This window comes from Pongo pygmaeus, chromosome 4 (assembly GCF_028885625.2).
Source record: "Pongo pygmaeus isolate AG05252 chromosome 4, NHGRI_mPonPyg2-v2.0_pri, whole genome shotgun sequence".
NCBI lineage: Eukaryota > Metazoa > Chordata > Mammalia > Primates > Hominidae > Pongo > Pongo pygmaeus.
Window position 1 is genome coordinate 185,605,091 of NC_072377.2, and position 144,179 is coordinate 185,749,269.

The window sequence follows — 144,179 nt, forward strand, 5'->3', positions numbered from 1 at the left end:
TGGACTGTTTTGTCCTTGGGGGCCAGAGCACCCTGTAGGTTCAGAAGCCTGGGTCATGACTGTTCCACTGGGCCTAGGCCTAGGCTTCGAATGGCCATGGGTGGGGCATAGCTGCCACTGGAATGGAGAGGATAGAGTGCCTTCTCGGCAGCTTCGTATAAAGGTATTTTGGTCTATATATCCTTGGTAAATCTGTATTTTTGAGACAGCGTGAGATCAACAATTTTCTATTCTACTATCTTGCTTACAACATTCAACAACTCATTTCCTTCTTTTTTATCACAGAGTAATATTCCATTGTATAGATGTACCACAGTTTGTGTATACATTCTATGTATCATCATTGAATGACATCTGGTTGCATACATTTTTGGTAATTATGAATAAAGCTGCTATAAACATTCATGTGCAATTTTTCATGTAGACTTATGTTTTCAAGTCATTTAGGTAAATAACAAGCAGTGCAGTTGCTGGATTATGTGATAAGAGTATGTTTAATTTTGCAGGAAATTGCTGAACTGTCTTCTAGAATGACCGTACCATTTTGCATTCCTGTCAGCAATCAGTGAGAATTCCTGTTGCTCCACATCCTCACCAGCATTTGGTGTTGTCAGTGTTCTAGATTTTAGACTAAATGCAGTGTTTTCATTTTGTCCTAATCTAGATGCTAACTTTTATTGTGATTTGGTCTCGTGAGTTGTTTTAAATTGTGTTATCTAAGAATTTCTTAGTGTATAGAGTTTCCTATGTTTTTGAATTACTTTTTAATTTTAATTGCATTATGATTAGAATGTGTTTATTTTGGTGGTTATCTGTGGAAATTTTCATTCTGATCTAGTTAAGTGGTGACTTTGTGAGTTTCTGTGTGCTTAAAAAGACTGCAAATCTCTCATTGTGGCTGCCCTGGAACTTAGTTTATATAATAAATAAGTTTCCTCATGCCTGAACCTGCCCAGGTACCTTTCCCAATATATCAGAGGTTTAACACTAAGGATCTGTTTTGTTCTAGAAAGTTATTTTTATCTGGCCGCATGATTACAGTCCTGGCCCTGAACTTCAGACAATGGAGGGGTAAGCAAAATGACCTCAGACTGTGCCAGGAAATGTCAAGTCACCTGCTGTAGGCTACTACTAATGGAGCATGGCCTATTTACTTGGACACCAAACTATCCAGTGCTAACATGAGGTTCTTTCAGGACTAGATCCCATGGCCATACAGCCCCGCCTGCCAGATTGGATGTGAAAAGTATTTCCGCATCTGACATTCCTGTTTCACCCACACAGGGCATCGTTTTGCCCAGGACAAAGTTCACCTCCAATCTTATCCACGCTATTTCTATCTTTGCTTTCTTGATAAGAGATAGACATTTATGTCCCGTCTATAAATGCAGTGGTTCAAAGTCTAGAGTCCCTATATTTCTGGCACATGACAGCCGTGTCTCGATGGAGTAGACTCTCAGAACAGTGCAGTTTGCCCTCTGCTCACGCAGAGCCTCTCCGTGGCTTCTGTACCTTGAGCATTAGGCCAGTTCTCCTCTTTTCTCCAATCCATCCGTCAACTCTCCTGTCATCTGTTTCCATGCTGTGAGGTCCATTCACAGAACACATCCATGGTTCTCATGCTCAGTTTGGTTCTGAGTCTCCTCAAGCTGGGATCAGGTAAGACTCATCTTTGTTTCCTCCTTACTAATAGTTTGAGTTCTTTAGCTACAATGGTTGCAGCATAATGGAATGCAGGCATCTTTGTTGTTTCCATTCCTTTGGCTTCTCCTAGCCTCAGCCTGGGGAAGGATCAAGCACTGTGGAAACAATTATAGTAGCCCCCAAATAATGGAAACATGGGTGTTGAAGAGGCACCATGATCGTAGATGGGGACACACCTAACGTGTTAAGGTGAATAAATTCAGTGTTTGTCCCAGATGGTCTGAGTGGTGTAGGCAGAGTTATTAGAGCACCAAGGTTGCTGACATGGATGTCCAGCTGGGAAGAGACACAGTTAGGATTTTTGGGGAAAAGACAATGTATCCAGCTAAAGACATGCTGAGTTAGAAATGTCTGTGGTATGAGACATGAGGGTGGAGAAAGGTGTACAGGTCTTGAGGTGAGAAATTAGCTGAAACCTGGCATATTCTGGGAAGAAATCCACTCTTCTTTCTCCTTCCAGTTACTGTTAACACAGAACCTAGTATATAGGATGTTGAGTGATTGAATACAATTCACAGAGGAAACTTGAGGTTGGAGAATGCTGGTGGCTAGATGGTCAGTACCCAGCCACAGAAGATTCGATTGACTGTGTTCACTTTCTGTCTGTGAAGGTTCATCCTGCCACCTGTCCACCTATATCTTTTTTGCTAAATGAAGCTAAGAAAACAGAAATAAGGGCAATCAAAACATAGAGCATGTTTCCTTAAAACAAAAACCCATATGTGTTACTAACAGGAGACGCTCTCATTTCAGTTTGTTTTCATTTATTTTCTGATGAGCTTCTTTGTCTCTCTTCTGTTTCCGGGTGAGGCAGCAGGACATCCTGGAAATGATCTCGGAGACAGAAACATTTTATTTTTTAAAACTCTTATTTCATTTTCTTGTGAGCTTTATTGTTCACAGCTTCCTTAGCTGTTGGTTTGCTTATGATGACATGAAGATACGATCACATTCCCGATGGGGCTGTGGTGAGGACTGCATGAGCTTGTGCATGTAGAGTGCACACAGCTGCACTGGTGCACGGCATGTTGCAGCAACAGTCTTGTTCCTTTCTTATTTTCAAGGGAAGGAAGTGGAAGGAGTGAAAGGAGATGTTATAGGCAAGAGAGATGACAGCAGCAAGGGCTGGCCGGAGAAACAGAGGTACCCTGGAAAATGTTTCCTTGCTTCGAGAGCCCCACACAGCCCTGAAGGCAGCATCCATAGCAGCCCAGCTGGCATACGCTGGGTCCCCAAACCTGACCTAAGGGCCTTCCTGCCAGTGATTGGTTGAGCAGGTGATTCTGGAAAACAAAGTGAGGGAGTGCAGAGAGTGAAGCCAGTGGGGGAAAAGCCATAGACGGTGCACTAATGAGCAGGTTGCTGCGGTGGCAACTGGGACCCAGTCCCACTGGGACCTTTGGAGGAACCTTATAGATGGTGGCTTAGAGTCATTCCAACATCTACTGTCTCCTTTCCCCACTGGGTGAGATATGCCCCCCAGGACTATTAAAATCTCAAACCTTCTGAGCTTCCTTGTGCCAGGGCTAAGTAGGTTCCAAAGGTTGCAGGAAGCCCTCAGCAGAGAGGCAGAGGCCAGGCTCCAGGGGCCGAGCTGTCAGCAGGCAGGCAAGTGCCCATCCCATTCCAGGGGGACTCAGGGTTGGGTGGTGAGGAGCAGGGCCTCAACATCTGCTACACTAGGTCAGCAGCTGATCAGACATCAGGCTGCAAAGCCACGCCTCACTTAATAATACTCTTAAAGATGCATGAGTGAAATACATTTCAGCAAGATTTATAAAATGTAATTAAACTAAAAAAAATTAGTTCTAAAATGAAAAAATATCCACTTATCTAGAAATTCACACATGTAATTCACCTTCCCTCTGATGCACATACACACACCACACACAGGTATATCCATATACCCTAAATGGATACATGTGAATGAATCAAGAGACACTGCCAATCAAAGGGAGTGGGTACTTAGAAGGTGAAGGGAGTGGGCCTCCATAGTCTGTGGTCTCTAAGAAGCAATGTAATCCTTACAGAGTAATAAGAGTGATTTACACCAGGAAAATTACTCCAATGATTGTTAAACAGATGAGCAAGTAAGAAAGGAAATGGGGCTCACCGTTCACATGAGTAACTTGTTTGTGGAGCCTGTTCTGTGTGACTGGCTCTGTGCTGATCAAGTGGGTACTATGCTGAGCAAGAAAATCAGGCCCTGTCCCCACACAGCCAAGAGCTGTGCAGGGGAGGCTCACAGAAAACATGTAATTGTCACACTTGAAGCAAGACAATGAGGAAAGTTTCAAAAGCAAGGTGAGGACATACATGTACCAAGAATTTTTTTTTTAAAAATGAAGGCAAGACATGTTGACAAAGCACTAGATGAAGCACCTTTCAGTGCTAAAATAAAGTGGAAAATACTACATAAGTGTAAAAGGTACATGCTGTGGAAAATATAGTCACACATGAATGTGCTAAAGAACAAATTTACAGAAAATAAACTGCAAAATCTTGTTTCAGTGTCATAGCATGTCTTTCAGAACTTGGCAGAACAAGTAGATTTTCAGAAAAACTAAGGAAGTACAAATAATTGTGTGCGTGGGCAGAAATGAAACATTCCTCTATAGTAGCCATAAAACATTGATATAATATTGTGCTTGAAGGAAACCTTAACGAATTGCCCCAAACTGGAGACGTTATGGCCCATACTCTTCTCTGGGTCATTAGAAAGACGTCAACTTTGGTTTTTAGCAAGGAAGATGGAAAGGGGGATGTTTGGGGTTTTTTTTTAATTGAAGCAAATGGGCAGATGGGAGAGAATGTGGCAATAGAATCTCCTGGAATCAAAGGGTCTACATTCAGAAAGAGACTTTTTCTTCTGGATAACATGGTTTTCTCATCTTGAAAATAAAAACATTAATAATACACATTTCTGCAGGTGCTCCTGAAGACCGAGTGAAGTAACTGATGTGGACTTGGTTTGTCAAACGTAAGGAGATACACAAATGCAAGTCACTGGCTTTAGAAATAGGATTGTGATGAATGTTTCTCCCTGACGCACATCTCCAGCCCAGCCCAGTGGAGCCCTGAGTAGGTCACACTCTAAAGGGTTTTGATGATTTATCTTTTGTATTTCTTCCCACAGGGCAGTGGCAGGTGTTTGGGCCAGACAAGCCTGTCCAGGCCTTGGTGGGGGAGGACGCAGCATTCTCTTGTTTCCTGTCTCCTAAGACCAATGCAGAGGCCATGGAAGTGCGGTTCTTCAGGGGCCAGTTCTCTAGCGTGGTCCACCTCTACAGGGACGGGAAGGACCAGCCATTTATGCAGATGCCACAGTATCAAGGCAGGACAAAATTGGTGAAGGATTCTATTGTGGAGGGGCGCATCTCTCTGAGGCTGGAAAACATTACTGTGTTGGATGCTGGCCTCTATGGGTGCTGGATTAGTTCCCAGTCTTACTACCAGGAGGCCATCTGGGAGCTACAGGTGTCAGGTCAGTTTCATATTTCATAACTTAGTTGTCCCAAAGAACCATCCTTGACTTTATAAGTGTTTTTTTCAATAAGGAAATTTTAAAATTTTAGGTCATTTAGTTAGAAGGCAGCATTCTATACTCTGTTCCTTCTGTCTTATGTGTATAGTTCTATGTATTTTGTCACATGTTTAAATTCATGTAACCACCATCATATCAAGGTATAGAACTACCCCATCATCACAAAGATCTCCCTCTGTCACCCCTTTATGGTCACACCCACCCCTTCTCAGCCCCTGCCTGGGGTTTTCCATCTCCCTGATGTTGTAATTTCAAGAATGTTACATACACAGCTTCACACCGCAGGTGACCTTTTGAGATTGACTTTTTAAATTCAGCATAATGCTCTTGCGATCAATCCAAATTGTTGCTTGTATCAATACTTTATTTCTTTTTTTCTCCACTGTCAAAATAGTTTTCCTTATGAAAATTTATTTTTAAATTAACAAATAAAAATTCCTGCTCACTTGTCCTACAAAGTTTTTATCTGATACAGCAGGGAGCAAACGTCAGCTCCAGGAACCTGTGACTTCCCATGACAATCAATTGCTCAATGCTCTGTGTTAACTTGACCATACTTCCATAGTCATACCCTTCACAATGAAATGTATTTGATGGGGCTGGCTGGGTGCAGTGGCTCAAGCCTGTAATCCCAACACCTTGAGAGGCTGAGACAGGAGGATTGCTTGAGTCCAGGAGCTCGAGACCAGCCTGGGCATATGGTAAGACCTCATCTCTATTAAAAAAAAAAAAAAAAAGAAGAAAGAAGGAAAAAACAGAAATTTATTGTTTACAGTTGTTGCCGTGTGCAGTCAGTGAGTTGTGAAGAATCTGTCTCCTGATTAAAAACCTAAAAAATGATGAGTTCATGTCCTTTGTAGGGACATGGATGAAATTGGAAATCATGATTCTCAGTAAACTATCACAAGGACAAAAAACCAAACACCGCATGTTCTCACTCATAGATGGGAATTGAACAATGAGAACACATGGACACAGGAAGGGGAACATCACACTCTGGGGACTGTTGTGGGGTGGGGGGAGGGGGGAGGGATAGCTTTAGGAGATATACCTAATGCTAAATGGCAAGTTAATGGGTGCAGCACACCAGCATGGCACATGTATACATATGTAACTAACCTGCACATTGTGCACATGTACCCTAAAACTTAAAGTATAATAATAATAAAAAAAAGAAAGAAAACAAAAACAAAAACAAAACCTGTGAGTGGGGCTGCTCTGACAGTAGTGGATTACCCAAACTTATTAACAGTAGTGTCACTAAAGTTGGTATACGACTCCTCACTGCTAAATTTGACTAACTTAAAATTTTTTTAAAACCACTATGAGTGATATTTCAGGCCTGATTATAGGCAATTTTCAAAAGTGTTTCCTGGAAGGCCTCCTCCTTATAGCAGACTTGGAGTACAACCAATGCTTTGCAGTCTCTGAGGAGAGTTTCAGGTGAGCCCTCAGGCCCCGCTAAGCTGTCCTGGTCTTTACATATTTGCATTGCTAGCCCAGGCATTTTAATTCTCAGGATCTCAGGCCTTGGGCAGGACTTTCAAGTGCCTTACATCAAGGAGGAGTATGTGGAGTCCTAATTAGGGAAAAGGAGTCAGGCTGGCAGGACCAGGTGAAAACAAAAAGAAAAAAAAGGAAATAAACTATAAACATGCCTTTCTTCATGTCTAGAAAATTTAAACAAGAGACAGCAGATAAGCTACAGGTCTGCCTTTCTTCGTCATCCTGGACATACAGTCCAGGATATATGGCCCAGACCATTTGGCCTTCCTGCCCAGATAACATACATAACTCACAGACTTCCTGCTTCTCATCAAACACCTCAATTTATCAAACATCCCAGCTGACAAAAGAATATAAGTTAGGCTCCCTGCTACCTTGGCGTTATCAATCAGCCCAAGTTCCATTCTATAAAATCCCCAAGCCTTTTCTTTGTTTCAGTTAGCTTCCCTCATGCTAACTTGCCTATTGCCTTCCTTGCAAAGTACTTTCCTACTTTCTCTAATAAATCTGCTTTTCTCTACCTACAACCATCTTGGTAAATTCTTTTATCCCCACACCACTGGCTGCCATTCCCCCATGACAGAAAAGGCAAACTCCAAGACACTTTTCTCTACTCTGTCTTAGTATACAGTATCTTACACTCTAATTCCTCCTCCCTACACCTCCTCCTGAGCTCAGGATTCATAAAGCTGTGAAGCCTGTTGTTCAGCACTCCATCAATAGTGAGTCAGCCCCACACATGCGATGATCCATCTGCCCCTCAACTGGAATTCCATTTCATGGGGGAGGATGAGACAGGGAGGAGTTGGCGTCTTCCTTGGTTTAGCTCTTACTTTTGTAGCAACTGATTAGAGGCTTCACTATTACTTTAATTTGGATCATCGTTCCTTTGGTCTGTTACTCCTACACCTGGTGGCTCAGCGCTGTCTCTACTTTAGCTGAGCTCCTGATAAGTTTCTCATCAGAAGCAGTTCTGTCTTACTTCATCATGATTGGTGCTTAGGAATAGCCATGCATACATAGTAATTGTTAAAAAATGGCAACGAACAAAGGCCATGGGAAGGCTTTTGCCAAAGGTCGTGGTTTTAGTGTTTGTGTGTGTAAGAGAGAGAATGTGTGGGCGGTGGACTGAATGCACCTGACTCAGAATTGCTGTGGCTTTGGGATATGATCTTTGCTTTCAACTCTTCCCTGTTTTCTCCCTAGCACTGGGCTCAGTTCCTCTCATTTCCATCATGGGATATGTTGACAGAGACATCCAGCTACTCTGTCAGTCCTCGGGCTGGTTCCCCCGGCCCACAGCGAAGTGGAAAGGTCCACAAGGACAGGATTTGTCCACCGACTCCAGGACAAACACAGACATGCATGGCCTGTTTGATGTGGAGATCTCCCTAACCGTCCAAGAGAACGCTGGGAGCATATCCTGTTTCATGCAGCATGCTCATCTGAGCCGAGAGGTGGAATCCAGGGTACAGATAGGAGGTAAGTAGGGAGGGGAGGAGAAGAGAAGGAGGGGTGGATGCTTCAGTAACTCAGAGCAAGGACAGGAGCCTCCATCTTGGCATTGTTGTTTTATCTTTCTCAGTTTTAATGATTTATTTTAAACGTTTAAAATCAATGAGATGTAAAAGTAAAGTTATAAACATTTGGTTAGGTGGAAATAGAATTGTTTACAATTCCAGGAGAGTAGAATTAAGTATTTCCGTCACCTATGACGTAACCCTGTGATGGTTAATTTTTTGTGTCCACTTGACTGGTTCATGATTTGCTCAGATTTGGTTAAGTATTATTCAGGATGCTTCTGTGAGGGTGTTTACACATAAGATTCACATTTAAATTGGTAAACTGAGTAAAGAAGATTGCCCTCCATAATGCCGGTGGGCTTATCCAATCAGTTGAAGACCTGAATAGAACAAAAGGTTGACCCTCCCCTGAGTGAGAGAATGATCTTGCATGATAGCCTTGAAACTGGGACACTGGCTCTTCCTGGCCTCAGAGCAGGCTGCTGGCCTTCAGACTCAAACTGAACCACTGGCTCTTTCTACGTCTTAAGCCTGTGGACTTTTGGACAGGAGTGACACCATTGGCTCTTCTGGTTCTCAGGTCTTCTGGTTTCAACGTAAATGAACCATTGGCTCTCCTGGGGCTCCAGATTGCTGACTCAACCATGAGTTGGGACCTAAAAGAGTCTTTATACTAAATCTCTCTGTCTCTCCTCTTCCTTTCTCTCTTTATCTCCATCTTTCTCTCTCAAATATATAGAAACAACAGGATGTATATATATATGTATGTGTGTATACATCCTAGTGGTTCTGTTACTCTGGAGAACTCTCACTAACACAGATTTGGTAAGAGTATTTCTAGAGAAAAAGAATTTTAGGGATAACTTTTCAGTCATCCCTAAAATTCTAAAATTCTCTGAGCTGGGATTACTGTGTACACCTGTAGTCCCAGCTACTCAGGAGGCTGAGGTGGGAGGATCACTTGAGCCTAGGAGTTTGAGGCGAGCCTACGCAACATAGCAACACCTCGTTTTCAAACAAACAAAACAAAAAGCACTGAAAGTTCATGTTGTGATCTAGCAATACAGATATGCAAAATTTCACCATTTGCGACCCATAATTAACCATGGGTTGACTGGTATATGATATTTTCAAACATGTTTGTCGACCTAGTGAATAAGATGAGATTGGCTGGTTGCTCCTATTCTTGCTAGAAAAAGTGAGGAAAGTGACGAAAGGAAATATGAGCAGAGGAATTTGAATTCTGAGTTTCTTGGTGTTGCATAAATAACCTGAAAGCTTCCATGAGTGCCCTGAAAGAGACCCTTATTTTCTGTAGCCACAGGGCTAAGATTGCTGAAAACCAAATTCAGAACTCATTCTGTGACTGGCTGAATGACAATGGAAATCCAAACCTGTTCCTCAGGATATCTATCAATGTGAGGGGGCACTGACTGGGAAGAAATGAGATTCAGAAAGTTGAAATAGGGATGTATGGGAAGACTGATGAAGCTGGGTACATTGAGCCTCAAATGCTGATGAGTCTTTGCCAGTGAAAGCAGTCTCAGTCTCTCTATGTCAATTAGAAATAGCCTCTCCACCTTCATCTCAGGGGATTAACCCTGCATTGCTCAAAGAAACTGTAATGGCCTCTCTCCTGAGGCAGTCGCCATGCAAGACAATGCTGATTCTACACAGGACCCACTCCTACCATCCCTCTTTGCTTCTAGATCTGTACCTAGGCACAAGTTTCAGCAGGACCCTAAAGTTGGAAACAATGCATGACTCATTAGAAAGTGTACTACACTCCAAAAGAGCTAGTTGGTTTTTCTAATCTATACAGACCAGAAATCCAGAGAATCCATGTCAAATGGTATTTAGGGTGTAAGGTTGTGGTACAAGGACATAAAGTTGGCTCAAACCACATGTAATGGCCTCACTAATCAGAGATCCTGCATTTAATGTTGCAGCTCAGAATGTTGGAAAGGCCTCTATAGTTTGGTTGGCTGAAGCATGGATTAAAATGTGGTCCACAGAGAGTAACAGATAGGTGTGCTATTAGGAGCCTTTGCCAGGCCCCTGTAAGTGAATCATGGCACTGGCCCTCAGGATTTAGAAGCAGAGCCCTGCCATTCTCTATGAATAACTACTATTCTTTTGAAAAACACATCTTGGGCTAGACCTTAGGAAAGACTGAACACTTAATCATGGGCCACCATGTTGCAATGTGACTTGAATCAGTAAGAATATAGACTATTTGAACCACAAATTAACAAACCCGGTTTAATAGATATTCTTAGAAGGCTGCACCCACAACAAAGCATTGGAAGCACACACAGACCATAAATTAACTCTCATTAGGCTCAAGCACATAAAATGGTTTACAAAAACTTTGAAGAAAATGGTATTGCAATATGGTTTTAGTGTTGTGTCTTCTCCAAAATTCATGTTGAAACGAAATCCCCAGTGCAGCACTATTAAGGGGTGGGCATTTTAGGAGGTGATTAAGTCCTGAGGACTATGCCCATATGAATGGGTTAGCGCCTTATAAAAGGGTTTAAGGGGCTGAACTTTACTCTTTCCACCCCTTCTGCCATGTGAGGACACAGCGTTCATCGCCTTCAGAGGACACAGCAACAAGGTGCCATCTTGAAACAGAGGGCAGTCCTCATCAGATGCCAAATCTATTGATACTTGACCTCAGACTTCCCAGCCTCCAGAACTATGAGAAATGCATTTCTATTGTTTATAAATGAGCCAGTCTGTAGTATTTTGTTATAGCAGCACAAATGGACAAAGACTGGTATGATTCAAACGATGATTTCTAATCACAATATAATTAAATTCAATGAGAAAAAGAAAAACAATTTAATATTCATATATGTTTGAAACTTTAAAAACATACTTCAAAAATAACTAAGTGGTCATTGAAAAAGTCATAATGATAATTAAAAGTGTCTTAAGACTGAATGATAATGAAACTATACATACAGACTGTCACACAACTATACCTTTTAAGAAGTGACATGATTAGGATGGTGAAATGGAGTTTTCAGTTCTCAAACTCCCACAGAAACACTAATTTTAACAACTACCATGAACAAAAGTATTTTTGTAGGAGTCTAGGAAGCCACTTGAGAGGTTCCAACTGGTTGGTCAGGCAAAAAAGCCAAGAACAGATGCATGGAGGTGGGTAAGAACTGTTTCCTTCCACCCGCCTCACTGCTCTTCCAAGGTAACTTGGTGCCAAGAGAGACTCCCTCAGCCCACAATTGTTGCCATGGGGAAAGTGAGAGCAAAGTGAATGTCCAGATTCCCCAGGCTTGTGGGATGCTGCCCAGGAAACCCATTTCTGTCTCACTTAATGCAGAACACTGAGGGGACCATGTGGCTGAATCATCTGGGAGCAGCTAGGGGCAGGGAAAGAGGAGGGAGCTTATGGCAGCCAGTGCATGGACCTGGACAACAAGCAGCAGAACCTACTGGCCAGCTCCTGCACTCTACTAGGGGCTCACCTCATAACCTGCTGACTATCCAACCAGCTGATATGTGCCCCCAGCCCTCCACACACCACCCCTGTGGCTAGAACCTCTTGGTCCATCACAATCGGGCACGTGCTTCCCTGCAGACAGGGTGCCTGAGCCTCAGCAGATATGCATACAAACTTTTGCAGTCAGAACACAGATAGCAATCAGCTTGACTCTGCTGGATTGAGAGAAGGTGCACAATCTTGAGTATTTTAGGGAATTGCCCTAGGGATAAATAAATGCAAGGCTCTCAGCAGCTAGCCTGCTTTGCAGGACTGAGAAAAGAAAATCCCAAGACTTCCTCTCACCAAGAAGGAACAAGAGGAGTAAAGCAGGTACATCCATAAAAAAGATCTGAGAGACTTCCAGAGTATCTAGCCAGGCTGACTGGTCAAGGTCTTTGTCTACTAAAGTCTGCCAGTACAGACTGGAGGAGGAAGAGTGACAGAGACAAAATATACTGTCAAACAGATTCACAGTACATTAAAAGATTCATTTACCATGATTAAGCATGCTTTATCCTTGGAACATAAGGATGGTTCAACATATGCAAATCAATGAATATTACACTAACAGAATGAAAGACAAAAACCATATGATCATCTCAATAGATGCAGAAAAAGCATTTGACAACATTCAACACCCCTCCATGACAAAACCAACTTTCAATAAATTAAGTATAGAAGCAATGTAGCTCAACACAATAAAGGCCATATGTAACATGCCCACACAGCATATACCCAGTGGTTGTCTTACTCCGCTTTATGCTGCTGTACCAGAATATCTGAGATTGGGTAATTGATAATGAACAGAGGTTTATTTGGCTCATGGTCCTGGAGGCTGGAAAGTCTAAGATCAAGGGGTCACATCCTGTGAGGGCCTTCTAGTTGTGTAATTCCATGGAGGAAGGTAGAAAGGCAAGAGAGTAAGAAAGAGGAAGGAAGCTGCTTCTGCAAAAATGGCATTAATCCACTCATGAGGGCAGGATCCTCATGGCCTTGTCACCTCTTAAGGGTCCCACCTGTCAACATTATGCATTGGGGATTAAGTTTTCAACACATAAACTCTGGAAATAAATTGAAACCACAGTGATGATGAAAAATTTTTAAATAATAGTGAAATCTATGGAATGTAGCAAAAGCAGTTCTAAAAGTTTGTAGCTATAAATATCTACATTAAGAAAAAAGAAAGATCTCAAATGAACAACCTAAGTTTATACCCCAAGAAATTAGAAAAAGAAAAAACTAAGCCAAAATTTAGCAGAAGGAAGGAAAAAATAATAATTAGAGCAGAAATAAATGAAATAGAAAAACAACAAAAAGATCAATAAAACTAAATGTTGTTTATTTGAAAAGATAAATAAAATTGACAAGCCTTTATCTAGATTAAACAAGAAAAAAAGAGCTGACTCAAATAAATAGAATTATAAATAAAAGATGATACATTACAACTGGTACCACAGAAATAAATATAAAATGTCATGAGACTATCGTAGTTCTCCCTTATCCACAGGGGTTACATTCCAAGATCCCCAGTGAATGCCACAAACCACGTATAGTATCAAACCCTATATATGCTATTTTTCATGTCTCAAATGGAATAGAGCAGGATGATAGAGATTTCATCATGCTACTCAGAATGGTGTGCAATTTAAAACTTACAAATTGTTTATTTACGGAATTTTTCATTCAATATTTTTGGGCCACAATTGATCATGAGTAACTGAAATCATGAAAAGTGAAACCAAAGACAAGGTTAGACTATGGCACTATGAAAAATCATAGGCCAACAAACTGGATAACCTAGCAGAAACCAAAGACAAGGTTAGACTACGGCACTATGAAAAATCATAGGCCAACAAACTGGATAACCTAGCAGAAACCAAAGACAAGGTTAGACTACGGCACTATGAAAAATCATAGGCCAACAAACTGGATAACCTAGCAGAAACCAAAGACAAGGTTAGACTACGGCACTATGAAAAATCATAGGCCAACAAACTGGATAACCTAGCAGAAACCAAAGACAAGGTTAGACTACGGCACTATGAAAAATCATAGGCCAACAAACTGGATAACCTAGCAGAAACCAAAGACAAGGTTAGACTACGGCACTATGAAAAATCATAGGCCAACAAACTGGATAACCTAGCAGAAACCAAAGACAAGTTTAGACTACGGCACTATGAAAAATTACAGGCCAACAAATTTGATAACCTAGCAGAAATGGATACATTCCTAGAAACATACAACCTATAAAAACTGAATCAGAATAATTTAAAAAAAATACCAGACCAGTAATTAGTTAGAAATACAATTGATAATCAAAATCTTCCCAACAAAGAAAATTCCATGACCAGATGGCTCTGCTGGTGAATTCTGCAAAATATTTAAAGAAAAATTAATACAAAAAATTAGCCAGGCGTGGTGGCGGATGCCTGTAATCCCAGCACTTTGGGAGGCCGAAGTGGACGGATCACGAGGTCAGGAGATCGAGACCATCCTGGCTAACACAGTGAAACCCTGTCTCTACTAAAAATACAAAAAAATTAGCCGGGCATGGTGGAGGGTGTGTGTAGTCCCAGCTACTCAGGAGGCTGAGGAAGGAGAATGGCGTGAACCCAGGAAGCGGAGCTTGCAGTGAGCTGAGATGGTGCCACTGCACTCCAGCCTGGGTGACAGAGTGAGACTCTGTCTCAAAAAAAAAAAAAAAAAAAAAGAAATAAAGAAAGAAAGAAAAATTAATGCCAATACTTTTCAAACTCTTGCAAAAAATTAAAGATGGGGAATAATTCCAAACTCATTTTATGAGGCTGAAATTACCCTGATACAAAAACCATATAAGAACACCACAAAAAAGAAGAAAATTACAAGCCAATATCCCTGATAAACATAGATGCAAACATTTCCAACAAATATTAGCCAACCAAATTCATGATAAAAAGAATAATTACAAAGTACATTAAAAGAAACATTAAACATATCCCCATGATCAAGTGGGATTTATCTTTGGGATGCAAGAATGTTTCAACACATGCAAATAAATAAATATAACATATGACATTGACAGAATGAAGAGCAAATAATGTATAATTATGTTAACAAATGCAGAGAAAGCATTTGACAATTTTCAGCATCTTTTCATAATAAAAGTCAATAGATTAGGTAACAAAAGAATGTACCTCAACATAATAAAGATCACATATGTGTTGACAAAAAGAGTCAAACTCTATAAAACATTTAAAGAGGTTTATTCTGGGCCAAATGTGAGTGACCAAAGCCCAAGGCATAGTCTCAACAGGTCCTGAGAACATGTGCCCAAGGTGGTTGAGTTACAGCTTGATTTTATGTTTTAAGGGGACAGAAATTACAGACAGACATCAGTCAATATATGTAAGGTGTACACTGGTTTGGTCTAGAAAGGCAGGACAACTTGAAGTGGGGGCTTCCAAGTAATAGGTAGATTAGAAGATTTTCTGGTTGGCAAATGGTTGTGAGTTATCTAAAAGACCTGGAATCCATAGAAAAGAGTGTCTGGATTAGGATAGGGGGTTGTGGAGACCAAGGTTCTTACATGTAGATGCAGTCTCATAGGTGGTGACCCTTAGAGGCAATAGGTGGCAAGTGTTTCATATTCAGATCTTTAAAAATTGCTAGACTCTCAGCTAATCAGTCTCTTCAGGATCAGACAAAGACCTGGAAAGGGAAATTTACATTCTGTAGAGAATTTACATTTCCCCCACCAGAGGCAGCTTTGCCAGGCTATTTCAAAATATGTCAAAGAAATATGCTTCGGGGTAAAATATTTTTAATTCTTTCAGGGCCTGCTATCTGTCATGTGATGCTATATGATAGTCCAGTTGGGATTTGGTATCTTATTGCTACAAAGAGTCTGTTTTGTCAGGCTTAAGACCTCTGTTGTAATATTAATGCTGCTCAGTTGTGCCTGAACTCCAAAGGGAAGAGGACATAATGAGGCATGTCCAACCTCACCTTCCCATCATGGCCTGGACTAGTCCTTCAGGTTTACTTGGGAATCCCCTTTCTTGAGAAGGGGGGGTCCATTCAGTTGACTGGGAAGCTTAGAATTTTATTTTTGGTTTACATATGATAAGCTCATAGCTAACATTATACTCAACAGTGAAATAGTGAAAGCTTTCCTTTAAGATTAGGAACAAGATAAAGGTGTCCACTCTTGCCACATAGTATTGGATGTTGTAGCCAGAGCAATTGGGCAAAAAAGAAAATTAATAAAAAGCAACCAAATCAAAAAGGAAGAAACACAAATGTCTCTGTTTGGAGACGACATGACATGTAGTGAACCCTAGAGAATCCGCAAAAACCTGTTAGAACTTAATAAATGAATTTAGCAAAGTTGTAGGATACAAAATCAACATATAAAATTAGTAGTGTTTCTATACAAAACAATAAATTGTCTGAAAAGAAATCAAGGAAACAACTTCATTTACAATAGCATCAAAAAATTAGAAGTAAATTTAGCCAATGAGGTCAAAGATCTGTACACTGAAAACTATAAGACACTGGTGAAAGAAATGGAATATAATACAAATAAATAGAAATCTATCATGTGTTCATAGAATTAATATTGCTTAAATGTTCATACTACCCAAATCAGCTTATAGATTTAATGCAATCACTATTAAAATTCAAAGGCATTTTTCACAGAATTAGAAAAAAATCTAAATTCACATGGAACCACAAAAGACCCTGAATAGCCAAATAACTCTTGAGCAAAAAGAACAAAGTACAAGCATCATACTATCTGATTTCAAATTACGTTATATTAGTTTGGTGCAAAAGTAATTGTGGTTTTTGCTATTGAACGTAAGAGCAAAGACTGCAAAGACTTTTGCACCAACCTAATAGTAATTAAAACCATATGGTACCGGCATAAAAACAGACATATAGATCAATGGAACAGAATTAAGAGCCAAGAAATAAACCCATGCTATATGGTCAACTAATCTTCAGTAAGATTACCAAGAATACAAAATGGATAAATGATAGTTTCTTTAATAAATGGTGTTTGGAAAACGATATTTACATGCAACAGAGTGATACTGGACTCATATTTTCCATCACACACAAAAACCAATTCAAAACGAATTAAAGGCATAAACAAAAGGCCTTAAACTATAAACTCTTAGAAGAAAGCATACAGAAAAATCTCCTTGACATTGATCTTGGCAGTGATTTTTCACCCTGACACCAAAAGCACAGGCAATGAAAGCAAAAATGAACAAGTAGGATTACATCAAACTAAAAAGCTTTTGCACAGCAAAGGAAATAATCAACAAAATAAAAAGCAACATGTGGAATGGGAGAATATTTTCAAAGTATATACCTGATAAAGAGTTAATGTCCAAAATATGTAAGACACTCATACAACTCAATAACCAAAAATACTCCAATTTTTACAATGGGCAGAGTACATGAATAAACATTTTCCCCAAAAGACATATAAATATTAATAGCCAAGAGGTTTATGAAAAGTGACTCACTATCACTAACCATCAGGGAAATTCAATGAAAAGTATAAGGAGAGATCACCTCATACTTGTTAGACTGGTTATTACTAAATTAAGAAATATTACCGGTGTTGCTACACTGTTGCTGGGAATATAAATTGATATAGCCACTATGGAAAACAGTATGCAGATTCCTTAAAAAAATACAAATAGAACTATACTACATGGTCTTATATGTACATAAATCCTAAAGATTCCACAAAAAAACTGTTAGAGCTAATACATTTAGTAAAGTTGCAGTGTACAAAATTATATAAAATAAGTAACCTCATTGATAATTTATAATCCAGCAATCCTACTTCTGTGCATTTATCCCAAAGAATTGAAGTCAGGATTTCAAAAAGATACTTGCACTTCCATGTTTATTGTGGCATAGTTCACAGTAGCCAAGATATGAAAACAATCTATTTGCTGACAGATGAATGGATTTAAAAAGTGACATATATAATGAAATATTATTCAACAATAAAAAAGAGGTAATCCCGACACATGGATGAACATGGAGGACATTATGTTAAGTAAAATAAGCCAGACATAAAAATGATCTCACTTATATGTGTAATCTGAAATCAACAGTCGTAGAAGCATAGAGCATAACTGTGATTGCCAGGGAATGAGGGAAGGGAAAAATGGGAAGGTGATATTCAAAAGGTATAAAAAAGTTTCATTTGTGCAAGATGAAGAAGTTCTGGAGATCTACTATACAGCACAGTGCCTGTAGCTAACAATAAACTATTGTATTCTTAAATTCTGTGAAGAGGGTAGATCTTATATTCTGTTCATACTACACACACACACACACACAATAATTGTAATAATTATAATAAAAGGGGTAGGAGGAAACTATGGGAGATGATGGATATGTCTATAGTCTTGATGGTGGTGATGATTTGAATGGGTATATACTTATCACCAAACTCTTTGAGTTGTATAAATTAAATATGTACAGCTTTTTACATGTGAATCATACCTATCATACTTGATAAAGGGTTTTATGAAACAAAAAACAAAACAAAAATAAATTAACACCTTTAAATAAATGTATCCATTTCTTCTAGAATTTCTAGTTTGTGTGTATAGAGGTGTTCATAATAGCCTCTGATAGTTATTTGTATTTTTTTGGCTCAGTGTAATATCCCCTTTGTCATTTCTGATTGTGTTTATTTGGATTTTTTTCTCTTTTCTTCTTTATTAGCCTAGCTAGTGGTCTATATATTTTATTAATTTTTTTCTAAATCCAACTCTGGATTCATTGATCTTTTGAATGGTATTTCATATCTCAATCTCCTTCAGTTCAGCTCTGATTTTGTTATGTCTTATCTTCTGCTAACTTTGGGATTGATTTTCTCTTGGTTCTCTAGTTCTTTTAGTTGTGATAATAGGTTCTTAAATTGAGAGCTTTCTAACTTTTTGATGTGGTTGTTTAGTGCTATAAAGTTCCCTCTTAACACTGCCTTGGTTGTGTCCCAGAGATGCTGGTATGTTGTGTCTTGTTTCTCATTAGTTTCAAAGAAATTCTTGATTTCTGCCTCAATTTCATTATTTACCCAAAAGTCATTCAGGAGTAGGTTATTCAATTTCCATGTAATTGTATTGTTTTGAGTGATTTTGTTAGCTTGATCTGTAATCATATTGAGCTGTGGTCTGAGAGAGCGGTTGTTATGATTTCAGTTCTTTTGCATTTGCTAAGAAGTGTTTTGTGTCTGATTATGTGGTCAGTTTTAAAGTATGTGCTATGTAGTGATAAGAAGAAGGTATCTTCTGTTATTTTTGGGTGGAGAATTATGTAGATGTCTATCAGATCCATTTGATCCAGTGTGAGTTCAGGTCCTGAATATCTTGTTAATTTTCTGCCTCAATAATCTATCTAATACAGTCAGTGGGGTGTTGAAGTCTCCCACTATTATTGTGTGGAAGTCTAAATCTCTTTGAAGGTCTCCAAGAACTTGCTTTATGAATCTGGGTGCTTTTGTGTTGGGTGCATATATATTCAGGATAGTTATGTTTGTTGAACTGAACCCTTTACCACCATATATTGCCTTTCTTTCTCTTTTTTGATTATTGTTGGTTTAAAGTCTGTTTTGTCTCAAATTATAATTGCAACTCCTGCTTTTTCCTGCTTTCCATTTGCTTAGTAGATTTTCCTACATCCCTTTATTTTGAGCCTATGGATGTTGTTGCGTGTGAGATGAGTCTCTTGAAGACAGCATACACTTTGGTCTTGTTTCTTCATCCAGCTTGCCACTCTGTGCCTTTTAATTGGGGGATTTAGCCAATAAGGCAGTTTAAAAAATATTAATAAGAAATTTTCAGAAACATAAATGTAAAATTCCAACTAGAAATTTTATAAACTCCAATCAAATGTTCTTTAAAAAACCTAATACATTATGACTGAATTGAGCTCACCCAGGAATAAAAGGTTATGTCAACATTGTGATATGTATATTTATGTAAGTATTACCTTAATAAGTTAAAGGAGAAAATCTATAAGATTCTCTATAGATGTTAATAAAACATATATAAGTTTCAACATCTAATTATGATTTAAAACACTTGTGAATCCAGAAATAAAAGAAAACCTTTTATGAATTAGCAACAGAAGAGCACTTCTTTCATCTGATAGAAAGCTATTTAAAAATACCCATAGCTAACATGATACATCATGGTAGGAGGTTTAAATTCAGGAACTTAATGAAGATAACTGCATTAAACATTGCTGTTCAACAATATGCTGGAATACTAATCATTGCAAAAAAGGAAAGAAAGTGAAAAAAGAATTATAATTTCCAGGAAGGAAAAAATAGAATGCCTATTTCCAACAGGTTATATGATAATACACATTGGAAATCTGGATTAATCTACAGACAAATTCTTTCAATTTATACTTCATTATGTTCGTAAAAATAAGATCAATAAACAAAATACATTGCATTTTATACACCAGCAAAGACAGAAAAACAAACAAATATGCCATGTATAATAACACAAAATGTTACATAGAAATATATTTAATAAAATATTTTTATGCTTTATTAAGGATTAGATAAGTTTACTAAAATAACTAAAATAAGAGGAGAGACACATCTGGCCCTACTGAGCCCCACTGGTCAAGTGGCAACACAATTCCTGATGCTGTCTTTAAGCCCTACTCAGCTTGGGAGGCAAGTGCACACTGACAGTTGCCCATTCAGGGAGCATCTGGCCCTGGCCAACCTCAGCAGCCGAGCAGCAACTCAGCCAGCCTTGGGTTCTCTTTGCATATTCCCTAGATGGGAAGACAATAGCAGCTCTGTGATTATCCACAGAGAGCATCTGATCTTGTCCAGCCCCAGTAGCTATGCAGCAACTCAACCCACCATTGGTGTTCTGCTTATGGCTACTCTAGACTAGGAGGCAAGCCCAAGTCCACACACATCTGTGGAGCATAGCCTCTGGCCCTGCCCACCCTGAGTGATCAAGCAGCAACCCCAGAAATCTCACCCAGCCTCAGAGCTCAGCACATGTCCCTGACCAACTACAGATTCCAAACAACAGTACCATCTAGCAAGAAAGGCAACCTCTAACCCTGGACAATCAGAGGCAATTGCAGAGCCCAATCAGCAGTACCACCTGTCACAGGAGCACAGCCAGCAGTTCCATTTAATGTCAGAGCACAGGTAGTGGCCCAGCCCAACTAGAGAACCCAACACCCACATCTGCCTGTCTGAGGTTGCTACCAGTTGGCCTATTCAGAATCCCGGGCTATATTAAACAGTGAAGGCCTCTTACTGAGAAAGAACACTTGCAAAGGCCAGAAAAGGTGGCCATTTCTTCAAATGTGCAGGCACCAACACAAAGACACAAGGATTATTTTAAAAATCAAGAAAATATGACACCAAAAGAAACTAATAATGCTCTGGTAATAGACCCTGAAATATGCAAGTCTATGAGACCACTAAGAATTTAAGATAATCCCCTTAAAGAAGCTCAGGAAACAATAAGAAAATGCAGATAGAAAACAAATAACATCTGAAAAATGGTTAATGAACAAAAAGAAAAGCTTGACAAAGGAATAAAATCAATAAAATAGTTAAAATCCTAGAAATGATTAATACAATAACAACCAAAATATTAACTAGAAAGCATCAACAGCAGACTTGATCAAGGCAAAGAATCACTGGGCTTGAAGACTGGATATTTTAAATTATCCAGTCAGAGAATAAAAAAGAAAAAAGAATAAAAAATGAAAAAGACCTATAGGAATTATTGGACACCATTAAGTGTACTGACTTTTGCATAATAGGAGTTTCAGAAGGAGATGAGAGAGAACAAGATCCAGAAAGCATATTTAAGAAAATAATGGCTGAAAATTTCCCAAATGTGGTGAAACACAAAAATATCCAGGTTCAGGAAGCTTGGATGTCATCAATCAAATTCAACCCAAAGAGGATTTTACCAAGATATATCATATTCCAATTATCAAAGAAAGAATACTGAAAGCAGCAAGAGAATGAACCATATCACATTCAAGAGAGCCCCAATATGGTTTTCAGCCTTTCTCTTAGCAGCAATCCTGCATGCCAGGAAAGAATGGCATTATGTATTCAAAGCGTTGAAGGAAAAGATTGCCAATCAAGATTACATTACTAGCAAATCTGTCCTTCAGAAATGAGGGAGAAATAAAATCTTTCCCAGACAAACAAAAGCTATGGTAATTAATCATTATTAGATTTATTTTATAAATATTACTAAAGGGAGCCCTTTAACTAAAACAAAAGGATAATAATAACAAAAACGTATAGAAGTAAAAAACTTACTGGTAAAAATAATATATAGTCATATTCAGAATTCTCTAATACAGTAAGGGTGGTATTTAAAGCTAATTTATCCCTACTGTCACAGTTAAAAGACAAAATTATTAAAAGCAACTATAGCTAAAATAAATTGTAAAGAAATACAAATTACAAAACATGTAAATTGTGACATCAAAATCATAAAAAGTGGAAAGGAGTGAAAGTGTAGAGTTTTTGTATGTAATTAAAGTTATCAGAATAAAATAGCCTATTAAAAGGATAAGATATTTTGTGTATGCCTCATGGTAACTACAACACAAAAAAACCACAGCAGGCGGTGGCTGGCAAGATGGCCAAATAGGAACAGCTGCAGTCTGCAGCCCCCAGCAAGATCAATGCAGAAGGTGGGTGATTTCTGCATTTCCAACTGAGGTACCTGGCTCATCTCATTGGGACTGGTTAGACAGTGGGTGCAGTGCACAGAAAGCGAGCTGAAGTAGGGTGGGGCATCACCTCACCTGGGAAGTGCAAGGGGTTGGGGAACTCCCTCTCATAGCCAAGGGAAGCTGTGAGGGACTGTGCCATGAGGAGCGGTGCACTCCAACCCAAATATTATGCTTTTTCCATGGTCTTTGCAACTCATAGACCAGAAGATTCCCTTGGGTGCCTACACCACCCGGGCCCTGGGTTTTAAGCACAAAACTGGGTGGCCGTTTGGGCAGACACCAAGCTAGCTGCAGGAGATTCTCATACCCCGCTGGCACCTGGAATGGCAGCAAGACAGAACCATTCACTCCCCTGGAAAGGGGGCTGAAGCCAGAAAGCCAAGTGGTCTAGCTCAGTGGATCCCACCCCCACGGAGCCCAGCAAGCTAAGATCCAAGGGCCTGAAATTCTCACTGGCAGCAGAGCAGTCTGGCGTCGACCCAAGACACTCGAGCTTGGTGGGCAGAGGGACATCACCATTACTGAGGCTTGAGTAGGCGGTTTTTCCCTCACAGTGTAAACAAAGCCACCAGGAAGTTCAAACTCTATGTAGCCTACTGCAGCTTGGCAAAGCCTCTATAGCCAGACTGCCTCTCTAGATTCCTCCTCTCTGGGCGGGGCATCTCTGAAAGAAAGGCAGCAGCCCCAGTCAGCGGCTTAGAGATAAAACTCCCATCTCCCTGGGACAGGGCACCTGGGGGAAGGAGAAGCTGTAGGCACAACTTCAGCAGACTTAAATGTTTCTGCCTGCCTGCCCTGAAGAGAACAGCAGATCTCCCAGCACAGTGCCTGAGCTCCGCTAAGGGACAGACTGCCTCTTCAAGTGGGTCCCTGACCCCTGTGCCTCTTGACTGAAAGACACCTCCCAGTAGGGGTCGACAGACACCTCATACAGGAGAGCTCCGGCTGGCATACGGCAGATGCCCCCCTGGGACGAACCTTACAGAGGAAGGAGCAGGCAGCAAACTCTGCTGTTCTGCACCCTCCGCTGATGATACCCAAGCAAACAGGGCCTGGAGTGGACCTCCAGTAAATTCCAGCAGACCTGCAGCAGAGGGTCCTGACTGGTAGAAGGCAAACTAACAAACAGAAAGGAATAGCATCAACATCAACAAAAAGGATGTCCACACAGAAACCCCATTCCAAGGTCACCAACATCAAAAACCAAAGGTAGATAAATCCATGAAGATGAGGAAAAACCAGGGCAAAAAGGCTGAAAATTCCTAAAACCAGAATGCCTCTTCTGCTCCAAAGGATTACAACTCCTCACCAGCAAGGGAACAAAACCGGATGGAGAATGAGTTTGATGAATTGACAGAAGTAGGCTTCAGAAGGTGGGTAATAACAAACTCCTTTGAGCTAAAGGAGCACGTTCTAACCCAATGCAAGGAAGCTAAGAACCTTGAAAAAAGGTTAGAGGAATTGCTAACTAGAATAACCCGTTTAGAGAAGAAGAGAAATGACCCGATGGAGCTGAAAAACACAGCATGAGAACTTCGTGAAGCATACACAAGTATCAACAGCCAAATCAATCAAGTGGAAGAAAAGGATATCAGAGACTGAAGATCAACTTAATGAAATTAAACATGAAGACAAGATTAGAGAAAAAAAGAATGAAAAGGAACAAACAATGACTCCAAGAAATATAGGACTATGTGAAAAGACCAAACCTACGTTTGATTGCTGTACCTGAAAGTGACAGGGAGAATGGAACCAAGTTGGAAAACACTCTCCAGGATACTATCCAGGAGAACTTCCCCAACCTAGTAAGACAGGCCAACATTCAAATTCAGGAAATACAGAGAACACCACAAAGATACTCCTTGAGAAGAGCAACCCCAAGACACATAATCGTCAGATTCACCAAGGTTGAAATGAAAGAAAAAATGTTAAGGGCAGCCAGAGAGAAAGGTTGGGTTACCCACAAAGGGAAGCTCATCAGACTAACAGTGGATCTCTCTGCTGAAACCCTACAAGCCAGAAGAGAGCGAGGGCTAATAGTCAACATCCTTAAAGAAATGGATTTTCAACCCAGAATTTCATATCCAGCCAAACTAAGCTTCATAAGTGAAGGAGAAATAAAATCCTTTACAGAAAAGCAAATGCTGAGAGATTTTGTCACCACCAGCCCTGCCTTACAAGAGCTCCTGGAGAAAGCACTAAATATGGAAAGGAAAAACCAGTACCAGCCATTGCAAAAACACACCAAGTTGTAGAAACTGCATCAACTAATGGGCAAAATAACCAGCTAGCACAATAATGACAGGATCGAATTCACACATAACAATATTAACCTTAAATGTAAATAGGCTAAATGCCCCAGTTAAAAGACACAGACTGGCAAATTTGATAACGGGTCATGACCCATCAATGTGCTATATTCGGGAGACCCATCTCACGTGCAAAGACACGCATAGGCTCAAAATAAAGAGATGGAGGAAATTTACCAACCAAATGGAAAGCAGAAAAAAGCAGGGGTTGCAATTCCAGTCTTTGATAAAACAGACTTTAAACAAACAAAGATCAAAAGAGACAAAGAAGGGTATTACATAATGACAAAGTGATCAATGCAACAAGAAGAGCTAACTATCCTAAACATATGTGCACCCAATATAGGAGCACCCAGATTCGTAAAGCAAGTTCTTAGAGACCTACAAAGAGACTTAGACTCCCACACAATAATAGTGGAAGATTTTAACACCCAACTGTCTGTATTAGACAGATCAACGAGACAGAAAATTAACAAGGATATTCAGGACTTGAACTCAGCTCTGGAACAAGTGGACCCAATAGGCAGCTACAGAACTCTTCACCCCAAATCAACATAATATATATTCTTCTCAGGACCACATCGCACTTATTCTACAGTTGATCACAATTTGAAACAGAACACTCCTCAGCAAATGCAGAGGAATGTAAATCATAACAAACAGCCTCTCAGACCACAGTGCAATCAAATTAGAACTCAGGATTAAAAAACTCACTCAAACCACAAAACTACATGGAAACTGAACAACCTATTCCTGAATGACTACTGGGTAAACAATGAAATTAAAGTAGAAATAAATAAGTTATTTTAAACCAATGAGAACAAAGACACAACGTACCAGAACCTCTGGGACACAGTTAAAGCAGTGTTTAGAGAGAAATTTATAGCACTAAATGCCCACAGGAGAAAGCAGGAAAGATCTGAAATCGACACCCTAACATCACGAAAAGAACTACAGAAGCAAGAGCAAACACATTCAAAAACTATCAGAAGACAAGAAATAACTAAGATAAGAGCAGAACTGAAGGAAATAGAGACACAAAAAAGCCTTCAAAACATCAATGAATCCAGGAGGTGATTTTTTGAAAAGATTAACAAAATAGATAGACCATTAGTGAGACTAATAAAGAAGAAAAGAGAGAGGAATCAAATAGACACAATAAAAAATGATAAAGGGGATATCACCACTGATCCCACAGAAATACAAAGTACAATCAGAGAATACTATAAATGCCTCTACACAAATAAACTAGAAAATCTAGAAGAAATGGATAAATTCCTGGACACATACACCCTCCCAACACTAAACCAGGAAGAAGTCAAATCCCTGAACAGACCAATAACAAGTTCTGAAATTCAGGCAGTAACTAATAGCCTACCAATCAAAAAAGGCCCAGGACAAGATGGATTCACAACCGAATTCTACCAGAGATACAAAGAGGAGCTGGTACTATTCCTTCAGAAACTATTGCAAACAATAGAAAAAGAGAAACTCCTCCCTAACTCATTTTATGAGGACAGCATCATCCTGATACCAAAATCTGGCAGAGACACAATAAAAAAGGAAAATTTCAGGCCAATATTCCTGATAAACATCAATGTGAAAATCCTCAATAAAATACTGGCAAAACAAATCCAGCAGCACATCAAAAACCGTATCCACCACGATCAAGTTGGCTTCATCCTTGGGATGCAAGGCTGGTTCAACATACACAAATTAATAAGTGTAATCCATCACATAAACAGAACCAATGACAAAAACATTATCTCAATAGATGTAGAAAAGGCCTTCGATAAAATTAAACACCCCTTCATGCTAAAAACTCTGAATAAATTAGATGTCAATGGAATGTATCTCAAAATAATAAGAGCTACTTACAACAAACCCACAGCCAATATCATACTGAATGGGCAAAAACTGGAAGCATTCTCTTTGAAAACCGGCACAAGACAAGGATGTCCTCTTTCACCACTCCTATTCAACATAGTATTGGAAGTTCTGGGCTGGGCAATCAGGCAAGAGAAAGAAATAAAGGGTATTCAAATAGGAAGAGAGGAAGTCAAATTTTCTCTATTTGCAGATGATAGGATTGCCTATTTAGAAAACCCCAGCATCTCAGCCCCAAATCTCCTTAAGCTGATAAGCAACTTCAGCAAAGTCTCGGGATACAAAATCAATGTGCAAAAATCACAAGCATTTCTATGCACTAATAATAGACAAACAGAGAGCCAAATCATGAATGGACTCCCATTCACAATTGCTACAAAGAGAATAAAATACCTAGGAATCTAACTTACAAAGGAAGTGAAGGACTTCTTCAAGGAGAACTACAAACCACTGCTCAAGGAAATAAGAGAGGACACAAACAAATGGAAGAATATTCCATGCTCATCGATAGGAAGAATCAATATCATGAAAATGGCCATACTGCCCAAGGTAATTTATAGATTCAATGCTATCCCCATCAAGCTACCACTGACTTTCTTCACAGAATTAGAAAAAACTACTTTAAAGTTCATATGGAACTAAAAAAGAGCCCGTATAGCCAAGACAATCCTAAGCAAAAAGAACAAAGCTGGAGGCATCATGCTACCTGACTTCAAACTATACTAGAAGGCTACAGTAACCAAAACAGCGTGGTACTAGTACAAAAACAGATATATAGACCAATGGAACAGAACAGAGGCCTTAAATAATGCCACACATCTACAACCATCTGATCTTTGACAAACTTGACAAAAATAAGCAATGGGGGAAGGATTGCCTATTTAATAAATGGTGTTGGGAAAACTGGCTAGCCATATGCAGAAAACTGAAACTGGACTCCTTCCTTACACCTTATACAAAAATTAACTCAAGATGGATTATAGACTTAAACATAAAACCTAAAACTGTAAAAACCCTAGAAGAAAACCTAGGGAATAACATTCAGGATATAGGCATGGGAAAAGACTTCATGACTAAAACACTAAAAGCAATGGCAACAAAAGCCAAAATTGACAAGTGGGATCTAATTAAACTAAAGAGCTTCTGCACAGCAAAAGAAACTATCATCAGAGTGAACAGGCAACCTAGAGAATGGGAGAAAATTTTTGCAATCTATCCATCTGACAAAGGGCTAATATCCAGAATCTACAAGAACTTAAACAAATTTCCAAGAAAAAAAAACAAACAATGCCATCGAAAAGTGGGGGAAGGATATGAACAGACACTTCTCAAATGAAGACATTTATGCGGCCAACAAACATGAAAAAAAGCTGATCATCACTGGTCATTAGAGAAATGCAAATCAAAAGCACAGTGAGATACCATCTTGCGCCAGTTAGAATGGTGATCATTAAAAAGTCAGGGAAACAACCCATGCTGGAGAGAATGTGGAGAAATAGGAATGCTTTTACACTGTTGGTGGGAGTGTAAATTAGTTCAACCATTGTGGAAGACAGTGTGGCGATTCCTCAAGGATCTAGAACCAGAAATACCATTTGACCCAGCAATCCCATTACTAAGTATATACTCAAAGGATTATAAATCATTCTACTATAAAGACACATGCACACGTATGTTTATTGCAGCACTGTTCACAATAGCAAAGACTTGGAACCAACCCAAATGCCCATCAATGATAGGCTGGATAAATAAAATGTGACACATATACACCATTGAATACTATGCAGTCATAAACAAGCATAAGTGGAAGTTGAACAATGAAAACACATGGACACAGGGACGGGAATGTCACACACTGGGGCATGTCAGGGTGTGGGGGGCTAAGGAGGGATAGCATTAGGAGAAATACGTAATGTAGATGATGAGTTGATGGGTGCGGCAAATCAGCATGGCACATGTATACCTATGTAACAAACCTGCACATTCTGCAAATGTATCCCATAACTTTAAGTATAATTTTTTTTTCAGATGGAGTCTTGCTCTGTCGCCCAGGCTGGAGTGCAGTGGCACAATCTTGGCTCACTGCAAACTCCCCCTCCCGGGTTGATGCCATTCTCCTGCCTCAGTCTCCCAAGTAGCTGGGACTACAGGTGCCCGCCACCATGCCTGGCTAATTTTTTTTTGTATTTTTAGTAGAGACGGGGTTTCACCATGTTAGCTAGGATGGTCTCGATCTCCTGACCTCGTGATCCGCCTGCCTCGGCCTCCCAAAGTGCTGGGATTACAGGCGTAAGCCACTGCACCTGGCCAATTTTAAGTATAATTTTTAAAAAGCCACAGAAATTGCACAAACAATAAAAAACAAAGGATTCAAAGCATACAACTGTGAGAAATCATCAAACTTCAAAGGAAGACAGCCAGAGAAGAATTAAAAATAAAAGATCTATAAAACAAACATAAAACGAATTACAAAATGGAAGTCTGTACCTATAAATAACCTTGAATGTAAATGGGTTAAATTCTCCAATTAAAATACATAGACTGGCTGAATGTATTTTTAATATCAACCATATACTACTGTCTATAAGCGACTCACATTACTAGTAAAGACACACAAAGTCTGAAAGTGAGGGGATGAAAAAGGATATTTCATGCAAATAAAAACCAAAAAAAAAAGCAGTGGTAGCTATACTTACATGAGACAAAATAGACTTTAAGTATATAACTATAAAAAGAGAAAAAGGTCACTATGTAATAATAAAGGGATCAATTTACCAAGAACATATAACAATGTAAATATATATGCACAAAACATCAAAGCAGTTAGTAAATATTTTAAGGAGAGATAAACTGCAACACAATAGAAGTAGGGAACCTCAAATCCCACTTTCAGCAATGAACAGATAATCTAGACACAGAATCAATAAGAAAACTTTGGACTTAAACTACATGTTAGAGCAAATGGACTTAATAGCCATATACAGAATATTCCATCCAACACCAGTAGAGCACACATTCTTCTCAAGTGCACATTCTCCAGAATAAATCATATCTTAGGCCACATAAAAAGTTTTAAATTTAAAAGGATTAAAATCATAATAAGTATCTTTTCAGACCACAATGGTACAAACTAGAAATCAATAGAAATCTTGGAAAATAGGCAAATATGTGGAAATTAAACAACATACTTTCAAACAACCAATGGGACACAGAAAAAAACAAGAATGAAATAAAAAATATTTTGAGACAAGCAAGAATGGAAACACAACACACAAAACTTATGGGGTGCATTAAAGGCAGAAATGAGAGGGAAATTTATAGCAATAGACATCTGTATCAAAGAAGAAGGATCTCTAATAAACAGCTTAATGTTACACATCAAGGAACTAGAAAAAGAAAAAAGAATTACGTCTAAAGAACAGATCAATAATAAGTAAGGAGACTGAATTAGTAATAAAAATTCTCCCATCAAAGAAAAGCCCAGGACCCAGTGGCATCACTGATGAATTCTACCAAACATTTAAAGAAAAACTGCCAACATTTCTCAAACTCTTCCAAAAAATGACAGAGAACATACTTCCAAACTTATTTTACAAGGTCAACATTACCCTGATACCAATATCAGACAAGGACACTGAAAAAAAAAAGAAAACTACAGGCCAATATTCCTGATGAAAATAGATGCAAAAATTCCACCCCCCACCAAATACTAGTAAACCAAATAAAATAGCACATTAAAAGAATTGCCCACTGTGACCAAGTATGATTTAACCCTAGGATGCAAGGATGGTTCAATATATACAAATATAAATGTCATATAACATATAAGCAAAGTGAAGGATAAAATCATATGATAATCTCAATTGATACAGAGAAAATATTTGACAAATTCAGCACCCTCTTTCATGATTAAAAACTCTGAACATATTAGGTATACAGGGAATGTACTTCAATACAATAAAAGCCATATATGACAACCCATAGCTAACATTGCCATGGCATCCTTTGGGTGTTGCTTTTCCTCTGGAAACCTTTGCCCAAGTTTTTCTCAGGCCCATTGGGCTTGTTCTGCCCCCTTAGACCTGCAGGCTGTGCTTGGCTTGTGATACCAGTCCAGATCCCACACCTGCCAAGGGCAAGCCAGGCAGAGCAGTGAGGAGTGCATGAGTGAGCGAGCACAAAATCTGGCCACTGTGCACAGCCAGGCATGCTGGCTGCTGTGGTGGAGCAGGCAACTCTAGGCACCAGCACAGGTGCCAGCTCCATGTAAACCTCTGTGTGGCTAGATCAGATGCACTGCAAGTGGCTTCCACTGTAGGCACCTGCGTCTGGACGAGGGGAATGTGGTGGTGCCTGGAAGCTTGGAAATGCCAGAAACCATACAGGCCCAAAGAGGGTGTCACAGTCCTGGCTTGGGAAGCCCCTAGGTCTGAGCTCCTGGAAGGGCTGCAGCTCTTCTCTACTTCTCATTGTCTGCAACATTGCAAACAGGGCGGTGTGTATCAGCCCTGTTTGTGTTACAGCTTTTTCAGTCCCACCTTTCAGTGGTTCCCAAGTTCTTGTCCCATATCCAGGAAGAATGAGGTACACAGACAACTGGAGGGTGAGTAAGGCAGTGAGGAGCTTCATTGAGCAACAGAACAATTCTCAGGAGACATGAAGTGGGTAGCTCCTTTCTGCAGTCAGGTCATCCCAACAAGTGGGTAGCTCCTTCCTGCTTCTCACTTCATAGTCCTAATGTCTGTCTGAGTCCAGGGGTTTTTATGGGCCCAGAAGGAAGGGAGCACATGCTGATTGGTTCATGGATGGCCATGGGTGGCTGGGAAAAAGCACCATAAATTCTGACTCCAGGCAGTGGACTCCAGCCAGAACTGGCAGCCCAGCCCCCAGGCTTCAGGTCATCCCTGGCTTGAAGGTAGTCAGGGACTGCCCCTTTCCACCCAGGAACCTGTTTCCCTTCCACCATCAACATGCCATCTATGACGCCTGGGCTGTTCATGCTGAGTTGCACCTGCAGACCTGTGCAGAGCAGACCTCAGCCATCGTCCTCCCTCCTGTGCTCACTGGTGCTCAAAGTCCAGAAGGAGCTGAGGAGGCAGAAGCTGGGATGTCAGCACTGCCTCCAGCACATGCATACCTGGCTGGGCACAACAGTGCCTGGACTCGGCTACAACTTTGCTTTGCACTGGAGTGGACACCAGAAGCAGGGAGAGGGTAGGAAGCAGGAGCAGGCACTTCTGAGCCTGCAGGGGCAGAGAGGGCTTCCAGGGCCCCGAGAGCACAGTGATGCCTGGGTCTGGAGCTGCGGCCGGGTGACTGCAGTTGTGCCCCAGAGCACAGGACTCCTGCCCCGTGGACTCGGTAGAGAGTGGGGTTCCCTCCATTCCCAGCCCCCTCCCAGCCCCACCTGGCTCCATGGAGCACATGGCCCCAGCCACACCTCCCCTGTGCAGCCAGCATCTTCACAGCGACTGCTCCAGACAGGCTGCCACTGTTATCAACATCACACTTAAACATGAAACGTGGAACACTTTTCCTGCTAGATCAGGGACAATACAAGAATGCCCATTCTTACAACTTCTTCTTCTTTTTTTTTTTTTTTGGTGTCTTGCTCTGTCACCAGGCTGGAGTGCAGTGGCATGATCTCAGCTCACTGCAACCTCCGTCTTCTAGGTTCAAGTGATTCTCCTGCCTCAGCCTCCCGAGTAGCTGGGACTACAGGCACGTGCCACCACACCCAGCTAATTTTGTTGTATTTTTAGTAGATACAGGGTTTCACCATGTTGGCCAGGATGGTCTCGATCTCTTGACCTGGGTGGTCCGCTTGCCTCGTCCTCCCAAAGTGCTGGGATTACAGGCGTGAGCCACCGCCCCGGCACTTCTTTCTAACACAGTACTGGATGTCCTAACCAGCACAATTAGGCAAAAGAAAGAAAGAAAATGTATCCACATTGGAAAGAAAAAAGTAAAATTGTCTCTATTTAGTAATAACATGATCTTACATATAGAAAATCCTAAAGACTTAGCCAAAAAAGTATTGGAACAGGTAAACAAGTCTAGTAATGTTGAAGGATACAAAATCAACAAAGATCAGTTTCATTTCTATACACTAATGAAAAACTATCTGAAAAAGATTAAGAAAACAATTCCAACAGCAACAAAAAAGTACTTAGATATAAATTTAACCAGAGATGAAAGACCTGGTTAAAATTATGGAAAATTATAAAACACTGATTAAAGAAATTGAAGAAAACACAAGCAAATGGAAAACTGTCCTGTGTTCATAATTAGAAGAATTAATATTGTTTTGATGTCCTTGACCAGCAGAGCTGCCACTTGCCATAGTGTGCTCTGCAGGAATTGTGGATGAACACAGTTGAAGTTTGCCACTGGCCACTCCATCCCATCAACCAGTGACCCTGACCACTTGATTGGTGGAGCTGCTGCCTGCCACATGTGACTCCAGTAATCTAAGGACTTGTGGAGTCACATGTGACCAGACCACCAGTGAGCCGAAACTTTCAACTGTCAGAGGTGCTGTACACCACACATGTTCCCCAGGAATTGGGAATTAGCCTGCCCAGCATCTGCTCCCACCAGAAATACCACCCCCTGGAACAGTGGAGGCACCACACACTGCCTGCATCCCCCAGGGTTCCAAGGACTGGCTCACTCAGCACCTGCTGCCATGACTTCATATCCTTGATTGGCAGAGTGACTACATGCTGCATGCAGCCCCCCAGGAGTCTCAGGAACAGCACATTTGGTGTCCACCACTGATAGTGGCCATATCTCATTTACTTGCAGAGCTGCTGCATGCTATGTGCATCGTCTAGGACTCCAGGTACTGGCCCACTCAGCACCTGGCACCTCTAGTAACCTTGCCTCCTCGACTGGTACACCCCTGGGACCAAGTGACCAGTGGAGCTGTCATGTTTGGTGTGCACCGCCCTTGCCTAAAAACCAGCCTACCTGGTGGCCCCAGCCCCCCGCAAAGCTGTGCCATTGCCTCCAAAACTACACACAGCCTACAATATTGGCACACTTGAAGGTACTTCCAATGTTGATTACAGCTGAAGCAGTTACATGGAAATTATTAATATAATACAGTACCCACGTATCCAACCAACACCATAGGACTCATCTACAGGAAAACATCTTTGCCTATAAAAGTTTCCACCTCAGGGAACTAGAAAAATAAAAAAATGAAGCCCCAAATTGAAAATGTTTGAAATAACAAAAATTAGAGCAGAAATAGAGAGTAGAAAAACAAAAGAAAACGTCAACAAAACTAACAGGTGGTTTATATATAATGTTATTCCATAAAATTGGAAGAGGTTATTGTTCCACCAAATTTGCAGATATCAATGTAGGAACCCAAGAAACATGAAAATCCAAGGAAATATGACACCTCCAAAGGAACACAATAATTCTTCAGCAACAGACTCCAGGGAAAATAAAATCTATGAATGCCTGAAAAGGAGTTCAAAATAATGATCTTAAGAACACTTAGTGAGATACAAGAGACTAGAAATGGAGAATTTAACAAAATCAGGAAAACAATTTTTGATCTAAATGAAATACTTTTTAAAAGCCCCTTTCCCCATTTTAAAAAAAAAAGACATATTCAACAGAGAGACAGATACTACAAAACAGAGCTAAACAGGAATCTTGGAGCTAAGGAATTCAATGAATGAAATAAAAACATTGCCATTTGATGGATTACTATAGTGATAAAATTTGATTCCTTTCAAATTTATACAGGAGATGAATCAGAAGAAAGAATTTCTGAACTTGAAGACAGGTATTTTGAAATAACCCAGTCAGATGAAAAAAAGAAAGAGAAAAAAGAATGAAGAAAATATACAGGACTTATGAAATACCATTAAGTGAAAAAATTTTCACATTATGTGAGTTTCAGAAGAAGAGATGAGAGATGGTGTAAATAACCTATTTAATAAAATAATAGCTGAAAACTTCGCAAGTCCTGGAAGAGATGTGGATATCCAGTTCCAGGAAGCTTAAAAGTTTCCAAATCTATTCAACACAAAAAGGTCCTCTACATGGCACATTTTAGTCAAATTGTCAAAAGGACAAACAGAGAATTCTAAAATGAGCAAGATAAAAGTGTCATGCTATGTACAAGAGAATTCCCATCAGACTAACAGCAGATTTCTTTCTTTCTTTCTTTCTTTTTTTGATGGAGTCTCGCTCTGTTGCCAGGCTGGAATGCACTGGCACGATTTCGGCTCACTGCAGCCTCTGACTCTCTAGTTTAAGTGATTATCTTGCCTTCGCCTCTCGAGTAGCTGGGATTACAGGCACGCACCACCACACCCAGCTAATTTTTGTATTTTTAGTAGAGACAGGGTTTTGCCATGTTGGTCAGGATGGTAACAGCAGATTTCTTAACAGAAATCTTACAGGCCAAGAGAGAAAGGGATACTGTGTTCAAAGTGCTGGAAGGAAAAAAAAGCCAACTAAGATATGATGTCCAGCAAAGCTATTCTTCAGAAATAAAGAAGAAAAAGATATTTTTTAGATAAGCAAAACTGAGGGAATTTATCACCACTAGATCAGTCTTACAAGACATGCTCAAGGGATACATCTGGAAGGGAAAGGATGATAACTACCATATGAAAACACCTGAAAGTAGAAAACTCACTGGAAGAATAGTTATGAAAATGAGAAAGAGAAAGGAATCAAATTTTATCACTATAGTAATCCATCAAATGGCAAAGGGAAATGATAAGAGAGGAAGAATCAACCTGGGATATACAAAATAAGGAACAAAAAGTTAACAAAATGACAGGAGTAAGTCCTCACTCGTCAACAACACCCTTGAATGTAAATAGTTTAAATTCCCTAATTAAAATATACAGATTGGCTGAATGAATGAATGAATGAAAAAAGATCCCATTATATGCCGCCCAGAAGAAACTCACTTCACTTGTAAAGACACACATAGACTGAAATTGAGGGATGATGAATGGTATTCCACACAAAAGGAAAAAAAAAACAAGCAAGAATAGCTATACTTACATTAGATAAAATAGATTTTAAGTCAAAAACTGTAAAAAGAGACAAAGAAGATTATTATTTAATGATAAAAGGGTCAATTCAACAAGAGGATATAGCAATTGTAAATATATATGAACCCAATACAAGAGCACCAAAATTCATAAAGCAAATATTACTAGATCTAAAGGGAAAGGTAGATCCCAATACATTAATTAATGTAATGTCTAGCTGAACTGTCTAGCTGTTGAAGCTGGGGACTTCAACACCCCACACTCACCATTGGATAGATCATCCAGACAGAAAATCAACAAAGTAACATTGGATTTATTGTACACTATACACCAAATGAACCTAGCAGATATTTACATAACATTTTATCCACAAGCTGCAGAATACACATTCTTCTCATCAGCACATGGAACATTCTCCAGGATACATTTTATGTTAGGCCACAAAACAACCTCAACAATTTTTTAAAAAATAAAAACTATATCAAATACATTTTTGGGCACAATAGAATAAAACAAGAAATCAATAACAAGAACACTGGAAATTGTACAAATACATGGAAATTAAACAACATTCTTCTGAACAACCATTGGCTCAATGCAGACATTAAAAACAAAGTTAAAGAACTCCTTAAAACAAATGAAAATATAAATACAACATACCAGCTGGGCACAGTGGCTCATGCCTATAATCCCAGCACTTTGAGAGGCTGAGGTGGGCAGATCATGAGGTCAAGGCGTCAAGACCAGCCTGGCCAACATGGTGAAGAACCGTCTCTTCTAAAAACACAAAAAATTAGCTGGGCATGGTGGTGCTAATCCCAGCTACTCAGGAAACTGAGGCAGGAGAATCTCTTGAACCAGGGAGGCAGAGGTTGCAGTGAGCTGAGATCATGCTGCTGCACTTCAGCCTGGGTGACAGAGCAAGGCTTCATCTCAGAGAAAAAAAAAAAAAAAGAAACACAACATACCAAAACATATGGGATATAGTAAAAGCAGTACTAGGAGGTAAGTTTATAGCAATAAATGCCTACATCATAAAAAGTATAAATATTTCAAGTAAAAAAACTCCAAACAATTAGCCTCAAGAAACTAGAAGGGCAAGAAGAAACAAAGCCCAAATTTTGTAGAAGGAAATAAATAATAAATATCAGAGGAGAAATAAATGAAATAAAGGCCAAAATTATAATACAAAAGACCTAGAAAATAAGAGTTTGTGTTTTGAAAAGATAAAATTGACAAACCCTTATCTAGACTAACTATGAAAAAAAGAGAGAAGACCCAAATAAAGAAAATCAGAAACCAAAAGGAGGCATTAAAACTGATACTAGAGAAATACAAAGGATCACTGGAGACTATTAAGAACTATATGTCACGGGGCACAGTGGCTCATGCCTGTAATCCCAGCACTTTGGGAGGCCAAGGCAGGCAAATCACTTGAGGTCAGGAGTTCGAGACCAGCCTGGCCAACGTGGTGGTAAAACCCTGTCTCTGCTAAAAAAACAACAACAAAAAAACCCCCACAAAAATTAGCCAGGCTTGGTGGCATGCACCTGTAGCCCCAACTACTCGGGAGGCTGAGGCTGAGAATCATTGAACCTGGGAGGCAGAGGCTGCAGTGAGCTGAGATTCAGATGCAGCCTGGGAGACACAGCAAGAAGAAAGAGATGGAAGGGAGGGAGGGAGGGAGGGAGGGAGGGACGAAGGAAGGAAGGAAGGAAGGAGAGAAAGAAAGAGAGAACTAGTATATGCCAACAAATTGGAAAATGTAAAAGAAGTAGATAAACTCATAAACACATGGAACACACCAAAATAGAGTCAGGAAAAACTAGAAAACCTAATCAGACTAATAATGAGTAACAAGAGTGAATCAGCAGTAGGAAGTATCCCAACAAACAAAAGCCCAAAACAAGATGACTTCACTGCTGGATTCTATTAAACTTTTAAAGAACTAACACCTTCTCTTCTTAAAGTATTACAAAAAGTTGAAGGGGTGGGAATTCTTCCAAACTCATTCCATGAGGACAGTATTACCCTGATGCCAAAATCAGAAAAGAATACAACAAAAAGGAGAATGCTACAGGCCAATATTCGTTATGAACATAGATGCAAAAATTCTCAACAAAATACTAGCAATCCAAATCCAATAGCACGTCAAAAAGAATATACACCATGATTAAGTGGGATTGATTCCAGGGATGCAAGGAAGGTTCAACATATGGAAATCAATAAATGTGATATATCACATCAACAGAATGAAGACCAAAAAGCATATAATCATCTCAATAGACATCAAAAATATTTGATGAAATTCAACATCCTGCGTGATATAAACTCTCAACAGGTTAGATGTAGAAGAAATGTACCCCAACACAATCAAGGTCACATATGACAAACTCACAGCTAACATCATACAGAATGGGGAAAAGTTGAAAGCTTTTCAATAAGAACTGGAACAAGACAAGGATGCCCACTTTTACCACTCTTATTCAACAAAGTACTGGAAGTCCTAGCCAGAGAAATTAGGCAAGATAAAAAAAGTGGGGGCATCTAAATTGGAAAGGAGAAAGTCTAATTGTCCCTGTTTGCAGACAACATTATCTTTATATAAAAAAAACTAAAGATTCCACAAAAATACCTCTTAGAACTGATAAACAAATTCAGTAATGTTGCAGGATACAAAATCAACATATAAATTCAGTAGTGTTTCTACACACCAATAACAAACTAGTTGAAAAAGAATCAAGAAAGCAGTATCATTTACAATAGCTACAACAAAATAAAATACCAAGGAATAAGTTTAACCAAGGAAGTGAAGATCTATACAATAAAAACTACGAAACATTGATGAAAGGAACTGAAGGGAGCACAAACAAATGAAAAGATACCCCATGTTCCTGATCTAAAAGAATTAAGATTGGTAAAATTACCATACTACCCAAAGTGATCTACAGAGTCAATGCAATCCTTATCAAAATACCAATGACATTCTTTAAAGAAATAAAAACCAAAATCCTAAAATTCATATGGAGCCACAGAAGACTCCAAACAGCCAAAACATTACTGAATAAAAGAACAAAGCTGGAGGTATCACACTATGGAGCTTCAAAATACACTACAAAAGCATGGTAGCCAAGACAGCGTGGTACTAGCATAAAAGCAGACACACAGAAGAATGAGACAGAATACAAAACCCAGATATAAATCCACATATTTATAGTCAGCTCACTTTTGAGAAAGGTGCCAAGAATATATATTAGAGAAAAGACAGTCTCTTCAAAAATTAGTGCTGCATTTGCCAGTATCCATATGCAGAAGAATGAACTAACCCCTATCTCTCACCATATATAAAAATAAACTCTTGATGAATTAAAGGCTAAAATGTAAAACCTGAAACTATAAAGCTACTAGAAGAAAACATAGGAAAAATGCTTCAGGACATTGGACTGGGCAATAATTTTTTTTATATATATGATTTCAAAACCATGGACAACAAAAGCCGAAACAGACAAGTGTGATTATATCAAACTGAAAAGCTTTTGCACAGCAAAGGAAATAATTAAGAGTGAAGAGGTAACTTACAGAATGGGAGAAAATATTTGCAAACTATACACCTGACTAGCTATTCATATCCAGGATATAAGGAACTCAAACAATTCAAGAGTGAAAAAACCCAAATAATCCAATCACAAAAGGGAATATAGACTTTTTTTTTTTTTTGAGACAGAGTCTCGCTCTGTCACCCAGGCTGGAGTGCAATGGTGCAATCTTGGCTCACTGCAACCTCGGCCTCCTGGGTTCAAGTGATTCTCCTGCCTCAGCCTCCCAAGTAGCTGGGATTACAAGGCACCCTCCACCATGCCCAGCTAATTTTTATATTTTTAGTAGAGACGGGGTTTCACCAGGTTGGCCAGGCTGGTCTCTAACTCCTGACCTCAGGTGATCCATCCAGCCTCCCAAAGTGCTGGGATTACAGGCGTGAACCACCGTGCCTGGCCAGGATGATAGACCTTATACACATTTCTTAAAAGAAAACATACAAATGAACAACAGATATATAAAAAATTGTTCAATATCACTAGTCATCAGGGAAATGCAAATCAAAACTACAATGAGATAAAACATTACTCAAGTTAAAATTGCTATTATCAAAAAGATGAAAGATAACAATTGTTGATGTGGAGAAAATGAACACTTACACACTATTGGTGGGATTTTAAATTAGTATGTTCATTATGGAAAACAGTATGGAGATTTCTCAAAAAATTAAGAACAAAACTACCATAGATCCAGCAATCAAAGTACTGAGTATATCCAAAAGAAAGAAAATCAACATATTGAAGAAATCTGCACTCCTATGTTTATTTTACCACTATTCATAATAGCTAAGATATGGCATCAACCTGTTTATTAACAAATTAATGAAAAGCAAATATGATGTAAATACAAAATAGAATATTATTCAGTAATAAAAAGAGTGAAATCCTATTATTTGCAACAACATGGATGAACTTAGAAGACACTATGTTAAGTACATTAAACCATACATGATCTCACCTGTAAGTGGAATCCAATAAATGTATCTCATAGAGGTAGAGAATCTAGAAGACATTAAGTAAATTAAGCAGACACAGAAATACAAATACCATATGATCTCACCCATATATGGAATCCAAAAAGTTTATCTCATAGAAGTAGAGAAGTAGGGGTTACCAGAGACTGCTGGAGCTGGGGATAGGGTAGAGGGAGGAATGGAGAAAGATTGGCCAATGCATAGAAAGTTACGATTAGATAGGAAGAAAATGTTCTGGTGTCCTGTAGCATAGCAGAGTGACTACGGTTAACAAGAATGTACAGTATATTTCAGAATAGCTAGAAGAGAGGATTTTGAATGTTCTCACCACAAAGACATGACAAGTGTTTGAGGTGATGGAAATGATCATTACACAATGTATACATGTATCACATCACATTGTACCACACAAATATGTACAGTTACTATGAGGCAATTAAAATTCTTTTAAAAAGCTGATCTCATAGAAGTAGAAAGTGGAATAGTGGTTACTAGAGGCTGGTAAGGGTAGAGGGATTGCAGGGGATGAGGAGAGGTTGATCAGGTACAAAATTACATTTAAATAGCAGCAATAAGTTCCAGTCTTCTATTGCACAGTAGGGTAACTATAATTACCAATAACATATTACATATCTCAAAATAGCTAGAAAAGAGGATTTTGAATGTTCTCACCTTAAAGAAATGATTAATGTTTTAGGTGATACCTTAATTTGATCATTACATATTGTACACATATATCAAAACACCATTTTGTATCCTGTAAATATGAACAATTATTACATCAGTACAAAGTAAAATAAAACTTAAAAATTGAACACAAATAAAGGAAATATATTCCATGTTCAGAGACTGGAAGAATTAGCATTGTGAAAATGTTCATACTACCCAAAGCTATCTACAGATTCAATACAATCTGTCTCAAGATTCTAATGTCACTTTTCACAGATAAAGAAAAAAGCAATCCTTAAATTCATATGGAACCACAAAAGATCTCAAATAGCCAAAGCAATCTTGAGCAAAAATAACAAAGTTAGAGTCACTATACTCTGATTTCAAAATATAAAGTGATTATAATTAAAATGTCCTGGGGCTGGCACAAAAGCAGACACATCACTCAATGGAACAGGATGGAAAGTTTAGAAATACACCCACGTGTTCATGAACAATTGATTTTTGAAAAAGGTGCGAAGAACACAGGATGAAGAAAGGACAGTCTCTTCAATAAACGATATTGAAACAAGTGGATATCCACATACACATGTGTGAAATTGAACCCTTATCTCACACCATGTACAAAAACAAACCCAAATTAGATTAAAAAGTTAAATGTAAGACCTGCAACTATAAAACTGCTAGAAGAAAATATATGGGCGAGGGGAGGAGCCAAGATGGCCGAATAGGAACAGCTCCGGTCTACAGCTCCCAGCGCGAGCGACGCAGAAGACGGGTGATTTCTGCATTTCCATCTGAGGTACCGTGTTCATCTCACTAGGGAGTGCCAGACAGTGGGCGCAGGTCAGTGGGTGAGCGCACCGTGCGCCAGCCGAAGCAGGGGCGAGGCATTGCCTCACTCGGGAAGCGCAAGGGGTCAGGGAGTTCCCCTTCCAGAGGTGACAGACGGCACCTGGAAAATCAGGCCACTCCCACCCGAATACTGTGCTTTTCCGACGGGCTTAGGAAACGGTGCCCCAGGAGAGTATAGCCCGCACCTGGCTCAGAGGGTCCTACGCCCACGGAGTCTCGCTGATTGCTAGCACAGCAGTCTGAGATCAAACAGCAAGTCGGCAGCCAGGCTGGGGGAGGGGCGCCCGCCATTGCCCAGGCTCGCTTAGGTAAACAAAGCAGCCTGGAAGCTTGAACTGGGTGGAGCCCACCACAGCTCAAGGAGGCCTGCCTGCCTCTGTAGGCTCCACCTCTGGGGGCAGGGCACAGACAAACAAAAAGACAGCAGTAACCTCTGCAGACTTAAATGTCCCTGTCTGACAGCTTTGAGGAGAGCAGTGGTTCTCCCAGCACGCAGCTGGAGATCTGAGAACGGGCTGACTGCCTCCTCAAGTGGGTCCCTGACCCCTGACCCCCGATCAGCCTAACTGGGAGGCACCCCCCAGCAGGGGCAGACTGACACCTCACACGGCCGGCCAGGTACTCCAACAGACCTGCAGCTGAGGGTTCTGTCTGTTAGAAGGAAAACTAACAGAAAGGACATCCACACCAAAAACCCATCTGTACATCACCATCATCAAAGACCAAAAGTAGATAAAACCACAAAGATGGGGAAAAAACAGAGCAGAAAAACTGGAAACTCTAAAAACCAGAGTACCTCTCCTCCTCCAAAGGAACGCAGTTCCTCACCAGCAACGGAACAAAGCTGGACGGAGAATGACTTTGACGAGCTGAGAGAAGAAGAAGGCTTCAGACGATCAAATTACTCCGAGCTACGGGAGGATATTCAATCCAAAGGCAAAGAAGTTGAAAACTTTGAAAAAAATTTAGAAGAATGTATAACTAGAATAACCAATACAGAGAAGTGCTTAAAGGAGCTGATGGAGCTGAAAACCAAGGCTTGAGAACTACGTGAAGAATGCAGAAGCCTCAGGAGCCGATGCGATCAAATGGAAGAAAGGGTATCAGCCCTGGAAGATGAAATGAATGAAATGAAGCGAGAGGGGAAGTTTAGAGAAAAAAGAATAAAAAGAAATGAGCAAAGCCTCCAAGAAATGTGGGACTATGTGAAAAGACCAAATCTACGTCTGATTGGTGTACCTGAAAGTGATGGGGAGAATGGAAACAAGTTGGAAAACACTCTGCAGGATATTATCCAGGAGAACTTCCCCAATCTAGCAAGGCAGGCCAACATTCAGATTCAGGAAATACAGAGAACGCCACAAAGATACTCTTCGAGAAGAGCAACTCCAAGACACATAATTGTCAGATTCACCAAAGTTGAAATGAAGGAAAAAATGTTAAGGGCAGCCAGAGAGAAAGGACGGGTTACCATCAAAGGGAAGCCCATCAGACTAACAGCGGATCTCTCGGCAGAAACCCTACAAGCCAGAAGAGAGTGGGGGCCAATATTCAACATTCTTAAAGAAAAGAATTTTCAACCCAGAATTTCATATCCTGCCAAACTAAGCTTCATAAGTGAAGGAGAAATAAAATACTTTACAGACAAGCAAATGCTGAGAGATTTTGTCACCACCAGGCCTGCCCTAAAAGAGCTCTTGAAGGAAGCGCTAAACATGGAAAGGCACAACCGGTACCAGCCACTGCAAAATCATACCGAAATGTAAAGACCATTGAGACTAGGAAGAGACTGCATCAACTAACGAGCAAAACATCGAGCTAACATCATAATGACAGGATCAAATTCACACATAACAATATTAACTTTAAATGTAAATGGACTAAATGGTCCAATTAAAAGACACAGACTGGCAAATTGGATAAAGACTCAAGACCCATCAGTGTGCTGTATTCAGGAAACCCATCTCACGTGCAGAGACACACATAGGCTCAAAATAAAAGGATGGAGGAAGATCTACCAAGCAAATGGAAAACAAAAAAAGGCAGGGGTTGCAATCCTAGTCTCTGATAAAACAGACTTTAAACCAACAAAGATCAAAAGAGACAAAGAAGGCCATTACATAATGGTAAAGGGATTAATTCAACAAGAAGAGCTAACTATCCTAAATATATATGCACCCAATACAGGAGCACCCAGATTCATAAAGCAAGTCCTGAGTGACCTACAAAGAGACTTAGACTCCCACACATTAATAATGGGAGACTTTAACACCCCACTGTCAACATTAGACAGATCAACGAGACAGAAAGTCAACAAGGATACCCAGGAATTGAACTCAGCTCTGCACCAAGCAGACCTAATAGACATCTACAGAACTCTCCACCCCAAATCAACAGAATATACATTTTTTTCAGCACCACACCAGACCTATTCCAAAATTGACCATATCCTTGGAAGTAAAGCTCTCCTCAATAAATGTAAAAGAACAGAAATTGTAACAAACTGTCTCTCAGATCACAGTGCAATCAAGCTAGAACTCAGGATTAAGAATCTCACTCAAAACCGCTCAACTACATGGAAACTGAACAACCTGCTCCTGAATGACTACTGGGTACATAACGAAATGAAGGCAGAAATAAAGATGTTCTTTGAAACCAACGAGAACCAAGACACAACATACCAGAATCTCTGGGATGCATTCAAAGCAGTGTGTAGAGGGAAATTTATAGCACTAAATGCCCACAAGAGAAAGCAGGAAAGATCCAAAATTGACACCCTAACATCACAATTAAAAGAACTAGAAAAGCAAGAGCAAACACATTCAAAAGCTAGCAGAAGGCAAGAAATAACTAAAATCAGAGCAGAACTGAAGGAAATAGAGACACAAAAAACCCTTCAAAAAATAAATGAATCCAGGAGCTGGTTTTTTGAAAGGATCAACAAAATTGATAGACCGCTAGCAAGATTAATAAAGAAAAAAAGAGAGAAGAATCAAATAGATGCAATAAAAAATGATAAAGGGGATATCACCACCGATCCCACAGAAATACAAACTACCATCAGAGAATATTACAAACACCTCTATGCAAATAAACTAGAAAATCTAGAAGAAATGGATAAATTCCTCAACACATACACCCTCCCAAGACTAAACCAAGAAGAAGTTCAATCTCTGAATAGACCAATAACAGGAGCTGAAATTATGGCAATAATCAATAGCTTACCAACCAAAAAAAGTCCAGGACCAGATGGGTTCACAGCCGAATTCTACCAGAGGTACAAGGAGGAGCTGGTACCATTCCTTCTGAAACTATTCCAATCAATAGAAAAAGAGGGAATCCTCCCTAACTCATTTTATGAGGCCAGCATCATCCTGATACCAAAGCCTGGCAGAGACACAACAAAAAAAGAGAATTTTAGACCAATATCCTTGATGAACATTGATGCAAAAATCCTCAATAAAATACTGGGAAACAGAATCCAGCAGCACATCAAAAAGCTTATCCACCATGATCAAGTGGGCTTCATCCCTGGGATGCAAGGCTGGTTCAATATACGCAAATCAATAAATGTAATCCAGCATATAAACAGAACCAAAGACAAAAACCACATGATTATCTCAATAGATGCAGAAAAGGCCTTTGACAAAATTCAACAACCCTTCATGCTAAAAACTCTCAATAAATTAGGAATTGATGGGACGTATCTCAAAATAATAAGAGCTATTTATGACAAACCCACAGCCAATATCATACTGAATGGGCAAAAACTGAAAGCATTCCCTTTGAAAACTGGCACAAGACAGGGATGCCTTCTCTCGCCACTTCTATTCAACATAGTGTTGGAAGTTCTGGCCAGGGCAATTAGGCAGGAGAAGGAAATCAAGGGTATTCAATTAGGAAAAGAGGAAGTCAAATTGTCCCTGTTTGCAGATGACATGATAGTATATCTAGAAAACCCCATTGTCTCAGCCCAAAATCTCCTTAAGCTGATAAGCAACTTCAGCAAAGTCTCAGGATACAAAATCAATGTGCAAAAATCACAAGCATTCTTATACATCAATAACAGACAAACAGAGAGCCAAATCATGAGTGAACTCCCATTCACAATTGCTTCAAAGAGAATAAAATACCTAGGAATCCAACTTACAAGGGATGTGAAAGACCTCTTCAAGGAGAACTACAAACCACTGCTCAAGGAAATAAAAGAGGATACAAACAAATGGAAGAACATTCCATGCTCATGGGTAGGAAGAATCAATATCATGAAAATGGCCATCCTTCCCAAGGTAATTTACAGATTCAATGCCATCCCCATCAAGCTACCAATGACTTTCTTCACAGAATTGGAAAAAACTACTTTAAAGTTCATATGGAACCAAAAAAGAGCCCGCATCGCCAAGTCAATCCTAAGCCAAAAGAACAAAGCTGGAGGCATCACGCTACCTGACTTCAAACTATACTACAAGGCTACAGTAACCAAAACAGCATGGTACTGGTACCAAAACAGAGATATAGATCAATGGAACAGAACAGAGCCGTCAGAAATAATGCCACATATCTACAACCATCTGATCTTTGACAAACCTGAGAAAAACAAGCAATGGGGAAAGGATTCCCTATTTAATAAATGGTGCTGGGAAAACTGGCTAGCCATATGTACAAAGCTGAAACTGGATCCCTTCCTTACACCTTATACAAAAATCAATTCAAGATGGATTAAAGACTTAAATGTTAGACCTAAAACCATAAAAACCCTAGAAGAAAACCTAGGCAATACCATTCAGGACATAGGCATGGGCAAGGACTTCATGTCTAAAACACCAAAAGCAATGGCAACAAAAGCCAAAATTGACAAATGGGATCTAATTAAACTAAAGAGCTTCTGCACAGCAAAGGAAACTACCATCAGAGTGAACAGGCAACCTACAAAATGGGAGAAAATTTTCGCAACCTACTCATCTGACAAAGGGCTAATATCCAGAATCTACAATGAACTCCAACAAATTTACAAGAAAAAAACAAACAACCCCATCAAAAAGTGGGCGAAGGACATGAACAGACACTTCTCAAAAGAAGACATTTATGCAGCCAAAAGACACATGAAAAAATGCTCACCATCACTGGCCATCAGAGAAATGCAAATCAAAACCACAATGAGATACCATCTCACACCAGTTAGAATGGCAATCATTAAAAAGTCAGGAAACAACAGGTGCTGGAGAGGATGTGGAGAAATAGGAACACTTTTACACTGTTGGTGGGACTGTAAACTAGTTCAACCCTTGTGGAAGTCAGTGTGGCGATTCCTCAGGGATCTAGAACTAGAAATTCCATTCGACCCAGCCATCCCATTACTGGGTATATACCCAAAGGACTATAAATCATGCTGCTATAAAGACACATGCACACGTATGTTTATTGCCGCATTATTCACAATAGCAAAGACTTGGAACCAACCCAAATGTCCAACAATGATAGACTGGATTAAGAAAATGTGGCACATCTACACCATGGAATACTATGCAGCCATAAGAAATGATGAGTTCATGTCCTTTGTAGGGACATGGATGAAATTGGAAATCATCATTCTCAGTAAACTATCGCAAGAACAAAAAACCAAACACCGCATATTCTCACTCACAGGTGGGAATTGAACAATGAGAACACATGGACACAGGAAGGGGAACATCACACTTCAGGGACTGTTGTGGGTTGGGGGGAGGGGGGAGGGATAACATTGGGAGATATACCTAATGCTAGATGACGAGTTGGTGGGTGCAGTGCACCAGCATGGCACATGTCTACATATGTAACTTACTGCACACTGGGCACATGTACCATAAAACCTAAAGTATAATAATAATAATAATAATAATAATTACAATAAAAGAAAAAAAAAATTAAAAAAAAAAAAAAAAAAAAAAAAAAAAAAAAGAAAATATATGGGCAAAGCTCCATGACATTGATCTTGGCAATAATTTTTTTGAATATGACATAAAAAGCATAGACAACAGAAGCAAAAATAGACAAATGGGATTACATCAAACTAAAAAGCTTCTGTACAGCAAAGAAAACAGTTAACAAGGTGAAGGACAACCCACAGAGTGAGAGAAAATATTTGCAAACCAAACAGCTGATAGGGGGTTAATATCCAAAATGTATAAGAAATTCAGACAGCTCAATAGCAAGAAAACAAATAACCTGATCTTAAAAAAGGACCTGAACAAACATTTCTCAAAATTACATTTAAGTGGACAACAGGGAGAGTGTAGGCTTGTGCTAACTCTCTTCTTTCACCTAGTTGCACTCCTGAGAGCAAGATGGGTCACCAGCAGCTGTACTGGAGCTACTCATGAAAATTTGGTCAGGGTTCTTGCTCTTGTCGAGTCTGCTCAAACCGGCACGGTCTGATCCGGAAATACGGCCTCAATATGTGCCGGCAGTGTTTCCATCAGTACACAAAGGATATAGGTTTCATTAAGTTGAACTAAGTAATCTTCCTTGAATGGATTATCCAAGGCATCTACGCAATGAAAAACCATGATAGCTCTTTGTACATAAAATAAACATTAATAAATAAATAAATAAATGGACAACAGGTACATGAAGAAATGCTCAGCATCTCTAATCATTGTGGGAACGCAAATTAAACCACAATGAGATATCACCTTACACCTCTTTGAATGGCTATTATCAAAAAGATTAAAGATAAGTGTTGGCAAGGATGCTGAGAAAAGGAACTCTTATACATTATTGGTGGGAATGTAAATTAGTATGGCCATTATGGAAAACAGTATGGAGTTTTCTCAAAAAACTAAAAATAGAACTACTCTGTGATTCAGCAGTCCTACTTGTGGGACTATATGAAAATGGATTGTAATCAATATGTTGATGGAATAGCTGTATTACTCACAATTGCTAAATTCAGTCTAAGTGTCCATCATCAGATGAATGGATAAAGAAAACGTGATCTATAAATACAATGGAATACAATATTTCGCCTTTAAAAAAGGATGGACATTTTGTCGTTTGCAACTCCGAGGATAAACCTGAAGGACATTATGCTAAGTGAAGTAAGCCAAGCACAGAAAGATGAATCTCTCGTGATCTGATATATGTCAAAGCTAAAAAAGTTGAACTCATAACAATAGAGAGTAGAATGTTACCAGAGGCTGGGGCAGAGGGCGAGAGAGGATGGGGAGTTGTTGGTCAAAGGGTGCAAAGATTGAGATAGACAAGAGGAATATGTTTTGAAGTCTACTGAAGAACAGGGTGACTGTAGTCAATAATAATATATTGTATATTTCAGAATAACAGAAAGAATAAAATTTAAATGTCTCACCATAAAAACGATAAGTGAGGGAGATGATGGATGTCTTAATTAGCTTGATTTAATCATTCCACATTGTAGGCATGTATCAAAGAGTCACACCGTACCCATTAATATGTATGTGATTTGTCAATTTAAATAATAGTAATAAAAGGAGGGAAGAGATAGTTTTTCAGACAAGATGCAAATATTTTAAGACATCAGTTCTCTCTGAACTGATCTATAGATTCAATACAATTCCATTCAAAATCTCAGCAGAATTTTCTTAGAACTTGACAAGTCAATACAAAAATTTATGTCACAGAGCAAATGGCCATGATTGCCAAGGCACAACTGAGTAAGAAGTGAGGAAACTTAGTCTAGTTTATACCAAGACATATCCCGGAACTGTGGTGATTAAGCCACTCAAAATTATTGGCACAAAAGTGGACAAGTAGACAAACAGCACAGAGCAGAGAGCCCAGAAACAAATCCAAACCTAAACAGACAGCTTATTGAGTCAGAGGTGATGCTGCGTGTATCAGTGTGTAAAGGAAGGTCCATTCAATAAATGTTGGCACAGTCGTTATCTGTTGAGAAGAAAATTAAATAGAACCACTACCTCATTTTATAACAAAAGTACAATCAAAGTTAAGCCTATAGGAGAATTTATAGAAACCTATTTCTTCCATTGTGGGGAACAAAGTGAGTCCTTAAAGAAGAATTGAATTGTGTCCTTTGTTCACCAATAACTAAAATGTCTGTGGGATTGTTTTGCAGATACCTTTTTCGAGCCTATATCATGGCACCTGGCTACCAAAGTACTGGGAATACTCTGCTGTGGCCTATTTTTTGGCATTGTTGGACTGAAGATTTTCTTCTCCAAATTCCAGGGTAAGTGAGAGAGAGAAGCATGGGCCGGTGCCTTATTCATGGTTCCAGCAGGGACAGGATCAGAGATGCTCCCACATCCCAGCTGCTTCTCTTCCTTTAGTCCTAGCCTCCAGGGGCCCAGGCCCAAAAAAGTAAACATCCTTCTTTAGGGTATTCTAACATCTCTTCCTCTGGAAATATCAACTATGACAGGCCCTTGCTACTTCATTTAGGTCAAATAATAAGGGGATGAGTGATTTTCAGTACCTATAGAGAGAGCTTGGATAATTTTCCATGCACACCACCAAGACTCCTATTAAAAAGTTTTAATGTGGTGAACAAATTCATAAAGGAGGAAGCAAAAGTGACTGACAATAAGATAAAATTATATTCAGTCTCAATAAGACTTTTCACCCCCAAAACCAATTTCCTCCTCCTTGGGAGTGACACTTCCCATTGAGGATGAGGCCACCCCCACCTCCCCTCCCAGCCGCCTTCTCCCATCTCCATCCCCACCTCCACAGCATCCCAGCTATTGTCCCTCTCCTTAGCATGCACCTTCCTCCTGATCTCTTGCTCCACCCCAGAGAGCTACACTCTGTGCAGGGGCTGGGGAGCACATATAAGTGTCCTAGGAGAGGCCCTGCCCTTCACACCTGCAGCTCGTCCCACCTGTGCAAGGAGCCAGCGTCATGTTTGTACCTTGCACACTCCTGTGTCCACCACTGAATATACTGTTTCTGTTTCAGGGAAAATCCAGGCGGAATTGGGTAAGTGTGTGTCATGTCCTGAGCCTCCCACACATGGTTCTCCCGAGTCCCTCCCTGATCCACAGTTTGAGCCTCTGGACGACCCTGGCTCCAGGCTGGACAGGAAGCACCGGCAGGTGGAGGAGAGCAGCTGCCTGGCTCTCTCCATCCACTGCTCACGAGTTGCCCCTCGGATATCTGGAGGGCTTAGGATAGGCCCCAGGGCCTGGAAGTCCCCACAAATTGTCTGTGCCTGTTGCCCGTTGGTTTGCTCTGTGTGTGGTGGGGGGAGGTGTTGATCATGAGCTCTGAGGGTGCGTGGGCCACAGTGAGAAACCTGAGAAAAATTTGTGGGTGATCCTCGACCTCCCCTGGCCTGATGCTTTGAGACTTTATCCAGTTCTGTATCAACCACTAAATAGTCTGCTTTTTGTTGCATGGAAACTCCAGGATAAACTGGGTGAGAGTGTTATCACTCGCAGGGATTCCCTCCCACACCCTCCCTGGGCCCCCGCTCTGTGATGTCAGCCTCTTATGTGTTTTTTGTTTTTGTTTTTGTTTTTCAGCCTGGAGAAGAAAGCACGGCCAGGCAGGTAAAAGAAAATATTCCTCTTCACACATTTATGACTCCTTTCCAAGTCTCTCGTTTATGGATTTTTATATCCTGAGGCCCATGGGTCCCTGCAGAGCCAAGCTTGTGATGGGAACTCTGAAACTGCAGATTCTGGGGGAGGTGCATTTTGTAGAGAAGCCCCATAGCCTTCTTCAGATCTCTGGAGAGCCCACAACACTCAAAAAGTGTCCTAATCCTTGGTTTCTCCCTTCTCCCTGCGCCTTGTTTCCTACGCGAGCACTGAACTGCCTGCTCTTTCTGCTTGCTTTCAGAATTGAGAGACGCCCGGAAACACGCAGGTACCAACACCTGAGCAGGTGACGGTGGGACAGAATCTCAGGTGGACATGAGAGGGGGAACTGAACAGGGACAGATACGGGAACACAGAGTGATGCTGAGACCCATCCTGCCTGCAGATGGAGAAACTGGATGCTTGATCGCCCCCAAGGGTGCAGTGCCCCCAGACACACTTCTTCCCCTTGGTCTAGAAGGGGAGAAGACAGGGGTTGGGTAAACGGGAGACAGGGGGGGTCTTTGGCACAGTTTCAGGGAATTGAGGGCACTAGTGACTGGTCAGGGGTCTGAGCTGAGGGGAAGGAAGTAAAGTCAGGCAGAAAATTCTGAGTGGGAGGAAGTTAGATAGTGGGGTCCCTCCAGCTCTTATGAATCAAATAGTTTCATGTATGAAGGGACAGTGGCAGGGTTGGGTGATATGCCGAGATTGGGACGTCATATTGAGACATATCTAGACATTGATGAGTCCTCCAGGCTGCACTGGTGATGAGAGGACCTGAAAGGCAGTGTCTGAGGGAGGCTCAGTTCTGGGGCCTCACCTACGCCACCCAGAGCCAGTCTGCAGTGGGAGGGTTGACCTCTTGTTCCAGCCCAGATTTCCTCTTCAGTAACTCATGCTTCCTCTCTCCCCCACCACACCCCAGTGGAGGTGACTCTGGATCCAGAGACGGCTCACCCGCAGCTCTGCGTTTCTAATCTGAAAACTGTAACCCATAGAAAAGCTCCCCAGGATGTGCCTCAATCTGAGAAGAGATTTACAAGGAAGAGTGTGGTGGCTTCTCAGAGTTTCCAAGCAGGGAAACATTACTGGGAGGTGGACGGGGGACACAATAAAAGGTGGCGCGTGGGAGTGTGCCGGGATGATGTGGACAGGAGGAAGAAGTACGTGACTTTGTCTCCCGATCATGGGTACTGGGTCCTCAGACTGAATGAAGAACATTTGTATTTCACATTAAATCCCCGTTTTATCAGCCTCTTCCCCAGGACCCCACCTACACAAATAGGGGTCTTCCTGGACTATGAGTGTGGGACCATCTCCTTCTTCAACATAAATGACCAGTCCCTTATTTATACCCTGACATGTCGGTTTGAAGGCTTATTGAGGCCCTACATTGAGTATCCGGCCCATAATGAGCAAAATGGAACTCCCATAGTCATCTGCCCAGTCACGCAGGAATCAGAGAGAGAGGCCTCTTGGCAAAGGGCCTCTACAATCCCAGAGACAAGCAACAGTGAGTCCTCCTCACAGGCAACCACACCCTTCCTCCCCAGGGGTGATGTGTAGGATGAATCACACCCCACATTCTTCTTTAGGGATACTAAGATTTCTCTCCCAGATCCAAAGTCCCGCAGCGGCCGGCCAAGGTGGCTTCCAGATGAAGGGGGATTGGCCTGTCCACATGGGAGTCAGGGGTCATGGCTGCCCTGAGTTGGGAGGGAAGAAGGCTGACATTACATTTAATTTGCTCTCACTCCATCTGGCTAAGTGATCTTGAAATACTCACCACCTCTCAGGTGAGTAACCGTCAGGAATTCCCATCTCACAGGCTGTGGTGTAGATTAAGTAGACAAGGAATGTGAATAATGCTTAGATCTTATTGATGACAGAGTGTATCCTAATGGTTTGTTCATTATATTACACTTTCAATAAGGTCTTTGCTTGTTTATTTCACATGAATTTATTGTTCCCTACTTCAGATCACCCACGAAACAGGCATCTGCTCTGTGCCAGAGCCAAGAAATCACAGGGAAGGCGGCATTTCCATTGCATTCTATAGAGCCCGCATTACTTTCATACCAAAACCAGACAAGGACATTACAAGAAAAGAAAGGAAAACTACACGTCCATATCCCCCATGAACTTAGACACAAATATTCTAATTAAAATTTTAGCAAACTGAATCCAGCAATACACTCAAAGAATAATACATCACTACTAAATGTGGTTTTTCTCGTATGTGGCTTAATATTCAAATATCAACCAGTTTAATCAACCACATTAACAAACTGAAAAAGAAAACTATACAATCATTTCAATAGATGCAGGAAAAAATTACACCTGTGAGCTTTTTTGCTCATGACAAGCACATGAAAAGATACTCAACATCATAGTAATTGAGAAAATTCAAATTAAAACAATGAGATACCATTCCTACCTACTGGAGTGGTAATAAAATTACACAGAATGATCATACCCAGTGTTGGCCAGAATGTGCAGAAACTGAAACTCACACCTTGCTGATAGGAATGTAAAAGAGCGTAAAAATGTAAAAACTATTTTGGAAAACTGTTTGGCAGTTTCTTTAAAAGTAAACAGTCACCTAATGTATGGTCCAACCATCCCACTCTTAAGAATTCACCAAGAGAAAAGGAACTGCATGTCTTGACAAAGCCTTGTACCTCAATATTCATAGAAGCCTCATTCAGAATAGTTGAAAGGTGGAGACAGCCCAGATACTCACAACAGATGAGCAGATAAACAAACCGTGGTGCATCCACGCATCAGGCGCTCCGTGACAGTCAAAAATCAACTCTTTGGGCAGGCAGTGAAGGGTTGTCACACAGCAGCTGTGGGTGCAGGAGGTGGTGGACTCCTTGGTGAAGAGTCTGGACAGAGAGAATATCCAGAAGATCCAGGTGAGCAGCCTAAGGCTCAGCCAAGGTGTGGCCAAGGTGAAAGACCAGAAAGGCGAAGGCTCCCGGCCTCCCAGGTGGCCTCATGTTCCGGTGCAGTGCCAGCTGTTGTGAGGACAGCCAGGCATCCACGCAGCAGGTGCAGCAGTGCACTGAGCACTGCCATGTGCTTCTGGCTCAAGCCTAGGCCTTGGTGACCAGCGAGCTGGAGAAGTTCCATGACCGCCTGGCCTGGTGCATCATGCATTGCTACGACAAAGCTGAAGATTCAAGCAGGGAGTAAGGAGCTTCAGGTGAAGCAACCACTGGATGGCTGAGTGACCAAGGGTGTGGATGACCACTTACACCTCATCCCGACTATGAACAAGGAGATGAAGGAGTCTCTCTTATCCTCTGGGAAATAAAAGTCTTTGCTGGTGGCCATCAGAGCTGAGGGCAAGAATATATAAATTTTTTAAAGGAATGGGAATTTTAGTCTTTTAAGCAAAGTTTATGAAGGAAGAAATTAAGAATGGCAACAAGTGAAAGGCATATGTCACTTGCCTCTGCACACCGGGTCTTTTATGTTTCTGTCCTAAAAAGTGAAATGAAAAAAACTAGTGCTAAATGGGGTCAGGGATATTCCAGGAGAGGGTTTTAGACCTCATGTTTCATGTGGCAGCAGGGATCTCTCTTGTAACAAGCCAGAGCCCTCCACGGTACCAAATTCTTCTTGCTCCACAGGGACCACCAGGCTGGCAGGTTAGATCTGATGGCGTTTGTGGAGAGGTGTTTCTGTTTGTTGCCACATCCTGTTTCCCAAAGAGTCACCACACCATTTCCCATAAGCTGTCAAACAAAATCCATGAGGTCACTAACTTGAGAAAAAAAGTTTTCTGGGTCTTTGTTTTCTTGATTTTGTGTAATGTATACATGGAATAAAAGTTGATTTTAAGATGTGGAATTGGGAGGGAGAGTAGTTGGGATAAGAACTTTGAAAGTTTCCTTGTGGATACCCTTTCTGCCCATCAAGATGTGGATGTGCAGTTCTTCTGCAAATTATGACACACTGCAAATTATTACACACTGCATCTTTCAGCCTGGAGACCATGCAAAAAACACAAAAGGCAACACAAGAGGCAAACACAAGAGGTTACACTAATTGTGGGAAGCAGAGCTTCCCTCTTACTGGCTAGTAGGCCTTGAGGCTGCCTGGAGCAAAATGACAAGACAATCTTACAGCAGCACTTTCCCCCTCAAAAAGAAGGGGGTTTTGACTGTGATATATATTGGTATCCTGGAATGAATAGTAAAAGAGTAGCTGTTGGCTACTTGCTTATAAGAGAGTTATGATGCACTGAAGTTGGAAAAACCTGGTTCTCATAGAACAGAATACAATGAAAGCCTAAACCCAGCGTTTCTTACTTAGCCCCCTGAATTAACAATTGAGACAAACCCATGGAAACAGGAAGAAAGGGAGGGAGAAAAATAAGCAACTTGGGCTGGGATGAGCTGTGACTCCTTTAGAGCAAACTAGGGCAGCCTCCTATTACCAAATACTGTATTCGCCTGGGGCCTTTGCAGCATGCAGTTTTCCTGCCCCAGCATGGCATCTTACTGTTTTAATAGCAAACTCATTGTATTTTCACCAACTTATTACTTGAAATGATAATATATCCTGTCCATTTGCTGTTTTCAGGCTGTGATATATTTCAGGCTGTGATATATTTAAAACCAAAACCTAGTGGTTTGGTTTTAAAACTAAATGAAGTTTAATTTCCTTCACCCCCCAAAAATGAACTATTCATGCACACAACATTGATGGAGCTCAAAAATAATTACTCCCAGTGAAACAAGGTAGACAAAAAAAGAATACAGTCTATGTGATTCCATGTATATGAAACTCTAGAGAATGCAAACTAATCTACAGTGAGAAAGCACATCAGTGGTTGCTTGGAGGGGAGGGAGGGGTGGAAGGAAGGCACGAGGATGCTTTTGGAAGTGAAAGTATATTCACTATCTCGATTGTCACTTTGGTGGTGATGGATTATGGACATATTAATAAATCAAATATAATCAAATTAAACACTTTAAATGTGTACAGTTTATTTTATGTCAACTATCCCTTAATACAGCTGCTTTAAAAATATTAAACACCACCACCACCAATAGCCAACAGCTATTGGGTCAGAGATATTGCAGGAGAGTGTTTTAGACCTTATGTTTCATGTGGCCAGTGCTTGTCCTGGCAGCAGGGATCTGCCTTGTAACAAACCAGAGCCCTCCACGGTACCAAATTCTTCTTACTACACAGGGACCACCAGGCTGGACAGAGAGAACATCCAGAAGATCCAGGTGAGCAGCCCGAGGCCCAGCCAAGGTGTGGCCAAGGTGAAAGACCAGAAAGGCAAAGCCTCCTGGCCTTCGAACCTCATCCTTTGAGTGCTATGCCCACATTTAAATATACATGCTTTATTTTAAAGAGCAGTTCTAGGTTCATAGAAAAGTCACATGGAAAGTACAAAGAGTTCCCATATACCCTCTGCCCACACCGGTGCATAGCTCTCCCTACTGTCCACATCCCACCAAGACGGAACATTGTAACTATCAGTAAACCTATGTTAACACCTCATTATCACCCAAAGTCTGCAGCTGACATTTGTGTTCACTCTTGGTGTCGTACATTCCATGGGTTTTGGCAAATGGATAACGACATGGATCTATCATCACTGCATCACATAGATGCTTTCTTTGCCCTAAAAATCCTCTGTGCTCTGCTATTATTCATGCTTCCCTCACCACTAACCTCTGGCAACCACTTGTCTTTTTACTGTTTCCAGAGTTTTGCCTTTTCTGGAATGTCATATAGTTGGAATCATACAATACGTGGTCTTTTTAGATTGTTTTCTTTCACTTTATAATATAAACACTCACATTTTTAAAATCACAGTGATATGCCTGATACACTACTATTGGTTTATTGATTTTATGTAATGTCCAAGTCTGTAGGTACTCAGGTACCTGAGTATAGACAGTGTCAAGAGGAGGAGAGGGATGTGCTTCTTAATGCAGCATTTGCTGAGTGAGAAGAGGTGACCACTCCAGGAGCTGCCAATGTTCAATCCCTTCTGGCCTTAGCCCAGGGAGCTTGAGGGTGATTGAAGTGGAAATCCACAGGGTCTTCCACAGTCCCTTCTCCCCAGAGCTGGTAGAGTGTGTCTTAAAGCAGCTGTAGATGGAATACTACTTGGTTAAAAAGAAGGAACAAACTATTGATACATGCAACATTTTGGATGTATCTTGAAGGCAGTATATTCAGTGAAAAAAGTCCATCTCACCAAGTTACATAGTATATGACTCCATTTATATAACATTCTCAAAAATCACAAAATTATAGAGAGGAAGAAAAATAAGTGGTTTCCAGGAATTAGGAAAGGGGGAAAGGGTGTGTGTTTTAGTCTGTTTTCACACTGCTATAAAGAACTACCTGAGACTGGGTAACTTATAAAGAAAAGAGGTTTAATTGACTCAGTTCTGCATGGCTGGGGAAGCCCAGGAAACTTACAATCATGGCAAAAGGCAAAAGGGAAGCAAAGCACGTCCTACATGGTGGCAGGAAAGAAAGAGAACAACGCGGGACCTGCCGCATGCTTTTAAACCATCAGATGTTGTGGAACTCACTCACTATCATGAGAACAGCATGGCGGAACTACACCCATGACCCAATCACCTTACACCAGGTCCCTCTTTTAACACATGGGGATTATAATTTGACATGAGATTTGGGTGGGGACACAGAGCCACACCATATCAGAGTGATTTATAGATGCACATTGAGGGAGGTCTTCAATAGTGATGGAATAGTATGTTTTTTCCTTGAGACAGAGTCTCACTTTATCTCCCAGGCTGGAGTGCAGTGGTTTAAGCATAGCTCACTGCAGCCTCGAATTCCCAAGCTTGAATGATCTTCTCACCTCATCCTCCTGAGTAGCTGGGACCACAGGCATGTGCCACCATGCCCTGCTACTTTTTTGACTTTTATTTTTAGTAGAGATGAGGTTTCCCTGTGTTGCCCAGGCTGGTCTCAAACTCTTGGGCTCAAGGGATCCTCCTGCCTCAGCCTCCCAAAGTGCTGGGATTACAGGTTTGAGCCACTGTGCTTGTTCTGGAACAGTATCTTCTTTATGATGGTGGTTACTTGAATTTATATATCTAATAAAATTGCACAGAACTACATGAATGTGTGTACACACACACACACACACAAATGAATGCATGTAAAAACTGGTAACATGTGAATTAGGCCTGGAGTCTAGTTAACATATTTATATCAATATCAATCTCCTGGTTTTGATATTGTGCCATAGCAAAGCTACATAAGATGTTGCCATTGCCTTAATTTTAAAAAATTGTTACCACTGGAGAAAGCTTGGTGAAGGGTACTCAAGACTCAACAATTTTTGCAATTTCCTGGAAGTTTATATGACTGTTTCAAAATAAAACAAAAATTTGTAAAGCAGCTTTAAAAAAACAACATTTATTTCAAAATGAAGTTGGGTTGTCGAAATAAATAAATGTGTGTGAAACAGAGTTTCAGAGATTCAACTGGTATCAGCCCACATCAAATGACAATGAAACAGAAGACTTAAAAAAATTTTTGTAGCTTCGAGTATCAGAACAACTATCTTTAACAAATCAAAATTGAATGATGCCATTAGCTGTGCCATCCAAAGTAAATAAGGACTAAAATCATGAATAAGAAAACCTGGAATAATAGGTGATAAAGCTAACATTAATGTAACATGGTAGTCAGACTAGAAACAATAAGTGCCAATATAACGAATTCCCCTGCAAAACATCCCCACCACCAAGTTAGTTTTCATTATAAAGATGATTAAAACAAACTAAAGCAGCCACGGACAGGAACACCAGGCCCAGTGGCTGCTGCTCAGGCTCAGGCCCAAGCTGATGTGTCAGAGGTCAAATCTTTGCAACATGGGCTTTTAGAAGCTCTGGAGAGCCTGCCTCCTGGTGCAGCCGTCTGAGCTTCCCACCTTAGGACAGCAGTGGGAAGCAGGATGGTGGGGCCCAAATCAGGAGCTAAGTCTCCCTACTGTGCCTGGGGAAGGATGCAAGGCTCCTGAGGCACCTCAGGGAGAGGAAGCAGAGTGGGTTGTAGTCGATGAGCTGAGTCTGGGGGCCAGAGGGACAGAGGGAGCTGAGGGTCTAGGAGCACGTCGTGAGTGGCAGAGATGCTGGCAGGTTCCCTGTGTGTTTTTCAGGGAGTAATAAATACAAGCCCAGAAACTACCAGAAGACAGGCATTAGAGATATGAGGATGGACTGCTGTGAACTGTCTAGGAACAAAATAGCTGAGAGGGCACTGTGAAAGGAGGTGTCAGAAAATTAACTTCTGAAAGGAAAGGAGAGAGGGCTAGGAAGGCCTTGGGCAGCCAAGTTCACACAGAGACTTGCGTGTGTGTGTGTGTGTGTGTGTGTGTGTGTGTGTGATGTAAGGAGAAAGGAGGAAAGAAGTGGGGGTAAAAGTAAAATTTTCTGAGCTATTCTGCGGTCTTTTTCTCTTACATGACCAAAATAGGAAGAAAAAGAAAATAAAATGAAAGAAAAAACAAAAAAAAATCACACACAAATAAGGAGCAGCAATGTCACTCCCACGTGAAACCTGACTTCACATCCCAGATCTGCTTGGGATGTAGAAGTCCATTTGACTGTTAAAAATGTATTTTTATCAAAGTGATGCAAACTAATATTTAAAGGAGTTTTTAGGTCCGGTGCGGTGGCTCACGTCTATAATCCTAGAACTTTGGGAGGCCAGGTGGGTGGACGGCTTGAGCCCAGGGGTTCAAGACCAGCCTGGGCAACATGGCAAAACCCTGTCTCTACAAAAAATACAAAAGATTAGCCAGGTGGGTGGTGCATGCCTGTGCACCCAGCTACTCGTGAGGCTGACCAGGAGGATTGTTTGAGCCTGGGAGGTTGAGGCTGCAGTGAGCTGAGATCACACCACTGCACTCCAGCCTGGGTGACAAAGAGAGACCCTGTCTCAAAACAAACAAACAAACAAACAGAATCCGCCCCCCGCCACAAAAAACCAAAACCATGATTTTTAAAAGGCATTGTAATAAAAAGCAATAGTACCCCAATGCCCTACTACTGTGTCCCTTTCCAACCCACCCCAGTGTTGTCCCCACAGGGAAAACTTTATGGCTTCTCTTTTTGGTTGTTTTTCCTTATGGCTAAGTTACTTGTTTCTTCTTCTGGCATTTTATTTAATTTATTTATTTATATATTTAATTTTTTTTTTTTTCAGACAGAGTCTCGCTCTGTCCCGCAAGCTGGAGTGCAGTGGTGCAATCTCGACTCACTGCAACCTCCACCTCCCGGGTTCAAGTTATTCTCCTGTCTCAGCCTCCTGAGGAGCTGGGACTGCAGGCACCGCCACCACACCCAGCTAGGCTAATTTTTGTATTTTTAGTAGAGACAGATTTTCACCATGTTGGCCAGGCTGGTCTCAAACTCCTGACCTCAGGTGATCTACCCGCCTCAGCCTCCCCAAAAGTGCTGGGATTACAGGCACAAGCCACTGCACTCAGCTATTTTGTTTTATTTTTAATTGACAAAAATTGTATATATCTGTTGTGTATAAGATGTTGTATTGAAATATGTATGCAGTGTGGAATGGCTATAAACAGCTAATCAACATATGCATTACATCACATACTTATCTTTTTTTGTGATGAGAACACATGAAATCTATTGTTTCAGTAATTTTCAAGAATACAATACATTGTTATTAACTATAGTCACCAGGTTGTACAATAGATCTCTTAAACGAATTCCTCCTAACTCAAACTTTTTACCTTTTGACCAACATTTCCCCAAACTTCCCACATACTCAGCCCCTGGTGACCACCATGCTATTTTTTACTTCTGTTAGTTCAACTTGTCTAGACTCTACATATACATAAGTCATGCAGTATTTCTTTTTCTGGGCCTGGCTTATTTATCTTAATATAATGTCCTCCAGGTTTATCTATGTTGTCACAAATAACAGGATTTTCTTCTTTTTTAAAGGTTCATACTACTTCATTGTGTATCTATATATATACATAGTGTCTACCCACACATACATACACAAACACAATGTTGAATATTTTCTTTAGAGAAATGTTTATGTATATATACAATATTTTCTTTTTCTTTCCTTTTTTTTTTTTTGAGACAGACTTTCACTCTTGTTGGCCAGGCTGGAGTACAATGGCGCAATCTCGGCTCACCGCAACCTCCGCCTCCTGGGTTCAAGCGATTCTCCTGCCTCAGCCTCCCAAGTAGCTGGGATAACAGGCATGGGCCACCACGCCCGGCTAACGCCTGTAATCCCAGCACTTTTGGAGGCTGAGGCAGGTAGATCATCTGAGGTCAGGAGTTCGAGACCAGCCTGGCCAACATGGTGAAACCCCATCTCTACTAAAAATACAACATTTTCTTTATCCCTTTATCTGTTTACGGACGCCTGGGTTGATTCCATTTCTTGGCTGTTGTGGATAATGCTGCAATGTACATGGCAGTGCAGATATCTCCTCAGTGTACCAATTTAAATTCCTTTGCATATACACCCAGGAGTAGGATTACTGAATCATAAGGTGGTCATATTTTTAATTTTGGGGAGAATCTCCGTGCTGTTTTCGATAATGACTGTACTAATTTACATTCCCACCAACAGGGTCCAAGAACTCTCTTTCTTCACATCCTTCACACCTATCTTTCATCATTTTGATAATCGCTATTCAAACAGGTGTGAGTTGACATCCACTGTGATTTTAGTTTGCATTTCTCCCGTGACTGGTGATGCTGAGCATTTTTTCATATATGTTTCAAACATTTAAATGTTTTCTTTAGAGAAATGTCTATTCCAGTTCTTTGCCCATTTTTTAATCAAGTTGTTTTTTTTTTTGCTGTTTAGTCGAATTCTTATATATTCTGGTTAGAAATTCCCTATTGGATGTCTAGTTTGTGAATATTTTCTCCCATTGTGTGGGCTGTCTCTTCACTCTGTTGTTTCCTTTGTTATGCAGAAACTTTTCGAATTGATATAATCTCATTTATCTATTTTTGCTTTTGTTGCCTGTGCTTTTGAGGTTTTACACAAACAAACCATTGCCCAGATCAATGTCCTGAAGCATTTCCCCAGTGTTTTCTTCTAGTAATTTTATAGTTCCAGGTCTTATATTTAAGTTTTTGATCCATTTTAATTTGATTTTTTTTTAGATAGATAGATACTTATGGGTATTTATTGGCCAGTTTCCCTAATAAATGACAGGGGATTTATTAAGGGAATTAGCTCATGTGATCATGGCATAGGCTGTCTGCAAACTGGAGAACGAAGGAAGCTGGTAGAGTGGCTCAGTCTAAATCTGAAAGCCGGAGAATCTGAGACTGTTGGTGCAGGTCCTGGGGCCTGAGAACCTGGAGCTCTGACATCCAAGGACAGAAGCCGGGTGTCCTGACTCCAGAGAGAAAGCCTTTCTATCTAGGCTGGCAGCCCCGGGGGATGGTGCCCCCCACAATGGGTGAGGGCAGATTTTCCTCACTCAGTTTACTGATTCAAATGCTAATCTCTTCTGGAAAAACCTTCTCAGACCTACTCAGAAGTAATGCTTTACAGCTGTCCAGGCATCTCTTGATCTCATCAAATTGAACCTAAAATTAACCAGCACAAGATTTGCCAGAACTATGGAACATATGTATCAGATCATTTAAAAACTATACAAATGATAAGGTTGATACAGAAAAATTAGAAAATACAGAAAATCAAAAAGAATATGCCATACCACCCTGAATGTGCCCGATCTTGTCTGATCATAATTTGATTTTTTATATGGTGAGAGATGGGGCATCCAGTTCATTCTTCTGCATATGGATATCTATTTTTCCCAGCACTATTTATTGAAGAGACTGTCCTTTCCCCAATGTGTGTTCTTGCTGCCTTTGTTGAAAGTGAGTTGACTGTAAATGTATGGATTTGTTTTGGGATTCTCTATTTTGTTCTGTTGGCCTATATGCCTGTTTTTATGTCACTACCACACTGTTTGGTTACCAAAGCTTTGCAGTAAATTTGGAAGTCAGGTAGTGTGATATCTCCAGCTTTGTTCTTTTTGCTTAGGATTGCTTTGGCTATGTGAGGTCTTTTGTAGTTCCATACAAATTTTAGGACTCTTTTTCTATTTCTGTGAAGAATGTCACCGGCATTTTGATATGGATTATATTGAGTCTATAGATTATTTTTGGTAGTATGAATATTTTAACAATAATAATTCTTCCAATCCATAAACATTAGAAATCTTTCCATTTGTTTGTGTCCTCAAACTTCTTTTATCAGTTTTTTATAGTTTTCATTTTAGAACTTCTTCACTTCTTTGGCTAAATTTATTCCTTGCTATTTAAATTTTTGGTAGCTATTGCAAATGAGATTGCTTTCTTGATTTCTCTTCCAGATTGTTCACTATTGGCATCTATAAATGCTACTGATGTTTGTACGTTGATTTTGTATCTTAAAACTTTACTCAATTCATTTATCAGTGCCAAGAGTTTTTTTGCTGGAGTGTTTCAGTTTTTCTAATTATAAGATTATGTTATTTGCAAACAAGAATGATTTAACTTCTTCCTTTCCAATTTGAATGAACTTTATTTCTTTCCCTTGCCTAATTGCTCTTGCTAGGGCTTCCAGTTCTATGCTGAATAAACATATTGAAAGTGGACACCTCTGTCTTCTTCCAGATCTTAGAAGAAAGGCTTTCAGGTTTTTCTCCTAATAAGTATGATGTTAGCTGTGGATTTGTCATACATGGTCTTTATTGTGTTGAGGTATTTTCTTTGTATATCCAGTTTCATCATGAAGGCATGTTGAATTACATAAAATGCTACTTCTGAGTCTACTGAGATGATCATATGGTTTTTGTCCTTCATTCTGTTCATGTGGTGTATCCCATTTATTGATTTGTGTGTATTAATCCATCCTTATATCCCTGGGATAAATTCCACTTGATCATGGTGTGTTACCTTTTTGATGTGTTGTTGGAGTTGGTTTGCTAGTATTTTTGCATCTGTGTTCATTCAAGATATTGGCTTGTAGTTTTCTTTTTTTGTTGTGTCTTTGTCTAGCTTTGGTATGAGGGCAATGCTGGCCACATAGAATGACTTAGGGAGAGATCCTGCCTCTACAACTTTTGCAAATAGTTTGAGTAGAAATGGTATTAATTCTTCTTTTAAAGTTTGGTAGAATTTGTCAGTAAAGCCATCAGTGATGTAACCTGTCCCCAAGTCTCCCAGCAATGGGTACCAGCACCAGCTCTGATGAGGGTGGCAGGGGAATAACGTAGACTCTGAGATTCCTTTGTTATAAATAGGCTTAGTATATTGGCTTTCTCAAATGATGGTTACAGTAGTAATAAACTGGTCACCTGGACAGACTAGGACCCACTGGTCAGTCAGGACACTGCGGGAAATGGTGATAGCTGAGGTCACACACAAGTTTTCTTCCTGGGTGCTCTGTTACTCTACCTGGAGCTGCTGTAATGGACTGACTGTGTCAGTTGGCCTCTAGCTTGGAGGTGTTGCTTGGAAAAGAGCACCAGCTGCGGTAGTAGCAGTGGGATTTATACTTGCCTTATGTTACCCAGGCGTGTACTGTGGTGTCTCAGGCAATGGGAGGGGCCATAAAATTCCCAAAAGTTTCCATCCTTTGTGTTAAGCTACCAGGGTAGGTGGAGGGGCAAAACCAGGTGGAGGCTGGGTCACACGGGTCCATGTGCTGGCTCTCCACATGCAAGGCAAACAGTGGCTCTTGTGGGGGTTGAGGGTGGTTCTCTTGCCACCAGGGCAATGCTCCAGGGAGGGGTGCAGCTGCCTGTATTGCACAGAAGAGTTTACACAGGGAGTGGGAAGTAGCAGGTGGCAGTAAGCCCCACACAGTCCCATGTACTTGGCAAGGGAGACCTCACGCCCACAGTGTTCCACTAGCAGCGGCTAGCTAAGTTCCAGGCAGTTTGCGCTCAGAACTCAAAACTGCTCCAGGCCATAAGCCTTTCTGGCAGAGACAGCAACTGTGGCACTTAGGCCATGCCCTTCCCAGTCTGCCAGCAAAGCCAGGGTGCCCAGATTCTGCACTCATGGATGCAGCACGCTTTTCACTCACCTCCCACTTCTGGCAAAGAAAGTTCATCCCCACTCGAGAGAATATCATGAATTTTAGTTAGAAGCTTTTCTTAACCTGTGACTGCTGCCTGAGTAAGCTGGCCGACTTCTGTGAGGTCCCCTGGGAGGTAGGATCAGGAATGGCTTCCTTGGTCCACACTGGAGGCTGGGAATGCATGCAAGGCTCTTGTGCTGGTGCTCCTAATTTTTTGTTCCCCACTACTCCCTAAACCAGTTTCAGGGCTGGATAGAATTAAGGCCTTCCCCCATGGCCTGTATTGTCAGGTTCCCCAGTAGTAGTGTATATCTTGGGGGCAGTTTATCCCCCCTCACACTTTGAGGACTTACAGTTTTCTGCCTGACTCATTGTGTAGGCTGCAGCCTGCCACTTCTTTCAAAGAGTTTGCGGTTTCTTTCAGTTTTCCTGTGAAGTTCTTGCCTGCTTATTAGAAAAAAATTCACATTGTGTATGTCTAGACACTATCTTGTCTTTCCAAGTAGGAGAGGCATGCTAACAATGCCTCTAATCCACCATCTTGGAAAAAAAACTTTTAATTTTAATTGTGGGATTTAATATGTTTATTTTAAAGGCTGTTATTGATAACTACTTCTTATTATTTTGTTAACTGCCTTTTAATTGTTTTGTATATCCTTGTTCTTTTCTTATTTTCTTATTACTTATCTTTGCAATTTGATGGCTTTCTATAGTGATGACATTTGGTTCCTTTCTTTTTCTCATTTGTGTATCTGCTTCTTCCAGTGAGTTTCATACTTTTGTGTGTTTTCATGACGGGAGATATCATCCTTTCACTTCTAGATGCAGGAAGTGCATTTAAGCATTTCTCAAAGGCCGGTCTAGTGATAATGAATTCGCTCAGATTTTGTTTTTCTGGGAAAGACTTTATTCCTCTTTCATTTCTGAAGGATAACTTTGCTAGATATCGTATTCTTGCCTGACAATTTTTTCTTTTTCTTTCAGGGCTTTGAATATATTATCCCATTCTGTCTTGGCCTAGAGGTTTTTGCTGAGAAATATGCTGTTAATCTGATGGAGATTCATGTGACTTGATGCTTTCCTCTTGATATTTTTACAATTCTTTGTTTGTCTTTGACTTTTGACAATTTGAGTATAATGTGCCTCAGAGAAGACATTTTGGGTGGGGTCTATTTGGGATTCTTTGATCTTCCCGCATATAAATGTCTTCATCTCTTCGAAGACATGAGAACTTTTCAGCTATTATCTTTAAATCGGTTTTCTATGCCTTTTGCCATGTTTGTACCTTCTGGAACTCCCAACATTTGAGTTTTTGTTCACTTGATTGTGTCCCATATGTCATATAGGATTTCTTCACTCTTTGATTTTTTTCTGAGTTATTTCATTTTTTTCTTGAAAGATTAACTGTTTAACTATAAAGAAATAACTAAAAATTAAAAATAGCTTATAAACTTTATTTATATAATTACTGAAGGGAACAGAGTAACTGTTTGTGGTGGTGGACCCAGGAAGGCAGCCTCAAGTTCTGGGAAGTGCGTATTTCCATTCTCTATGTTCTCAGCACAGACTCTCTGATGTGCAGGAATGCCTGCTTCCAGGTTTAGAGTGCTCCATGGGCTCAGATTTACTGCACAACTCGGTCCAGCTAATGCTCTGATGCTACAGACTTCTGGATGGATATGAGAGGATGCTAGTGGGACCCCAGGGATGTGGAGATGCAGGGGCTATTAAGCCATAGTGCAAAATGTTGTCTTGTATTGGGTCTGTTCTCAAAATGATGTCATGCTGCAGTTGATTGGGTCCTGGGGATGTAATATTGCATGAACTCCTTCCGTGGAACAGTGCAGTCACATGGACCCCAGGCAAATCCCTATACTACTCAGGGCCTTTGAGGGCTGAGGGGCTTTCCTGTAGCATGTACTACAGGACTCTGGCATGTGGACTGCTGAGGATCTCTTACTTGCCTTTTCCTCTGATGGGAGTCCCTCCTGGCTCTGAGCTAATCTGACTGGATGCCTCACTTCCCTCTCTGTGCTGCCACCTCAAGCTTTCATGCCTCAGAGTGTTTCAGTTGCTTCCCTTCTGGATTCCAGCATTTTTTCTCTACATACTATATTCAATGTGTGATTACCTACTTGCTGTTTTGGTTCTTCCTTGTGGAGGAGGTGAGTGCTGGGTGCCTGTAGTCAGCCATTTTGGTCTTCTTCAGCTTTTACTTGTTTCAATTTCTCCTTCATTTCCAAAAGACAATTTTCCTTGTACATTATTCTTGATAGGTAGTTTTTGTTGTTGTTTGCTTGCTTCAGCGCTTTGACTGTATCATCCCACATTCTCTGTTGAGAAATCTGCTAATGGATCCAAGCCTCATTCAAACTACCATATATGTTATTTAGTTATTTTATCTTAGTTTCAGGATTCTCTCTTTGTTCTTCACTTATTACAGTTGGGTTATAATAAGTCTTGCTATATTTCTGGTCTGGATTGAAACTTATTGAAGACCTTTGATATTCTTGTATCTATAGCTTTTATCACATTTGGAAAGTTTTCTGCTGTTATTTCTTTACTCCTTCTATCCGTTTATCTTTCTCTGCTCCTCACAAACTCCTATAATTCAAACATTTGCTCTTTTGATACCATTCCATAGGTCTTATAAACTTTCTCCATTCCTTTTGTACTATTTTCCTCCTTTGATTGTATATTTTCAAATAACCTGTCTTAGAGTTCACATATTCTTTCTTCTGTTTGATCAATTCTGCTATTGATACTCTTTAAATTTCATTAATTGTATTTTTCAACTCCAGAATATCTGTTTTTTAAAATAATTTAAATATCTGTTAAATTTCTTATTTTGGTCATTTATTATTTTTATGATTTCATTGAATTGTTTCTACTTTCTTGAAGTTCACTGAGCTTCCTTAAAACGATTACTTTAAATATTTTGTCAGGCAGTTTGTATATCCTCATTTTTTTGGAATTTGGCACTGGGAGTTTATTGTGTTCCTTTAGTGGTATTATATCTCTTTAGTTTTCCCTGTTTCTTTTAGCTTTATGTTGATGTCTGCACATTTGACAAAGTAAAGATTATTCCAGTCTTTGCAGACTGGATTTGTCTGGGAAACATTTTCACCAGTCATCTCATCTAGAGATTTTAGCAAGGCTCTCCGTGATGGTCTGAGGTCAGCGTTGCTGCAAGAGTCCTTTGGCAGGCCAGCCTGGTGCCTGAGTCAGCAGGTGGGAAGAACTGATTCTAGGTCTGTGGGTTTGGCCTGAAGCCTGGATCCCCTTAGGTAGACCTATTGATTGAGTCTGTGGGGATGGTCCTAGAGGCTGTGTCTATGAGGGTGAGCCTGTATCTGCCGGGGCTGCCTAAAGTCTAGATCCACAGGGATGACCTGGTGCTGGTGTGGGCCTTGAGCCTGAGTCTGCAGGGGCTGGATAGGCACAAGGATGGCTCTGGCACCTGGATCCACTGGAATGGGCCTGGAACCTGAGCCCAAAAGGACTGGCCTTGTTCTGAGGCTGACCTGGCAACAGAGACCAGTAAAATGTCCTTGGAGTTGGAATCCATGGTGGCTGGCCCAAAGCCTTTGTCTTCAGGAGTGGACTTAGAACTTCAATTCATAGAATCCTTCCTGGCACTGGAGTCTAATGTCCCTGCACCTTGAGTCTGCTGGAGCAGACTCTGGGTCATGGAGCAGCTGAGACTGGTCTAGAGCCTGAGAACATCCTAGTACTGAGGATGGCATGGAGCCTGAATCTGCAGGAACTGGCCTGGGGCCTAGGATTGTCAGTGCTGGCCTTGTCACTGAAGCCACAGTAGCTGTCCTGGAGCCTGTGTCCACTGGTGTTGGTCTTCAGGCTAAATGTATCCGTGCTAAGCTAGTGGCTAGGTTTGAGATGGCTGGCTTGGGTCCTGGGGCTTCAGGGGCTAACCTGGGACTGGATACACAGGGTCAGGCCACTATTCCTGAAGAACAAGTATGCAAAACTCCTCAACAAAATATTATCAACCTGAATTTAACAAAACTAAAAAGATCGTTCACTATAATCAAGTGAGATTTATCCTAGGCATGCAAGAATGGTTCAACATATGTAAATCAATAAATGTGACACATCACATTAACAAAACAAAGGACAAACACCATACAATCATCTCAATGGATGCAGGAAATGCACTTTACAAAATTCAACACTTTTTTCCACCATAAAAACTTTCAACAAATTAGGTATGGAAGAAACGTACCTCAACACAATAAAGGCCGTATATAACAAGCCCACATCTAACAACATACACAATGGTGAAAAGTTGAAAGCTTTTCCTCAATAATCAAGGACAAGACAAGAATACCCACTCTTTCTAATTTTTTTCGACATAGTACTAGATGTTCTAGCCAGAGGAATTAGGCAAGAATAAGAAATAAAGGGCATCTTAATTGGAAAGGAAGGAATGCAATTATCTGTTTGCTAACAACATGATATTGTATACAGAAATACCTAAACACTCCACCAAAACCTGTTATAACTGATTAACTAATTCAGCAAAGTTGTAGGAAAAAAATCACATTGTAAAAATCAGTAGCGTTCCTGTACACTAACAAACTATCCAAAAATGAAATTAATAAATAATCCCATTTACAATAGCTACAAAAAATAATACTTAGGAGTGAATTTATTTAAGAAGATGAAAGATCTATATGCAGAAAACTACAAAACATTGATAAAGAAATTGGTAAAAACACAAACAGAAAGTTATTCCATGTTCATGAATCAGATGATGTAATATTAAAATGTCCATACTATCCTTAAACAATCTACAGATTCAATAGAATCCCTGTCAAAATTTTAATAATACTTTTCACATAATTAGAAAAAAATCTTAAAATTTACATGGAACCACAAGACACCCCAAATAGCCAAAGCAATCTTGACCAAAACCAACAAAGCTAGAGACATCACATTACCTGACTTAAATATACACTACAAAGCTATAGTAATCAAAACATCATGTTTCTGGCATACAAACAGACATGTCAACCAAAGAAGCAGGATATAGAGTCCAGTGAACATCCATGAATTTATAAACAATTGATGATTAATCAAGATGTATAGAACACACAATGGGGAAAGAACAGTCTCCTCAATGAATGGTCTTGGAAAACCTGGATACCCACATGCAGAAGAAAGAATTTAAAAACTTACCTCACACCATGTATAAAAATAAACTCAAAATAGACTAAAGACTTAAATATAAGACCTGAAACTGTAAAAGTACTAGAAAAAAAGAAGGTAAAAGCTCCGCGACATAGACCTGAGTAATTATTTTTTGAGTATCACCCCCAAGGCACAGGCAATGAAAGCAAAAATACAGATGGAATAGCATTAAACTAAAATGCTTCTCACAGTGAAGTAAACAGTTAACAAAGTGAAGAGACAACCTGTAGAGTAAGAGTAATATTTGCAAAGCATATATCTGATGAGGATAATATCCAAAATTTATAAGGAAGTTAAAAACTCAATAGTTAGAAAAATAACACAGTTGTAAAATTGGCAAAGAACCTGAGGAGACATTTCTCAAAAAACATATAAATGACCAATAGATTCATTTAAAAATATTCAACATCACTAATCATCAGGGAAGCAAAAATTAAAACCACAAGAAGATATTACCTCATAGCTAATAGAATGGCTATCATCAAAAAGACAAAAACTAACAAGTGCTGACAAAACTATGAATCCTGTACACTAATGGTGGGAATGTAAATTAGTATAGCCATTATCTAAACCCATAAGGAAGTTCCTCAAAGACTAAAAATAGAAATACCGTATTATCTAGCAATCTCCCTATTGGGTAAATATCAAAAGATTGAAATCAATGTGCTAAAGAGGTATGTGCTGTCCCATGTTCACTGCAGAATTATTAACAAGAACTAAGATATGGAGTCAACCTATGCATCCATCAGTGGATGAATGAAGGAAGAAAATGTGGTATATATACACAATGGAATACTGTTCAATTTTTTTCAAATACAAAGTTATATTCATTTTCAGTAAATAGCAAAACAAAGTAGAGTCAGGCTGGGCATGGTGGCTCACGCCTGTAATCCCAGCACTTTGGGAGGCCGAGGGGGGTGGATTACCTGAGGTCAGGAGGTCAAGACCAGCCTGGCCAACACAGTGAAACCCTGTCTGTACTAAAAAGACAAAAATTACCTGGGCATGGTGGTGTGCACCTGTAATCCCAGGTACTTGGGAAGCTGAAGCAAGAGGATCACTTGAAACTGGGAGGTGGAGGTTGCAGTGAGCCGAGATCGTGTCACTGCACTCCAGCCTGGGCGACAAGAGCAAAACTCCGTCTCAAAACCAAAAAAAAAAAAAAAAAAAACCAAAAACCAAAAAAACGAAGTGGAGTCAATGCACTAATTTTTAAATCTAACACAATGCTTAGAACAAACTATGCTCAATAAATAAAAACATTATTATTAATGGAGTAAGATTATTCTTGAGATTCTCTAGGGTTGTGTGTGTGTTTTAAACAAAACTGAGTCATAGGTAAAGAAAGACATCCTACAGACATGACTGAGAAGGGCTCAAAGAAAAGAACAGCCAAGGAGGAGTGTCCCCAAATACTAAGCAAAATGAATATGGGATTTTTCAAAGCAGTCTAGAAATCAGAGCTCACTGGGTTTGGAGATAATCCATGCTCAAGGCCTCATAATGAAATCTTCCCATATTTCCAGATTCTTGATATGGAATCTGTCACAATTTTAAGGAGCTTCTGCCAAAGGAAAGGAGATCACTTATGATGCCTGAAATGGCCTATGCCTCCTAAATTTCCGTTGACTCTGTCACTAATATAGCAAGGGTTCATTCCAGCAAAGGATTACTACTGAGGACCACCTCCTCTCTGGTTTAGATTTTCCTTTCATAAACACATTGACTCTTGCCAAGGAGAGCTCCAAGTATATCCAGTTTCTTTTCTTTTCATCCCTGCTATACAACTCGCTTGGCTACAAAATCTAGGACTCTCACAGCAATGGCAGCATTGGTCAGAGGGTAAGTGCCAGTTCTAACGCAAGAACTCTCTAATGTTCAATGGTCACAATTTTTTTTTAACCACTTCATCTGCCACGACTTTTTTTCTCTTTATTTTGCCAATTATTTCTTTTAAAACTCAATCCTCCAAGCTACATTCTGAGCACTAAGTTTTTTGACCAATGCATCTCTGGTATCCTCATCATCTTTTTGCAGATCTATGTCATCTTGTTGGGACCAAATGGGGTATCTATCAGCTCTCTGACCAGATGCTAAGAAGGAGGAAGTAGCCTCCAACTCACTATTGTTTTTTAAGAAGGCCTGCGTAACTGTTGGTAGATCCAAGTTAAATTTTTCCATTAACTGCCGAATGATCTTAATGGCAAGCTCCCACCTCTGCTGGAGAAAGTCCCCCTCCTCCTCTGTCTCTCCCCGTCCTCCTCTGTCTCTCCCCCATTCTCACCCTCCTGCTCCTGCTGTGCTTCTGTCTTCCTCAGGCATGGGCGGATAATCATCACACATTATTATATGTATTTCAAAATCAGGGCTCTTGATCCACTTGTAGGAAGTGCCTTTCCAGGAGTCCTGGACGGTTCTTGCAGCTCAGTTTTCCATCTCTCTGCGAGATGCTAACAAAACCATGCCTCTGACTCAATGCCTCCATTTAGCTGTAACAATACATTAATCAGAACTGCCTGCCATCCTCCTGAACAAGACTTTCAATAGGGCCCAGTATGTTTCACTTCATCCCGAACTTTTCTCAAGCATCTTCTAAGATGCTTAAGTACTCTTTCTCAGTGGGACTAGGAGCCAGCAAAGGAACAGATATACGTTCTCTCAAGATGTCTCTCCAGCAGAACTTTTCCCCTTTGTTTCCAAGGCCTTGGCTTTTCTCATCATTTCCAGTGTATATGAGCAAGACACAATGCTATCGTACATCCTCCTGCAGCTTTAAAAAGAAGCAGGAGTAAGCAGTACTTCCAGCCAGGCCAAGAAGCACCATCATGTACCTGCCTGACAGCCCAAAGCCAGCATTATAGGTAACTCTGGCAGGACTAATCCCCTTCATTGCTCCACCACTGGTCCTGCTAATGACAACGACTTATATTCCCATATTAGCTTTTACTCAGATGGAGCCAGTTTCCTATCCTTGTGGTCAGATGGGGTTTTGCTGTATCAGAAGGCAGTCCAGCCGAACCCGACTTCCTTAATTTAGCTAATAGTGCGGTTCCTGTTGTGTTTTCACGGTTTGCCTTATTTCTGAAAGACTCAGCGAAGCCATAGCCACAGTAATAATAGGTAATGGGGATAGCATTACACATTGAAGTTTTTCTCTTGCCACCTTATCCCAACTGGTTCAAAGCCCTGAGGAGAGTAGTCACTTTATTGGCCACTTTTTCATTTATAATCGCTTTAGTGTTAAAAATACTTACCCAGAGAAAGGACCTAAGAGACCTGGTCAAGTAGAAAAGGTATAAAACTACACTGTAGCTAACACTGGTATGCTGGCTACACTTTTTTCTACTTCTCCTGTTTGGCTCTCCCCTCCCCCATACCAATGGTAATTTATTCTTCACACACTATTCCTCATTTCCAGAAGTTGTTATTTCATAGTAATTACTTAAGCAGGAGCTCGAAAATCCCTGACAAGACATTTTCATTTTGTGTCCAGAATTGGTGGGTTCTTGGTCTCACTGACTTCAAGAATGAAGCCACACACCCTTGCAGTGAGTGTTACAGTTCTTAAAGATGGTCTGTCTGGAGTTTGTTCCTTCTGATGTTCACACGTGTTTGGAGTTTCTTCCTTCTGGTGGGTTCATGGTCTCTCTGGCTTCATGAGTGAAGCTGCAGACCTTAGAGGTGAGTGTTACAGCTCACAAAAGCAGTGTGGACCCTAAGAGTGCACAGCAGCATAATTTATTGCAAAGAGTGAAAGAACAAGGCTTCCACAGCCTGGAAAGTGACCAGAACTGGTTGCGGCTGCTGGCTCTGGCAGCCTGCTTTTATTCCCTTATCTGACCCCACCCACATCCTGCTGATTGGTCCATTTTACAGAGAGCTGACTGGTCCATTTTGACAGGGTGCTGACTGGTGCATTTACAATCCCTGAGCTAGACACAGAGTGCTGATTGGTGCATTTACAATCCTCCAGCTAGACATAAAAGTTCTCCAAGTCTCCACCAGATTAGCTAGATAGAATGCTGATTGGTGCATCCACAAAACCACAGCTAGACAGAGAGTGCTGACTGGTGCATATACACTCCTCCCTCTAGACATAAAAGTTCTCCAAGTCCCCACCTGACTCAGGAGCCCAGCTGGCTTGCCCAGTGGATCCCCTGCTGGGGCCACAGGTGGAGCTGCCCGCCAGTTCTGCGCAGCACGCCTGCACTCCTCAGCCCTTGGGCAGTTGATGGGACCCGGCGCCACGGTAGGGGAGGGTCAGGCCCACGGGAGCTCACCGTGCAGGTGGAGGGGGCAGGACTCGGGCATGGCAGGCTGCAGGTCCCCAGCCCTGCCCCGCCAGAGGTGGCTGAGGCTTGGCAAGAATTCAAGCATGGCACGGGTGGGCTGGCAGTGCTGGGGGACCCCATGCACCCTCCACAGCTGCTGGCCCGAGTCCCACGAGCGCCACCACAGCCCCGGTTCCCGCCGGCGCTTCTCCCTCCCCACCTCCCTGCAAGCAGAGCCATCCGGCTCCAGCCTCGGCCAGCCCAGACAGGGGCTCCCACAGTGCGGCCGCAGGCTGAAGGGCTCCTCAAGGTGGCCAGAATGGAAGCCGAGGAGGCGCTGAGAGCGAGCAAGGGTCGCCAGCACGTTGCCACCTCTCAGTCTCATACTACATTTGTTTTCACTGAGTCATGTTATGAATTATATAGTCACCCGCTTAAACATTTCAATGCTTTAACTGTCTTGAAAAATATAAAATAAAAAAAGATTAAAAAAAAAATCAGGGCTCTCATCTACCTCAGCCGCCTCAAACTCCCTGGTGGCTTCCGCAGGCATGTTTTTGACGGCTGCTTCATGCTCCTGGGTTTCCTCCTTCACGTGTTCTTCAGGCAAAGCTGGAATTCTCTTATTCCGTGGTTCCCGGCAATCCTCAGGCTCCGGGTCCTGCTCCGCCTTCTGCTTGAGCGTCTGGGGGCGCAGTGGGGGCTCCTGGGGTGTCCCCTGCTCCTGGCCCCATAGGTTCTGAGGAGCCTTTCTTCCACGAGCCGGCTTTCCTCCATCACTTCCCACAGGCTTTGCCTGCGACCGAAGGGGGCGAGCGGGCATTTTCCTTCACGTAGGCCCGAAAAGCCACGTCACCCGCATCCCTGAAGGCGGCCCCACCAGCGGCTACGGCTTGGGCTCCTTGGCGCGCTCTGCCAGGGCCGCCCCCACGCCCTGCCTGAGTGGACCGCGTAGGCGGGGCCCAGCCCATAGGCCGCCAGCTCCAGCCGCTGCAGCGTTCCACGTGGTCCAGGATGCACTGCGCAGACAACAAAGCCGCCAGAGGCATCCCCGGGCTGGGTCAGCGGTGTGGTCTGGGCTCCCGCACCCGGGGGTGCAGCAGCTGCTTGGCTGGGCTGGGCAGCACGTATAAGGACTTAGAGTTGCCTTCTCCCTCGCAAACAGAGTCCAGGAATGGTTGGGCCTGTTGGAGTCTTTGCCCAGATCCATCGCCTCCACCATGTCTGACGCTGGGTACCAGAGAAGCCGCCCCCTTCCGAGCACCTGGCACGCAGAGAGCGACTGACTGAGCCACTACTAATTTTTAAAAAGAAAATATTCCTTTTATTTGTGACAACATGGATGAATCTGGAGAACATCATGCTAAAAGAGTAAGCCAGGCACAGAAAGACAAATACTGCATGCTCTTAATTATATGTGGAATGCAAAAAAGCTTAACTGAGAAGCAGAGTAGAATGGTGATTACCAGAGGCTGGGGGCAGGGGAGGCAATAGGGAGATGTTTGCCAAGGAGTACAAAACTTTTGTTAGATAAGAGAGATATGTTACCGTGCAAACGGTAATCAAAAGAAAATAGGAGTGGCTACACATATATCAGACAAAGTAAACTTTAAATCAAAAGTTGTCCCTAGAGACGAAGAAGGTTATTACATAATGATAAAAGGGGGAATTAAACAGGAAGATAGAATAATTGTAAACGTATATGCATCCAACTTTTCAGCACCTAAAGTTAATATTGAGAGAGAAGAAAGGAGAAATTGACAGCAGTAGAACAATAATAGGAAACTTTAACACTCCACTTTCAATATTAAATTGAATATCCAGGCAGAAAATCAAGAAATAGCAAACTTGAACAACACCGTTAGCCAAATGGACTTAACAGACATGTACAGAACTTTTCACCCAACAGCAGAAGAATACACATTCTTTTTAAGCTTACAAGGAACATTCTCCAAAATACATCACATGTTAAGCCACAAAACAAGTTTTAACAAATTTAAGGAGATCAAAATTATATGAAGTATCTTTTCTGACCACAATGAAGTGGAACTCGAAATCAACAACAACAAGAAAGGGGGACAATTCACAAATACAAGGAAACTAACATAATCTTAAAAACTACTGGATCAAAAAGAGAATTTTAAATACATCTTGAACTGAATAAAACTGAAAAAACACACTAAAAGTTATGGGATGCAATAAAAGCAGTAATACGAAGAAAGTTTGTAGTGATAAATGCCTAAATTTAAGAAGTGGAAAGATATCAAATAAACAACCTAACTGTACACATCAAGGAACTAGAAAAAGAAGCAGCTAAGCCAAAGCTGGCAAAAGGAAGAAAATAATAGGGATTAGAATAGAAACAAGTCAAACAGAAAGTAGAAAAACTATAGAAAAATACTAAAAATAAAAATTGTCTTTTAGAAAAGAATAAAATTGGCAAACTCTTAGCTATACTAAGAAAAAAAGTAAAGAAACAAAAGCAGAATTAAAGAGGAGACATTACAACAGATCCCTCAGAAATAAAAAGAATCATAAGAGACTATTATGAACAATTATATGCCAACAAATTGGATAACATAGAGGAAAAGGGTAAATTCCTAGAAACATACAACCTACTAAGGCTGAACCAAGAAGAAATGGAAAGCTGGAACATACCAATTACAAAGAGATTAAAGTAGTAATAAAATGCCTCCCAGCAAAGAAAAATCCAGGACCAATTGGCTTCACAACTGAATTCTACCAAACATTCAAAGTAGAAATAACACCAATCCTTCTTAAACTTTTCCAAAAAATAAAAATAGAGGAAACACTTCTAACCTCTTTAGGAGTCCAGCAGCACTCTAATACAAAACCAAAGACACCACAAATAAAGAAAACTACAGACCAATATCTCTCATTAACATACATGTAAAACATCTTTGATAAATTGCTAGCAAACCAAATTCAACAACACATCAAAAAGTTTATACACCATGACCAAGTGAGATTTATCATTGGGATACAGGGTTGGTTTAATACATGCAAAACAATCAATATGATAAACCACATTAAGAGAATGAAAGATTAAAACCACATAATCATCTCTATAGATGCAATAAGCATATTTGATGAAGTTTAATATCCTTTCATGGTTAAAAAAATCCAAGGAAAATAGATATAGAAGATGCTGTGGTAAGAATGTTTGTGTCTCTAAAGTTTATATGTTGAAACCTAAACCCCAAAGCAATAGTATTAAGAGGTGTGGGCTTTAGGAGATGATTAAGTCAGGAGGGTTTCTCCCTCAAAAATGGGATTAGTGCCTTTATAAAAGAGACCTAAAAGAGTTGTTCATCCTTCTACCATGTAAAAATAAGAAGATGCCATCTTGAAACAGAGAACAAGCTCTCACCAGACACTGAATCAGCTAGTGCCTTGATCTTGGACTTGTCACCCTCCAGAACTGTGAGCACTAAATTTTTCATGATTATAATTTCTTATTTTAAGAGATTTTGCTATTGCAGCCCAAACAAAGATGGCAGGAAATTTCCTCAACATAATAAAGGCCATTTATGACAAGTCCACAATGAATATCATTATCAATGAGGGAAACTGAAGCTTCTGCTAAGGTCTGGTAAAAGAAAGGATGTTCCCTCTTGCCACTTCTATTTAACACAGTACTGAAAGTACTAGCAAGAGTAATCAGACAAGAAAAAGAAAGAAAAGCCATACAAATCAGAAAGGAAGAAGTAAAAGTGTCTCTGTTTGCATATAATATGATCCTTTACTTAGAAAACTGTAAATATTCCACCAAAAAAAACTTATTAGCAATAATAAATAAATTCAGTAAAGTTACAAGACATGAAATCAACATAAAAATCAGCTGGTTCTATACACTAACAAAGAAATATCTAAAAAGGAAGTCAAGAAAACAATACCATTTACAAAAGCTACAAAACAGAACATACTTAGGAATAAATCTAACAAGGGAAACAAAAGATCTGTGCCACTTTTTCAAAGAAAATTTTTTTTTTTTAGAGATGGGGTCTTGCTATGTTGCCCAGACTGGTCTCAAACTCCTGGCCTCTAGTGGCCTCCCAAATTGTTGGGATTACAGGTGTGAATCACCATGCCTGGTTCAGGTAAAAGATCTGTATACTGAAAACTATAAAATATTGATGAAAGAAATTAAAGAGAACATTAATAAACAGAAAGAAGACCCCATCTCTACAAAAACAAAAAAAATCCTAAAATATTAGTCAGGCATTGTGGCACATGCCTATAGTTGCAGCTACTGGGGAGGCTGAGGAGGTAGGATCACTTGAGCCCAGGAATTTGAGGGTTCTGTGAGCTATGATCACACCACTGCACTCCAGCATGGATGACAGAGTGAGACCTTCTCTCAATAAATAAGTAAATAAATAAATAGAAAGATATCCTGTGTTTTGGTTTGGAAGAATTAATACTGTTAAAATTTCTATATAACCTAAATGATCGATAGATTTAACACTATATAGAAATTTTAATGGCATTTTCCACAGAAACAAAAAATACTAAAATTTGTATAAACCCACAAAATTTTTAAATATCAAAATAATATTGAGACAGAAAAATAAGGTTGGAGCATCATACTTCCTGACTTCAAAATTTATTGCAAGCTATAGAAATCAAACAGAGTGCTCCTGGCATAAAAGCCAACACATAGACCAATGGAAAAAAATAAGGAACTCATAAATAAACCCAAGCACATATGGCCAATTAATTGTCAACAAGTTCACCAGGAAGACAAATTGGGAAACTGATAGTCTCTTCAATAACTGATGTGGGTAAAACTGGATATCCACCCATAAAAGAAATTTGACCCCTATCTCACACCATACACAAAAATAAACTCAAAATGGACTAAAAGCTTAAAAAATAATACCTCAAAACATTTAAATTCTAAAAAAAAACAGGAAAACTTCTTGACATTAGTCTGAAAAGGATTTTTTAAAAAATAATTCACCAAAAGCACAAGCAATAAAAGCCAAAATAAATAAGAGGCATTATATCAAACTAAAAAACTTCTGCATGCCAAAGGAAACAATCAACAAAATGAATAGGCAGCCAATCAATTGGGAGAAAATATTTGCAAGCCATATATCTTATAAGACTTTAGTATTCAAGATACAGAAGGAACTAACACTCAACTCAATAGCAATGAAACAAATAATCCAGTTTTTAAAATGGGCAAAGATCCTGAATAGACACATCTAAAAAGAAGACATACAAATGGCCAACAGGAATATAAAAATGTCCAACATCATTAATCATCAGGGAAATGACAATTGAAACCACTAGATACCATCTCACAGCTGTTAGGGTAGCCATTATCAAAGAGACAAGATATAACAGGTGTTGGTGAGGGTGTATAGTAAAGAAAACCCATTGACACTGTTGGAAATGTAGATTAGTGCAGTCATATTGGAAAACAGTGTGGAGTTTCCTCTAGAAATTTTAAAAAATAGAACTAATTATGACCCAGCAATCCCTCTTCTGGGTATATACTCAAAGGAAGTGAAATCACCACCTTGTAAACATATATGTGTTTCTATGTTCATTGAAGCCTGGTTTACAATAGCCAAGATATGGAAACAAACAAATTGTGATGGGGAGTGTCATCAAGATGGCAAAACTGGAGATACTAGCCTTTATCCCCCCCAAAGAAAATAAATGGCCATCCACAAATGAAAATATCTCTAAGAGGGCTCAAAGGCACATTAAAGAATGTGAGGCAACACAGTGGAGCAAAAACAATAACAACAACAAAACACAATAAAAAAGGGGACTACCCACAGAAAGGAACACTGGTGAGACTGGCATATCTGAGACTCCGGGAGATGGCTAGGGTGAAAGAAGAAAGGTGAAAGCTATTGATATCAGCCACATGGCAGGAACCACCATGGTCCCAAGGGGCCTTCTTCAAACGAGACACTGGCATGTTTTGTCACTGAGTTAAGAAACAGACATTTCTGTTGGGGAAACCCCATAGAGGAAGGCACAGCTTCACAACCCTCCCTCACCCAAGAAGCAGCTGCTGTTGAGCCACTTTGGGAAATCACCTGCCTCCTCTCTCAACCTCATGCATGCCATAACCCCCAAGCCTCAGCTGCTCCATGGATGCCCACCCTTCAGAGACTGGAGCTATCACCATACCAAGCTGGTGTACACTGCAGGCCCTGGATCCAAGGTCTCTCTGTGTTCCCTGAATCCAGGCACAAGCTGAGTCATCATAGAAAGGCAGGCACTGACCTGATTCTGAAACACTGTAACTCTGAACACACCTGTGGCAGGAATTGGGGGATGTATATTAAAGGATACGAAGTCTCAGTGATACAGATGCATACATCCAGAGATCTGAAGTACAACATGAGGGCTATAGTCAATGATATTGTAGTGTATACTGCAAATTTTCTAAGAGGATAGATTTTAGGGGCTCTTAACCACATGCACACAAAATGATAGATGTTAATTTGCTTGACTGTAGTAATCATTTCTCTATGAACATGTATCAAAACATTGTCTTGTGCACCTTAAATACACATAATAAAAAAGATAAGGCTGAATGTGAAAACTCAGCAGAGACCTTCTATGAGTGCCCCTCCACCTTCCTTGTGTTTCCTCCTGACTCTCTTGCATGGAACTTCTATTGTATGCTGAGAATTCATTTTGCTGTTTTCAAATATATGCTATTGCTCTATTCTTTAAGACTACTACCCATAATAACACTGAGCTTTAAAAATCATTCCCTACTTATAGCTTTTTAGCCTATAAGCTCAGCTTACTAGTGTAAGAAAGAAAGAGAAACACCAAAAGCTGCTTAACAATTAAAGACAGGTTTATTTTGGAGAATAAACTTGAGAGGGGCTTCTGGCCAAGTTAGGTTAGAGGCATTTTTTCTTACAGACTGAGTTTTTAAGGGTTTGATGTGGGATAGCTTATTATAGGCTTGGAATGTTTCTTGTGTTTCTTTGTCTCACTTATCTGGGAGGGAGAGTTTGTGTGCATTTCCATCCATTTTCCTGAAGCTGCAGGTATACCCCAAGTCTACTTTTAGCTTCCCTATCTTAGTGCATGTAAAGGGAAAGGAATGTGCTTACTAGGGCCCACTGTTTCACTGGGGCCCATTGTATGAGGGTGAAGTTTGGCTGTTACCCAAGAGACTTTCCCCCCTCCCTGTGTGCCCGAGGTATCTTATCTGTGTTTTACTGTCTGCTCCTTCCAGCTGCTTATAGTTAGAAGAGAAGTGATTTCCTTGAAATGCAGGAGGCTAGAAAAGGGGCTGGAACTTAAAGTGGTGATGTTTGACTGAGATGACAGTGCTCCTGCTCTGTCATTCCAGACCCTATAGTTATAAAAGGATGAGGGGCAATGTGGTTTTTTTTGTTTGTTTGTTTTGCTACTTCCTGTTGGGGGGTGGCAGACAGATTTCTGGTTTTGGATTGGCTGAAGGAGCAATGCCATTTGTAGATGTTTTGGGTAGTTGTTTGTGAAATAGCCATGATTCTATTGGTTAAGAATTTTTGAAAAAGCTGAATTAGGAAGGGTAAAAACATTAGTCCTGGGCTTTTTAGCAGCATTTTTTATTAGGCCCGATTGGTTGAGATAGAAGCAACTTTTTTTTTTTTTTCCAATGAGAGGCAGAGGCACATGTTTGGAAAGGCCTATGTGTTACTTTTTGTTAGTAACTGTTATTCCTACTATGAGGATAATAATTAAGCAAAATGCTACAGTAATTGAGATTCTCTGTCTGATATTTTACCCTGAGGGTGCTACCGTATATAGTTTTACTGCAAATAGTAAAGTGAGTAAAGCAATTCCTGCAAGGGTGGCATAGTAAATAATTTCCATTAAAAACGTTTTAATATTTGGCTTAAAACGAGAAGTAGAAATGACAAAAAGTATTTGGTGAGATAGAGGTGAGACTGAGTAAGATGAGTAATTTTTACTTAGCAACTTATTTTTTGTGCTTTTAGCTTAAGATTATTTATGTTTTGTACATTGATATTTGGGACATTTATCTGGGCTGTTAGGAGTTGCTTCCTCAGATTTTTAAGCTTTGACTTGAGTGTGATGTATTTAGGAGTTGATTTCTGTAATGGATATGAGTTAAACTGTAGCAAATAGTAAAAACTGAAAAATATTAGGCAAGACTAGAATTTAACAACAGGTGTGCTATAGTTTTTCAAACATAATTTTCTCTGTTCCGTTTTCCATGTTTATTAAAAGACAAGTCATGGTAGGACTGGTTTGCTTTATTATACTTGGCTTAATTATTTGCATACAATTCAGCAAGAATAATTATTTGCTACATAGGCCTTTTAAATTGGCTTTGATGGAACTTTGTTTCATAGAAGGAATTTGAGATAAGACTTTTTGAAGCCAAGCCCAGCCATGGATTTGTACTATTAAACACCTATGAGTTGGCAGAATTCCTTTCCTCTTCAGGTTTTAAGATAACTTGGGGTTCCTGGCCTGTGAGAAACTGACATTCTTTACTTACCACAGGTCAGAAACCCTGTACAGGGGCTGTGTACACAGAATATGAGGCCAGTGTCCAAGGGCTATATTGGCTCCATAAGTCAAGTTTGATTCCTTAAAGGAGAGCACACCATTCCAGTCAAAGCCTTGGCAAAATAACCAGTTCCTCCAATTGTGTTCTGTTACAAAAGAAAACAGGTTCCTTTTTTTGAGACAGAGTTTTGCTCTTGTTGCCCAGGCTGGAGTACAATGGTGCAATCTTGGCCCAGCGCAACTTCCACCTCCCAGGTTCAAGCGATTCTCCTGCCTCAGCCTCTCCAGTAGCTGGAATTACAGGCATGTGCCACCACGCCTGGCAAATTTTGTATTTTATATTTTTACTAGAGACAGGGTTTCTCCATGTTGGTCAGGCTGGTCTCAAACTCCCGACCTCAGGTGATCCACCTGCCTCAGCCTCCCAAAGTGAACTCGCCCAGCCAGAAAACAGATTTTTTTTTTTTTTCAGATGGAGTCTTGCTCTGCCACCCAGGCTGGAGTGCAGTGTTGCGATCTCAGCTCACTGCAAGCTTTGCCTACCGGGATTCACGCCATTCTCCTGCCTCAGCCTCCCAAGTAGCTGGGACTACAGGCGCCCAACACCATGCCCGGCTAATTTTTTGTATTTTTCGTAGAGACGGGGTTTCACCGTGTTAGCCAGGATGGTCTCGATCTCCTGATTTCGTGATCCGCCCACCTTGGCCTCCCAAAGTGCTGGGATTAGAGGCGTGAGCCACCACGACCGGCCCAGAAAACAGTTTCTTATTGCACTTATGCAAACAACTATATTGTTGTAATTTAAGAATACTTATAACTAGTTTTTAAATTCTAGAGGACCTAGGCAGAGAGAAACATGCTTTAAATCCTATTTACAGGAATATACTTTACTTAGCTGTGAAAGTCTGTAGCTAGCTTAAGACAAGTTTTCTTGACTCTAAAAAAATAAAATAAGGATTAGCAGTGTTTTAAGCAAAAGGTAAAAACTTGATTTGGTTTTCTATTAATTTAGTCCATTTTATTAAATTTTGCTTGATATTTATAAACATTTTAGCTTTCCATGAATTTTGTACATCTGTTGTTGTTGTTATGAGAAACTCACATTTGAGAGCACTTGTTAAAGTCCTGCAGCTTGATTATAAACCATCTTTTGAAAAGAATTAAAATGAAACAACAATTGTCTGTAAATGACAAAATGTCTAGTTTGGATACAGTTAGTAACACAATTAACAAAGAAATTTAGTCATTTTTGTGGTTTACAATAACCCAACATAACAACCTTAATTGCGATTAGTAGCACATATTCAGACACTAACGTTAGACATTTCATACAGTTTTGGAACATATGTTAATATTATTCCCTAAAATATAACTTATTAGGCAGTGTTTTGGCAATTTTATGTACCTAAACATGTTAAATAATCCTGTTTACCTTTGTTCCAGATGCTTTAGGGGCCCTTTGCAGGACCCAAAAGTTAGGGGTTAGGAAAGACAATTTTGAGACTAAAGTTTGGTTTTGGAAGCCTGTTAAATATGTTTAAAATTTAAACCATTTGATATTATGAAATGGAATTTTAGATTATTATTTTTGTTCATTTGTTTGTTTTGTTTCATTTTGCCAAAATGATGAGTTAAAAATTTGGAAAAGCAAATTTATTAGCCTTTTTTATTACAACCATTTATTAACCTTTTTTATTACAAGAAAATTCTGTTTAAGAGAGAAAGTTAAATTTTACCCTTGCATTAGTTTGCTATTAATGTTAACCCTAATTTTAATGAAACCTTATAGACAATTCTATTTAATCTTAACCAGTTTGACTATGAAGTGAGATTTTCACATACCTGTTATAACCCTTGACAAATTTTGCTAAAGAGTAGATTAGCATTTTAAGAAAACCTTGTGGTGCTTTTTAGTGTTTAATTTACAGAAAAAAAGTTATACCTTTTGAGTTTAGTTAATATATTTACACAGAGTTTTCTTTGCAGAATTAATTTTTACAATGTTTTTACAATTTGCTTAAACCATTTATTTTATTTAATTTTAAGATAACTTTTTATTTTTAAGCAAAATGTACATTTTTGTACCTTCTTATAATTTTTAACTAGAAACACTTTTTACTGTTTTTATGCACCTTGCATGTAAATTCATGTTTAGTAGTTTTAATTACATGTCATAATGGTAACTTTTGGCAACTTTTAACTTTAATGTAAAACCTGTTAAGTTTTTAAAATTATGTGCTAGATGCAGATGAAGTTTGACTTTTTCCAGCATAGTTAGGGGCATGGTTACTTTGACATGTTTCTGGCCTTACCAATTGTGAAGCAGGTAAGTTGACAGTTTTTAAAGGATAAAGAAGCAGTTTACAACCTTAAAAGAGCAAACCTAGCATCTGACCTGCCTAACATACACCTTGAAGACATTGGTATTTTCCCAATAATTCCTAAGTGTCAGGCCTGAGCCCAAGCCAAGCCATCGCATCCCCTGTGACTTGCACATATACGCCCAGATGGCCTGAAGTAACTGAAGAATCACAAAAGAAGTGAATATGCCCTGCCCCACCTTAACTGATGAATTCCACCACAAAGGAAATGTAAATGGCTGGTCCTTGCCTTAACTGATGACATTACCTTGTGAAAGTCCTTTTCCTGGCTCATCCTGGCTTAAAAAGCTCCCCCACTGAGCCCCTTGCGACCCCCACTCCTGCCCGCCAGAGAACAAACCCCCTTTGACTGTAATTTTCCTTTATCTACCCAAATCCTATAAAACGGCCCCACCCTTATCTCCCTTCCCTGACTCTCTTTTTGGACTCAGCCCCCCTGCCCCCAGGGGAAATAAACAGCCATGTTGCTCACACAAAGCCGGTTTGGTGGTCTCTTCACATGGACGTGCATGAAATTTGGTGCCGTGACTCGGATCGGGGGACCTCCCTGGGGAGATCAATCCCCTGTCCTCCTGCTCTTTGCTCCATGAGAAAGATCCACCTACGACCTCAGGTCCTCAGACCGACCAGCCCTAGAAACATCTCACCAATTTCAAATCCGGTAAGCGGCCTCTTTTTACTCTCTTCTCCAGCTTCCCTCACTATCCCTCAACCTCTTTCTCCTTTCAGTCTTGGTGCCACACTTCAATCTCTCCCTTCTCTTAATTTCAATTCCTTTCATTTTCTGGTAGAGACAAAGGAGACACATTTTATCCGTGGACCCAAAACTCCGGTGCTGGTCATGGACTGGGAAGGCAGCCTTCCCTTGGTGTTTAATCATTGCAGGGATGCCTCTCTGATTATTCACCCATGTTTCAAGGGTGTCAGACCACGCAGGGACGCTTGCCTTGGTCCTTCACCCTTAGCGGCAAGTCCTGCTTTTCTGGGGAAAGGGCAAGTACCCCAACCCCTTCTCTCCTTGTCTCTACCCCTTCTCTGCTTTTCTGGGAGAGGGGCAAGTACCCCTCAACCCCTTCTCCTTCACGATTAGTGGCAAGTCCCACTTTTCTAGGAGGCAAGAACCCCCAATCCCTTATTTCCACACCCCAACCTCTTATCTCTGCACCCCAATCCCTTATTTCCGTGCCCCAACCTCTTATCTCTGTGTCCCAATCCCTTATTTCTGCACCCCAACCTTTTATCTCTGTGCCCCAATCCCTTATTTCCACACCCCAACCCTTTCTCTGCTTTTCTGGATGGCAAGAAACCCCCACCTCTTCTCCGTGTCTCTACTCTTTTCTCTGGGCTTGCCTCCTTCACTATGGGCAAGCTTCCACCTTCCATTCCTCCTTCTTCTCCCTTAGCCTGTGTTCTTAAGAACTTAAAACCTCTTCAACTCTCACCTGACCTAAAATCTAAGCGTCTTTTTTCTTCTGCAATGCCACTTGACCCCAATACAAACTCGACAGTAGTTCCAAATAGCTGGAAAATGGCACTTTCAATTTTTCCATCCTACAAGATCTAAATAATTCTTGTCGTAAAATAGGCAAATGGTCTGAGGTGCCTGACATCCAGGCATTCTTTTACACATCAGTCCCTTCCTAGCCTCAGTGCCCAGTGCAACTCATCCCAGATCTTCCTTCTTTCCCTCCTGCCTGTCCCCTCAGTCCCAACCCCAAGTGTTGCTGAGTCTTTCTAATATTCCTTTTCTACAGACCCATCTGACCTCTCCCCTCCTCACCAGGCCGAGCTAGGTCCCAATTCTTCCTCAGCCTTCACACCTCCACCCTATAATCTTTGTATCGCTTCCCCTCCTCACACCTGCTCTGGCTTACAGTTTCATTCCATGACTAGCCCTTCCCCATCTGCCCAGCAATTTATTTTTAAAAAGGTGGCTGGAGCTAAAGGCATAGTCAAGGTTAATGCTCCTTTTTCTTTATCCCAAATCAGAAGCGTTTAGCCTCTTTTTCATCAAATATAAAAACCCAGCCCAGTTCATGGCTCATATGGCAGCAACCCTGAGATGCTTTACAGCCCTGGATCCTAAAAGGTCAAAAGGCCGTCTTATTCTCAATATACATTTTATTACCCAATATGCTCCTGACATTAAATAAAACTCCAAAAATTAGAATCTGGCCCTCAAACCCCACAACAGGACTTAATTAACCTCACCTTCAAGGTGTACAATAATAGAAAAAAGTTGCAATTCCTTGCCTCCACTGTGAGACAAACCCCAGCCACATCTCTAGCACACAAGAACTTCCAAATGCCTGAATTGCAGCGGCCAGGCATTCCTCCAGAACTTCCTCCCCCAGGAGCTTGCTACAAGTGCCAGAAATCTGACCACCAGGCCAAGGAATGCCTGCAGCCCAGGATTCCTCCTAAGCCATGTCCCATCTGTGTGGGACCCCACTGGAAATCGGACTGTTCAACTCACCTGGCACCCACTCCCAGAGCCCCTGGAACTCTGGCCCAAGGCTCTCTGACTGACTCCTTGGCTTAGCGGCTAAAGACTGATGCTGCCTGATCGCCTCAGAAGTCCCAAAACCATCACGGATGCTGAGCTTCGGATAACTCTCACAGTGGAAGGTAAGTCCGTCCCCTTCTTAATCAATATGGAGGCTACCCACTCTACATTACCTTCTTTTCAAGGGCCTGTTTCCCTTGCCTCCATAACTGTTATGGGTATTGACAGCCAGGCTTCTAAACCTCTTAAAACTCCCCAACTCTGGTGCCAACTTGGACAACACTCTTTTATGCACTCTTTTTTAGTTATCCCCACTTGCCCAGTTCCCTTATTAGGCCGATATATTTTAACCAAATTATCTGCTTCCCTGACTATTCCTGGACTACAGCCACATCTCACTGCTGCCCTTCTCCCCAACCCAAAGCCTCCTTCACGTCTTCCTCTCATATCCCCCCACCTTAACCCACAGTATGGGACATCTCTACTCCTTCCCTGGAAACCAATCACATGCCCATTACCATCCCATTAAAACCTAATCACCCTTACCCCACTCAACGACAATATCCCATCCCACAGCACGCTTTAAAAGGATTAAAGCATGTTGTCACTCACCTGCTACAGCATGGGCTTCTAAAACCTATAAACTCTCCTTATCATTCCCCCATTTTATGTGTCCTAAAACCAGACAAGGCTTACAAGTTAGTTCAGAATCTGCACCTTATCAACCAAATTGTTTTGCCTACCCACCCTGTGGTGCCAAACCCATATACTCTCCTATCCTCAATACCTCTCCCTACAACCCATTATTCTGTTCTGGATCTCAAACATGCTTTCTTTACTACTCCTTTGCACCCTTCATCCCAGCCTCTCTTTGCCTTCACTTAGACTGACCCTGACACCCATTAGGCTCAGCAAATTACCTGGGCTGTACTGCCACAAGGCTTCATAGACAGCCCCATTACTTCAGTCAAGCCCAAATTTCATCCTCATCTGTTACCTATCTCGGCATAATTCTCATAAAAACACACGTGCTCTCCCTTGTGATCGTGTCTGATTAATCTCCCAAACCTCAATCCCTTACAAAAGATCAACTCCTTTCCTTCCTAGGCATGGTTAGTGCAGTCAGAATTCTTACACAAGAGCCAGGACCACACCGTGTAGCCTTTCTGTCCAAACAACTTGACCTTACTGTTTTAGCCTAGCCCTCATGTCTGCGTGCAGTGGCTGCTGCTGCTTTAATACTGTTAGAGGCCCTAAAAATCACAAACTATGCTCAACTCACTCTCTACATTTCTCATAACTTCCAAAATCTATTTTCTTCCTCATACCTGACACATATACTTTCTGCTCCCCAGCTCCTTCAGCTGTACACACTGTTTGTTAAGTCCCACAATTACCATTGTTCCTGGCCTGGACTTCAATCTGGCCTCCCACATTATTCCTGATACCACACCTGACCCCCATGACTGTATCTCTCTGATCCACCTGATATTCACCCCATTTCCCCATATTTCCTTTCCTGTTCCTCACCCTGATCACGCTTGATTTATTGATGGCAGTTCCACCAGGCCTAATCGCCACACACCAGGAAAGGCAGGCTATGCTATAGTACAAGCCACTAGCCTGCCTCTCAGAACCTCTCATTTCCTTTCCATCGTGGAAATCTATCCTCAAGGAAATAACTTCTCAGTGTTCCATCTGCTATTCTACTACTCCTCAGGGATTATTCAGGCCCCCTCCCTTCCCTACACATCAAGCTCGAGGATTTGCCCCCACCCAGGACTGGCAAATTAGCTTTACTCAACATGTCCCGAGTCAGGAAACTAAAATACCTCTTAGTCTAAATAGACACTTTCACTGAATAAGTAAAGGCCTTTCCTACAGGGTCTGAGAAGGCCACCGCAGTCATTTCTTCCCTTCTGTCAGACATAATTCCTCAGTTTAGCCTTCCCACCTCTATACAGTCTGATAACAGACCAGCCTTTATTAGTCAAATCAGCCAAGCAGTTTTTCAGGCTCTTAGTATTCAGTGAACCTTTATATCCCTTACGGTCCTCCATCTTCAAGAAAAGTAGAATGGACTAAAGGTCTCTTAAAAACACCTCACCGAGCTCAGCCACCAACTTCAAAAGAACTGGACAATACTTTTACCACTTTTGCTTCTCAGAATTCAGACCTGTCCTCAGAATGCTACAAGGTACAGCCCATTTAAGCTTCTGTATAGACGCTCCTTTTTATTAGGCCCCAGTCTTATTCGACACCAGACCAACTTAGACTATGCCCCCCAAAAAACTTGTCATTCCTACTATCTTTTGTCTAGTCATACTCCTATTCACCATTCTCAACTACTCATACATGCCCTGCTCTTGTTTACACTGCCAGTTTACACTGTTTCTCCAAGCCATCACAGCTGATATCTCCTGGTGCTATCCCCAAACTGCCACTCTAAACTCTTGAAGTAAATAAATAATCTTTGCTGGCAGGACTATGCTGAATCTACTTAGGCACTCTCTAATCAGATGTCCTAGGTCCTCCCAATTCTTAGACCTTTTATACCTGTTTTTCTCCTTCTCTTATTCCATTTAGTTTCTCAATTCATCCAAAACCGTACCCAGGCCATCATCAACCATTCTATATGACAAATGTTTCTTCTTACATCCCCACAATATCACCCCTTACCACAAGACCTCCCTTCAGCTTAATCTCTCCCACTCTAGGTTCCCACGCCGCTCCTAATCCTGCTTGAAGCAGTCCTGAGAAACATTGCCCATTCTCTCTCCATACCACTCCCCAAAAATTTTTGCCGCCCCAACACTTCAACACTATTTTGTTTTATTTTTCTTATTAATATAAGAAGGCAGGAATGTCAGGCCTCTGAGCCCAAGCCAAGCCATTGCATCCCCTGTGACTTGCACCTATACGCCCAGATGGCCTGAAGTAACTGAAGAATCACAAAAGAAGTGAATACACCCTGCCCCACCTTAACTGATGACATTCCACCACAAAAGAAGTGTAAATGGCCGGTCCTTGCCTTAACTGATGACATTCCACCACAAAAGAAGTGTAAATGGCTGGTCCTTGCCTTAACTGATGACATTACCTTGTGAAAGTCCTTTTCCTGGCTCATCCTGGCTCAAAATCTCCCCCACTGAGCCCCTTACAACCCCCGCTCCTGCCCGCCAGAGACAAACTCCTTTTGACTGTAATTTTCCTTTACCTACCCAAATCCTATAAAACGGCCCCACCCTTATCTCCCTTCCCTGACTCTTTTCGGACTCAGTCCACCTGCACCCAGGTGATTAAAAGCTTTATTGCTCACACAAAGCCTGTTTGGTGGTCTCTTCACATGGACGCACATGAAACTAAGACTGTTTTTATTTTTAAATATTAAAGTTACGTGAACTGAAAGGTATCACAACTTTTACTTTTCCCTTAAAAATATTTGATTTAAGCACTTATTTTTCTTAGGCAATTAATTAGAGCTCTTTTTAATAGACATGACACACATAACACATGTATAGCCACACAGACAACCAGAAGAAGAACCAGTACTGGTAAGATTTTTCATTTTTTGCTAATTTCCCTATTGGATTATTGGCCTTCAGGTGAGGCCCTTTAAGAACAGTGCTAGGAATACCGTTTCCAGGGCCTAATAAACAAGCATAGCCGGAAGACAAAGACAGACTTTGAGAGGTACTTATTCACCTCTACTTCCAGGGGTTCCATGAGGAAAACTGAGATTTTTCCCAAAATGGGATTTGTGAGGCCTTTTCTGTTTTCCCAAGGAGTTCCCAGGTCACCAGAAGTTATTTTAGGGTCTTTTATATATGCACCAAGAGTGGTAAGACAGAGTGGAGAAAAGTAATTTAGTTGACCGAGAAAAAACCTTTTCTAGGAAAACAAGATTTATGAAGAGAAAAACATAAAGGCCTTTTGAGTATTCTTATAGCTTGGATATTTAATTTTAAGCTGAGCGTTCTTTCTACTAGGGGTGAGGGTGGAGGTTAGAATTATATAAATGTTATGCCAATTTAAATTAAAGGATTGGGTTATGTGCAGGAATTCCCTGTGATAATGAGAGGGATTTTTTGGGAAACATCCCAGACACTGTTTGATTTGCAACAAATCCGACCCGGAGAAGGGGACGTGAAACGTGAGCGATTCCTTCAAGCCCAGCCACTTCTGGGAGAGGGAGAATGGCAGAGGAGGTTTCACTGGTTGGAGTAGTTTTTGAACCGGTGGAGAAGGAGGAGGGGCGGGGCTTAAGGTAGAAGAAAGCCTGAATATAGGGAACCTTTTGCCAGTTGCCATTTCTGGTGATAAAGTCGTCAAGGTTCCTGAGAACTTGAAAGTTAAAGGTGCTGTTTTGGGCCACTGGCTGTCACTATCTAGTTTGTATTGGGGCCAGGACGTTTTGCAATATAAAATTAAATGCTTTGGCTTTAGACTCCCCACTAAGCCAAGTTTGACGAGGTTGTGAAGACAACAGTTCAGTGGGGAGGACGTAGGAATGTGGGGTTGCTGGGCACCCATGCGGACTGGTAAGAGGAAGCCAGGGGTGTCTGTTTGGTTCTAGGCCTTCCCAGACAAAAGACAGAGACCCGGAGTCCTCTTTCTGAGAAGCAACTGGGCGTCCCCAAGATTTCCTCTAGCTGAGTCCCATGGGTCCCCCGAGGACCGGGACAGCAGGCTGGACTTTCTCTGGTACCAGGAGAAAGCCAGAAGGCAGATTTTACACCTCAGCTGAATTAGTGTCCGACATTGGATGTTCCAGCTGGAATCAGCAAAGGGCCTCTCAGACTGGAGCTGCAGGAGGAAGAGAGAGAGACAGAGAGAGAGAGGAGAAGGGAAGAGAGAGCAATGGTTAGAGAGCAAAATACCAGTTGTGAGCGGTTGGAGGTGGATTCCAAGACCTGAGGGTTTTGAGAGCCCACAGGGGAGGAGCCCCGGCCAGAGTCTCACAGCTCCCTTCAGGTTAGGTTTCCTCCTCATGCAAATTGCTTGAAAAGTGAAGGGAGAGGCTGGGAGAGCTGGGCCTGGCAGCGGGCAGGCCTAAGGCGGCGCGGCGGCGGCAGCGGCCGGGTGGCCTGGGACACCCACTAATCTCATGTTTTCCCGGCGTCTCACCTCTGCAGAGGGAGCACTATGTCTGCAGAAGTCCTGGAGGCAGCCTCTGCGGAGGAGCAGAAGGAAAAGGAAGATAAAGTGACTAGTCCAGATAAAGCTGAAGAAGCAAAATTAAAAGCAAGATATCCTCATCTGGGACAAAAGCCTGGAGGTTCAGATTTCTTAAGGAAGCGATTGCAGAAAGGGCAAAAATATTTTGATTCTGGGGATTACAACATGGCTAAAGTAAAAATGAAGAGCAAGCAACTTCCTACTGCAGCTCCGGATAAGACAGAGGTCACGGGTGACCACATTCCTACTCCACAGGACCTTCCTCAACGGAAACCATCCCTTGTTGCTAGCAAGCTGGCTGGCTGATTAAAAGAGCTGAACTGCATGAATCTGCTAATTCCCATTATTTCTCTTTAATATGTTACTTACCTACTTTTTATTTCCTTTCATTCACGAAGTCATTTGAGACTGACAGCTTTGCAGGTATCAGTAATGTGTGCTGCTATTGTGGAATATACATATGTAGAGTTTTTGATTAGTTTAACAGTGCACTGGTGAAGAGTACATGTCAGAGCAACACAAGTAAACTACTTGAAAATAATTGTATTACCTAACTCCTAGTGTAGTACTGGTTCTAACAAGTAACAAGCAAGTTTTAAAATTTTAATGTTTTGATTTTCATTACTTCATCTTAATTATAGCTTTGTATGTTACTCTTTTTAATATACTCTCTATTGTATTGATTTCTTCTGTATTTACCTTTGGATTTTGTAAAACAGAAGTTTAAGACCACAAGTTAGAAGAAAGGTCACCTATTTCAAACACAACTAGATGGGGCTCCGCAAGATTTGTATCTCTGTGCTTGAACTTGAATGGCCTTGAACCTGTTTCAGCTTTAACAGTAGAATTTTACTTGGGCAATATTTGTCCATTCTGGTGTAACTTATGTGACCCTAGTGCTTTAACAGCTGCCGTTGAAGCTAATATTCTTATTCATTTCTGTAGAGTTAGAATACCTTTTGTTGTTGAAGATGTGCATTGATTGTTGAATTCACTTTTGTGCCATTTTTATAAATACAATAGTTTTGCACAACCTCTCACAAATGTCTATATTTATTTCACATACTTAAAAAGTAGATAATGTGCCAAACAGAAGCACAAGAGTTCCTACATAAAACTCTAAGTCATTATAGCTTTTGTATAATAAAGTAGTTTACAATCTCAGGCTTATAGAATACCAAACTGAAATCTTAGTTCAATCTGTCATAGACTTAAGCTTTTCATTTATTACTAATATCCATGGCATTCAGTGGCCTTGTGCAAATACGATATGTTGCTTAGGAATATCTTTTGTCCAATGCAGAACCTTTCATTTTGATTTTTATGAAAGTTGCAATTCATATAATTTATATAAACTTTTTAAATGTAGAAACTTTTTACTTCCACACTCAACTTTGGAGACACTAGAGTAAAAGGCTTCAATACTCTGTATTCCATGCCACCTGCCACCTGCTTTTTTTTCCACTTGGTTCTTCGATTCAAATGGTATTGGGTTGTTTGTTCTATACGGAAGCATAGGTGTCTATATCCTTACTCTTTTAAATAACACAATAATGATGTTTTCCTTCTAATTTCTCAGTTGTTAACCTCTCTCTCTCTCTCTCTTTTTTCTTGAGATAGGGTCTTGCTCTGTCACCTGAGCTCTAGTGCAATAGTGCAATCATAGCTCACTGCAACCTTACTCCTAGGCTCAAGTTAACTATTCTTAATCCTTTATTATTACTAATATTCTACAACTGTTTAAATAAAAGGAACTTTATAATGAAACAGTACAGAATAGTGGCTCAAGAACCTATGTCAAGATGAGCTGAATTTTGGTAAATTATTTTAGGAATTATGACAAGCTAACAGAATTGGGCTTGTGACAATGAAAGTAATTTACATGACAGGTAAAATTTACTCATACTAAAAATGTTTAGATATTTGCTTCTATAGATGTCACTTTAATAAAATAACAATTTAGTTTTACTTGTGGCTTATCTAGTTAGTAAGAACTTTAACAGACTTTATTGGGACAAGCTTTCTGCTCCTGTAGGAGCTCCTCTCACAAGTAGTTGTAATGCTGTACCATGATACTCAGGATCAGTAACTTGAGATGTTACTATCTTTCTCTTCATCTTCGACTTGCAGAGAGCCTCCTCTTTTTGGATCCAGGCATCTTTTCTGAATCCTGGTTCCATTAGTATGCCTGTTGTCCTCTGATCCCAAATCATAGTCAATGGTGCCTTGAACATAGCACCTTCAGTTAAAGGCTGCCTAGTGCTCTGAGGAAAGCTAGCTGATTATCTTCCTGCTCTACCCACCCTAAAAGGCAGAAAAGCAACATAGTCACTCCTGTGCTCATTTGTAATTATAAAGATCAGATAAATACATATATACATACATATATTTGTAATGAGAGCAAGTATATACTCATTATAAGATCAATTTAAAAAGTTTAAAATATCCCGAAGTAGAATTTCTACATCTAGTCTTCTGGGTTTTTTTTCATGAATATTTGCAAGTGATTACCCTTAACTTCACACATGAAAGATTAATATGAAAGATCAGAGAGACCATGTTATTCTTGACCATGATAGACTTGCTCCTGTGGTTTGGGACAAGTAACAAAACAACTGCTTGAGTTTTGTTTGTAAAATACACTATTAATATTTGACCTACCTCAAAATGTATTGAGGATCTGTGAAATGCTAAGTGCCCAAAATAAAATATTGCTGATTGTCTTTTTATTAAAAGTAAATTTCCTCATTAAGCCAACTGGCCTTCTGTAAGTCACAGTGCTTAAATCTCAGGATTTGTCATTAGGAGAGATCTGTCATTAAGGATTTGTAGGTATAATTGCTTAGCCTCCATTATTGGTGATTGGGATAGAGAGGTTTTAGATTTTTCTGTTTTTCATCCTGCCCCAAAGTTCAGTTTATTGAAGACATTTGTAAGCTATTGGATGATCACTTGAATCAAGATTTTGACTAGTGAGCTCAATTGTCCATTTCTTATTATTTCAAAGCTATAGTCTGAGAAATGGCTAATTTTAATAACTGTCCTGTCATAAATTAATGTTGGAATAAACTGAAGTTGGAGATAAATACTTCATGAAAATGAACTAAAGTCTGAAATAAATTACCTGTTTTATGTCCAATAGCTACTACCTTTGATAGAACAGTTTTGAGGAACATTTCATTCTTGAAGGCAACATCTGACTTGGTTCTCAGCAAGTTGGAATAGTAAGGATTGTTGGGTTGTTTTGATGAGTGGAAGCAGCATCACTCATCAAACAAAATAACTTGTATGTTTGTAGCATACAAGTTATTTAATAATCTTGTGCTGTTGACCTAAAAATGTGTCTTAACCATTCATCAAGGCAAGCCTGGTGAAGCCTTTACTTGTTACTACTTCAACAGTTGGAATTAGTTGCTCTTTTTATTTGATGAAGCAAAACTATACCTAAGAATATTTATGGACACTTTTTACAAAATCAGGCTTGTGTTCTTAATCCAAATTAGTAAAGTTTTATGGAAGCTGAAATGTAATGCAGTAGTCTCCCCTTATCTGCAAGAGATACAGTCCAAGACCCCTAGTGGATGCCTGAAACCTCAGATAGTACTAAACCCTTTTAGACTATGTTTTTTCAATCTGACAACCAAGGCGGCTACTAAGCAACTAATGGGCAGGTTGTATACAACCTGTGTGGATAAGCAGGGCAAAGGGATGATTCACATCCCAGGCAGGACAGAGCAGGAGGATCATGAGATTTCATCACTCCATGGCTTGTGATTTATTTTATTATTTTTTGAGATGGAGTCTCGTTCTATCACCCAGGCTGGAGTACAGTGGTGCGACCTTGGCTCACTGCAGCCTCCACCTCTGCCTCCTGGATTCAAACAATTCTCCTGCCTTGGCCTCCCAGGTAGCTGGGAATGCAGGCGCCTGCCACCATGCCCAGCTAATTTTTGTATTTTTAGTAGAGACAGGGTCTCACCATGTTGGCCAGGCTGCTCTCGAGCTCATGACCTCAGGTGATCTGCCCTCCTCGGCCTCCCAAGGTGCTGAGATTACAGGAATGAGCCACCATGCCCAGCCAGCTTGTGATTTAAAACATGAATTGTTTATTTCTGGAATTTTCCACCCACATAATATGTTTGGACCAAGGTTGCCTCGGGTAACAAACTATGGAAAGTGAAATTACAGACAAAGGGGGTTACTGCTCCTGTGCTCTAAAATTGGTGTTTGGGTGATCAGGAGCAGGTAGCCAATGGGAAGAGCACTTCTGAGTGATAACCAAAGCAGTTTCTTTGGTGGCCTTTTCACATTCTCCAATGTTCAAGCATATTTTCCACTTTCCATTTTCTATTTCACCTCATTTTGCCTCATCATCCGCCATCCCTGCTTATTTCTTAAGCCCATTGATGGCACTCATTAAATTGTGTTTAAGGCTAATGAATCATTGTCCCTTAATATCCTTTTCAATATGCCACAATTTAGAACACATTTAAAATTTTCTAAAACAATATCCTAATCTGAATATTAACTAATTTGAGCCGCATTCCCAACTCTAACTCAGCACAAAGTGCCAGTCTTCCCCAATATCTCCTCTCAATTCCCCACCGCACCTTATAAAAATTGGAATCAGAAATCTCACTCTGTCATTGTTCATCTAAGAATAAAAACACTGATTTTAATACTGTTTTACTAGTTTCAGCCTTCTAAGTACGTAGGCCTCTAGGTATTCTGCAGATCACCAGTGGTCTTGATAGCCATTCATATATGTTCGTATTATGTTATTTTTCAACTAAATCGCAACTGGAAAAAAACATCTTTAATATTATGGCCTTGGATCTGTTACTTCATCACTAATACTTGTGGTGCAATAGGACACTTCACCTGTACTAAAAGGGCCAAGAGTAAATGTCTTGTTTTGTTGTTGTTGTTGATAAACACGTCTATAGAGTTGGCAGTTAATGCTGAATTTGTCAAATAGCCCTTCCAAAATTATACTTGTATTTAAAAAATAAATGGATCTACCTAATTTCTATTCATTTAATTTGCAGTTTTGTCTTATTAAAGTGGTATGTTTTTCAGCGTATTTTTTTCTGAAGTTGATCTCTTTACATTTCAGCTATTACTGTATGCAGAAAGAAATTGACTTGTAATCTTTGATTTTTTTGCATTTGTAAAGGCTTTGTACTTAAGGTAGGATTACATGTTTACAGACTGTGGGGGGGAAAAAAAAGAAAAGTGAAGGGAGAGAAAAGATGGGGCGAGTGGCCAGAGACCCTCAGGATCCAAGAGTTAACTCGGATTAACTCAGATGCTCTGTTCAGCCAATTTTCAGACTACTTTTTTCTTAATATAAGCACTTAAGGATAAGCCTTTCTGTAAGAACTGCCTTACATGCATCATAGTGTTTTAAATGTAGTGTTTTCATTCTTCTTCTAGTCTAATTACCTTCAACTTCTATTATTAGTTGTCTTAGACCCATTAGTTATTTAAAATTGTGTTATTAACAATTTCTAAGTTCATGGGGTTTCCTCTTTTTAAATTGCTCTTTACCTTCATTGTCCTTCGTGGTGCTCTCCGTGGAAACCTGCTTTCTGATCTAGTAAGTGCTTATTCTTTGTGCATGTCCCCAGACTTGAAATCACTGCATAATCCCTAACTGTGTGTGTCCTGGCTTAGTACATCCAATGAATGACTGAATGAATGCATCTTTGCCTTACCCCCAGGCCTGAAGCATCGTCTTGGTCCGCTTCTCAATACCTTGGATCCTTGGAGATCAAGGTCCTGGTTGTTCTGGCAAGTTCAACATAATCTGGCCTCATGATCAGAGTCCTGTCCCTGAACTCAAGACAAGGGAGGGATGGGCAGAATTACCTCATGCTGTGCCAGGAAATATGAGTCTCATGGAGCATTGCCTGTGTGCCTGGGCAAATTCACTGCCTCACTGCCCTGTGCTGAGATGATCTTTTTTTTTTTTTTTTTTTCTGAGATAGAGCCTCACTCTGTCACCAGACTGGAGTGTAGTGGTGCAATCTGGGCTCACTGCAACCTCCCCCTTCCCGGTTCAAGCAATTCTCCTGCCTCAGCCGCCCAAGTAGGTGGGACTACAGGTGTGCACTACCACGCCTGGCTAATTTTTGTATTTTTAGTAGAGACAGGGTTTCATCATGTTGGCCAGGATGATCTCGATCTCTTGACCTTGTGATTCACCTGCCTTGGCTTCCCAAAGTGCTGGGATTACAGGCATGAGCCACTGCGCCTGTCCAATCTCTCTTTCAGGGATAGATGCTCACTCTCTCTTGCAGCTCTGCCTGCCAGACTAAGCCTGAAAATATCTCTGCATCTGGCATTCCTTTACCACCTATGTGGGACACAACCCAGAACAAAGTTCCTCCAAGTGTACCCTACTCTGTTTCCATTATCATTTCTCTGGTCTGAGACAGATGTTTATGACCTGCCAATAAATGCAATGATTCAAAGTCCAGTGCCCATACTCCTCATTCATACAGCCATGTTTAGGGAGGCTCTAGGGAGAAACGCACAGTTTGACATCAGTTCATGAAAAGCCTCTCCATGGCTCCTGCATCTAAGACAGCTGGCCTGACCTTCAAATCATCCATCCACCCCTGCTGTCATCTGTTTTCATAGTGTGAGATCAACCCACAGGAATATCCATGGCTTTCGTGCTCATTTTGGTTCTCAGTTTCTACAAGCTGGCGTCAGGTAAGTCTTTCAGTTTGGACTGTTGTTTTTCTCCTTGTTGAATAATATTTTGAGTTCATTCATGACAATGATCTCAGTACAGTGAGACACAGGAATCTGTGGTGCTTGCATTCTCCACCTTCTCCTGGCCTCAGGCTGGCAACTACCAATGCCAGGAGCTGTGGGAAGCACAGGGCAGCAGGAATTCAGGAACAGACTCCTTGAGCTGTTTCTCAAGGACTTGGGCACTATCACAGTAGCCCAGAATAATGGGAGCAGGCCCTGGGAGCGGGGAGGGAACACATCGAGAACGCCAAGGTAAACACATTGTTCTCCCCAGGTGGGCTGTGGGGCTTGGGCAGGGGAAGTCTCTAATAAAATCCCCAGGTTTTTGACTTGGGTGCCTGGGTGGAAGGTGGCACTGTTTAGGATGTTTGGAGAAAAAGACAATGTATCCAGCTATGCACATGCTGAGTTAGAAACACCTATAGTTATGGAGTAGAGCACCAGACCTTTAAGTGAGGAATAAGTTGGAACCTGGCATAGTCTAGGCAGAAATCCACTCTTCTTTCTCCTTCTAGTAACCATCAAGACAAAGCCTGGTGTACAGGATATTGAGTAATCAAATAAATTTTGCAGGGAGAGATAGGGGCTGGAGTAGAACACTGGATTCTGGGTGGTCAGTGTTAAGCCACAAAAAGTTCATTTGACTGTGTTCACTTTCTGTCTGGAACAGTTCCATAATGCTATTTGTCTACCTATGACTGTTTTGCTAAACAAAGCCAAGAAAACAGAAATAAGAGGATCAAAATCCATGTGTGTTCACAGGGCGTGGTGGCTCACACCTGTAATCCCAGCACTTTGGGAGGCTGAGGCAGGTGGATCACCTGAGGTCAGGAGTTTGAGACTAGCCTGGCCAACATGGTGAAACCCCATCTCTACTAAAAATACAAAAATTAGCCAGGCATGGTGGTGAGCGCCTGTAGTCCCAGCTACTCAGGAGGCTGAGGCACGAGAATCGCTTAAACCCAGGTGGCGGAGGTTGCAGTGTGCCAAGATCGCGCCACTGCACTCCAACCTGGGTGACAGACTGAGACTTTGTCTCAAAAAAACAAAAACAAAAAACCACAATCCATGTGTGTTACTCACAAGACAGCCTCCATTTAAGTACACTCTCACCCATTTTCTGACAAGCTTTTCTGTCTGCTTTCTGTTTCTGCATGAGGCAGCAGGGCATGCTGGAAATGACCTTAGAGGAAGTAACACTATTTTTAAAACTTTCCTTTTCTCTATGAGCTTGTGGCTAATAACTTCTATTAGCATCAGTTTTTGCTTATGATGACATAGAGATAATAATATCACATCTGTGACATTCCTGTGGCTGAAGGGCTACTGTGTGGATTGTGTGAACTTGTGCATGTAGAGCATGCAGCACAGAGCTCCACTGGTGCACAGCATGTTGCAACAACAGACAGTGTTATTCCTTGCTTCTCCCCAGGGGAAGGAGTAAAGGGAGACGCTGTCAGCAAGACAAATGACAGCAGCAAGGCTGGCCGGAGAAACAGACATATATTAAAAACTGTTTGCCTGGCTTGACAGTCTCACACAGCCTTGAAGGCAGCACTCACAGCAGCCCAGCTGACAGGCTGGGTCCCAAAAACTGATCTAGAGCAAGAGCCTTTCTGCAGGTGCTTTGTTTAGCAGATTATTCTCAGAAACAAAAGTGACAGGGTGCAGAGAGTGAAGCCAGTGGGAGGAAAGCCATAGAGGGTGCGCTAATGAGCAGGTTGCTGTGGTGGCAACTGGGACCCAGTCCCACTGGGTCCTTTGGAGGAACTGTATAGATGATGGCTCAGGATCTTCCCAACATCCACTGCTTCCTGTTCCCCACTGGGTGAGATGTGCCCCCCTGGGACTATTAAAATCGCAAACCTTCTTGGCCGCCCTGCGCCTGGGCTGAGTAGGTTCCAAAGGTTGCAAGAAGCCATCAGCAGAGAGGCAGAGGCCAGGCTCCAGGGGCGGAGCTGTCAGCAGGCAGGGAAATGCCCACCCCACTGCAGGGGGACTGAGGGTTGGGTGGTGAGGAGCAGGGCCTCAACATCTGCTACACCAGGTCAGCAGCTGGTCAGACACCAGGCTGCAAAGTCATGCCTCATTTAATAATACTCTTAAAGATGCATGAGTGAAATACATTTCAGCAAGATTTATAAAATGTACTTAAACTTAGAAATAATTAGTGCGAAAATTTAAAATATCCACTTATCTGGAAATTCACACATGGGATCCACTTTGCCTCTGATGCACATGCAGACACCACACACAGGTATATCCATATACCATAAATGGATACATGTGAATGAATCAAGAGACACAGCCAATCAAAGGGGGTGGGTACTTAGAAGGTGAAGGGAGTGGGCCTCCATCGTTTGTGGTCTCTCTAAGAAGAACTCTAATCATACAGAGTTGTAAGTGTGATTTACATCAGAAAAATTACTTAGTTGACCACAAAACCAAGAAGCAAATGCAAAAAGAAAGTAGCGCTCACCATTCATAGGCATAATCCCTGTCTATGGAGCCCATTCTCCATGCTGGGCATGGGAAATCCTGTGCTGAGGAAAACACACACACTCTGTCCTCATGAAGCTGAGAGTCATGCAGGGAAGGCTCGCAGAAAACAAACAATTATGTCACTTGCTGCAAGATGAAGACAGTTTCAAGTGAAGATCAAGACAAAGCTGTACCAAGAAAATACAAACAAAACAAAACAGGTAAGCCATGTTGATAAAGCACTAGAGTGGGGGTGTCCAATCTTTTGCCTTCCCTGGGCCATATTGAAAGAAGAACTAACACTAACGATAACTAATGAATGAAAAAATATCACAAAAAATCTTATAATGTTTTAAGAAAGTTTATGAATTTGTGTTGGACCATATTCAAAGCCGTCCTGAGTCTCATGCAGCCCACAGGCTGTGGCTTGGACAAACTTTTGCTAGATGAAGTACTATTCAAGTACGAAATAATAAAGTGGAAAAACATAAAATTATTACCTGGAGTAAAAGGTAGGTGTCATGGAAAAGATATGTCACAACATCAGTGCACTAAAGAGCAAATCTCTGAAATAAAAACTACAAAGTCTCCTCACTGTGTCATACCATGTCCTTCAGAATATGGCAGAAGTCTACTTAAAAAAAGAAGCACAAATAAATGTGCTTCAGTGCAGAATATATATTCCTTTCTTGTATCCATAAAACATTTACAAGATGTAATCATCTATTTGAAGGAAATAAGTTTCCCCAAATTCGATATTTTATGGCCACTTACTCCCCTCCTGGGTCATTAAAAAAGGTTTTAGCATAGAAGATGCAAAGGGGTGCTGTGAGTGTTCATTAAGCAGATGGGCAGAGAGCAGAGCATGTGGAGATAGATTCTCCTCCAGTCAGGGAGTCTGCATTTGGAAGGTGCCTCTCAGCCCCAGAGACAGGGTTTCTTCATGTTGAATGTGGGAATATTGATAGCACATACCTCACCTCATCTCACATGAGATATGTGTGAGAACCGAGTGAAGTAACTGACATGGAAGCATTCTCGCAAGTGTAAGATGTGCAAATGCAAGTCATCAGGTTTAGAAAGAAGACTGATGGATCCCCCACCCCATACCCCACACATCTCCACCCACCAGAGTCCTGAGAAGGACTCAAGTGGATTTTGCTTAGTTATCTGTTATGTTTCCTCCTATAGGACAGTGGCAAGTGACTGGACCGGGCAAGTTTGTCCAGGCCTCGGTGGGGGAGGACGCAGTGTTCTCCTGCTCCCTCTTTCCTGAGACCAGTGCAGAGGCCATGGAAGTGCGGTTCTTCAGGAATCAGCTCCATGCTGTGGTCCACCTCTACAGAGATGGGGAAGACTGGGAATCTAAGCAGATGCCACAGTATCGAGGGAGAACTGAGCTTGTGAAGGACTCCATTGCAGGGGGGCATGTCTCTCTAAGGCTAAAAAACATCACTCCGTCGGACATTGGCCTGTATGGGTGCTGGTTCAGTTCCCAGATTTACGACGAGGAGGCCACCTGGGAGCTGCGGGTGGCAGGTCAGTTGTTTATTTATGACTGAGTTGTCTTGTAAAGTCATGCTACCATTATCAGCTCTTAAAAGTATTTCAGATAATGAAATAAAACAGACTTTACAGATTCTGACATGATGCAAAAAGGCTTCGGTGGGGATCGCTGACCTGAGGTTTCTGGAGATGAGCCTGGCCCTGCCATCACACAGGTGGGATCATGATGCAGAAGACAGCCACTGGCACCTGCCACCACCTGACAGGATACAGACGAAAGCCACTCCCACCCTGTTGGTGAAACAAGAGTGATGATGCCTGTCATATTTCATTTTCTTCTTCTTTTTTCTGGACTTCTTGTGTGTTACTAAACTTTTTTTAGGATTCCATCACAACTTATTGTTAGTCTTTTTTTAGTATAACATTTTGTAGTGTTTTCTTAGGTGCTGCTCTAGGTGTTATGATATTCATATATAATTTATCACAATCTACTGTATCAACATTTTACCACTTTGAAGTGTGGAAACTTCATTTTCATTTAGATCCCTTCAATCTCCACAATTTAAAAATAACATTGCCTTGAGTATTTCTTCTATATACATAAGCACTATATCAGATAGTGACTTAATTTCTGTTTAAACCATCATATACAATTTTTATTTTTAGTTTTTAGTTTTCTTTGACACAGTCTTGCCCCGTCACCCAGGCTGGAGTGCAGTGGTGTGATCTCAGCTCACTGCAACCTCCACCTCCTGGGTTCAAGTGATTCTTGTACCTCAGCCTCCTGAGTAGCTCAGATTACAGGCATGCGCCACCACACCAGCTAATTTTTTTTTGTATTTTTAGTAGAGATGGGGTTCTGCCATGTTGGCCGACTGGTCTCAAACTCCTGGCATCAAATGATCCCCTGCCTTGGCCTCCCAAAGTGCTGGGATTACAGGTGTGAGCCACCACACCCAGCACGTATGTGATTGTTAAACACTAATAAAATGGAAAATCTATTGTAATTTTCCTTATTCTTCTTTTTCTATTGCTTTTTTTCTTTTCTAATATTCCGAGATTCTTTCTTTTATCATTTCCTTTCTGTTTGAAGAATTTCCTCCAGCCATCCTTTTAGGATAGGTCTGTTAGTGACAAATTCTCTTAGTTTTCGTTTATCTGAGAATAAATATGCAAATGATTTCCTCTTTATTTGTGAATAATGGTTTTGCCAGATATAGAATTTGTGAGTTTCTTGATGGTTATTTTCTTTCAGCAGTTGAAAAATGTGCTACTTCTTTCTGGCCTTGAAGATTTCTCATGAAAAATCTGCTGTCATTGGTGTTTTCTTTATTTTCAGAAATTTAATTATGATCTATCAAGGCATGAGTTTCTTTACATTTCTCCTATTTGGTGTGCTCTCAGCTTCTTGAATCTGTAGTTTCATGACTTTCACATTTGACTAGATCAGCCATCATTTCTTTAAATACTCTTTCAGCTCTCTCTTTCTCCTCTCCTTCTGGGACTATGATGATACAAATGTTGACATTTTGTTATTGTCTCATAGGTCCTTGAGGATCTGTTTTTCCTCTTTAAAAAAAATATTTTCTTCTCTTTTCATGCTGGTTAAGTTTCACTGTTGTATCCTGGAGTTCAATAATTTTTTTTTTTTTTTGAGATGGAGTCTCGCTCTGTCGTCCAGGCTGGATAGAGCACAGTGGTGCGATCTCGGCTCACTGCAAGCTCTGCCTCCCGGGTTCACGCCATTCTCCTGCCTCAGCCTCCAGAGTAGCTGAGACTACAGGTGCCCGCCACCATGCCCAGCTAATTTTTTTTGTATTTTTAGTAGAGACGGGCTTTCACCGTGTTAACCAGGATGGTCTTGATCTCCTGATCTCGTGATCTGCCTGCCTCGGCTTCCCAAAGTGCTGGGATTACAGGCTTGAGCCACCACGCCAGGCCAATAATTTTATTTTCTGTCATCTCCACTCTAGTATTGAAGCTACCCAGTTAGTTATTGTTTTTGCATTTTTTTCTGTTATATTACTTCTGATTTGTTTTTTATAACATCTATGTTTTTTGTTTTTTAAATTTTTTTGAGAGAATTCATAATTGCTTTTTGAAACATTTTAATAATAGCTATTCATGTTGGTCTCGGCAATCACATGATTGTCTATATTCATTCAAGTTGATATTTAATTGGTTCTTGGTATGATGGGTAATTTTTAGTTGAAATCTAAATGGTTTAACCATTGTAAGATACTCTAGACCCTATGTAAACTTCTGTTTTGCAGGCAGTCACCATGTTTAGATTTATGACTCAGGTCCTAGTCTATTTTTGGTGGTTGTGGCTCCAAATACAATTTAATTTTCAGAGACTTTACTGTGTTATTTTGGTCTACTTTGCTTAACTGATGTCACTGGAGATTCTGCTCATCCTTTCTAGTACTAACTGTGGCAGTAAAAGGTGTTTTCCCATGTTGCTCCTCAGTGTTTCTTGTGAGAGAGGTGATCATCTGGCATAGTGGGACAAAGTATTCTTTTGCCAGCACCACTTTGCATATCATGTATTTTCAGCCATTTAGGGTGGAAAGATTCCCGCTGGGCCACCTACTTCTGCTGGAGGTGGGAGTTGGGGAGTGGTCATAGGATGCTCAGCTGCTGTGTTTTTTCTCTACTCCTGGGGTCCCTAGTCAGTCCTCCTTAGTCTTTCCACTTCTCAAAATGCACCTATGCTTGCCTCATTTCTAGGGTTTATGATTTTACTTAGAGAAAGGAGCAAGGAAGGGAAGTCTACATCACCTTACTTGAGCCCCCTTCCTTGGGGCTTACACCACCATCATTCTTTCATTAATTTATTGACTAACAAACATTTATTAGGCTGCATGCACTGATCCAGACCCTGGGGAATGGCAGAGAACAACACTCAGAGAGGAATTTCTGTTTGGAGTGGTTAAAAGGCAATATTAAATCATCAAATTGAAGTCAACCACATAAGGGGTACTTTTCCATATTCCCGAAGTCACAAATCTGGATGTCACTTGATGTTCAGTCCTATTGATTCAACCTCTCAAATAGATTCTGCATCTGCCGTTCCCCCTCTCAGAGCCTTCCTCCTCCCCAGCCCTTCCTTTCTCTCACTGGAGTCACTTCAATAGTTGCATGGTGGGTCACTCTCCTCCGGAGTGTTCTCTGTGGTCCCTCCTCCATGCTGCTGCATGGAGACCTAAGATACAGGCCTTGCCATAACTCCCACCTGCTGGAAGCTGGTAAGAGCCCTACTGGTCTACAGTTCTTAAAGTGGCTGTGGGCAAGTCCACATTGCTCAGGTCAGTGAATTTATGACCTCCATGGGTTGACTTGCGCCTTTTTCAGATCTTGTCTTACACCCCTACTCTCTTATACGTCATCATCTGGAATATAAATATTCATGAGTCCTTGAAATCACTGTGGCACGTTAACTTTTCACATTGTGGTTTGTACTTGTCTCTTTTTGTCTAAAATGCTTCCCCTCTCCCCCACCTGACAACAAAACTCCTATTTTCTGACACAGAAGGATGCAAATGTCATCTCCAGGAAGCTGTGCCTTTCCCTGAAAGTTAAGCACTCTTCTCCGTGCTAACCCGACCATGCTTTCATAGTTGCCATTTCACTGTGAAATGTATTTTATACAGTTTCCTCACTATTTGATCAATGAGTTTCTCATTAGAAGGGGCTGTGTCTTATTCACTGCATCCTATTTCATACTTAGGAATATCCAGGCATATATAGTGGCTGCTAAATAAATGTTGAATGAACATAGACCATGGAAGGGCTTGCAGTAGTAGTATGAGTGGATGTGTGTGTAAGAGAGACAGAGAAAAGGATGTGTGTGTTGTTATGGGTACAGGCTTGATGAACCAGACTCAAAATAGCTGTAAGCTTGAAATTTGGTCTTTGCTTTCATCTTTCCCTGTTTTCTTCCCAGCACTGGGCTCACTTCCTCTCATTTCCATCGTGGGATATGTTGACGGAGGTATCCAGTTACTCTGCCTGTCCTCAGGCTGGTTCCCCCAGCCCACAGCCAAGTGGAAAGGTCCACAAGGACAGGATTTGTCTTCAGACTCCAGAGCAAATGCAGATGGGCACAGCCTGTATGATGTGGAGATCTCCACTATAGTCCAGGAAAATGCTGGGAGCATATTGTGTTCCATCCACCTTGCTGAGCAGAGTCGTGAGGTGGAATCCAAGGTATTGATAGGAGGTGAGTGGGGAGAAGGAAGGGCAAGGAAGGGGTGTGTGCATACGTAACCCAGGGTAGAGCAGCAGCTTGTGTCTGGGATTGTTGTGTAGTACCTCCCAGCTTCAATGATTTGTTTTGAGAGTCAAAGATTGATGAGGTATAAAAAACAAAACCAAACATTTGATAAAGCAGAAGTAGAATAGTTTAGAATTTCAAGGCAGTAGAATTAAGTATTTCCTTCACCACACAATACCCCAATGGTGCAACACTCACAACTCAACACATAACAAAACTTAAGGAAATTAACTCTAGGACTAAGAAAATAATTGTTTCTTCATTTTTAGAAAACATCGTTGCTCCTTCATGAAGCAGAATAAAAATGTAGAAAATTTCAGAAAGGATTTACAAATAGTAGGAAAATTTACATAAACTAAAATGTTTCCAGAATCACACTCAATGTAAAAGGATTTAATTTGCCAGTTAAAAGACAAAGAATCTCAGACTGGATTTAAAAATCTCATCGCTTGAACCCGGGAGGGAGAGGTTGCAGTGAGCCGAGATGGCACCACTGTGCTCCAGCCTGGGTGGCAGAGCAAGACTCCATCTCAAAAACATAAAAATAAAAATAAAAATAGATAAGTAATAAAAATCTCAATTGCAATTCATAAGAGGAAAAATGTAGCACATATGAGCTATTCATCGAAAATAAAAAATACTAGAGAAATAGTAATCAAGAAGAATTGAACAGATATATTAGTGTCAAGAAAAGGAAGACAAAGTTTTAAGAAAAAGGGCATTAGGGATAGAGTTATTTCAAAAACATAAGTTCACTCAGTATAAGAATATGAAAATTTTAAATATATATGTACCTTATACATGTAAAACATAAAAAGAAAATATCAACAGAAATAAGAAAAAAGGTCATACTTCGAGTTCTAAAATTGATTAAATAAGTAGACAAAATAAGTAAGAATATATAATATTTGAACTAAAAATTAATGTCTGAAATAACATATTTTTGGAGATGGCACTCCAGGTTTGTAGAATATACAGTAATTTTTACCACACTTGGAACTTTTATAAAATTTTACCAGATATAAACACATACAATGGTTTTAAGAAAATTTTCAAACATTGATATCATGCACACAAAATTCTCTAATCATAACGTAATAAACTCAAATGACCACAGCAAAAGATAGTTTAAATTTTTATGTGTTTGAAAAATTTTTAAACATTAAAATAACTGAGAAATTGAAGAAAGCATACTGATAGGTAGAAAATTCTTAAAACTGAATGATAATAAAATTACAATCTATCATAATGTGTAAAATAGAACTAATATAGTTTTCTGAGTCAAAATTTTATCTGGCCAGGTGCAGTGGCTCACGCCTGTAATCCCAGCACTTTGGGAGGCCAAGTCAGGTGGATCACCTGAGGTCAGGAGTTCAAGACCAGCCTGGCCATAATGGTGAAACCCCGTCTCTACTAAAAATACAAAAATTAGCCGGGCGTGGTGGTGGGTGCCTGTAATCCCAGCTACCTGGGAAGCTGAGGCAGGAGAATCGCTTGAACTCGGGAGGCGGAGGTTGCGGTGAGCCGAGATCGCGCCACTGCACTCCAGCCTGGGCGAGAGAGCAAGACTCCATCTCAAAATAAAAAAAATATATCCTTTAATGCTTAAGTGTTCTTATTAGCATGAAATAGCTGAATATTGATATTAGGCATCAATATATATTTCAGAAAACAGCAAAAGAAAGTGGAAGAAATCCTAAAGATATAGAAATATGGAAATATAAAGACCAATAACGCAGATTAATACAAATAAAGTTAGACGGTTTGAAGTGTTATTAAAATAGATAAACTGGCAACATCAGTTAAGAATAAAAGAGAAACAGCACAATTAAACAAGGCAGGAAATAACAAGAAGGCACAACTAAAGATTTAGTAGACATTTGTAAGATAAACTGCTTTGAATAACTTTTTCCTTTTCTATTGAATATGATGAAGTGAAAGTTTTCATAGAAAAATGTAAAATACAGGCCAGGCGCAGTGGCTCATGCCTGTAGTCCCAGCAGTTTGGAAGGCTGAGGCGGGCAGATCACTTGAGGTCAGGAGTTTGAGACCAGCCTGCCCAGCATGGCAAACCCCATCTCTACCAAAAATACTAAAATTAGCTGGGCATGGTGGTGTGTGTCTGTCATCCCAGCTACTCGGGAGGCTGAGGCATGAGAATCACTTAAATTCAGGAGGTGGAGATTGCAGTGAGCTGAGATCACCCCACTGTACTCCAGCCTGGGGGACAGAGTGAGACTTTGTCTCAAAAATTTTTAAAAAAGAAGAAAAATGTAAAATACAAAATCCGAAGGAAAGAGACTACCTGACTAATTTGTAACCATGAAAGAGGTGGAGTCAGCATTTAAAAGTCTTCCCAGAAGGAAGACACAAGGGCCACATTGTTTTATATACAAAGTCTACCAAATATTCAAGAAAAGACAAAATGTATCTTTCAGAAAGTTGGCCAGAGAGCAGAAAAATAGGAAATATTAAACTCATTTTATTGAGTCAACATAATTTTGGTATCATAAGAGAAATGGGCAATTCAAAAAAGGAAAAATTTTTACCAACTTTACTCATAATTGAAAATGTAAAAATCTTACCAAAAATTTTGCAAGTAGAAAAGTCCACAAAAACATATATCGTGACCAAACTTATCCTGGAAAAAAATGTTAGGTCAACGTGGGAACATATATTAATGTAATTATAACATAATTAGTTAAAAGAGATAAACTATAATTTTCTTAGTAGATGTAAATAAAACAGATAACTTTCAACATCTGTTCATCATGATTTCAACACTTGCAAATCTAGAAACAGAAGAAAATTTTTTTATCAATCTAGAAATAGGACTCTGCTTAATCTGATAAAAAGATATCTAAAGATACTTGCGGTTAGTGAGTGTAGTTTTAAAATGCTCCAAGAAACAGCTCCCAGTGTGAGCAACGCAGAAGATGGGTGATTTCGGCATTTCCATCTCAGCTTTGAAGAGAGCAGTGGTTCTCCCAGCACGCAGCTGGAGATCTGAGAACGGGCAGACTGCCTCCTCAAGTGGGTCCCTGACCCTTGACCCCCGAGCAGCCTAACTGGGAGGCACCTCCCAGCAGGGGCAGACTGACACCTCACACGGCTGGGTACTCCAACAGATCTGAAGCTGAGGGTCCTGTCTGTTAGAAGGAAAACTAACAAACACAAAGGACATCCACACTAAAAACCCATCTGTACATCACCATCATCAAAGACCAAAAGTAGATAAAACCACAAAGATGGGGAAAAAACAGAGCAGAAAAACTGGAAACTCTAAAAAGCAGAGTGCCTCTCCTCCTCCAAAGGAAAGCAGTTCCTCACCAGCAACAGAACAAAGCTGGACGGAGAATGACTTTGACAAGCTGAGAGAAGAAGGCTTCAGACGATCAAATTACTCCGAGCTACGGGAGGATATTCAAATCAAAGGCAAAGAAGTTGAAAACTTTGAAAAAAATTTAGAAGAATGTATAACTAGAATAACCAATACAGAGAAGTGCTTAAAGGAGCTGATGGAGCTGAAAACCAAGGCTCGAGAACGACGTGAAGAATGCAGAAGCCCCAGGAGCCGATGCGATCAAATGGAAGAAAGGGTATCAGCGATGGAAGATGAAATGAATGAAATGAAGCGAGAAGGGAAGTTTAGAGAAAAAAGAATAAAAAGAAACAAACAAAGCCTCCAAGAAATATGGGACTATGTGAAAAGACCAAATCTACGTCTGATTGGTGTACCTGAAAGTGACGGGGGGAATGGAACCAAGTTGGAAAACACTCTGCAGGATAACATCCAGGAGAACTTCCCCAATCTAGCAAGGCAGGCCAACATTCAGATTCAGGAAATACAGAGAATGCCACAAAGATATTCCTCGAGAAGAGCAACTCCAAGACACATAATTGTCAGATTCACCAAAGTTGAAATGAAGGAAAAAATGTTAAGGGCAGCCAGAGAGAAAGGTCGGGTTATCCACAAAGGGAAGCCCATCAGACTAACAGCGGATCTCTCAGCAGAAACTCTACAAGCCAGAAGACAGTGGGGGTCAATATTCAACATTCTGAAAGAAAAGAATTTTCAACCCAGAATTTCATATCCAGCCAAACTAAGCTTCATAAGTGAAGGAGAAATAAAATCCTTTACAGACAAGCAAATGCTGAGAGATTTTGTCACCACCAGGCCTGCCCTAAAAGAGCTCCTAAAGGAAGTGCTAAACATGGAAAGAACAACCGGTACCAGCCACTGCAAAATCATGCCAAATTGTAAAGACCATCGAGACTAGGAAGAGACTGCATCAACTAAGGAGCAAAATAACCAGCTAACATCATAATGACAGGATCAAATTCACACATAACAATATTAACTTTAAATGTAAATGGACTAAATGCTCCAATTAAAAGACACAGACTGGCAAATTGGATAAAGACTCAAGACCCATCAGTGTGCTGTATTCAGGAAACCCATCTCACGTGCAGAGACACACATAGGCTCAAAATAAAAGGAGGTAGGAAGATCTACCAAGCAAATGGAAAGCAAAAAAACGCAGGGGTTGCAATCCTAGTCTCTGATAAAACAGACTTTAAACCAACAAAGATCAAAAGAGACAAAGAAGGCCATTACATAATGGTAAAGGGATCAATTCAACAAGAAGAGCTAACTATCCTAAATATATATGCACCCAATACAGGAGCACCCAGATTCATAAAACAAGTCCTGAGTGACCTACAAAGAGACTTAGACTCCCACACATTAATAATGGGAGACTTTAACACCCCACTGTCAACATTAGACAGATCCACGAGACAGAAAGTCAACAAGGACACACAGGAATTGAACTCAGCTCTGCACCAAGTGGACCTAATAGACATCTACAGAACTCTCCACCACAAATCAACAGAATATACATTTTTTTCAGCACCACACCACACCTATTCCAAAATTGACCACATACTTGGAAGTAAAGCTCTCCTTAGCAAATGAAAAGAACAGAAATTGTAACAAACTATCTCTCAGATCACAGTGCAATCAAGCTAGAACTCAGGATTAAGAATCTCACTCAAAACCGCTCAACTACATGGAAACTGAACAACCTGCTCCTGAATGACTACTGGGTACATAAGGAAATGAAGGCAGAAATAAAGATGTTCTTTGAAACCAACGAGAACCAAGACACAACATACCAGAATCTCCGGGATGCATTCAAAGCAGTGTGTAGAGGGAAATTTATAGAATTAAATGCCCACAAGAGAAAGCAGGAAAGATCCAAAATTGACACCCTAACATCACCATTAAAAGAACTAGAAAAGCAAGAGCAAACACATTCAAAAGCTAGCAGAAGGCAAGAAATAACTAAAATCAGAGCAGAACTGAAGGAAATAGAGACACAAAAAAACGCTTCAAAAAATTAATGAATCCAGGAGCTGGTTTTTTGAAAGGATCAAGAAAATTGATAGACTGCTAGCAAGACTAATAAAGAAAAAAAGAGAGAAGAATCAAATAGATGCAATAAAAAATGATAAAGGGGATATCACCACCGATCCTACAGAAATACAAACGACCATCAGAGAATACCACAAATACCTCTACGCAAATAAACTAGAAAATCTAGAAGAATGGATAAATTTCTCGACACATACACTCTCCCAAGACTAAACCAGGAAGAAGTTTAATCTCTGAATAGACCAATAACAGGAGCTGAAATTGTGGCAATAATCAATAGCTTACCAAACAAAAAAAGTCCAGGACCAGATGGATTCACAGCCGAATTCTACCAGAGGTACAAGAAGGAGCTGGTACCATTCCTTCTGAAACTAGTCCAATCAATAGAAAAAGAGGGAATCCTCCCTAACTCATTTTATGAGGCCAGCATCATCCTGATACCAAAGCCGGGCAGAGACACAACCAAAAAAGGGAATTTTAGACCAATATCCTTGATGAACAATGATGCAAAAATCCTCAATAAAATACTGGCAAACCGAATCCAGCAGCACATCAAAAAGCTTATCCACCATGATCAAGTGGGCTTCATCCCTGGGATGCAAGGCTGGTTCAACATACACAAATCAATAAATGTAATCCAGCATATAAACAGAACCAAAGACAAAAACCACATGATTATCTCAATAGATGCAGAAAAGGCCTTTGACAAAATTCAACAACGCTTCATGCTAAAAACTCTCAATAAATTAGGTATTGATGGGACGTATCTCAAAATAATAAGAGCTGTCTATGACAAACCCACAGCCAATATCATACTGAATGGGCAAAAACTGGAAGCATTCCCTTTAAAAACTGGCACAAGACAGGGATGCCCTCTCTCACCACTCCTATTCAACATAGTGTTGGAAGTTCTGGCCAGGGCAATTAGGCAGGAGAAGGAAATAAAGGGTATTCAATTAGGAAAAGAGGAAGTCAAATTGTCCCTGTTTGCAGACGACATGATTGTATATCTAGAAAACCCCATTGTCTCAGCCCAAAATCTCCTTAAGCTGATAAGCAACTTCAGCAAAGTCTCAGGATACAAAATCAATGTACAAAAATCACAAGCATTCTTATACACCAACAACAGACAAACAGAGAGCCAAATCATGAGTGAACTCCCATTCACAATTGCTTCAAAGAGAATAAAATACCTAGGAATCCAACTTAAAAGGGATGTGAAGGACCTCTTCAAGGAGAACTACAAACCACTGCTCAAGGAAATAAAAGAGGATACAAACAAATGGAAGAACATTCCATGCTCATGGGTAGGAAGAATCAATATCGTGAAAATGGCCATACTGCCCAAGGTAATTTACAGATTCAATGCCATCCCCATCAAGCTACCAATGACTTTCTTCACAGAATTGGAAAAAACTACTTTAAAGATCATATGGAACCAAAAAAAGAGCCCGCATTGCCAAGTCAATCCTAAGCAAAAAGAACAAAGCTGGAGGCATCTCGCTACCTGATTTCAAACTATACTACAAGGCTACAGTAACCAAAACAGCATGGTACTGGTACCAAAACAGAGATATAGATCAATGGAACAGAACAGAGCCCTCAGAAATAACACTGCATATCTACAACTATCTGATCTTTGACAAACCTGAGAAAAACAAGCAATGGGGAAAGAATTCCCTGTTTAATAAATGGTGCTGGGAAAACTGGATAGCCATATGTAGAAAGCTGAAACTGGATCCCTTCCTTACACCTTGTACAAAAATCAATTCAAGATGGATTAAAGACTTAAATGTTTGACCTAAAACCATAAAAACCCTAGAAGAAAACCTAGGCATTACCATTCAGGACATAGGCATGAGCAAGGACTTCATGTCTAAAACACCAAAAGCAATGGCAACAAAAGCCAAAATTGACAAATGGGATCTAGTTAAACTAAAGAGCTTCTGCACAGCAAAAGAAACTACCATCAGAGTGAACAGGCAACCTACAAAATGGGAGAAAATTTTCACAACCTACTCATCTGACAAAGGGCTAATATCCAGAATCTACAATGAACTCCAACAGATTTACAAGAAAAAAACAAACAACCCCATCAAAAAGTGGGCAAAGGACATGAACAGACACTTCTCAAAAGAAGACATTTATGCAGCCAAAAGACATGAAAAAATGCTCACCATCACTGGCCATCAGAGAAATGCAAATAAAACCACAACGAGACACCATCTCACACCACTTAGAATGGCAATCATTAAAAAGTCAGGAAACAACAGGTGCTGGAGAGAATGTGGAGAAATAGGAACACTTTTACACTGTTGGTGGGACTGTAAACTAGTTCGACCATTGTGGAAGTCAGTGTGGCGAGCCCTCAGGGATCTAGAACTAGAAATACCATTTGACCCAGCCATCCCATTACTGGGTATATACCCAACGGACTATAAATCATGCTGCTATAAAGACATATGCACACGTATGTTTATTGCAGCATTATTCACAATAGCAAAGACTTGGAACCAACCCAAATGTCCAACAATGATAGACTGGATTAAGAAAATGTGGCACATATACACCATGGAATACTATGCAGCCATAAAAAAGGATGAGTTCATGTCCTTTGTAGGGACATGGATGAAACTGGAAATCATCATTCTCAGTAAACTATCACAAGAACAAAAAACCAAACACCACATATTCTCACTCATAGGTGGGAATTGAACAATGAGAACACATGGACACAGGAAGGGGAACATCACACTCTGGGGACTGTTGTGGGGTGGGGGGAGGGGGGAGGGATAGCATTGGGAGATATACCTAATGCTAGATGACGAATTAGTGGGTGCAGTGCACCAGCATGGCACATGTATACATATGTAACTAACCTGCACATTGCGCACATGTACCCTAAAACCTAAAGTATAATAATAATAAATAAATAAAAAAGATACTTGCAGCAAACATCATACAAAATAATAAGCCACCTAATTTTTTAAATACATACAGAAAACATTATACATAATGTGTCATTTAAAATCATAACATAAGGAGATTGCATTAAACACTTCTGTTCCACATTATATTAGAGTACTGTTACTATTAGCAGCCACTTCAATAAGGGAAGAAAATGTAAAATGTATTTTTTCTTTTAGAAAGAAAAAAATAAAATGGCCATTGTTCACAGTTTATATGATGATATAAACGGAAAATTTAGAAAAAATTACAGACAAATTCTTTCAACTCATAAAAGAACCCATCGTGTTCATGAAAAATGAGAGGAATAAACAAAATCAATTGCATTAGTAAACACCAGCAAAGGAAGAAAAACACAGGCCATGTACAATAACAATAAAAAATATGTTAACCAGGAATAAGTCTAATAAAACATTTACAAAATCTTATTGAAGGGTATTATAAAACTGTATTAAAATACACTAATGAAAACTAAAATAAGAGAACAAACATAACACCTTTCAGATAAGAAGATGCATGTTTTTAAAGATATCAGTTCTCCTAGAATTGCTGTATAGATTCAATTCAATTCCATAGAAAAAGCTCAGCACATTTTTTTGTTTGTTTGTTTTTTGAGATGAGCTGTCACTCTGTCACCCATGCTGCAGTAGAGTGGTGCAATTATGGCTCACTGCAACCTCAATTTCCCATGCTCAAGCAATCCTCCCACCTCAGCCTCCCAAGTAGCTGGGACCACAGGTGTGCACCACCATGCCTGGCTAATTTTCTTTAATTTTAAATATTTTTAGAGATGGAGGTCTCACTTTGTTGCCTAGACTGGTCTCGAACTGTCCTTAAGAAATCCTCCTGGCCAGGCGCGGTGGCGGATGCCTGTAATCCCAGCACTTTGGGAGGCCGAGATGGGAGGATCACAAGGTTAGGAGATCGAGACCATGCTGGCTAACATGCTGAAACCCCATCTCTACTAAAAATACAAAAAATTAGCCAGGTGTGGTGGCGGGCACCTGTAGTCCCAGCCACTCAGGGGGCTGAGAAAGGAGAATGGCATGAACCCGGGAGGCAGAGGTTGCAGTGAGCCGAGATCACGCCACTGCACTCCTGTCTGGGCAACAGAGCGAGAGTCTGTCTCAACAAAACAAAACAAAACAAAACAAAGAAATCTAAAGGAGAAAAGAATAAACATTATCTTAAAAAAAAAAAGAAATCCTCCCACTTTGGCCTCCATAACTGCTAGGATTACAGGCATGAGCCACTGCACTTGGCCCAGAGTTTTCTTAAAGCCTAACAAGTCAATTCCAAAGTTTATGTGGCAAAACAAATAGCCAAGAATTGCTAAGATACAGTGGAATAAGAGCAAGCTAAGAAGTTTAGTCTTATCTCAGAGACATATCCCAAAGCTTTGAAGATTAAGCCAATTAAAATTATTGGCACAGAGATAACCCTATGGATCAATGGGAGAGAACAAAGAGCCCAGAAACAAATCCAAGCTTGAACATGAGGTACACAGAGGTGACCTTGCATGTGTGGCAGTGTGTAAAGCAAGGTCCACTCAATAAACATTGCCAGCACAGTCAACACCTGCTTAGAAGATGACATTGAACTTCTGCCTCATTATACACAGACACACACACACACGTGTGTGTGTGTGTGTATATATATATATATGTGAAATCCAGATGGATCAAGACTTATAAAGAAATGCAGAGCTTTAACGCACACACACACACACACACACACACACACACACACGTGAATACATATATATATATATGAAATCCAGATGGATCAAGACTTATAAAGAAATGCAAAGCTTTAACGCACACACACACACACACACGTGAATACATATATATATATATGAAATCCAGATGGATCAAGACTTATAAAGAAATGCAAAGCTTTAACACACACACACACACACATACATACGTGAATATATATATATATATATGAAATCCAGATGGATCAAGACTTATACAGACATGCAAAGCTTTAAATCTGTGGAAGAAATTAGAGAAAAATGTTTTCATCTTGGGGTACTGGGGGATTCCTTAAATGGGTGTAAAATTGCCTTACCTGCTTAGCAATCACTAAGGGGTCTGTGGGACTGTTTTTCAGAGACGTTTTTCCAGCCCTCACCTTGGCGCCTGGCTTCTATTTTACTCGGGTTACTCTGTGGTGCCCTATGTGTTGTTGTCATGGGGATGACAATTGTTTTCTTCAAATCCAAAGGTAAGTGAGAGAGAGAAGCATGGGCCCATGCTTTCTTCATGGTTCCAGCGGAGCTGATATCAGGCTGCCCTCACACACCTCTGGGCTCTGTTCTTCCAGCCCTAGGCCCACGGGGTCCACCACCTGAGGCACAGGGAACCCAGTCTTCAGCCTCCTCTGTGCTGACCTGAAATGGCTCCTTCAGAAAATGCCAGCCTCTGCCAATCCCTTTCTACTTTACGTGGAGCACAGGATAAGCAGATAATTGATTTTCAGCACATAAAGAGTTCACATAAATTTCTACAAACAGGCTGAGTGCGGTGGCTCATGTCTGTAATCCCAGCATTTTGGGAGGCCAATGTGGGAGGATCACTTGAGCCCAGGAGTGTAAGACCATCCTGGGCAACATGGCGAGAACTCCTCTCTACAAAAAATTTTTAAAACATAAAATAAAATAATTAGCTGGGTGTGGTGGTGCGTGACTGTGGTCCCAGCTACTCAGGAGGTTGAGATGGGAGGATGGCTTGAGCACAGGAGGTGAAGGCTTTAGTGAGCCATGTTCGCACCACTGCACGTCAGCCTGGGCAACAGAGTGAGACCCTGACTCAAAAAATAAATATATAAAAATAAATAAATTTCTACTAACGACAAGAGTCTTATAAGAAAATTTCAGGGTAGTTGCAAAGACTTCATAAAAGAGGAAATAAAACTGACTGACTGAGATAAAATGATAATCTCAATAAGAGTCTTCACCCTAGAACAAATTTCACCCTCCTTGGGAGCGACACTTCCCATTGAGGATGAGGCCACCCCCACCTCCCCTCCCAGCCACCTTCTCCCATCTCCATCCCCACCTCCATAGCACCCCAGCTATTGTCCCTCTCCTTAGCATGCACCTTCCCCCTGATCTCTTGCTCCACCCCAGAGAGCTACAGTCCGTGCAGGGGCTGGGGAGCACATATAAGTGTCCTAGGAGAGGCCCTGCCCTTCACACCTGCAGCTCACCCCACCTGTGCAAGGAGCCAGCGTCATGTTTGTACCTTGCACACTCCTGTGTCCACCACTGAATATACTGTTTCTGTTCCAGGGAAAATCCAGGCGGAATTGGGTAAGTGTGTGTCATGTCCTGAGCCTCCCACACATGGTTCTCCCGAGTCCCTCCCTGATCCACAGTTTGAGCCTCTGGACCACCCTGGCTCCAGGCTGGACAGGAAGCACCGGCAGGTGGAGGAGAGCAGCTGCCTGGCTCTCTCCATCCACTGCTCACGAGTTGCCCCTCGGATATCTGGAGGGCTTAGGATAGGCCCCAGGGCCTGGAAGTCCCCACAAATTGTCTGTGCCTGTTGCCCGTTGGTTTGCTCTGTGTGTGGTGGGGGGAGGTGTTGATCATGAGCTCTGAGGGTGCGTGGGCCACAGTGAGGAACCTGAGAAAAATTTGTGGGTGATCCTCGACCTCCCCTGGCCTGATGCTTTGAGACTTTATCCAGTCCTGTATCAACCACTAAATAGTCTGCTTTTTGTTGCATGGAAACTCCAGGATAAACTGGGTGAGAGTGTTATCACTCGCAGGGATTCCCTCCCACACCCTCCCTGGGCCCCCGCTCTGTGATGTCAGCCTCTTACGTGTTTTTTGTTTTTTTGTTTTTCAGCCTGGAGAAGAAAGCACGGACAGGCAGGTAAAAGAAAATATTCCTCTTCACACATTTATGACTCCTTTCCAAGTCTCTCGTTTATGGATTTTTATATCCTGAGGCCCATGGGTCCCTGCAGAGCCAAGCTTGTGATGGGAACTCTGAAACTGCAGATTCTGGGGGAGGTGCATTTTGTAGAGAAGCCCCATAGCCTTCTTCAGATCTCTTGAAAGGGTCCATGACACTCAAAAAGTGTCCTAATCCTTGGTCTCTCCCTTCTCCCTGTGTCCTGTTCCCCATGGGAGCACTGAACTGCCTGCTCTGTCTGCTTGCTTTCAGAATTGAGAGACGCCCGGAAACATGCAGGTACCAACGTCTGAGAGGGTGACAGTGGGCATGGACTAGTGACAGATATGGAGCCCACCCAGCTTGTAGACAGCAAATCTGTGATGCCCCAATCCACCCCAGGGTGCAGCTGCCTCTAAATACACTTCTTGGCCCAGGACTTGGAGGGAAAAGCGTAGGGACTGGGTCAGCGAGGAGGGGTCACAGGCAAGACACCAGGGAACTGAGGGCACTAGTAGCTGGCTTCTAGGGGTCTGTGCAAAGGGGAAAGAAGTGAAGTTAGCAGGAACTGGGGGGTGGAAGGAAGCTGAATCCTGGAGTCACTCAGATCCTACCCGGAGCCAGTCTGCAGTGGGATGGTCGACCTCTTGTTCCAGCCCAGATTTCCTCTTCAGTAACTCATGCTTCCTCTCTCCCCCACCGCACCCCAGTGGAGGTGACTCTGGATCCAGAGACAGCTCACCCGCAGCTCTGTGTTTCTGATCTGAAAACTGTAACCCAAAGAAAAGCTCCCCAGGATGTGCCTTACTCTGAGAAGAGATTTACAAGGAAGAGTGTGGTGGCTTCTCAGGGTTTCCAAGCAGGGAAACATTACTGGGAGGTGGACGTGGGACAAAATGTAGGGTGGTATGTGGGAGTGTGCCGGGATGACGTAGACAGGAGGAAGAACAATGTGACTTTGTCTTCCCACAATGGGTATTGGGTCCTCAGACTGAATGAAGAACATTCGTATTTCATATTACATCCACGTGTTATCAACCTCCCCACCAGCACCCCTCCTACACGAGTAGGGATCTTCCTGGACTATGAGGGTGGGACCATCTCCTTCTTCAATACAAATGACCAGTCCCTTATTCATACCCTGACATGTCAGTTTGAAGGCTTGCTGAGACCCTATATCCAGCATGTGATCTATGACGAGAAAAATGGGACTCCCATATTCATATGTCCAGTGTCCTGGGGATCAGAGAGAGAAGACCCTGCTTAAGGGGCCCCCACACCACAGACCCAGACGCAGCCAAGGGAGAGTGCTCCCGACAGGTGGCCCCAGCTTCCTCTCCGGAGCCTGCGCACAGAGAGTCAGGCCCCCCACTCTCCTTTAGGGAGCTGAGGTTCTTCTGTCCTGAGCCCTGCAGCAGCACAGCTTCCAGATGAGGGGGGATTGGCCTGTCCCTGTGGGAGTCAGAAGCCATGGCTGCCCTGAAGTGGGGATGGAATAGACTCACATAAGATTTACTTTGTGAAAACTCCATCCAGCTAAGTGATCCTGAACAAGTCACAACCTCTCAGGCTCCTCAGTTGTTAGTCAGGGATAGTGATTCCCATCTCACAGGTGAAGATTAAAGAGACAATGAATGTGAATCATGCTTGCAGGTTTGATGGCACAGTGTTTGCTAATGATGTGTTTTTATATTATGCATTTTCCCACTATAAACTCTGTTTGCTTATTCCACATTAATTTACTTTTCTCTATACCAAATCACCCATGGAATAGTTATTGAACACCTGCTATGTGAGGCTCAAAGGATAAAGAGGAGGGAGTATTTTTAATTGATTCTATAAGCCCAGTATTACCTGATACCAAAACCAGGCAAAGAAAACAGAAGAAGAGGAAGGAAAACTACAGGTCCATATCCCTCATTAACATAGACACAAAAATTCTAAATAAAATTTTAGCAAATTAAACTAAACAATATATTTAAAGATGATACATAACTACTCAGTGTGGTTTGTCCCACAAATGCAGAGTTGGTTTAATATTTAAATATCAACCAGTGTAATTCAGCACATTAATAAATTAAAAAAGAAAACCATATGATCATTTCAATGATGCAGAAAAAAAGTTTCATAAAGCCACCATCATTACTGATAAAACCTGTCAACAAAGAAGATATACAGATGAAAAATAAGCACATGAAGAGATACTCAATGTCATTAAACATTAAGAAAGTGCAAACTAAAACCACAACAAGATACCATTACCATCTATTAAAGTGGCTAAAATTACAAAGACTGACAGTAACAAGTGTTGGTGAGGATGTGGAGGGAAGGAACTCTCATACACTGCTCATGGGACTGTCAAATAATATAGTCACTTTGGAAAACAGTTCAGTAGTTCCTTTAAAAGTTCAACAGTCACTAACCATATGATCCAGCATGGCCTTCTAATTATTTTTCCAAGAGAAAAGGAAATATGTGAATGTTCATAGAAGCTTTATTTGTAATAGCCAAAATTTGAAAACAACACAAAGCTCACCAATTGATAACAAATTATGATATATCCATACAAATAAAGTGCTACTCAGAAATAAAAAGAATAAACTATTGTTATATGCACAAAATCATTAAATCTCACAGAAATTATTACAAGTAGTGCTGGCTTCAGCAGCACGTTTAGTAAAATTGGAATGATACAGAGATTAGCGTGGCCCCTGAACAAGGTGGACATGCAAATTCATGAAGTGTTCCATATTTTAAATTTAATTTTATGATAAAGAAAAACAGTGGAGGGCCGGGTGCAGTGGCTCACGCCTGTAATCCCAGCACTTTGGGAGGCCGAGATGGGCGGATCATGAGGTCAGGAGATCGAGACCATCCTGGCTAACACAGTGAAACCCCATCTCTACTAAAAATACAAAAAATTAGCCAGGCATGGTGGCCGACGCCTGTAGTCCCAGCTACTCGGGAGGCTGAAGCAGGAGAATGGCGTGAACTAAGGGGGCGGAGCTTGCAGTGAGCCAAGATGGCGCCATTGCACCCCAGCCCGGGCAACACAGCGAGACTCTGTCTCAAAAAAAAGAAAAAGGAAAAGAAAATCATCGGAAGGATCTGGCAAGATGTCTGAATAGGAATGCTCTGGCCTGCCAGCGAGACCAATGCAGAAGGCAGGTGATTTCTGCATTTCCAACTGAGGTACCCCGTTCATCTCACTAGGTCTGGTTAGGCAGGGGGTGCAGCCCATGGAAGGCAAGCAGAAGCAGGGTGGGGTGCTGCCTCACCCAGGAAGTGCAAGGAGTGGAGGCCTCCCTCCACCAGCCAAGGGAAGCTGTGAGGGACTGCACTATCTGGCCCAGACACTATGCGTTTACTGGGTGGCTGTTTGGGCAGACACTGAGCTAGCTGCAGGAGTTTTTTTTTCATACCCTAGTGGTGCCTGGAACCACAGCAAGACAGAACTGTTCACCCCCTGGAAAGGGGGCTGAAGCTAGGGAGCCAAGTGGGCTCACTCAGCAGGTCCCACTCCCACGGAGCCCAGCAAGCTAAGAGCCACTGGCTTGAAATTCCTGCTGCCAGCACAGCAGTCTGGAGCTGACCTGGAGCTTGGTTGAGGGAGGGGCATCTGTCATTACTGAGGTTTGAATAGGTGGTTTTCCCCTGACAGTGCTAAGGAGGCCTGGAAGTTCGGACTGGGCAGAACTCAACACAGCACGGCAAAGAGGCTGTGGTCAGACTGCCTCTCTAGATTCCTCCTCACTGGGCAGGGCATCTCTGAAAGAAAGGCAGCAGCCCCAGTCAGGGGCTTATAGATAAAACTCCCAACTCCCTTGGACAGAGCACATGGGGGAAGGGGTGGCTGTGGGTGCAGTTTCAGTGGACTTAAATGTTCCTGCCTGCTGGCTCTGGAGAGAGCAGCAGATGCTGACAAGGAAGGTTCTCCCAGCACAGCACTCGAGCTCTGCTAAGTGACAGACTGCCTCCTCAAGTGGGTCCCTGACCCCTGTGCCACCTGATGGGGAGAGACCTCCCAACAGGGGTTGACAGACGCCTCATACAGGAGAGCTCTGGTTGGCATCAGGCCGGTGCCCCTCTAAGATGAAGCTTCCAGAGGAAGGAGCAGGCAGCAATCTTTGCTGTTCTGCAGCCTCCACTGGTGATACCCAGGCAAATAGGGTCTGGAGTGGACCTCCAGAAAACTGCAGCAGACCTGCAGAAAAGGGGTCTGACTGTTAGAAGAAAAACTAACAAACAGAAAGCAGTAACATCAACATCAACAAAAGGATCCCCACACAAAAACCCCAACCAAAGGTCATCAGACTCAAAGATCAAAGGTAGATAAATCCACAAAGATGAGGAAAAACCAGCTTAAAAATGCTGGAAATTTCAAAAATCGGAATGCCTCTTCCCCAAATGATCATAACTCCTCTCTAGTAAGGGCACAAAACTGGAAGAAAATGAGTTTGAAAGAATTGACAAATTGACAGAAGTAGACTTCAGAATATGGGTAATAACAAACCCCTCTGAGGTAAAGGAGCATGTTCTAACCAAATGCAATGAAGCTAAGAACGTTGACAAAAGGTTATAGGAATGGCTAACTAGGATAACCAGTTTAGAGAAGAACATAAATGACCTAATGGAGCTGAAAAAGACAGCACGAGAACTTCGTGAAGCATACACAAGTATCAATAGCCAAATCAATCAAGAGGAAGAAAGGATATGAGAGACTGAAGAACAACTTACTGAAATAGGGCATGAAGACAAGATTAGAGAAAAAGAATGAAAAGGAACAAATAAAGCCTCCAAGAAATATGGGAGTATGTGAAAAGACCAAACCTATGATTGATCAGGATCCCTGAAAGTGATGGGGAGAATGGAACCAAGTTGGAAAACACACTTCAGAATATTACCCAGGAGAACTTCCCCAACCTAGCAAGACAGGCCAACACTCAAATTCAGGAAATACAGAGAACATCACTAAGATACTCCTAGAGAAGAGCAACCCCAAGACACATAATCGTCAGATTCACCAAGGTTGAAATGAAGGAAAAAATGTTAAGGTCAGCCAGAGAGAAGGGTCAGGTTACCTACAAAGGGAAGCCCATCAGATGAACAGTGGATCTCTCTGCAGAAACCCTACAAGCCAGAAGAGAGTGAGGGCCAATATTCAACATTCTTAAAAAAATTTTCAACCCAGAATTCCATATCCAGCCAAACTAAGCTTCATAAATGAGGGAGAAATATAGTCCTTTACAGACAAGCAAATGCTGAGGGATTTTGTCACCACCAATCCTGCCCTACAAGAGCTCCTGAAGGAAGCACTAAATATGGAAAGGAACAACTGGTACCAGCCACTGCAAAAACACACCAGAATATAAAGACCAACAACACTATGAAGAAACTGCATCAAGGAATGTGCAAAATAACCAGCAAGCTTCATGATGACAGGATCAAATTTACACATAACAATATTAACCTTAAATGTAAATGGGCTAACTGCCCCAATTAAAAGACACAGACTGGCAAATTGGATAAAGAGTCAAGACCCATTGGTGTGCTGTATTCAGGAGACCCATCTCACATGCAAAGACACACATCAGCTCAAAATAAAGGGATGGAGGAATATTTACCAAGCAAATGGAAAGCAAAAAGAGCAGGGGTTGCAATCCTAGTCTCTGATAAAACAGACTTTAAAGCAACAAAGACAAAGGAGGGCATTAAATAATGGTAAAGGGATCAATGCAATAAGAAGAGCTAACTATCCTAAATATATATGCACCTAACACAGGAGCACTCAGATTCATAAAAGAAGTTCTTAGAGACATACAAAGTGACTTAGGCTCCCACACAATAACAGTGGGAGACTTTAACATCCCACTGTCAATATTAGATCAATGAGACAGAAAATTAACAAGGATATTCAGGACTTGAACTCAGCTCTGGACCAAACAGACCTAATAGACATCTACCGAACTCTCCACCCCAAATCAGCAGAATATACATTCTTCTCAGTACCACATAGCACTTATTCTAAAATCGGCCACATAATTGGAAGTAAAACACTCCTCCGCAAATGCAAAATAACAGAAATCATAACAGTCTCTCAGACCACAGTGCAGTCAAATTAGAACTCAGGATTAAGAAACTCATTCAAAACCACACAATTACATGGAAACTGAACAAGCTGCTCCTGAATGACTACTGGATAAATAACAAAATTAAGGCAGAAATAAAAAAGTTATTTGAAACCAATGAGAACAGAGATGCAACATACCAGAATCTCTGGGACACAGCTAAAGCAGTGTTAAGTGAAAAATTTATAGCACTAAATGCCCACAGCAGAAAGTGGAAAAGATGTAAAGTTGACACCCTAACATCACAATTAAAAGAACTAGAGAAGCAAGAGCAAACAAATTTAAAAGCTAGCACAAGACAAGAAATAATTAATATCAGAGCAGAACTGAAGGAGATAGAGACACAAAAAACCCTTCAAAACATCAATGAATCCAGGAGTTGGTTTTGTGAAAAGATTAATAGACCACTAGCTAGACTAATATAGAAGAAAAGAGAGAAGAATCAAATAGACACAATAAAAAATGACAAAGGGGATATCACCACTGATCCCACAGAAATACAAACTACCATCCGAGAATACTATAAACACCTCTATGCAAATAAACTAGAAAATCTAGAAGAAATGGATAAATTTCTGGACACATACACCCTCCCAACACTAAACCAGGAAGAAATCGAATCCCTCAATAGACCAATAACAAATTCTGAAATTGAGGCAGTAATTAATAGCCTACTAACAACAACAAAAAGCCCAGGACCAGACAGATTCACAGACGAATTCTACCAGAGATACAAAGAGGAGCTGGTACCATTCCTTCTGAAACTATTCCAAACAATAGAAAAAGAGGGAATCCTCCCTAACTCATTTTATGAGGCCAGCATCATCCTGATTCCAAAACCTGGCAAACACACAATAAAAAAGGAAAATTTCAGGTCAATACGCCTGATGAACATCTATGCGAAAATCCTCACAAAAATGGGCAAACAGAATCCAGCAGCACATCAAAAAGCTTATCCACCATGATCAGGTGGGCTTCATCTCTGGAATGCAAGCCTGGTTCAACATATGCAAATCAATAAACATAATTAATACATAAAGAGAACAAATGACAAAAACTACATGATTAGCTCAATAGATGCAGAAAAGGCCTTCAATAAAATTCAATGCCCCTTCATGCTAAAAACTCTCAATAAATTAGGTATTGATGGAAAGTATCTCAAAATAATAACATCTATTTATGACAAACCTACAGCCAGAATCATACTGAATGGGCAAAAACTGGAAGCATTCCCTTTGAAAACTGGCACAAGACAAGGATGCCCTCTCTCACCACTCCTATTCAACACAGTAATGGAAGTTCTGGCCAGGGCAATCAGGCAAGAGAAAGAAATAAAGGGTATTCAGATAGGAAGACAGGAAATCAAATTGTCTCTGTTTGCAGATGACATTATTGTATATTTAGAAAACCCCATCGTCTCAGCCCAAAATCTCCTTAAGCTAATAGGCAACTTCAGCGAAGTCTCAGGATACAAAATCAGTATGCAAAAACCACCAGCATTCCAAATCAATAAATGTAATCCATCACATAAACAGAATCAATAACAAATCCACATGATTATCTCAACAGATGCAGAAAAGGCCTTTGACAAAATTCAACACCCTTCATGCTAAAAACTCTCAATAAACTTGGTATCAATGGCACGTATCTCAAAACAATAACAGCTATTTATGAAAAACCCACAGCCAATATCATATTGAATGGGCAAAAACTGAAAGCATTCCCTTTGAAAACCAGCACAAGACAAGGATGCCCTCTCTCACCACTCCTATTCAACACAGTATTGGAAGTTCTGGCCAGGGCAATCAGGCAAGAGCAAGAAATAAAAGGTATTCAAATAGGAAAAGAGGAAGTCAAATAGTCTCTATTTGCAGATGACATGACTTTATATTTAGAAAACCCCATTGTCTCAGCCCCAAATTTCCTTAAGCTGATAAGCAAGTTCAGCAAAGTTTCAGGGTACAGAATCAATGTGCAAAAATCACAAGCATTCCTATACACCAATAACAGACAAACGGAGAGCCAAATTATGAGTGAACTCCCATTCACAATTGCTACAAAGAGAATAAAATACCTAGGAATCCAACTTACAAGGGATGTGAAGGACCTCTTCAAGGACAACTACAAACCATTGCTCAAGGAAATGAGAGGACACAAACAAATGGAAAAACAATCCATGCTCATGGATAGGAAGAATCAATATTGTGAAAATGGCCATACCATTCAAAGTAATTTATAGATTCAATGCTATCCCCATCAAGCTACCACTGACTTTCTTTACAGAATTGGAAAGAACTACTTTAACTCCATATGGAACCAAAAAAGAGCCCACATAGCCAAGACAATCCTGGGCAAGAAGAACAAAGCTGGAGGTATCATGCTACCTGACTTCAAACAATACTACAAGGCTAGCTACAGTAACAAAAACAGCATGGTACTGGTACCAAAACAGATACTTAGGCCAATGGAACAGAACAGAGAGGCCTCAGAAATAACACCACACATCTACAACCAACTGATCTTTGACAAACCTGACACAAACAAGCAATGGGGAAAATATTCTCTGTTTAATAAATGATGGGAAAACTGGCTAGCCATATGCAGAAGGCTGAAACTGGACCCCTTCCTCACAACTTATACAAAAATTAACTCAAGGTGGATCAAAGACTTAAACGTAAGACCTAGGTCCATAAAAATCCTAGAAGAAAACCTGGGCAATACCATTCAGGATGTAGGCATGGGCAAAGACTTTATCTCTAAAGCACCAAAAGCAATGGCAACAAAAACCGAAATTAGAATTTCTCTGATGACCAGTGATGATGAGCATTTGTTCATGTGTCCGTTGGCTGCATAAATGTCTTCTTTTGAGAAGTGTCTGTTCATATCCTTTGCCCACTTTTTGATGGGGTTGTTTGTTTTCTTCTTGTAAATTTATTTAAGTTCTTTGTAGATTCTGGATATTAGCCCTTTGTCAGATGGATAGATTGCAAAATTTTTCTCCCATTCTGTAGGTTGCCTGATCACTCTGATGGTAATTTCTTTTGCTGTGCAGAAACTCTTTAGTTTAATTAGATCCCATATGTCAATTTTGGCTTTTGCTGCCCTTGCTTTTGGTGTTTTAGTCATCAAGTCTTTGCCCATGCCTATGTCCTGAATGATATTGCTTAGGTTTTCTTCTAGGGTTTTTACGGTTTTAGGTCTAAAATTTAAGTCTTTAATCCATCATGAACTAATTTTTGTATAAGGTGTAAGGCAGGGATCCAGGTTCAGCTTTCTACATATGGCTATCCAGTTTTCCCAACACCATTTATTAAATAGGGAATCCTTTCCCCATTGCTTGTTTGTGTCAGGTCTGTCAAAGATCAGATGGCTGTAGATGTGAGGTGTTATTTCTGAGGTCTCTGTTCTGTTCCATTGGTCTATATATCTGTTTTGGTACCAGTACCATGCTGTTTTTGTTACTGTAGCCTTGCAGTACAGTTTGAAGTCAGGTAGCGTGATGCCTCCAGCTTTGTTCATTTTGCTTAGGATTGTCTTGGCTATGCAGGCTCTTTCTTTGGTTCCATATGAACTTTAAAGTAGCTGTTTCCAATTCTGTGAAGAAAGTCACTGGATACCATCTCAGGCTGATTAGAATGGTGATCATTAAAAGTCAGGAAACAACAGATGCTAAAGAGGATGTGGAGAAATAGGAATGCTTTTACACTGTTGGTGGGAGTGTAAATTTGTTCAACCATTGTGGAAGACAGTGTGGTGATTCCTCAAGGATCTAGAACTAGAAATACCATTTGACTCAGTGATCCCATTACTGGGCATATACCCAAAGAATTATAAATCATGCTAGTATAAAGACACATGCACATGTATGTTTATTGTGGCACTATTCACAATAGCAAAGACTTGGAACCCACCCAAATGTCCATCAATGATAGGCTGGATTAAGAAAATGTGCCACATATACACCATGGAATACTATGCAGCCATAAAAAAGGATGAGTTCATGTCCTTTGCAGGGACATGGATGAAGCTGGAAACCACCATTCTCAGCAAACTATCACAAGGACGGAAAATCAAACACCACATATTCTCACTCATAGGTGGGAATTGAACAATGATAACACCTGGACACAGGGTGGGGAACATCACACACTGGGGCCTGTCAGGGGGTAGGGAGCTGGGGGAGGGATGGCATTAGGAGAAATACCTAATGTAAATGATGAGTTGTTGGGTGCAGCAAACCACCATGGCACATGTATACCTATGTAACAAACCTGCACATTGTGCACATGTACTGTAGAACTTAAAATACAATTAAAAAAACAAAAAAACAAAATTGACAAATGGGATCTAATTAAACTAAAGAGCTTCTGCACAGCAAAAGAAACTATCATCAGAGTTACCTACAGAATGGGAGAAAAATTTTGCAATCCATCCATCTGACAAAGGGCTAATACCCAGAATCTACAAAGAACTTAAACAAATTTACAAGAAAAAACAAACAACCCCATCAAAAAGTGGGCAAAGTATATGAACAGACACTTCTGAAAAGAAGACTTTAATGCAGCCAACAGACATATGAAAAAATGCTCATCATCGCTGGTCATTAGAGAAATGCATATCAAAAACAACAATGAGATACTATCTCAGGCCAGTTAGAATGGCGATCATTAAAAAGTCAGGAAAAACAGACGCTGGATAGGATGTGGAGAAATAGAAATGTTTTTACATTGTTGGTGGGAGTATAAATTAGTTCAACCATTGTGGAAGACAGTGTGGTGATTCCTCAAGGATCTAGAACCAGAAATACCATTTGACTCAGCAATCCCATTACTGGGTATACACCCAAATAATTATAAATCATTCTACTATAAAGACACATGCACACGTATGTTTATTGCGGCACAATTCACAATAGCAAAGACATGGAACCAACCCAAATATCCATCAATAATAGACTGGATAAAGAAAATGTGCCACATATACACCATGGAATACTATGCAGCCATAAAAAAGGATGAGTTCATGTTCTTTGCAGGGAATGGATGAAGCTGGAAACCATCATTCTCAGCACACCGTCAGAAGAACAGAAAACCAAACACTGCATTTTCTCACTCATAAGTGGGAGTTGAACAATGAGAACACAAGGACATAGGGAGGGGAGCATCACACACCAGGGCCTGTCAGGAGGTGGGGGGCTAGGGGAGGGGAGGGATGACATTAGGATTAATACTTAATGAAGGTGACGGGTTGATGGGTGCAGCAAACCACCATGGCATGTGTATACCTATGTAACAAAACTGCACATTCTGCCCATGTAGCCCAGAACTTAAAGTATAATAAAAAAAAAATCACCAGCATTCCTATACACAAAAAATAAACAAGCAGAGAACCAAATCATGAGTGAACTCTCATTCACAATTGCTACAAAGAAAATAAAATACCTAGGAATACAACTTACAAGGGACATGAAGGAACTCTTCAGGGAGAACTACAAACCACTGCTCAAGGAAATACGAGAGGACAAAAACAAATGGAAAAAACATTCCATGCTCATGGATAGGAAGAATCAATATCATGAAACGGCCATACTGCCCAAAGTAATTTATAGATTCAATGCTACTCCCATCAAGCTACCATTAACTTTCCTCATAGAACTAGAAAAAACTACTTTAAATTTCGTATGGAACCTAAAAAGAGCCTGTATGGCCAAGGCAATCCTAAGCAAAAAGAACAAAGTTGGCAGCATCATGCTACTTGACTACAAGGCTACAGTAACAAAAACAGCATGGTACTGGTACCAAAACAGATACATAGACCAATGGAACAGAACAGATGCCCCAGAAAAAACACCACACATCTACAACCATCTGATCTTTGACGACGCTGAGAAAAACAAGCAAGAGGGAAAGGATTCCCTATTTAATAAATGGTTCTGGGAAAACTGGCTAGCCATATGCAGAAAACAAAAACTGGACCCCTTGCTTACATCTTATACAAAAATTAACTCAAGATGGATTAAAGACTTAAACGTAAAACCTAAAACCTTAAAAACCCTAGAAGAAAACCTAGGCAATATCATTCAGGACAGAGGCCTGGGCAAAGACTTTATGACTAAAACACCAAAAGCAATTACAACAAAAGCCAGAATTGACAAATGAGATCTAATAAAACTAAAGAACTTCTGCACAGCAAAAGAAACTATCATCAGAGTGAACAGGCAACTTACAGAATGGGAGAGAATTTTTGCAATCTATCCATCTGACAAAGAGCTAATATGCAGAATCTACAAGGAACTTAAACAAATTTGCAAGAAAAAAACAAACAACCCCATCAAAAAGTGGGCAAAAAGAAGACATTTATGCAGCCAACACACATATGAAAAAAAGCTCATCATCACTGGTCATTAGAGAAATGCAAATCAACACCACAATGCGATACCATCTCATGCCAGTTAGAATGGTGATCATTAAAAAGTCAGGAAACAACAGATTCTAAAGAGGATGTGGAGAAATAGGAATGCTTTTACACTGTTGGTGGGAGTGTAAATTAATTCAACCATTGTGGAAGACAGTGTGGTGATTCCTCAAGGATCTAGAACCAGAAATATCATTTGACCCAGCAATCCCATTACTGGGTATATACCCAAAGGATTATAAATCATTCTACTATAAAGACACATGCATATATATGTTTACTGCAGCACTATTTACAATAACAAAGACTTGGAACCAACCCAAATGCCCATGAATGATAGACTGAATAAAGAAAATGTGGCACATATACACCATGGAATACTATGCAGCCATAAAAAGGAATGAATTCATGTCCTTTGCAGGGACATGGATGAAGCTGGAAACCATCATCCTCAGCAAACTAACACAGGAACCAAACACTGTATGTTCTCACTCATAAGTGGGAGTTGAACAATGAGAACACATGGACAGAGGGAGGGGAACATCACACACCAGGGCCTTTCAGGGGGTGGAGGGGGAAAGGGGAGGGAGAGCATTAGGGCAAATATCTAATGCATGCGGGGCTTAAAACCTAGATGATGGGTTGACAGGTGCAGCAAACCACCATGGCACATGTATACTTATGTAACAAACCTGCATGTTCAACACATGTATCCCAGAACTTAAAGTAAAATTGTTTTTAAAAAAGTTTTTAAAAATTATTCCAAGTAAAAAGAGACAGACTCCCTCCCAAGATATTGTCTGACTCAATTTACGTTAAAACTCTAGAAAATACAAACTAGTTTATAGTGACACAGAGCAAATCAGTAGTTGCTTGAAGGGGAGATTAGTGTAGGAGGGATTACAAACAGGCAAAAGGATGATGTGGGGCATGATGGATATGTTTACTATTTTGTTAGTGGATGGTTCATGGACATCAGTTAAATACTTTATATGTATGCAGCTTATTTTATCTCAGTTATTCTCCTGTTTTAAAAATAAATTATTAAACACGAACAACAACTGAAGGGAGATCTGGTTGATCATTGTGATTGGTATTAGCTAAACACTGTCCTTTCAGTGCTACGATTATATCTTTGTTTTAATAGACTTCATTTTTTAGAGTAGTTTAAGATTCACAGAAAAACTGAGCAGAAAGTACAGAGTTCTCATATACTCCTTGCCCCCACATGTATACCTCCCTCACCATCAACATCCTGTACCACAATGTAACAAATGTAACATTTGTCACAATCAGCGAGCCTATATGTACACATTACTATCACTCAAAGTCCACTGTTTGCATTACACTCTTGGTGCTGTACATTGTATGGATTTCGACAAATGCATAATGACGTGTATCTGCCATTATCGTATTATATAGAGTACTTTCATTGCCCTAAAAATCTTCTGTGCTCTGCCTATTCATCTGTCCATCACCATGAATCTCTGGCAACCTCTGATCTTTCTACTGTCACCAAAGTTTTGCTTTTTCCAGAATATCACAGTGTTGGAATCATAGAATATGTAGCCTTTTCAGATTGGCTTCTTTCACTTGGTAATATGAACATTCACTTTTTAACCATAGTACTGTATCTGATATACAGCTGTATATGTATTTATTTTATTTCGAGTCCATGTTTGTGAGCCCCTGATTAGCTGAGTGTAGACATTCTCAAGAGGGGGAAAGGGATGTGGACTTTTGTGTAGCATCTCAGGAAGACACTAGGTGGGAAGAGGTGATCAACCCATCAGTCCTCAGCCCCAGGGAGTGATGTAGTGAAAATTCACAGGGTTTTACAAGAAGAAAACCCTGTGAATGGTTTTCCTGTTATTGGACAATGGGGAGATCTCCCCATAACTGCAAGAAAATGTCTAATTGCAGCTATAGATAGAATACTACTCAGTAATAAAAAGGAGCAAACTCTCCATACATACGACAGTCTGGATGAATTTTACGGACATTTTATTGAGTGAAAAAAGTCAGTCTCAAAAGGTTACATAATGTGTGATTCCAAAATGATAAAACTACCGAGATGGAGGAAACATAAGTGATTGCCAGGGATTAGTGAAGCGGATGGAGGGTTTGACCATAATGGTACAGCATGACGGAGTTCTTACATGGTGATGGAGCAGCATCTTGATTATGATGGTGGTTTTATGAATCTATACATGTAATAAAATTGTGAAAAACTACAGACATACATATATTATAATGAGCACATACATGAACTAGTAAAATATGAATTAGGCCTGTAATCCAGTTAATTGTACCAATGTCAATTTCCCAGTTTTGGTCTTGTTCCATAGCTATGTCTGATATTACCATTGGAGAAAGCTTACTTGGAGGTACTCAAGACTCTGTATTATTTTTGCAACTTCCAGTGAGTCTAAAATTGTTTTAAAATAAAAACTATCATTTAAAAAGCAGCTTTAAGTGTACAATTATCTCAAAATGAAAAGTTTAATGAAAAACTTGATTCATCAGTGTCTCAGTTCATTATAATGGCAGTGGAAATCAGGAAATGTGAAACAGTTTCAGAGATTCAACTAGTGTTAGCACACGTCAAATAGTAATGAAACAAGGCTTTTAAAAAATCCCTAACTTCCAATATCAGAGCAATTATCTTTAATCATAACTGAAGGATGTCATTCACTGTGCCACCCAAAGTAAACAAGGACGAAAATTATGAATAAGAAACAGTAAGTGAAAAAGTTAATATTACATAACATGGTAGTCAAAATAGAACCAATGAGTGCCAATATAATGAACCTCTCCCCTCAAAAATCCCCAACCTCCATGTTGCTTTTCATAACAAAAGTGAATAAAACAAATCAAAGCAGCTATATACAGGAACACAGGTCCTGGTGGCTGTTACTGAGACCCAGGATTGTGTCAGAGTCAAATCTCTGTAGAAATTAGCTATTGGAGGCTCTAAGGACCCTGCCTCCTGGGGTCTTCCTCTGAGTTTTCCCCTTAGGGTAGTGGGTAGGGAGCTGTGTTGTAGGTCCCAAATCAGGAGTTAGGCCCAAGAGCGATATCAGCAAGATGGCAGAATAGGAAGTCCCATGCTTCACTTCTCCCCCAACATAAAGTTCAACTAGAAACCATCCACAGACAAGAACACCTCTGTGAAAACTCCAAAACTTGGGAATGAGCTTGAGACAACTATGTGGACCATAGAGCCAAATAAAAACCACATTAGACGGGTAAGAGATATGGTCTCGCTTTGACCACTTTGCTCCTTCCCCTCCCCCAACTCCACACAGTACCACACAGAGAAGATTCACTTTGATGCGTAATTTCTACAGTGAGAAGAGGGCCAGAGGTGTACATCCAGCTTCCCTAGCATTCTAAAATGCTTCCCAGGAGGCCTACCACCCTGGCCCTTTCTCATGGGGAACACCGAAAGTATGGGCAAGACTAGACTGTCATGGGCCAGATGGAAACAAAGAAGTGAAGCAGAGGTCACAGAGGACACAGTGGTGTCCAGTCAGAAGTGCCAGCCAATGGCAGAGTCTACCCACAAACCTCAGCTAGTTTCTCCCAGAAATTGTTCAAACTGGCTTGAGTACCTAGAGGACCAGCCTCACAGCCCATGCCAAGGCCTTACTCGGCCATGAAAATTTCCACCACAGTGCGTTTAGGCAAAGCACAAGGGCCACATGTACTTGATATGAGTGGCCAAACAGACACTTGACCCAGCTACAAAGCCCACCCAAGGCTCTGCCCAAGCAGGGAGATACCTGCCACCACACATTTTTACAGAGCACAGGGGCTGGACCTTCCCAACACAGGAGACCACACAGCAGTTTGAACCAACCCCAGAGCTCACCCCAAACCTGGAGAGCAAAGCCCATATCATGCATGTTTACAGAGCACAGCCTCTAGTCTAGTTCATCCTGAGCAGCATTCTGCCTTGCCTTTGGGGAGCAAGCCCATATCATGCGTATTTACTGAGCACAGCCTCTAGTCTAGTTCATCCTGAGCAGCATTCTGCCTTGCCTTTGGGGAGCAAGCCCATATCATGCATATTTACTGAGCACAGCCTCTAGTCTAGTTCATCCTGAGCAACATTCTGCCTTGCCTTTGGGTCCATCCTGCAGTCCTGTCCAACTGCAGAACTCAAATAGCAAAACTGCTTGGCCAGGGAATATACGCTGTGACCTGGCCTAATTAGTGGTAACTGCAGTGCCCAGTCAGCAGTTCCACGTGATTGCAGAGCCCAGCCAGTGGTCTCGCTGGACAGTAGAGCCCAGCCAGCTGCCCCACTTGACCTCAGATAAAAGGCATCAGCCCACCCAACTAGAGAACTCAACAGCAAGCTCTACCTGCCTGTGGTCACTACCAGCTGGCCCATCCAGAATCACAGGCTAAACTAAACAGTGAATGTTAATTCCTGTGAATGAATACCTGTAAAGGCTGGAAGAGGTGGCAGTCTCCTCAAATGTACAGATGCCAACACGGGGACATAAGGATTAGAAACAGGGAAGCATGAACTATAAAGGAATGTAGATTTATGTAATGACTAGCAAAAAAAAAATCAGGATAATTCTCTTAAAGAATTTCAATGAACTATAAGAATATACAGATAAAAAAATTAAATGAAATTGGGAAAAAAATAGATCAATAAACCAAGAAGTATGACCAAGAAAGAGAAATAATTTTTTAGAAACCAAATATAAATCCTAGAGATCAAGAATACAATGATTAAACCAAAAAAAGTCAACAGAAAACTTCAACAGCAGACTCAATCAGGGCAAATAAAGAACTGATAAGCTCAAAGACAGAAATTTTAAAAATTATCCAGTCAGAAGAGCAAAAAGAAAAAGAATAAAAATGAAGAAAGACTACAAGAGTTATGGAATACCATCAAGAGAACTAATTTTTGCATAATAGGAGTTGCAGAAGAAAAGAAATAAAAAAGATGAGAAAAAATGTTACGAGAAATAATGGCTAAAAATGTCCCAAATCTGGGAAGAGATACCAACATTCAGGTACAGGAAGCTCAGAGGTCCCCAATCAAATTTAAACTGAAGAAGAGTTCACCAAGACACATAATAGTCAAACTACCAAAAAGCAAAGGAAAAACTGAAAGCAAAGAGATTAGAAACATACCACATACAAGGAAATATCAATACAGCCATCAGCAGATCTCTCAGCAGAAACACTGCTAAGGAGAGAGTGGGATGATACATTCAAAATGAAGAAAAAATAACCAAGAATACTTTACCCAGCAAAGTTGTCCTTTAGAAATAAGGGAGTGGCCTTTCGTTTCAGTGTAAAGCACTCTCTTTCCTGTAAATCAGGCATAGTAGTGATAAATTCTCTTAGCTTTTGTTTGTCTGGGAAATATTTTATTTCTCCCTCATTTCTAAAGGACAACTTTGCTGGGTAAAGTAGTCTTGGTTATTTTTCTTCACTTTGAATGTATCATCACACTCTCTCCTAAGGCATAGTAGTGATGAATTCTCTTAGCTTTTGTTTGTCTGGGAAAGATTTTATTTCTCTCTCATTTCTAAAGGACAACTTTTCTGGGTAAAGTATTCTTGGTTATTTTTCTTCACTTTGAATGTATCATCCCGCTCTCTCCTCAGCAGTGTTTGTGCTGAGAGATCTTTCCAGACAAACAAAAGCTAAGAGAATTCATCACTACTATGCCTGACTTACAGGAAAGAGAGCGCTTTACACTGAAATGAAAGGCCACTGATGAATACCATAAAACACATGAAAGCACAAAACAATGGTACAAGTAACCGAGTCATATTCAGAAAACTCTAGGACTAGAAAGGTGGTGTTAAAGCAATTTTATCTCTAGTATGATGGTTAAGAGACAAAACTATTAAAAAATAAATTGTTAAGGAATACAAATTACAAGATTACATAAATTCTGATATCAAAAGATAAAATGTGTGTGTGTAGGGGACAAAAATGTACAACTGTTAGATATTTTAGTTAAACCTCATGATAACCACAAAGCAAAAACACATAGTAGATGCACAAAACAAAACATAAATAGGATTCAGAGAATACCACTACAAAAGAACTATAAAACTACAAAGGGAGACTAAAAAAGAAAGAAAGAAAAAAAGGATCTACAAAACAAAAAGAAAAATTACAAAATGGTAACAGTAAATACTTAACAGTATTTACTTTGAATGAAAATGAATTAAATTCTCTATTCAAAAAAAAAATGGCTGAATGACTTTTTTTAAAAAGACCCAACTATATACTGTGCTATAGTTTAAATGTCCCTGCCAAAATTCATGTTGAAACTTAATTGCCATTGTAACACTGTTAAGTGATGGGACTTTTAAGAGGTGATTAAGTCATAAGGACTCTCTGGCCTCATGAATAGATTAATGCTGCTATTTTAAAAAATTTATAATTGCCTTGTCTTATGGTTCTGAGATTAATGCTATTATCACAGGAGTGGATCAGTAATCACAGCAGTGAGTTCCTGATAAAAAGGATGAGTTCAAAAGATGGTTTGCTAGAGGACCCTAATGCCTGTACTCCCCACACCAAAAAAAAAAAACAGGACCCAAATGATGAATAAATAACTACATTTGCACTGTAGTGTATAAGGGAGAATGCTGGAGTACAGCAGGGAAAAAACAGGAAACGTATGATGTAACTAGACCGTTTGGAAGGGCTGCATAGAAGAGAAATGAAGACACTCAGCCTCTGCTACACTGTCTTCCCAGCCAGGATTAACTCAAACAAAAAGGCACTGCCCCCAGCAGGAAAAAGGTAACCAGGAGGCCCCCAGAAATCCCCACTGATATCACAGATACCTGCAATCTTTGCTGCTAGAGAATCCTGCAGTGTCCACAGGCCCTGAGCCCTGTTGGGGGAGCTGCCTGGCATCCCTGCAACTGCACTACCCCAGAGAAGGAACCCACATTGTAGCCCACTCTCTAACACATTACCAAAGCTGCAGCTGTATGGCACCATCTTGATACTGGATCCACAGCTACAGTGCATCCTGCTGCAGGAGCCAGTAACCACTGTACCTTTTCATCCCTGAGGGTATGCAGCCGTTACATCATGTTTACACATAGTACTGCACCATTCCCCAGCCAAGCTTCTACGGTTACTACTTCCTCAAAATAAGCAACCGAGGAGATGCCCCCCCTTCTGCATCCTAATGACTGCAGAGCCCCAACTTCAGCCCTTCAGAACCTAGGCCCAGCAGTGCAGCACCAGAATCCACATGACACTCTGCCTGTAAAAGAAGAGACAATCCTGCCCAGCAAAGAAGCTGAGTCTTTACCAGCTGTGTACACATTCAGCACACTCAATAGCCAGGTGAGCTGGTGAATCTGAGCCAGAAGGCCCTCATGTATCCTGGTGCAATCACCAGTCTGGTGCACCACTTCTAGGGGGACCTCATCCTCAAACTGGCAAACTAGCTCCTGCATACCACCTGCATGGTCACCAACTGTGCACATCACTTCCAGGGGGACCCCACCCCAAGCCAGCAAATGGCATATAGATCCCCATATGCCACCAGCATGCTCACTAGCCAGACATGCCACTTCCAAGGGAGCCTGGCCCAGAGCCAGCAATTTCGTCCCCCATGCACTGCAGGCATACTCATCAGGCCAGTGTGCTACTCCCAGGGGAGCCCTACTATGAGCCAGCAGACCTGTCAATGCATGCAGCCAGCATGTTCACCAGCCAGGCACACCACCCAGGGGAGCCCAGCTGTAAGCTGATGGACCTGTCAATGCCTGCAGCCGTGTGCTCATCAGTCAAGTGAACCACTCCCAAGAAAGCCCCACCCCAAGCCAGCAGATCAGCCCCTGTGCACCACTAGCACACTCACCAGCCAGGGTGTTGCTTCCAAGGGGTCCAAATCACAGGCAGGTTGGCCCCTGCACTTACTGGCGAGGCACACAACTCCAGGCGATCCCCATTCAGATCTGGCAGGCCAGCTGCACAAACTTCTGCAGCCTAGACCACCACAGCTGAAAAACTGCACAGAAGACTACTGCGCCCATTCAAAACCAAAGCCAATGAACCCTACCCAAATGACACTCTAAGACATATCTGCAGGCAAAACTTTCCCTGCAAAAGCCACTCCATAATATCAGAGGAGGCAACCATTGCACCAGATCCACAGGTATTAATGCAGGGACACAAGAAACATGAAAAAGGAAACATGAAGTCAACAAAAGAGGACAATAATTCTCCAGTAACTGACCCCAAAGAAATGGAAAGTTATGAATTGCCTGAAAAGGAATTCAAAATAATGATCTTAAGAAATGCAGTGAGAAGCAAGAGAATACAGATAGACAACAAAATGAAAAAATAAGCTATGACCTGAATAGTAAATTCAACAGAGATAGAAATCATAAAGAACCAAATAGAAATCTTGGAAATGAAGAATTCAATGACAAAAAAAAAATGCAATTGAGAGCTTCACAACAGGCTATATCAAACAGAAGGAAGAATTTCTAAACTCAAAGACAGGTCTTTTTTTTTTATTATACTTTAAATTTTAGGGTACATGTGCACAATGTGCAGGTTTGTTACATATGTATACATGTGCCATGTTGGTGTGCTGCACCCAGTGAAGTAACCTAGTCAGAGGAATGAAAGAGGAAAAAAAATGAAAAAGAACAAAGAAAGCCTGCAGGACTTAAATGACTATTAAGCAAAGAAACTTCTGCATTATGAGAGTTCTACAGGAAGAAGAGATGGTGAAAGGCACAGAAAGCTTATTTAACAAAATAATAGCTGAAATCTGCCCAAGCCTTGGAAGAGATATGAACGACCAGATCCATAAATCTTAAAGGACCCTTTATAGATTCAATCCAAATGGATCATCTTTGAGGTATATTATATTCAAACTGTCAGAAATCAACAATGAAGACAGAGTTCTACAATCAGCAAGAAAAAAGTAACAAATTACATATAAGGCAAGCTACAATAGACTGTCAGTGCATTTCTTAGTAGAAATCTTGCAGAATAGGAGGGAAAGGGATGATTTATTCCAAGTGCTAAAAGAAAAATGTTAGCCAAGAATAATAGACCCAGCAGAGATATACCTCAGAAATAAAGTATTTCCCAGACAAGCAAAAGCAGAGAGAATTCATCACCACAAGACTGGCCTTATAAGAAATGTTTAAGAAAGTGCTTCATTGGCCGGGCACGGTGGCTCACGCCTGTAATCCCAGCACTTTGGGAGGCCGAGGCGGGAGGATCATGAAGTCAGGAGATCGAGACCATCCTGGCTAACACGGTGAAACCCCATCTCTACTAAAAATACAAAAAATTAGCCAGGCGTGGTGGCGGGCGCCTGTAGTTCCAGCTACTCGGGAGGCTGAGGCAGGAGAATGGCGTGAACCCGGGAGGCGGAGCTTGCAGTGAGCAGAGATCGCACCACTACACTCCAGCCTGGGCAACAGAGCAAGACTCTGTCTCAAAAAATAAATAAATAAATAAAGTGCTTCATCTGGAAGTGAAAGGACAATAAATACTAACATGAAAACATATGAAGGTAAAATCCTCACTGGTAGACATAAATTAATAATCAAATTCAGAATACTATATTACTGAAATGGAGGTATATAATCTTTCAGATCTCCAGTATAAAACATCAAAACGATCAGTGATAACTATAAATTGTTAAGGAACACACAGTATAGAAAGATCTAAATTGAAGCCATGAGATTATCAATTGTGAGAGAGGAAAAGTCTAGAGTATTTGTTTATGACAAAAGTTAAGTTGGTATCAGTTTAAAAGTCTATTAGAACTATAAGATTTTTATATAAGTCCCAGAGTAACCACAAAGAAAAAATTACAGCAGATACACAAATGAAAAGTAAAAGGAATCAAAGCTTATCACTACAGAAAACCAACAAATCACAAATGGAACTAATAAAAAGAAACAAAGGATCTATAAAACAATCAGAAATTAACAAAATGGCTGGGGCAAGTTCTTACCTATCAATAATAACCTTGAATATAAATGGATTAAGTGCTTCAATTAAAAGATACAGAGTGGGCCGGGCGCTTTGGCTCAAGCCTGTAATCCTAGCACTTTGGGAGGCCGAGGCGGGCAGATCACAAGGTCAGGAGATTGAGACCATCCTGGCTAACACGGTGAAACCCTGACTCTACTAAAAATACCAAAAATTAGACAGGTGTGGTGGCAGGCGCCTGTAGTCCCAGCTACTCGGGAGGCTGAGGCAGGAGAATGGCGTGAACCCAGGAGGCGGAGGTTGCAGTGAGCCGAGATTGCGCCACTGCACTCCAGCCTGGGTGACAGAGCGAGACTCCGTCTCAAAAAAAAAAAAAAAAAAAAAAAAAAAGATGTAGAGTGTCTAAAATAATTTTTTTAAAAAAGATCCAACTATATGCTGCCCACAAAAAACTCACATCACCTGTAAGGACACATATAAATGAAAAATGAAGGAATGGAAAATAATATTCCACATAAGTGGGAAACAAGAATAGGAGTAGCTAAGTTTATGTAAGATAAATTAGACTTCTGTAAAAAGAGACAAAGTCATTATATAATAATAAAGAGGTCAATTCAACAAGATATAACAATAGTAAATACATGTACACCCAACAGTGAAGCAAATAAGCAATTATTATTAAATTTTAAAAAAGATGGCAATAATACAGTAC

The 144,179-nt window shown here is 40.7% G+C and overlaps 3 protein-coding genes, 1 non-coding gene and 3 pseudogenes across 4 annotated transcripts; all 7 read left to right on the forward strand.

The window, feature by feature from the left end:
* The first annotated feature begins 1,458 nt into the window (after positions 1-1,458).
* Positions 1,459-53,363, forward strand: BTNL8 (butyrophilin like 8). The gene is made up of 8 exons (XM_054488318.1): positions 1,459-1,659; positions 4,841-5,188; positions 7,961-8,236; positions 49,964-50,077; positions 50,806-50,826; positions 51,372-51,398; positions 51,691-51,717; positions 52,357-53,363. Exons 1-8 carry the CDS (start codon positions 1,611-1,613, stop codon positions 52,995-52,997), a joined length of 1,503 nt encoding a protein of 500 aa, XP_054344293.1. The 5' UTR covers positions 1,459-1,610; the 3' UTR covers positions 52,998-53,363.
* LOC129036760 (small ribosomal subunit protein uS14-like) lies at positions 48,195-48,365 on the forward strand (annotated as a pseudogene).
* Positions 53,129-54,750, forward strand: LOC129036281 (protein FAM136A-like; annotated as a pseudogene).
* An 18,550-nt stretch (positions 54,751-73,300) lies between these two features.
* LOC129036282 (transmembrane protein 69-like) lies at positions 73,301-74,044 on the forward strand (annotated as a pseudogene).
* A 14,397-nt stretch (positions 74,045-88,441) lies between these two features.
* On the forward strand, positions 88,442-94,600 carry LOC129036997 (cAMP-regulated phosphoprotein 19-like). The gene is made up of 2 exons (XM_063664607.1): positions 88,442-88,557; positions 93,571-94,600. Exon 2 carries the CDS (start codon positions 93,581-93,583, stop codon positions 93,917-93,919), a length of 339 nt encoding a protein of 112 aa, XP_063520677.1. The 5' UTR covers positions 88,442-88,557; positions 93,571-93,580; the 3' UTR covers positions 93,920-94,600.
* A 5,500-nt stretch (positions 94,601-100,100) lies between these two features.
* BTNL3 (butyrophilin like 3) lies at positions 100,101-123,048 on the forward strand. Its single transcript, XM_054488940.1, has 8 exons — positions 100,101-100,333; positions 104,051-104,398; positions 108,312-108,587; positions 119,164-119,277; positions 120,344-120,364; positions 120,906-120,932; positions 121,227-121,253; positions 121,664-123,048. Exons 1-8 carry the CDS (start codon positions 100,285-100,287, stop codon positions 122,218-122,220), a joined length of 1,419 nt encoding a protein of 472 aa, XP_054344915.1. The 5' UTR covers positions 100,101-100,284; the 3' UTR covers positions 122,221-123,048.
* A 557-nt stretch (positions 123,049-123,605) lies between these two features.
* LOC129037648 (U6 spliceosomal RNA) lies at positions 123,606-123,709 on the forward strand. Its single transcript, XR_008502887.1, has one exon. It is a non-coding gene; the product is annotated as a U6 spliceosomal RNA (small nuclear RNA).
* The last annotated feature ends 20,470 nt before the right edge of the window (positions 123,710-144,179 follow it).

Excerpts from the sequence above, each read along its gene's own strand:
- BTNL3 (XM_054488940.1), top strand. The coding sequence starts at position 100,285 with ATGGCTTTCGTGCTCATTTTGGTTCTCAGTTTCTACAAGCTGGCGTCA. Across the intron at positions 100,334-104,050 it reads TTTCTACAAGCTGGCGTCAG|GACAGTGGCAAGTGACTGGA; the intron begins GTAAGTCTTTCA and ends TTCCTCCTATAG. Across the intron at positions 120,365-120,905 it reads GAAAATCCAGGCGGAATTGG|CCTGGAGAAGAAAGCACGGA; the intron begins GTAAGTGTGTGT and ends TTTGTTTTTCAG.
- BTNL8 (XM_054488318.1), top strand. The coding sequence starts at position 1,611 with ATGGTTCTCATGCTCAGTTTGGTTCTGAGTCTCCTCAAGCTGGGATCA. Across the intron at positions 8,237-49,963 it reads ATCCAGGGTACAGATAGGAG|ATACCTTTTTCGAGCCTATA; the intron begins GTAAGTAGGGAG and ends ATTGTTTTGCAG. Across the intron at positions 50,078-50,805 it reads TTTCTTCTCCAAATTCCAGG|GGAAAATCCAGGCGGAATTG; the intron begins GTAAGTGAGAGA and ends TTTCTGTTTCAG.
- LOC129036997 (XM_063664607.1), top strand. The coding sequence starts at position 93,581 with ATGTCTGCAGAAGTCCTGGAGGCAGCCTCTGCGGAGGAGCAGAAGGAA.